At 50.5% G+C, this 122441-nt stretch overlaps 4 protein-coding genes across 6 annotated transcripts in view; 2 read left to right on the top strand and 2 right to left on the bottom strand.

Annotated features, from left to right (window-relative positions):
* Snu (ABC-type transporter snustorr) overlaps positions 1-20943 on the top strand; it is a 109821-nt gene extending 88878 nt beyond the window's left edge. For all 3 annotated transcript variants that reach the window (XM_077691257.1, XM_077691255.1, XM_077691256.1), the window contains exons 3-9: positions 334-1263; positions 15757-15922; positions 16756-16933; positions 18716-18831; positions 19101-19260; positions 19706-19969; positions 20662-20943. In XM_077691257.1, the coding sequence (XP_077547383.1) occupies positions 485-1263; positions 15757-15922; positions 16756-16933; positions 18716-18831; positions 19101-19260; positions 19706-19969; positions 20662-20873 (1875 nt within the window). In that variant the 5' untranslated portion in view covers positions 334-484 and the 3' untranslated portion in view covers positions 20874-20943. The remainder of the gene's footprint in view (positions 1-333; positions 1264-15756; positions 15923-16755; positions 16934-18715; positions 18832-19100; positions 19261-19705; positions 19970-20661) is intronic.
* Positions 20944-53716: 32773 nt separating this feature from the next.
* On the bottom strand, positions 53717-70122 carry LOC144159647 (membrane metallo-endopeptidase-like 1). The gene is made up of 2 exons (XM_077691258.1): positions 69743-70122; positions 53717-54791 (listed from the first exon to the last, which is right to left on the bottom strand). Exons 1-2 carry the CDS (start codon positions 70115-70117, stop codon positions 54600-54602), a joined length of 567 nt encoding a protein of 188 aa, XP_077547384.1. The 5' UTR covers positions 70118-70122; the 3' UTR covers positions 53717-54599.
* Positions 70123-70763: 641 nt separating this feature from the next.
* On the bottom strand, positions 70764-81519 carry LOC144160151 (uncharacterized). Its single transcript, XM_077691748.1, has 3 exons — positions 80303-81519; positions 73707-73923; positions 70764-70970 (listed from the first exon to the last, which is right to left on the bottom strand). The coding sequence occupies exons 1-3, from the start codon at positions 81517-81519 to the stop codon at positions 70764-70766; spliced, it is 1641 nt and encodes a 546-aa protein (XP_077547874.1).
* Positions 81520-90304: 8785 nt separating this feature from the next.
* On the top strand, positions 90305-121514 carry LOC144160152 (ABC transporter G family member 23-like). Its single transcript, XM_077691749.1, has 10 exons — positions 90305-91147; positions 98050-98535; positions 101180-101357; positions 108351-108460; positions 108956-109026; positions 110088-110176; positions 111259-111435; positions 116069-116155; positions 117951-118165; positions 120201-121514. The coding sequence occupies exons 1-9, from the start codon at positions 90305-90307 to the stop codon at positions 118154-118156; spliced, it is 2247 nt and encodes a 748-aa protein (XP_077547875.1). The 3' UTR covers positions 118157-118165; positions 120201-121514.
* The last annotated feature ends 927 nt before the right edge of the window (positions 121515-122441 follow it).

Here is a 122441-nt window from a genome sequence, read left to right on the forward strand (position 1 = left end):
TCACCTACTACTCTTCTTTTTACTACTCATCTGTCTTTTCCCCGTTCCCCTTCCTGCAGACTAGCACGTCGACGTACGCATGTTGGCAAACCTGTCTGCCTTTCCTTCTTTAATAAAGAGCTTCTCTATCTCTCTCTCTCTATCTCTCTCTCTCTCTCTCTCTCTCTCTCGCCATACATAAACACACGGGTATCCCTGTAGCATTCCAGGTACCACACTGCTTGCGTTCTCATCTGCGAAAGCGGCATGGTGTCTCGTAGCGTCACTAAATAAGCTACGCTAGTGTCTCGCGTCCTCGACGGAGGAGCATGACGTGTTCCCTTTTGCCCGCAGCTATGGCCTCTTGGGACCCAGCGGCTGCGGCAAGACCACCCTGCTGCGATGCATCGTGGGCCGACTCAAGCCCCGGCAAGGCAGCGTGCACGTGTTCGGCTGCAAGCCCGGCCAGGCGGGCAGCTACATTCCGGGGCCCGGCGTGGGCTACATGCCCCAGGAGCTGACGCTGTACCCCGAGTTCTCCATCCTGGAGACGCTCACGTACTTCGGCCGCCTGTTCCGCATCGACAGCCAGGTGCTGCGCGAGCGCACCGCCTTCCTCATCCGCTTCCTCGGCCTTCCCGAGAAGAGCCGGCTGGTGAAGAACCTCAGCGGGGGCCAGAAGCGGCGCGTCAGCCTGGCCGCGGCGCTGGTCCACCGGCCGCCGCTGCTCATCCTGGATGAGCCCACGGTCGGCGTAGACCCGCTGCTGCGCCAGAGCATCTGGCACTACCTGGTCACGCTGACCCACCGCGAGGCCATCAGCGTCATCATCACCACGCACTACATCGAGGAGGCCCGCCTCGCCGACTTGGTGGGTCTGATGCGGCAGGGCCGCATGCTGGCGCAGGCCGTCCCGGACGACCTGATGCAGAAGCACGGCATGCTGACGCTCGAAGAGGTCTTCCTCAAGCTCTGCATGGCCGACAACCACCACAACAACCACGTCGCCCCCGGCACGCCCACCGAGAACGGCGCCGTCCTGGTCCCGGCCTCCGCGGTCGAGGCGGCGGCGGCTGCCAACGGGAAGGCCATGGCGGCCAGCAAGGAGACCCTGGCGGCGAACTCGATGACGCACCTGGTGCGCAGTAACAGCGTCGAGCCCGGCGTGTTCCAGGAGCTCAGCGAGAAGCACGATGTGAGGAAGAAGGAGCCTTTCTTGGACTCCTGGTTCCGCACGTGGGCACTCGTGGTCAAGTCCCTCACCAGGCTACACAGGAATCTGCCGTGAGTGTTTCACGCGCCTCGCTTGCATTCAAAAGCTCGCTGCCCCCCCCGTGCATGTATCCTCTGTGGCTGCGTTGGCGAGAGAGCGCGTCCAGCTGGCGTCCCAAAAAGCATGTTCGGGAAGCACGTGAACACTCACCTTAACTTACCCGGCGCCAACATCCCCCGCACAAAAATTAAGTCATCTGACGCCCCCCCCCCCCCCCCCCCCAAAAAAAAAAGAAAAAAAAAGGGAAGTTGTTGCAAGGAGATGAATCGAGCCCAGGGGCGCGCGGTGGCAGGAAAAAGCGGCGACAGCATGCGGATAATGGTGCTCGAGGTACTTTCAATACAAACAAAACGGCGCCGAAAAGGAGCGAAAGAACAGAAAAAACGGAGAGTACGGCCCTCGTGCCTTCATAGCACGTGTGTCATAAATAAAGCAAAGATACGGCGCGTGCCTTTAGCTTAGACAGGCTCCTCAAATCCTGACGAACGGTAGCTTCGCGGAACCGAAAGTAGTTTTTTCAAAGCAGCTCTTCTTTTTTTCGTTAGTCCTGGTGACTTTGTTGTTTTACTACATTCCTTTTCTAATTGCACAAATTAATATGTTTACAACAATGCCACATTTCTCGCAGCTCCGGTGCGTGTAATTTACCCATGCATGTATTATTCATCCTCGAAGGTTTCCAGTTAAAAGTGATTTCCTGCATTTCAAAGCAAACAAACAAAATAAATGGCTTACACGATCCGAAAGTGAAAACGCGGAAGACAGCTGTCGTGCTGATTATTTTTTTCTTTGTGATAAGAGTAAGAGCAGATGGGAAACTGGGGGGAAGGGATATGGTCTAATCTACTTGAAAGGGCAGCTGTCAAAATGTCTAACCTGATAACACCAGACGGGATAGTCAAACCCGAAACCTAAACCAAGTATGTCGCGGAAAATGTTCCCTCATCTGAAAGGTTCTACATTTAAACCTGAATATAACTAAGTTGACCAACTCCCAGTTTTTCTTTACATGGAGACTTCCGTTACATGCAGGTTTCTGGTTAAGGCTCGCGTGAGTGAAGCAGATGCGAAATCAAGAGTCCAGACATCAGTGACGGCCAATTAATCCTTCAAGGATTTATTTATTTCACAGTGCAAAGAGTTCGTGATTTGCGCAGCTGCTTTTCCACAATCTTTACACCCCTGTCACACCGGCACTTTCAATCCGAATTGAAGCGAAGCGCGATTGACTTTTCGAGCGCGCTCGACGCACCGCCGCTGCAAGACGGCACGTTTCTATCCCGATTGAGAAATTGCACCGGCAGCACTCACGTACGACAGATGGCGCCGAGAATGGGCTTCGCGGCCGGCTTAACTTTGCGCGGTCGTAGGTATGCGTAACTATGTAATTGTTATCGCACGTTTATTTGAGTCAAGTTATCTGATACAATTTGCGGCGCTAGTTGAAATCAACTTCTGTCCCCTTACTCAGCGGGGATGGGAGTATCGCCGCCGCTGTCGTCCGATCGTACGATCGCGCTTGGTAACCGCAATCGCGCTTGAGAAACCAGGATTGAGTTCTAGCAGGTTCGGGCTCGTTCACAATTGAAAGTGCCCGCGGGACAGGGGTATTAGTTGCTACACGGCTCTACAAAAAAGCAAATTCACTTGTGTCCCCCTTGCGTCACTTTTTCATATCACTTTTTCCGTGTATCACTTAACTGTCACTCTTCCCTTTTGACACTTTTCGGTGTCTTAACGCGTTTCTAGGACCAAACTTATGCCGAAAGGGCGCCTTTTCGTGAATTTGATGAACTTGATGCTCTTTTCCACACTCAAAATCGGTGAGAGGGTGGCGACGTTCTTTCACGCCGGCGGGAACGGAATTTAACATTGCGATCTTTTCTTGAAAAGGCAAAACTTTTCGTTTTCAGGCAGCAGAACTCATCACCGACGAACCGGCACCACAGATAGCAGTAGATACTCACTATGACACGCTGACAGGCCGGCCTAGCACCTAACCGACTCCGCCCTCGCAAGTGGAAGCGCACAGTAGTTTGCAATGCGGTTGAAATTATATCAATTAGTGAATTTATACAGTCGATTTGTCAGAGAAAGTGCGAAAAATATTTTCTCATCAGCGTAGCGAATTCGTTACATCCGTGTTAACCGTCGCAACGCCTCCGTTACATAGATGTTGCAAACACATGGGCTTCAATGGGGCTGACAATGGGGAATTGAAGAAGTTCGTTGGAACTCGTTACATGGAGGTTGGTGACATCCAGGTTTGCCTGTAAACGATGCGCCGACTCCGAGTTCTGTTGCAACTTTTCTTTCCCAGCTATGCAGGGAAGGCTCAGTTTCATTTCGCTTTTATTTATTTATTTATTTATTTATTTATTTATTTATTTATTTATTTATTTATTTATTTATTTATTTACAGATACTGCCAATCCCATTTGGGATTTTAGCAGGAAGGGCATTTCATAGAAGGTGAACAATAATAATAATAATAAAAAATCATTTGGGCTTTCAAGTTATAACACATACATACACGAGGGGAATACATGTTGAGAGCTAGTCACTTTTTAGCACAGTGTAATTGTTTGAAAAAGGAATGAACAGTAAAGGAGTAACATAATTTGCATCGTACCTAGTATGACGTAGCATGACAAACAAGTCCCGCAGTATATAGAATAAAACAACAATCAATGTTCGTACTTGTACCCATGACAACCTGACAACAACTGCCTTCTTTTATTGATTTAACAAAAGCACAAAATTCGTACAGAACACGAGTAATTCAGAGAATCTGTAATGTAGTCGGGTTATTCGTTGTCGCCTTGTAAATGCTCTTTTACTGCCGCGATAAAATTATCCAGTGAAGTACAGTGTATTATGGAAGGGCTCAGCCGGTTCCATTCCCTTGTTGCCAATGGGAAGAATGAATATTTAAATGAATCTGTGTGAAATGAGCACTCGTCAAGCACTTCGGAACGTGTGTGACGTGTCAGTCTTGTTTGTGCAATAGAAATGTATTTGGATTTATTAATCTTTATCTCTCCATGTATCAGTTGGTACATGAACCGTAGTCGTGCTAGTTTGGCTCTATTTTGAAAAGTTAGGATTCCAGCTTTTTTTAATAAGTTCAGTGGGTGAGTCAGATAATCGATACTTATTGTGTATAAACCTAATTGCTTTCCTCTGAATTCCTTCTAACTTGTTAATTTTAGTGACAGAAAATGGGAACCAAACAATATTGGCATACTCTAACACAGGTCTGGCGAAAGTTTTGTACGCAATTAGTTTTGTTTCTGCAGGAGCTAACCGAAGGCGTCGTCTAAGGAACATCAAGCGCCGTAACGCAGCTCAGGTTACTATGGATATGTGGGAGTCCCACCTGAGATCCTGGGTTATTGTTAGGCCGAGGTATTTATTTTCGTAAACTCGTGGCAGGGGAATGTTATTAATGGTGTAGGGGAAATTAGACCTGTTTTTTTTTTTCTAGTTATTGTCAGCAGAGCGGATTTTTTGGCGTTAATTGTCATTTGCCAATCAGCGCACCATTTTGACACGGTTTCTAGGGCATTGTTTAGCGCTATATGATCTTCGTGGGAGTTAATTTCATTGTACAGTATGCAATCGTCGGCGAAAAGCTTTACGGTAACAGGAATATTCAGGGGTAAGTCATTAATAAATATAAGAAACAGCAAAGGTGCTAGGACGCTGCCTTGAGGTACTCCGGAAGTTACTGTTGCTATAGAGGAAGTTTCATTATTTATCTCGACGTACTGTGTCCTATCAGATAGGTAATTTTTAATCCAGCGAACAACCGAGCAATTTCCTATAGCTGACTGAAGTTTCTTAATTAGTTTTTCGTGTGAGATACGATCGAAAGCTTTTGAAAAGTCTAGTAGGATGAGAGGTCTACTTGTTTTTGGTTATCAATGCTCGAAGACAAGTCGTGTATCAGTTCAGCTAGCTGAGTTACTGTAGATAGCCCTCTACGAAACCCATGTTGGGAAGGTGACAAAAAGCGTTTTTGCTCGAGGTAAGTGGTCAAATGTTTAAGAATTAAGTGTTACAAAATTTTGCATACTGTGCATGTTAAAGAAATTGGTCTGTAGTTTGATTCATCATTTGTGTTATCGCATTTAGGTATAGGGATTATTTTTGCCTTCTTCCATTCTTTTGGAACAGTACCTGTCAGGAGGGATTTGTTGAAAATGACATATAAATACTTTGCTATCCATTCGGCATACCTTCTTAGGAATTGGTTTGGAATCTTGTCAGGGCCAGGGCTTTTTTTTATGTCAAGACTTAGCAAAAGGTTGAGTACGCCTGCTTCAGTTACAGAGACTGGTTCGAGGTGATTTTCGTCACATGAGTCAATATGCGGTAGTTTACTATCATCGATAGTGAAAACAGATGTGAAGTACGTGTTTAAGGACTCTGCTGTTGTGCGGTTTGTTCCCGTGGTCGGTTTTTCAGTACGTTTTTTAGGGTTAAGATAATCCCAGAATTTCTTTGGCGCGTTTTGAATGAAGCTCGGTAGAACGTTTTTAAAATAGTGACATTTCACCATCTTAATTTTAGATTTCATTTCAACTATGGCAGTGCAAAGTGAATTCCTAGAAGGATTAGGTTTATGCTTCAGCGATTTCCTAAGTCTTTTAACCCTGCGTTTGGCATGAATAACGTCTCGCGTTATCCATGGGTTATGCTTATTAGTTCTTTTTGTTTTTACTGGTACGTAATTGTGAAGGCAGTGTAGCACAATGTTTTTACATAATTGCCACACTGTATCTATATCGGCGGAGGGATGATCTGAAGCATTTACGAATGACTCTAACTGAAAGGAAAGATAATCAGTTATAGTTGTATCGTCAGCGTTTTCGAAGTCCGCAAATGTGGTCCGTGATACTGAATCAGTTTTACTTCAGCGGCCGTGTCGCGGTCACTCCGCGACACGGCCGCCAGCGAACGGAGTCGTGAGAGCCCCGATCGAACCCCTTCAATGGCGATGACAGACTGAATGTACAATGAGGATACTGGTGCGGTATGTTCCAGGAGCCTCATCTTCTTCCTATACATTTCGCAACCGGCCGCATCACGAAGATTCAGCCACATCGAAATGCACACGTTTGTGTCAGAGGGCACGTCCGAAACTCTGTGCCATGGTCGCCGCGGCAGTGTTATTTCTACTAAAAGCGCAATAAGGAAATTTCCATGCCCACAACATAATATATGATCATAAAAGAGTTGAAAGTCATTAAGGTCAATGTTAGCCGTAGGGCTTGAACTAACGGAATGCCTCTTGGTATTTTTGTTATCCTCTTTAACAGTTTTTCCTTTCTTATTTTAAAAAGAATTGGAGCTCCCCCGTGCCGCGAAGACTGGGTTTACAGCGAAGCTGGTGGCCCCGCCTAGCTTATTCTTGGTTCGGTGAGCTTATGCGTGGTTATGCTTGGATACTCCGCTAAGTTTTGTGCCTGGTTATGCTTCGAGACTCGTTCAAGTTTTCTGCGAGTCGTCGTAGTTAGCCCCCCACTCGGTACAGTCTGTACAATCTGTTTCATTTTCAGTACCAGTCATTTGTTTCGGGTTCGGACCGAAATCGTCGCATCCGTTCTCGAAAAGCGGTGAGGCGGCTTTCGCCCCGCGCTTCCTCTTCTCGCTCTTCTGTGGCGCCGTCTCTCCCTTCGTCGGAAATCCGGCTGCTGCATCTCACATAGATTTCCGAACTTGCGCTGAAAGTTCTCCATGACTGGCAGGCCTGGATCGTTCTGTGCGCAGGCTTTCACATCATCAGTGCGCGCTAGAACAACCCGCGGCAACCAGCTCCGCAGAATCGGCGTCTGTAGCGCGGAATCGGCGTCTTTGCTCCCCACTTCATCAAGAGCACACATGGCGTCTTCTGCAAACGAACACATTTCCCAATCCCGCTAAATTACACCTAATTCAGCCAGCGCTATACCTTTCACCTGACTGTACTGCCTGCCAGTCCCTCGGCACGCTTCAGCACCTTATGTGGGGATGCCCGAGAAATCCCTATCCAAAAATAACCACACGTGAGCATGGGCGTCCGGAAGGGGGGGCAAGGGGGGGCAACTGCCCCTCCCTGGAGATTCGGATATTTTTATGCACTACAAAAAAGCTGCGCAGCTTGGTTGGCCCATAATTAAAATAACTTTGCCCTGCAGGACGGAAGAGAGGAGAAAACGACACCGACGTTCCCTCCGTTGTCTCGTCCTTTAGCGCGAAGTTTTTTCAATTATGTACGCGAACCAACTAGCCCAACAATCCACGCTACTCAAATGATTAGCACAACCAGGTCCTGCGTATCCGTATGGAACGCCCTTCAGGACTGCGCTCAACATTGCACTTTAGGCACTGACTAACTGATTGATTTGATTGATTGATTGTAGCGTTTAACGCTCCAACGCAACGCGGGCGATGAGGCGCGCCGTAGTGGAGGGCTCCGGATTAATTTTGACCACATGGGGATCTTTATCGTGCGCCGAAATCTTGTACACACGGGCGTTTTTGCTTTTCGCCTCCATCAGAAAAGCGGCCGCCGCGGCCGGGAATCGAACCCGCGACCTTGTGCTCAGGCACTGACTAACATTGCCGGTCATATGACGGCAGTAAAACAGACTGCTTGTGCTGGCTATTGAAGATAGCGAACAATTCTGAAAGGTTTGACGTTTTTTTCTTGTTTTTTTTTCTAAACTTTGGATTTATGCAGTCCTACCACAAGAACTTCAGTTTTCGGACAAATTTGCAGCTATCGTCATCGCTACACTTAGTAGGGAGAATGTAACAACCTCCCGTGCCATCCTGTCACCTAGTACACCATGTCCTTCGAAATAGCGAAATGTCGGCACCACCCAAGCCCCGAAACAAAACCTATAAATCAGCCCCTCAAAACGATTGTATGCCTGTACTGCATTGAAAGTCAGGAAGGCCAGTGGTATCTTTATTGTGTGAGCCATTTCAACAGACTTCATCACAGATGTCATCTCGCGATTTGCCCAGAAAAACCCGAGGCGTCTGCAGCTGCTATTTAAGGAAGATTGACGGAGTGCAGCTGTGTGTATGTGAACGTATTGTACTGTGTGCAATTGGCGTGAGTCGAGAACCCTCCCGCAGCGACACTGATCACACTCTTTTACAAAGTGAGAGTATCTTTTCGCATTTTCTTTATTCACTTTATTGCTTTGTTCGGCAATAAAATCCAATGTATATTCTCCAAGTCTGGTTCTAATTCGCTGTTTGTAATTTTTGTAACCACAAATAACGCCTTTTTGGTGCTATCCAACCGTAACCCCCCCCCCCCCCCCCCCCCGCTGATGGATGCCCCCCCTTGCAAAAAGTTCTGCGGACGCCCTTGCACGTGAGCAGTGGCAGAAGGTGTTGCGCTGCCCAGACCAGGAGGTCCAAGCTTCACTGGTCGCCCGGGCGGCCGCGGTCGCCGCCAAAACGGTGGCCACCATCGTAAACTAACTCTGCTCCCAAATAAATGTGTTTCTTCTTCTTCTTCAGGCGCGAACGCACGTGAACTAGCGAGGAGAGCAGCACGCGAGATCACGTCACAAACGATGGGCAGAGTGTTCTCGAAGGTCGAGCGGTTCCGGCGCCCGCGAGGGCGTCATAGCTACAGATTCTACAACTACTTACCCACAGCTTCTATGTCAGCGAACGCATGTAGAGCTTGGCGTCGTTTACATCGTTGTTCAGCTCGACGGGCGCGACGTTGAGCATCGATATCAGTAGACGTACCTGGGCTGTACATTCCCTGCAGCTATTTGCCACTTGATAGAGCCGATGCGCAGCACAAACGCGAATTTGTGATGGACCGGGGTATAAAACTTACTGATGTGAGCGCCAGATAATAACTGTTAAATAATATTAGGACAGAAACCTATAAATCAGTTTCCCGGAACTATTGAAATTACGTATATTTTATCATTGATCAGTGACCGTAACATGTCGGCCTCAAAAATTTCAGCGTTTTAAACGAGTCATCAGTGTCGTTATCATCGGTCCCGACTATTAACTCTATGGGCCCCAAAAAAACAGGCAGCCCCGGGCCCCGAAATGACTTTATCCGGCACTGGGTATGTGGCCTGCCTCGCATGGGTCTTTGATACCCGGAATTCAATTTTCCTCATGTGTACACTGGCTCTGACGGTGTAACAGTATCTGACGGTATAAGCCTGGTTCTTTCAAAAGAGTGCCCTGCTCAATTATAGTAAGGCAAATTCAAACGCAAACTTCCAGCAACTAAGCTAGATGTTAGCGAAAATGGAGGAAGCAGTGGCGACTCACAGCCCACTTTCTTGCTGCGCCCTTACGACGTCCCTGGGACATGTTTGGGCGATTGGCGGCCGCTGACCAAAGCTACCGCCAAGAAACATGACTGCTCTTGTAGTGGTGCCTGTAGTTCCGATTGATAGGATCGCTTTTGCAGCTAACACACTAAAGTATTTTTAGTACTTCCCTATTACGTTACCACTGTAAAATGTTAGCTTGGGTTGGTACATAATAAAGGGAACTGATTTTATGTGCAGAGCACTTTAGGCTCCCGCCTTGTCGTAGCACGTTCGCTGTCACGCTGTCTAACCACCGCCGCTATCAGGCCGCGTAGCAACGTAACGAACCCAAACAGGCTTCGAAAAACAAGCTGTTTATATGTTTATACAGGGTGGTGCGACGATCATTGGAACACTTTAAAATGTTTTTCCTGAACGAACCGCCGCTCCTCAGTTCGCGCTCAAACTTCACACGAAGGTCGAATTTTGTGGTATTTTTTGTTTGACACCGGGAACAGCGACGGTACTTACCTGGTTATTCTGAAAATAAATAAGCGATTTTTGCCTATGGGAAAATGGCGGCTGATCTGGACGTGCGAGCCAGCGCAAGTTGATCTTGGAACGACGGCGCCACCTGGGGCATGCAGAGCGGAACGCACGTTTGGGATTCACGGTAGGAAGGAGCCAAATGAGCTTGCAGACGATCAGAAAATGTGAAAGCGGGTTTTCTGATCGTCTGCTAGCTCATTTGGCTCCTTCCTAGGTGCATTTTCTGATCATCTGCTGCACCATTTGTCTCCTTCCTACCATAAATCTCAAACGTGTGTTTCACTCTGCATATCCCAGCTGGCGTCGTCGTTTCAAGATCAACTTGCGCTGGCTCGCACGTCCAAATCAGCCGCCATTTTCCCATAGGCGAAAATCGTTTTTTTTTTTTTCCAGAAAAACCAGGTAAGCACCGTCGTTGTTCTCGGTGTCAAACAAAATAGACCAGAAAATGCGACCTTCGTGGGAAGTTTGAGCGCGAACAGAGCGGCGGTTCGCGTTTAAAAGTGTTCCAATTTATCGTCGCACCACCCTGCGTACTCATAGCCGTTCGAAACAAATGAACCACTGGCGCTTGTCATACATCTCCCCGTTTTTTAGCGCAAAGAAAACGGCAGTTATATTTGAGGCAAAATATACTCAAGTAACCAGCAGCCCTGCGTTCATTTAATTAGGAACGCCCGTTAGGTTGGTTTTTAAACGAAAAAAGTGGCCGCCAAAAACGACGGGTTCCAAACTGCGCAGTAAAGCTCCGGCACGTGCGAGATGCTAGAAAGCACAAAACATGAAAGCTGTTCCACTCAATGTGAAAGCTGCCGAAAGAGCAGAGCAGTGATTCGCCATAATGAGCTGTAGCGTCGTTATCCGCTGACTGCTTCCACCCAACACATTTCAAATTCCCCGCCTTCGCAGTGCTCGCGCGCCTGAAACTGCGCCAGCGGGAGTTCGAATCTTTTTAAAGACGATAGTCTTTCTTGGGCTCCTTAAACCCAGAAATTTTGGTCTGTCTGTATGTCTGTATGTCTGTCCGTCTGTCTGTCTGTGACTCGATTCAGCCACCCGGCCAAAGCAAAACAATGCCTGCGTAATAGTCTTAGTCACAGCTAAATCTACCCGTCTATGTCCGGTGTAATGTTCATACTTCTCAACATTGTTAAAGAAGAACAAGACATTACGCAAATATGAGACAACAAATCCATGCAGAAGTGATATTTGCAGCGTTCCTTTATAAAAATTCAAACATGCTTCAGTTTTGCGAAATTAAATACTTCATCAATTGCAGAAAAAGAATTCACTCCGCCGTCGCCTGCTGTCGCCCGCGCCACTATAGCTTCTGGCGCCATTTTAAGACATCAACCGGCAACAGCTACGCAAGGTTCCACTATATAGGTTTCACGTTCTGCTTGCAACGCACGTGGAGTAGGGAAACGCGGTTCTATAAACGTTGAAGTAGGGCGCCTCGATTAACGCGCGTCTTCGCCGTAGGGCAGCGTTCGCATCGATACGCCCGGTTTGGAGCAGTGGAACGCGGGAAATTTAGAATGATTTAAGCAAACATTTGGCGTCTTTACCTTGGGAGGAGCGCGACGCAAGAGGAACAACATGAGAGGTGAGCGGTAAAGCGAAGGGAGGCATTTACTTCGCAAAAGCCGATAAAGACTATCGTCTTTTGACGGCATTTGCAACGAAAGGAGCAGATACGCGGCCAATTTTTGTGCTTGCTTTTCTTCCCGCGGTAGCCGGCGTTGCCCTGCCACTTTTTCCCGCACACTATCGTAAAAACCAACCCAACGAGCGTTCCTAAGTAAATGAACACGGGTGCTGACAGTTAATTACGTATATTTTGCCTCAAATGTACCTACAGTTTTCTTAGAGCGAAACAATGAGGAGATGTATGACAAGCGCCAGCGCTTCACGAGTTTCAAACGGTTATGACTATATAAAACGCTTGGTTTTCGAAGATTGTGGGTTACGCCGCGGCGACGGAACGCTGTGTGGCTCCAGCGAGCGAGCTATGACGACAAGGCGAGCTTTTAAAGTACTCTGCACTTAAAGGAACAGAATTCCCGCTCGCGCTGTTCCGCGCTGGAGGTTTGAATTGCATTGGACAAACCTCCGTTCAATTCATCGAGATAGGAGTGAGACAGGGAGGTGAAGAGCGTGAGGCGTGGCAGCAATGAGCGGGTAACGGCGCCACAGACCCTCTGGCGAAACACTGCTCTGCCCTTCTGACCGCTTTCACGTTGGGTGGAACGGCTCTATTTTTGTGTGTGTCTGTGTGTGTGTGTGGAGTGCATGTCCTCAGTTCACATAAAATCCAGCGTTTCATATAGTTGGGTAATCGCAATGAATTTCTAAATAAACAGGGTGAAATAATTTTAGTTTTGCACTAAACATTCGGAAGTCTGAAAGGTGGCGCCATGTAGTGCCTAAACGTCACACTACGTTACGTGTTCAAACAACTCAGTTTCAATGCGTGATTCAAAAACCGCGTGAAGGAATAGGAAAGGTTGCTCAATATTGTTTAGCCGGGAGAAGTTTTTAAACACCCCATTTCGTCTTACGTGCACTTAAAAAGCAGCGTTTATAGCGTTGCTTAAAAGTAGGTTGCCGCACGGCTCACTGCCATGGCTGCCATCATTTCTTTTTGCAGGACACGTATGGCTAGTAGATCTAGAAATTCCGATTTCAATAGTTCTAGGGCTCTATCAGCAAAACCGTTTCAGGTCAAAATGTTTCAAGTGATGCCCTTTCACTTGGATAAAGATAATGTACTCGACAAAAATCGGTAGTCTGTCCCTGTAACGAGAGGGAAACAACGTGAGGACGATGGAATGGAAAAGAGGGAGACAAGTTCGGTGCTTGCGAGCAACTGACGAATTCTTATTGCAAGAAAAATCTACAGCTCCTCGAATGCGAACTGTACATGCGTGAACATAAATAACAGAAGTGATGGGATGATACTGTACTAGTGGAAAGGAACTCTAACCATCCCGGGGAGATTTGGCTTCACACATGGCTGAACACTCACACCGATGTCGCTTTTTACAAATTTGTCGATAAACTTAAGTTGCTCGCGCGCTCCCTGAAACGATTGTTGAGACAACGGTCCGCCCGTTCGGCCGGCGTACGAATACCCGCGCTTAAGACGCAGCTCCTCTTCGTTGCTACATTTTCCGCCGCGGCCTTCTCCTTGCAAGCTGCGTACCGGTGTTCCTGCGAGTTGACCCTTTGTTGCAGTCTACTAAACTTGTTAAGAAGCAGCGAACACAACACAGACGCCCGCTCTCGCGCTCTTTTTTTTTTTTTCGCCTGCGAGCAGCATTGTAAACGTACGGTATGACCGCCCACTTGTTCGTCTTCCTCGGGCGCGACTGCGAAAGACGCTGTGAGTTGAGGGAAAACGTTCCACTTGCGCACAGAAGAGGGGTGATGGCATGACTTGGTGAGGGCAGGACCAGTGTAGTGCGTTCCTGAGGGGGACCGTAGTGTAGCCCCCCGTTGCAGACGCTTCGTGAGGGCGGAGGAAAAAGAGAGCACATCCTTCTCCAAGCGGAGTTAAACAAAGACGTACTTCGTCGTCACGGCCCGTTTGAAGCGCTTCGGTCTGGCGGCCCACTACTTTCTAACGTTGGCGACGTTCTCGCCGATATATGCTCCACCATGCTACACACCCTGTACGCATGCCGTTACAAGCAGAAGTTCGAGACTGACTTTGATGTACAGGTATCGCGTGGAGCTTCCCAGTGTATGGGTTTGTGTTCGCCGGGCTGTCAGTCTTGTTGCGCGACCGCTTTTCCGCTTTGCTAGTCGTGTAAAGGAAAATCGAAACTAGCCGCATCTACCCAGTGTTCCTTTTTGTCACTACAACGATGTTTTTAGTAGTTTTCCAGAACCTTCCGTTCGCTCAGCCACAATCTGGCTAGCGCGCGCCTTCTGGGCGATTCGGCCGCCTTCGTAAGCCTGGCTTCATGTTTGCTGAGGCGTTAACGTTGCCGCTAAGCGAGTGAGTTAAGAGAATGCTTTGCCGGATGTATTCTTGAATCGCTTTGTCCCAGCCATTTCCCGCTATATTTTTATTTTAACGCAGTGACTTGCGAAGTCGTGTTCAAGTTATCTCCAACAATCAAATAAGATTCTGTAAGTGAATAAGAGATGTATTTAGACATGAACCCCGGCGTATCAATTACTAGTTGGCCCAAAATTTAATACCTAACCTATTTTTAGTTGAGTGGCTGAATCCAGGACGGACGGACGGACGGACGGAGTAAAACTTTCGGGTTTAAGTAGCCGAAGAAAGACAACTGCCTTTAAAAAAATCACTGCTGTTGATGGTTACCCCCTCAGAGAGACTTTTACTGACGGGAGCCGATGGGTGTCTCCTATCATACGAGATTGATGTGGGCCATCTTTATTGCATTTGAGCCATCACTTTCCTGTTACCGCGCCTCCATGTGTTCTGTTTCCGTCCCTGTCACGGTTTTTTTTAGTTAGATGACGTAATTGCTACTGTTGTCGTACCTGCTTAGGCGTGATGGCGTCAGTTCCGCGTATGTCGAGCAAGTGCGCTGGTTTCACTGAAGTGAGCTTAGTATCGCTGTCGTATTAATAATCCAGCCATCGCTTATCTAGTCGACTCAAGCAATCATTTGAATCACGTTCGCTTGTGAATACCGTAATCCACTCGTAGGCTCTGGACCTTGACAGCTGTAACACTCGTTGGCGCTTAGCGTATATATATGGATACCCCGGCGTAGTTCATAAGCTCTCATGCGGTGCTTCGAGTTTCTCTCGCTTGTTTTTTCTGTCTGCGCGCCACTAAACTTGGTTAGGTCACGTCTGTGTGCGAATATCACCTTCAAGACGTCAAAAACTATTGAGGCCTAATATGGTGCGCACGCGCCAACCAAATACATCCGGAAAACGTGAATCTGCGCCTTTCGCCCTTATGTGTGTCGGCGACGTCAACAGCAAAGCCCTACCTCCCGGTGTAAACCGCGAGTACGTTTATTGTAGCCTCGTTCAGCCTAAAACTGGGTGTGACGAAAGGTAGTTTGGCCTTGCAACGCGTGTCTGCTTCAATAGTAACCATCGCGGTCTCGTGCGGAACACGAATGGCGTAAAAATTTCGTTGCATAAATGACATGATTCATTAGCTGACAGCCACGTGGACTTTTTCTGCAAATGTGAGCAATCCTAAACGTTAGAACGATGAATAATCACCGCCCTCAGTCAAGTAGGTGCAGGTTGAGGCCTTGGTTCAAGAAACAACGAAAGTTAAGATGTTAGGTGGCGTAATATTTAAAATAAATACCAGGGATTGTCAGTCCCGGGCTATCCGAGAATCAGACCGGCATTCGTTTTTCCCTTATATGTCCCTACGGCGTCGTGAATCTTCTGACTACCCGTAAATTGTCCGCAGGAAGTCCGAGACGGTAAGTCGAAGAGCCCCACTGTCACTGAAATGCGGATCGCAGGCAACTTCCAGGAGCAATCTCCTTCCATGTATGCGGTGTCATTGCGGTACCGCCCATCTAACGGTCAACGCGTGTCACGAAGCTGCGTCCACTTTTAGCAGTAGTGTGTTCCTGCTAATCGGTACGAGTGCTGCTGAAGCACTGGGACGGAGTAACTGCAGCGCCGCTCTGTGCGTGTACTCCGCAGGGTGCTGCTGTTCACCTTCCTGGTGCCTTCCATACAAGTGGTGCTCTTCTGCCTGTGCATCGGGTCAGACCCGTTCGAGCTGCAGGTGGCCATCGTCAACCAGGAGACGCATCCACTGCTCTCGGTCGCCTTTCTGCGCCGCCTCGACAACACGACGCTTAGTCAGGTACGATCGAGCTGGGAACGACCCTTGCTGGCTACCCTGGCACAGTGGAGCCTCGTTTTTCTGCTGTGGTTCTTCCACCAGGGCAAAGTGCATCTGTGAATGGCCGGGGCTTGCGCTGTTGCAATGCATGCAAAGTGCAGAAACATCTACCGTGGTACTCTTCTGACACGAAATGCTTCAGGCAAAGAAACAAAATAGAAACTGTTTCCTCTACTGTGGCATAGAGGAGACATGGAGAGAGAGAGAGAGAGAGAGAGAGAGAGAGAGAGAGAGAGAGAGAGAGAGAGAGAGAGAGAGAGAGAGAGAGAGAGAGGGAGAGAGAGAGAGAGATCTTTAATGAAGTCTGGCGATGTTAGCTGGGCTAAAATGCCTAACTTGCTACTCTAGTTGATGACGTGATGAAGATGATGGCGATGATGTTCAAGAACTTGATGCGCCCAGAGACTGCGAGCTACTCACAGCGACTGCAGACCTGTGTGTTGCAGGTACTCTATCAGAGCTTTGGTAGCCCGTAGTTCACGTATTAATCGGATTTGGTTTGTACCCTGGAAATTTTTTTGTTCTTTAGTTCATCGCTTAAAATCTATTTTGCCGCTCTCCTCTCGAGAGGGGGGTGGGTAGAATTCCTCTTAATAGGATTTGATCACCGCAACGTGACGGCAGTTAAATCTTGCGGTGCCACATGTATCGGTGACTGGAATTATGTTCGGAAGAAGGCTGCTTGGTCGGCCGCCCTGTGCAACGGCGATGTAAGCGGGCACAGCGGTTGCCCGGCGTGTGCACTTATCAGTTCGCCGCTGTGAGCGAGACCTGCAGTGTTCTCATCCACGCAGATTCCGTACTCCAACTTGGACGCCGCGCTGGGCGCGGTGCGGGAGGGCAGCGCGTGGGGCGTGATCGCCATCGGTGCCAACTTCTCGGCCGCCCTGCACTACCGCTTCTTCCTGGGCGTGAACGCCGACAACCGCACCATCGAGGACAGCAGCATCAACGTCTACCTGGACATGACCAGTGAGCACGTCTCTCCGCATTCAGCAACCCTAATGGATACTTAATTTCTTGGACTAAAAATAGGTTCACAGTGCGAACTTAACATAATTTTGACTAGTGGGAGAATGGGGGGGGGGGGGGGAGAAAAATGGGGTTAGGAATTTCATAAATCGACCTGTTCTTTTTCAAACTCTGATCGCCACCTACAGGCTTTCAGAGAAAATATTGTTCGCGGAAAGTAACGAAAGTGCCATTGGCTTTACTATTCATTTGTATCTTCCGATAACTTGCTTCTACTGGGCTTCCCCATCACAGACAGTTCAAGGTTTGGTTACCGACGAAGGCATTTTTGGGAGTCGACGCCTTAAGATCTCTTCCCCTTTTTTTTATTCTGTCAAATCTTGGAGGCGATGCAGACAGTTGGCATTGCCGCATGACACGTACATCTTTTTTCCCTTCTCCGGTGGGCATGCTTTATTTAGGGGTCGTGAAAACAAAATACAAGTTCGTGTAATTTGAAAGAACAAGCCTTTAATGCTCGCTAAACTCGGTTCCAGCTGAAACAGTTTTAAACAAAAAAAAAATACGTCTAGTTTAGTTGTTAAAAGTTGGCATTGAAATTGGCATCATGTGATTAAGTCAATGCACTCTTGAATGAATCGAACTTGCATTTTGTATTCATGGCGTTAAAAGTTTTTTTCCTTTGTGTTTTATATTTATCCTTGTGCAGTTTCCCTGTGTGTTAATTTCAACCTTCTCTCCTGTCCTCCCATTCCTATGTACTCTTTCCTCCCTATCCCACATCCCCTACACCAGCAGGGGTTCCGATGTCCGCCCCTAGGCGAGACAATTTACTCCCGTTGATGGATTTTCCCATCCCAGTTATGAATAAATACATACATGCATGTATTCATGGCCCCTTTAACTTGGCTTTTTGCTGTACACCAAAGCTCTGCGAGGAATCCAACAAACAATAAAGTGAATAACCGGTGTACGACGGTGCCAGAGTGAGTAACTCTGCGATGTTGCCACAAGAGCTGATTTTCACAAGATGCCAGATATCAAACTCCCCCTCTTCTCCCCATATGGCTTTATCAGGTGGTCTCCCATCGCTGTAGCAATTTCAGAAAGGTCCCCAGGGGTATTAAATTGGGATTCACTCAAATGGGTGATCTCTATTAGACTCGAATCAGCAGACAAGGTCTCCCGTAAATACGCTGCACAACTACACGCTTCTAAATTTTGTATAACGTCCTAGTTGCAAACATTCTATCGGATGGATTTATCTACTCAGTTTGGGGAGCTCGCATAAGCATTGTCTGTATTTACCATCTGGCGCTCGAGGTTGTCGTGGCGCACGGGGGGTGCATAGATTACAAGACTGCAAAAAACAAAAACAGCAGAAGGCATTTTTGTTGTGCTGTAGCAATATTTAATTCAAACTAAGGGCTTCCAAGACAACATGCTGTTGTTGCAACTGGACATAATTATCACACGTAATTCTCAATGCGATCCCAGAGCACATGTCATTTCCTGGTTGAAACCTTTAAATCTGAGTTTGATAGGCTCACAACCAACCGTAAATAAGGCTGGTAGAGGACGTACGCGTGTTTACACATTGTTACAGCGGTTGCAGGATGTTAAAATGTATAAAATTGGTGGTATCAGCTTTTCAGAGAGCCCTTGAACGTAGTTTGTACGGTGAAGTGACAACAGCAATCTCTTGTTTGTCTTGAAGTGTTGTACCAATACGCGGCACTAAACTTACCCCATTACAACCCCTTCATTCTTTCCCACAAAAAGATCAGCAGATTGGGTACACGCTGCAGAAGAGCATCTTCGAGGCTTTCAGCTCCTTCTCGGCGGACATCCTGCAGAGAATGAACAAGAACCCTGCCCTCGCCCAGCTCCCGGTCGTGGTACGGCTCCTTTCACGTATTCTCACTGCCTTTATTTTGCCTTTTTTAGAACGACAGCTTGAAATACTGAATTTTTTTCTTTTTCCTGAATTGTGAATAAAATAGCTTGCCCTGGCAGCCTTCAGACAGTTGTATATATCTTAAATGAAACTGAAAAGCTTTAACCTGACCAGGCAATTATGCCGTGCAGTGAATGGTCTAATCTGTAACCACACGATTTCCTGCCAGCGCGAGGGCTGACTGGTGCGTGCACGCTCTCCCCGTGGCAGATCAAGGCTCCCGTGTACGGCGTGGACAAGCCGAGCTTCACCGAGTTCATGGCGCCGGGCATTATCATCAGCATCACGTACATCATGGCCGTGGGCCTCACTGCCATCTCCATCGTTTCCGAGCAAAAGGAGGGGCTGCTGGAGCGGAGCTGGGTGGCCGGTGAGTGACGGCGACGGGACCTCCTCCGTCGAAATTTAGCCTGCATGCGATTAATAGCCGAGGGAACAGGTGGACGTCCCTTTTACGGCACGGAACCACACTGCGTCCAGGCCAGTGTGGTATCGTGTTACAAAATAAATATTTCTTTGCGTAGTGGACATGCATGTCCATTTATGCGTGGTTATCCTGTAACTCGTTTTTTACAAATATGTTCAAAAGAATTCTCCAAACGAGATGGCGCTTACATTAATCTCTTAAATTGACAAGCAAAACACAAGACTGTGCGGAATGTCCGAGCCCCAATGGGTTGCATAGCCCCAAAAACAAGTTCACAAACTCGACACACACAAAAACTGTTTTGTTGACTTCTTTGCACTTGCCATGCATAATTACAAGCCTCCCGAGGAACCTGACACGAGCTCCTTGTGGATGTGGTCCGTTACAGGCGTTCGCCCTCTGGAGGTGATCTTGTCGCACGTGATCTGCCAGTTCCTGGTGATGTTCGTGCAAGTGGCCGGCCTGCTGGTGTTCACGTTCATCGTGTTCGAGATCCCCTCGCGGGGCCCCTTCATCTGGGTCGTGCTGCTCACCCTGCTCCAGGGATGCTGCGGCATGATCTACGGCCTCGTCATCTCCTCCATGTGCGTCGAGGAGAACTCGGCCATCATGCTCGCCCTCGGCTCGTTCTACCCGAACCTGCTGCTCAGTGGTCAGTCTAGTTCGCGATCTCATGCGCGCCCTTCCAGGCGTGATGCGCGAAAGAGTCTAAACTTGGTACCACGGCTGTTGGGCCGAACTAGCAATAGCAGGTGGCAACAATCCCTGGCCCCAAAATAGGTGCACTAATGACAGAGCCCAGAATATTGAAGAGCTGGCCAGAAAACCAGTCCCGTACAGTACTTGGTTGTTGAATGGGGGGATTTTGCGTGTGCAGGAGAAAAAGGAAAAGACAGACTGTGTGAATGCTCAGTTGTACCAAACATGTCCGTGGCACCATACGCTACCGGTTTCCTAATCCGCGGTAGGTGAGGGGGGGTGTCAGGATATCGCTCACAATTTTCTGGGCACTGCATTCACCCTCCACCTTTATTTGTTTTCCCACCAGTCTCTTTACAGAGAGCATCGATATATTACAATGTAAACACTAAAATACGGAGAGTGTCAGTTTTGCCACGAATGGTTCCTGTTAAAAAAAAAACATATCTTTTCATATTTTTTTATCGGCGCAATGCAATAGCCCCCTAAAATATTCCAGTCTGCGATAGCTTATTGATTGTTTGATTGACCTCCAAGTTTGCCGATGAATGAATACGGGATCTTTGGTCGCTCCTCCTGAGCGCCTTGCATCGTGGCGTCCCGCTTACACGCACGCGCCCTCCTCTCCCCTCTCCCCTGGTGCAGGCGTGGTGTGGCCGACGCAGGGCATGCCGTACTACATGCGCTACCTGAGTTACGGCCTGCCGCAGACCATCCCGACCGAGTCGCTGCGCTGCATCCTGTCCCGCGGCTGGGGCATCGCGCACACCGAGGTCTGGCTCGGCTTCGTCGTCTCGGGCGCCTGGTGCGCCGTCTTCCTCGTCTTCGCCGCGGTCGCCTTCCGGCTGCGCAGCTAGCGCCTGCCTCCTCGTCCCTCCCCCCTTGTACATACGACGCGATTAAAATGACGCTGCGCGATCACACGCACCCGCCGGCTCTTGTGTGCCCTTTTTGTAGCGTGAGCTACACTGGCCGAGGTTGAGCAGTTTCGCGTGGCTCCTGGAGAGCCGTGCTGCGCATGAGCGAGGGGCAGTGACTTCTCACGGCGCACAGCTGGCGCGCCGGAGCCGCTCGCCACCGTGATTTGATTGGACTGTATTGGAAATCGTTTTAGCAGCAGTAAGCATGATAATCAGCTAATCCTAGACAATCAGGAAACCTAAGAATAACCAGCTGAACCTTAGCTCACGCTACGTATATCCTGGTATAGCCGAGCTAAGCCACTGCTAATTTTTTTGTGTGTGCGAGCACCACGCTATGGCGCACAGAAATCTGGGTGGAAGAACACTTTGCCGGTCGCCGTATTTTTATGTCCAAAACATTAAGCTGTCTTTGCAGCGGCAGTTCAGCCACGCGGGAATCTCCGGGCTCCGTTGTCGAGTTTGCCGAGAGCCGCCAAGCGTGCTTCACTCGGCACTCGCATCTAACACGCCGAAGCTCACCCAAGAAATAGCTATAACGGAGCCTGAGTTTCCGATAAATGCGGAATAAAAAAAAATGCTGGTGATCATGGCGATATCGTGCGAATCGACAGCGCCAACTGCTTGATAGTTATTGGGTACTGCGTATTGAGTTTAAACATTTAGCCATGGATATTCCTCTATCAAGAGAGTGGGGCCTTCTTCGCACCACCTGGTGTAGAATCACTTCTCCATTTTCCCGTCGCATCCGCTTGATGTCATTGATTGTAAAAGCGAGCTCGTTGCGCGAGCTTCGGTTCTGCGTAGCATGATAGCTGGCGCTGTCAATTCGCATCAAGTCACCATGTCCGCCCGCCATTTTACGTAGGCGCGAAAAGTTCGTCTTGTCTGTCTGTCACTATCCCAAAGAAAAAGAATACTTCAACAGGCAGGGCCGTTCCACAAAACTCCTGGCGTGGGTCATGCAAGTCCGCATTAATAATAATAATAACAATAATAATAATAATCACACCCTTTCTACGCCCACCGTAGCAGGCTAAATGCCTCTCCCATAGATCTTTATTGTGCTAACTGCGACCAATTTATCCCCGCAAACTTTTGATCTCATCTGCCCACCTAACTTTCTGCGGCCCCCTGCCACGCTTGCCTCCTCTGGGGATCCACTCTGTTACAGTTAATGACCAGCAGTTATCTTGCCTTCGCATTACATGTCCTGTCCACACCCATTCCTTAATTTCTACTAATAAGTCCTTAACCCGCGCTTTTTCCCTGACCCACTGCGCTCTCTTCTACACCTATAATTTTCTGTTCCATAGCTCGCTGAGTGTTTCTCAATTTAAGTTGAACCCTTTTAGTGATGTCCACATTATTTAGCTTAAAAGAAACAACGTGCCCAGTTGAGGCAAAATGTAAGTACAGCCGAAGCGGAAACGAGATCACAGCAGACGACAGACGCTGGTGGCCCGGCCTAGCCACGAGAAGGGGAAGCTGCGACAAGATAAAACGCATATCCGAGAGCGCCCTTCGCTGCTGCTGTGCGAGTCGGCCGGTTTCGTCTGCTGCACCATAGCCTCCCGTATAAAAGGCGTTATACAGGAGGCTATGGCTGCACAATGCACCTTTTTGGCAGCACATGCGTGTTTCGTCTGATTTCGCTTATGTGGAAATGACGTTTAGGTACGCACAGCATTGTGGCTGCTTCTTGGGGCCAGGGCACTATTTTCGACGCCGTAAATTCAGCATGAACTGTGAATTCGCCGGGAGCTTTCTCTGATTTGCTATAACTTTTTTTCACGTTCTTCCGGTTGACAAAGCAGTTCTGTGTGTTTTTGTCGTTTTGACGTTTCATAACGTTTACTCGCACCAATTCTAAAGTTTGTCTTATTTCACTCTACTGAAGCGCATAATTGACCGGCAATGAAAAACTAGACGGAGTGCAGTGGACATGACTACTTAGACCTGCCTGCCATTCAAGAACTTTACGGCTTGTATGTCCCGCCCTCTGTTTCCTGTGAAGGCATGGCGTGATGTAAACAGTTGGCGGGAACGCTTTTGTCACACACTGGTAACTTCATTCAGCCTATGTGAAAGTGACGCAATAGAGAGCTTTAGCATAGCTGCTAGCGTCCACTAACGCTGCGGCTGCAGGCGGTGGGGCGGGCCCGACTGGGTAGGTGCATATTCGTTCTGCACGATCGACGCCCGCCTCACGGAGCCCGCGCATTCGTTCCGGTGAAGCGGGATTCACACGACGGAGAAACCCTCTCTATTTGGCCCGCGGGACCCGCTCACGTGACCGATTTTAGGCTCCGCCCCTCGGTGGGGATAGCCCGCGGTGGCTCCGCGAAAGAAAATGCCTCCGCATGTTTCCGCTCGACGGCGGTGGCCCTCGGCGGGGACTGGAACCTGTTCCTCGGCGCTGTCGTCTGCTAGTCACTCCGCGTAGCTCCGTACGTGTGGATGCGCCGCCAGGCCGGGTAATCCGGTCACGGGCTGTTGACGTCACATATCCGTCCGCCTCCGTGAGAGGGTTTCTCCGTCGTGTGAATCCCGCTTTAGGGACGACCTCCGCGCCCTCCTCACGCGCGCATGCGCAGTCGTGTCCGGTAACCAGCCGCCTAAGCGTTAGCAGACGGTTGCCGCTATGCTAAAGCTCTCTAATGTTACGTAACAGCTTGCAAACGGCGGCTGCCGTCGCCGTGAAATAGGGAAAAAAATTTCCCCGCATTTCCCCGAGGGGGAGAATGTGAAAGTGCGAATGCACGGTTGTCGGCCCGCTTGCGGAGCTTGCGCTCGGCCCCCGCAGCCCACCGCCTCGCCGCCTTCTCTTCCATCTCTTCCATCGGGTTTGTAGTATCACGTGTACACCACGCAGTTATCAAGCCGCTATAACGCCGCTGACTCGCCAACGCACGCCGCTGACGACGTACCTAGTTTGAATGCGTTAAAGATATAAGGCGCGTCAACACTGATATCACCGTCGCGTCCGTGGCTTGATCGGTAGAGCGTCGCGCTGCGGCCGCAAAGTCCGCGGATCGAAACCTGGCGCCGGATGCTGTTTCTTTATAGAGGAGCACTGCGGACGCCGCCGCCGGCGGTGGATGGTTTGGGGTCGCTTATAAAGTGTATTCACACTTAAAAATTACACCATCTCCCCGTGGGGAACCCTGATGAGGATGCGAAGCATCGTGGCGGTTCCATGTGGTTCCATTTTGTTGCCGTTATGTTGAGTGATCTGGTTTTTACTAGCGCCAGAGGGAATTCCGCGTCCGGGTCCACACCGGTGGCAAAGGCACGCAAGTGCTGTTGTGTTACGGTGAGTAGGCGGTGGTTCTCGAGGCGCCGAAACTCGTCCATCATGTTCTTGTCGATGTTGTCTCTGTGGTAGAATGGGTAGTCTCCGTCAGCTGTACCCGCCGCGGTGGCTCAGTGGCTAAGGCGTTGCGCTGCTGAGCACGAGGTCGCGGGTTCGATTCCCGGCCGCGGCGGCCGCTTTTCTGATGGAGGCGAAAAGCAAAAACGCCCGTGTGTACGAGATTTCGGCGCACGTTAAAGATCCCCAGGTGGTCAAAATTAATCCGGAGCCCTCCACTACGGCGCGCCTCATCGCCTTCGTTGCGTCGGCGCGTTAAACCCTACAATCAATCAATCAACCATCTCCGTCAGCTTTGGTGAGGTAAAGGTTGTTGACATTGGTGCACCTGCTGAGAGCAATGTACACGCCCTCCTCTTCGCAGCTTTGTCTTCTCGTTCTTCTTCTTCGGCGGTTCCCCTACGGGAAGATGACGACGGTGGTTGAACGCGAACCTATCTCGTGATGGATTCTTTGGTTGGCCAATCCCTAGGGGCATCCTGCCACAATCAGCATCAGAGGCGCTGCGGACGGGGCTGGTTGAGCTGCAAGGCGCGTGGCGCTTCCCGCCACAGCTTTCCCACGGGAAATTCAGCATCCCCCTCTAAAGTTTTCAGTTCGTCGTTTCCGTTGACGTTCAGCTTCGCGTGCCTTCGTTGTATCGGTAGCTTCTTGACGTAGTTTGAATGAGTCAAGGACATAAGGCGCGTTCGTAGCACTTGCTCCTGTCCCGGATTTGTAGCGTAGTGGGAAGAGCACCGCGCACCTCCCGTTGCGGCGAGAGAGTCTTGGGAGGAGGAGGAGGAGGAATAAACGTCCCTATAAAGCAGTTCGCCTTGGGGAAGAGTCCTTATTCCAGGACCCCTTGAGACCGTCCGGCTTCTTGAGCCCTCTTCACCAGCCAAAGCTGGTCATCAGGGTCCGAGCTGGCCAGTGCTCTCTCCCAGTGCTCAGGGGAGGGGAAGGGCAGGGGGTGTAAGTTGGGGTTCTTCTCGCAGCCCCACACAATGTGGTAAAGCGTGCCCGGAGCCTCACAGAAGCGGCATTCCGAGGAGATCGAAGCCGGGCGCCGCTAACTATTTCTTTTTTAGATGCAGAGCATCTGATTCACTCGCCTTGTCCCTCCGGCGTCGTCGTTGTCGTCGGCGTTGTCCACCCCTCCCCCATTCTCCTCGCCGCGCCAGCTGCGCTCTCCGCCGCTCACCCCCTCTCCTCTCCGATAGCGAACACTCTCTGGCGAGGGGCATTGGATTGGATTCGATTGGCTTGGATTGGATTAAAGTGGATTGTGTTGCGTCATAGCCGTGGCACGTTGCGTCATAGCCGCGGCAGACGCGCTGGGGCCGGCGCATGTGCAGTACTCTCTCTTCCGCGGTTTCCTCTCCTTCGGGCGCGCTGCGCATATAACCGGTGTACCGTTCTCCGGCGAAGCAACATCCACGCTTGGCTCAAACACCTAGAGTCCACGCCGCTTTACAAGTACGCCAACGTCGTCATCGACTGGGACCGGCTTACGCAGTCCCCTCAACGTTATGCGCGTTATAAAACGCGGTCCCTTCGCCACTCCGCCTATGCGTCGCATCTACACAGGGGTTCCCGCGAGGGGAGGTGGGAGTTTTTTAAATGCGGAGCATTTCTTAGGCTCGTGATGTCACTCGTCGATGTTGTCAGCGCCGTCCACACGCTCACTGCGCATGCGCGTCGAGGCGCAGGTGCGCGTCTCTCCCCCTTACCCTCCTCGCTCTCAACAACAGGTGCGGCGGTGCGGGAGGAGCGCGTGTACCCCGTGCGCTCCGTCGCTCTCAACAACAGCTGCGGCGGTGCGGGGGAAGCGCGTCTGTGCGCGCATGCGTCGTAGCTACCCGTGCGCTGCGTCGTGCTCAACAGTAACGGCGGCAGGGCGTGTACACGGGATAACGGCGTGGTGGGTGCGTGGAAAGTTCGCGCGCTTGTGTACGGAAGTGTGCGCATGCGCGTCTCTCCCCCGTACTCCTCTCCCTCGAACGCGGGCGGTGTGTATATAAGCGGCGGAGCGCGCGTTCGGAATTCAGTCAAGGGCGTCTTTGCTTGGCTTTCGCTTGACTTGACGCTTTGCTTGACGGCGCCAAGCAATAAAGACAGACTTTAACTTTACACTCCTTGCCTTCGTTTCTTCTTCATTCAATAAATAAGAATAATAAAGACGAAATAACAATTAAGCATTCCCAAACCATACCCAATTACGCAACATTCACGCGATACCCCCACCACTCTGCGACGCATTTACTCGAGTTCCCCCCGTGGGAAGATGCGGGCGGGTTTTTTTATAGTGTAGTATCGCGGAGCTGGGTGTAAGGAGGAGAGTTGCGCATGCGCAGTGAGCGTGTGGATGGCGCCGCCATCAACGACGGAGGACCAGGCGAGCCTAAGAAATGCTCCGCATTTAAAAATTTCACCTACCTTTGGCGTCGTGACATCCCCCCTGAATTTGCTGTAGGCGCAGTTTCCCACAACGCGCGGTTTAATAGAACTTGATTGCTGGCTAGTTGGTTCATGACGTACAAAGGAATAAGCTTGCGCAAAAGACGAGAACGAAGAGGACAAGACAAGCGCAACATCCAACTTTATTTTGCATGAAATAACAACACACATATATACCTATGACCGGTATCACCCGCAATCCAATCAACAGCCTAATCGCCTAATTCGGTATAACCACAATTAATGGCATATCAAATAGAACAAACATATAGATGCTCATTGGAGAAGCATCAATGAATCTTATTCCTAAAATGAACAGTTCCGAAGTGGCTCAGCACATGAAATAAATGTAAATCAAAGCTTTCCGTGAGCTGACGTAACTTGAAAAAACGCAAACAAATTTTACACACTGCGAGACAGGCTGCTTCCCTCACGCTTGTCAGCCATAATGCTTTCAGTTTCGGCTTGGAAAAGCATTGGTGCCCAATCAGCGAAGTCAGTAACCCACCACGGAGAACGCCAGAATTTCTGCAAGCAATATATCCGGCAGGAAGCAGTAAAAGGAACAAGAAGCACTGCAGGCGTTTAAGCGACCCGCCTGAGCTTCTAACCCGTTCTCCGGGCGCGGATGTTGCTATCAGTAAGGCGTGTTCGTGCCCGGTTTGAACCTTGTCGCCCGTGAAAGGTCAGGGTACTTACTTAAGGGGGTTATCCGACCGATTCAAACTTGCGCTCTTCCGTTCGCTGCAAGCCGCAGTTGATTCATAATCCGTCGTACGCGCATAGCTCTACTCTTGTTACAGTGAAATAGTTCACTCGCACTGTTGCCAGCTCTATGTCGAAGAATCCCGCCAGAACAAGTTAAAAAAAAAAACTCTAAAATCCAAATATTTTCTAAAACCGCCAAAAAATCCACTGGTCTACATTTTTTTTTGTTTAAAGTTGTGAACATGCAAAAAAATACAGGAAGCTCACACTAACGCGTAAGACCATAGGCTATGGTAAAACTTGAAGGCAGCAAAGCTGTACAGTCGCGTGCGATTTGAAGGTAATCGCGCGAGCTTCGACCTATAAAGACGATAACGCCCCCGCGCGGCATTTTTCGGCGTTCCTGGGACCTAGTTTACGCATTCTCCTCTCCATCAAATGCTGTTCCTTCAAGCAGTCATCACTCCCGCGGATAGTAAACCACCCTTTCCGCAATGTGGTGATTTTGTGTGGTTGTAATCACGCGTGCGCTTTTTTCTTGGTTATCGTGAGAAGCGATAGTACCGATTGTGATAAGTGCTCTTATTTCTAGTAAATGAGTTTGCCCGCATCTTTTCGATAACTGCTGGAATATACGACAAAGGGGACGTCGTCGCTGCGTGCGCGATAAAAAGAGGAATGCGTCACTGGTTTTGCCGCGGGAGTGATGGCTGCTTGAATAAACAGCGACAGCGGGAGAGGAGAATGCGTAAGCTAGGAACCAGGCGCAGTAAAACAAGCCGCGAGGGGGCGTTATCACTGTGGTGGGTCGACGCTCGCGCGATTACCTTCAAATCGCACGCGACTGTACGCAACCTTCACGACCATCACGAAGGTTTAATTTAGTCCATGATTGCGGCCGATTCGCTTCTTTTTCGTTGCAGCATTGATCTTTACTCCATCGTTGTTGCTAGAAAAGGGAGATTCTTTCATTTTTTTGGAAGGGATAATCACTGGACGTCACCTTGGAGGGGCGCACGCTATGAAGTGTTTTTCTCTTTCCGAGCAAGTGGTGCCACGATTTTTTGTGTTCTGGCCAATCTTGGACAATCTCCCTAAGTGGGTATGCCGTGAGTGGGCGGTCGCCGCGAGGCACGCACACACACGAGCGCTAGGCATTTTCTTGGTTTCGTTAACTGGCGGGCGTTCGCCGCAATCTTGGCCAATCTCCCTAAGTGGGTATGCTTGGCTTGACAAACGTGCGCAGGGAACGCTGGCCAGTCGTCGCGAGGCACGAACACACGAGCTCTAGGCATTTTCTTGGTTTCGTTAACTGGCGGGCGTTCGCCGCAATTTTGGCCAATCTCCCTAAGTGGGTATGCTTGGCTTGACAAACGTGCGCAGGGAACGCTGGCCAGTCGTCGCGAGGCACGAACACACGAGCTCTAGGCATTTTCTTGGTTTCGTTAACTGGCGGGCGTTCGCCGCAATCTTGGCCAATCTCCCTAAGTGGGTATGCTTGGCTTGACAAACGTGCGCAGGGAACGCTGGCCAGTCGTCGCGAGGCACGAACACACGAGCTCTAGGCATTTTCTTGGTTTCGTTAACTGCCGGGCGGCGTGTTTCCAAACGCTTCGCTGCACAGAGCGTCCACGTGACATGTGTGATGTTAATGCGCGCGCTATCCTTGTGAGCGCCTGCTAAAAGGAGCCCACCGTTTGGGCTCTGTGACTTCGATGCAGAGTATAAAGTACTGGCGCTGGCGGGTTCGGTTCGAGTCCCAGAAGGTCTATCTTAGGTCTCAGCAGGTTTTTTACGGTTTAATTATGATTCTGCATCGTGCAAACAGACATGTCACGTGGGTGCTCTGCGCAGCGAAGCGTTTGGAAATACGCTGCCGGGCGGTCGCCGCGAGGCCGTCGCTCACGTGGCCGCACTCGGCAATTTCCTGGTATTTTTAACCGGGGACCCGAAAAATAACGATCTGCTAAACGGCTTCACTGTTAAAAAATAAATAGTTTGAGCGCCCGAAAACCATTAACTTAGTCGAAAATGGTCTTTAGGTATTTTCTCGAAATTTCTACTCGTTTTTTTTTTTTTGCTGTTACCATGGACTTCTAAACATTGCTCCCGAAGAGAAGTCTAAAATAAAGGGTGTGCAGAATACGCTGCATAAAGCGATATTTTCGCTAAATTTACCGAAGTTAATTACATTGGACTATTTAAATTGATTTTATGCACAAGAAGAATAGCACTCTTTGCATGAATATAAAGCATGCAGTTAGAAGTGTATATTGTTGCCGTGCTTGATCAAGACTAGGAGAAATTGTTGTACTACTGTAGGCATGCATCAGTTCGAGTAATCAGCCCACACCCTGATACTTTTTTTTTTAATTGCGACAGTATGCCCTTTGGCATAAGTTCCTACAGGTACAAGTTTGCACCCGTTTCCCGGATGAAGTCCAGAAGACAGTGGTGGTGGGGCCCCCACAGCCATCGCTGAAGATCGGGGGGTCTCCCCGGATGCAGGCCTGTGCCGCGAAGGTGTCGGGATCTCGCTGCACTCAGTGAAGGGCACGTCCATAGCAGGTGGTTGGTGTGGGCATCTTCGGCAGGAGCCGTACAGAAGGGGCAGGTCGTGGAAAACGGGGCCTTTTCAGCCCATCTATGACCATGGCTTAACTGTGTCTGGCGCGAGCATGTTCCTCAGATTTGTTTTCAGTATACATGTGTTCAAACTTCTATACAATCGCGGAACTTCCGCGTTCGAGTAAGATGCACAACCGTTACTGAGACAACAAAGTGCAAGTATTTCTGAATGGGTCTACGCCGGATGAGTCTCTTCATGGCCCACACCAGCTCTCGTCACGTCCGTCCGTCTACAGTCGTGATAATCTGCCACCGTCTACCGGCCACATATATTCTGCCTCGAGGAAAACCCATTTTTACATTATAGGGACCAAGATAGACAGAAAAGCATAGTTAGAGCAACAATTACAAGATCAGCAAGGTATCTGGTTGCGCCGCGTTAGCTTACAACATAGCAATATTCAAAAACACTTATTTTCGTTTGCTCAAATCCGCTCCGCTGAACTTGACTAAAAATCCTTAAAACACTGAAATCCGCTAAAGTGCGTTTCATAACCCGCTAAAAATGAAGGAAGCTCACATTAACGTGTAAAACTTAAAGGTAGCGAAGCTGTACGCAACCTTCACGACCATCACGAAGGTCATTGGACATCACCTTGGAGGGGTGTGCGCTATGAAGTGTTTTTCTCGTTCCGATCAAGCGTTGCCACGATTACGGTGTACGCTAAAAGATTTTTTGGCCAGGCCAGTCTCCATGAGTGGGTATGCTTGACTTGACAAACGTACGCCGGGGCGCTGGGCAGTCGTCGCGAGGCACGTACACACGAGCTCTGATTGTGTTAATGCCGTGCGTTCGCCGCAATCTTGGCCAATCTCCCTAAGTGGGTATGCTTGACTTGACAAACGTACGCAAGGGACGCTGGGCGGTCGTCGCGAGGCACGTACACACGAGCGCTAGGAATTTTCTTCGTTTGGTTAACTGTAATTTGTGGAGACCACGTCTGTCCCCATGTCTTGCTTAGAGCTAGCAGTCCGGCGGGGCTGCCGCCGTCACCGGCAAGGGCACGCCGAGTCTCGCGGGAGACGTTACGCGCCCTCCTCTGCCAGCCGACGCGCCAGCCTGCCCCTTTAGCCAAACCAATACCGCCTCAAGGCCCTCACTCCAACCGGTTTTTTATCCGTTTTGCCCCCTCTCCTGAGATCAGCCGAAATTTTCATAAACAGATATTTTGCCGATGCTAACCTAACCCCAGAGACATTCCGTAAATGGTACACCCCATCCCCGCCGTCTCGATGTCCATTCTGCGCTTCCCTCACACCCGCCAATCTTCAGCATCTAATTTGGCACTGTCCGAAATTCACGCGTTACAGAACCTTCAACCATCCTCCAAATGCCTCCTCCTCATACATCAACCGTCGTACACTGGAACCCTCCGTAATTGCGCACTACTCTCTAGAAAGCGGTCTATCGGGAGCAGTTTAGAGCCGTGAGCCTGCTGTCCTCCCCCTACGCGGCCTCTACCGCCTTCTCAAGAAGCCCGCCAGTTTCAGTTTGAACTGTACGTTAAGATGTCCCAGGCCACAAACACACCACCTTCTACTCCCGCTTCCCCCACTTGACCTAGTGTCTTCCTGCTGCAACAAAGGCTAACTCTCTCTATTCTCCTTAAGTGGGTATGCCTGGCTTTACAAACGTGCGCAGGGAACACTGGGCAGTCGCCGCGAGGCACGTACACACGAGCGCTAGGCATTTTCTTGGTTTGGTTAAACTGCCGGGCAGTCACCGCGAGGCCCGCACTCACGTACGTGCGCTCCGTAATTTCTTGGTATTTTAAAACAAGGCTTTACTACTTTCGTCCTGCAATTTCGCTGCGGATGCGCAAGGTGACTTTGGCGACACACCCCTCGAAGCGCATCGCGTGATTCGCCGGGACCGCTGTCGGCGCTGCTGCGGGCGAGGCAGCCGACCACCCCCGCAGCCTCCCACGCATGCGGCGCTGGGTCGTTTCGGGCTACGTGACTCGTCTCGCGCCCGGCGAAGAGGAATGGTGCGTTCGCCCGGCCTCCTTCCGTGAGCGTTGCACGGAACCGACTGGTCGGCAATACAGCTAAATCAAAGGTTAACAAATCGAAACCAAAACTCAACCAGACTAAGCCAAGCTATTGCTTTGCATATCCAAGGTTAGCTGAACTAAGCCGCAGCCATTTTTTAACTACGGACGCAAAAAATTGCAATTTGCTAATCAGCTTCGCTGTTAAAAGTGACCGATTAGATAACAGCATCAATAAAGCAATTAAAAATTAGTCTAGAGTAATCGATTGTTTCCAACGCTACTTTTCCTACAACTGTATTGTTGCGGTAGCACAATGCACACAGACAGCGTGGCACAAGTATACGAGGATGCTGGTAGATCGAGTAAAAAGAAATCGGCACCTCATCAAATTTTCGTCAAAGGTTATATTAGCGGTGCACGTTACCGTGTCAGATTTCGAAGCGCCGATTCCAAAAATGTTAGAAAACTATGGAAAAGTATTGGACGAGTCTAGGCATAGCAATGGCAGTATTGTAATCGATCACAGGATAAAAAGTAATGGAATTCAAAGGAGCATTTCTCCTTAAAGAATAATAAAGCGTTACAAAATGAGCGTAAAATGTAATCAATTGCAATTATTCCATAATTTGTAACAAATTATGCACACGTCCGCAGCACGTAACGCCAGCAGAGACATCCCGGCAGTCTTTGAAGAGTGCAATGTGTAAACCATAAGTACTTGGCAAAATTAGCGCAATGCTCAAATCATAGGTAAATTACGCGGGGAATTTATTTTCTCAGCAAGTCTTTGGTTTCGGGCAATCGAAGGCCGAAGCAAAAGCAGGGACGTTCTGCAGCACCGAGTTGACCTCCTCGGGCGACATCCACCCGGGCATGACGGTGCAACGCTCGTGCAGCCAGACGATGAACGCGTAACGCGCCAGAGGAACGTGCGTGCCCTTGAAGTCCAACTTCAGCTGTCCCTTCCCAGCCAAGTGAGCGTCGGACGTTCCTGCGAGAGCCAGCGTGAGGGCGAGTTTTTTTCTAAAGGCGGCGTTGTCAGGATTCTGGCCGTACATCCCTCTCAAGCAGGCGAGTTTAGGCTCCGCCTTCCACTCTTCTTCCGTAGGCCAGGAGTGCTCGAACAGGAAGGACCACAGGTGGAAGGCCAGTTCCACGCCGGCAATTGGAAGCTCGGCACCTTTGTGCAGACAGCTGGAGCCCATGAGGCTGTACATGTGGTCCGTCACGTAGACGACGCTGCCGCGACGCACTGCCGTGGGAGAAAAGCGGCTCTCCCTGCTGGGTATGTCGTGCGCGGCTTTGATCTGCCGGATGTCAAACCCGTACGAACGGGCGGCCAGCAAGTTGTCGGCGAACGACCGGGACACGGGGGGTGCGGCGACAAGTGAGGCGCCCGTGTCCAGCGGCAGTGCCAGACTCACATTTCCCAGTCTGCCGGCAATGGTCTGCTCGGACGCCCCCTTCAGCAGCACGTGGCTTTTCGCGTGAGCGATGACGCTACTTCGGATTCGAGCGAACAGCCTGCGGATGTGCTCGTTCGTGCAGGGACTATCGGTCACCGCGGCAAGCTGCGCGTCCTCGAGCTCGCAGATTTCCAGGGCCTGGCAGGCGCCGCATTCGAGGGACGGGCTTGGACAAGCAACGGCTAGGGCAACGCTTGCGCGAGTCCATATGGCTGTGCAGACCACGGCGTACGCTAGAAGGGCAGAACTACGACTCTGGTCGCTGAAAGCACTGATGACGTCGTTCAATTTGTCACCTGCTTTTTGAGTCAACTCTGTCACGTTCCCATAAGCGGGATACACGAGTGTCTTCAGGATTTCCTTCCATTCAGGCTCCGACAGAGCTGAAAACGGGGACGTCGTGACGTTGATACGTTGACTTAACGAATCGTCAGCAACGCGGCGGTTGGCCAGGTCTGCTTCGACACGTTCCAGGTCGTGAAGGCTTACCGAAGTATTGAGGGCCTGGCTGATCTCAATAAGTTCAGATGCCTTCAATGAAGCGTTGCGGCCCAAATCTTTCAAGCAGCCGTCGTTCCTTTCCAGTCTTAGAATAGATCCTGATTGCGAGACCTTAAAAGAAACCAGCCCTGGCAGCTTGTACCTGAGGCTGATCTGGACGAAAAATCGAACGATGCCGGATATGGTCATCGGAGAAGACGCGTTGATGCTGGTCACGCGCAATATGGATTTAATGTAGTCCACCACCTGTCCTCCCGAGTGGTTGTTGAGGGAGGCACGCAGCATTCCCGCGGCGTTGGCGCGTACTCCCAGATTGGCGAAGCGTCCGAATGCTGAGGACACGGCCCTCTTCATGAGCAGCGAGAAGCGTTTCGGGTGGCCAGCGACCGAATGGGAGCACACGTGTGCGTAGAAGTTTTGGCAAGGCTTGAAGCTGGCGTTTAGGGCTCGTAGAACCGTTTGCGACTCTTCCGGGCAAGACGACTGGGTCGCTGCAACGGACACTTGGGGAACCGGTACGTAGTTGCCCACGAAAAACGTGAAGCCCATGACCACCACGAACACGACGACGACGGCGGTGGGGAAAACCAGCGGACGCAGGTACTGCGCTACGGGGGTCTCAGGCGCCTGCGTCTCGGAGCTGAAACGGACGGCCGCTTCCTTGGAGGGCGCCGCATCTTTTGACGTCTTGGAGGCTGCAGGGATACCCGTCGTACGTATGGAAGATTTACGATGTCCGGTTTCGGTTGCCCCTTTCTCGTCGGCATGCGATCCTACGGGAAAGATGAAGACCGACAAGCATTAGCTGTCTCATGTATCCGCAAAAAGCACGAGTTAAAACTGCTAAGAAGTTTAACAAGGCCGCGGAGACAAAATGCAAGGAAAACTGATTTGCCCCAAGCATGGTATCTGAATAAATAGCGGAAACAATATTAAGCCGAGCATATGAAGCAGTGGTGATTCCGGCGACTTCTGTATAAGACGGCACAGATTCTTGTTTGTGTAAACGGCGGCCGCCGGCTTAATTAAGCCACCGCCAAGAAACATGAGCGGGCAGTTGTAGTATAGAGTCTCTAGTTACGCTTGATTGCATCTTGCATCACTTACATGCTAAAGTGCAGTTAGCACAGTTTAAGGTACGTTTTGAGTGAGTGAAAAACTTTATTAGACGAGAGGCCATGGGGCCCTGGGGGGGTAAGGATGAGGGGAAAAGGGGAAGGTAACAACTCTCACAATGAACACAGTTGCAGTCTTGGCGTCCTAATCACAAAATGAACACATAAAAGTCAGTCAGTGGCACTAAAATGCACAGCTCACACATAATGTACAGTTCACACTGTAGTCAACGCGGTTCACACTGAAAACAGTGCACGCTGCAGTCAGTTCACATTGTAGGTAGAACGGGGAAGTCTACCAGGCCGTTACACTAATTTGTAGAGTCCGTTTTCTAGGGCGTACTCGGTGATTGCTTCTAGTGTGGTGGGATCGTCGCGGACCCGACTAACATGTTCCTGTTCAGTCACAGGGGCGGGACCTAGAGTTAAAAGCTGGTGGCGATTACGGTCGAATGATGGACAAAGCCAAATTAAGTGATAAAGATTTGGTGTGCCTTCACGACTACAGTGGGGGCATCGGCGCAATTCGGATCCTGCGGGAGCTGTCCATTTATAAATAATGTGGGGGGTGTACGCTGCATTCGCATACACTTTATTGGCGAATACTTCCCCGGGACGCGAGAAGCGCTTGAGAGGGGCAAGGATGCCAACAGGAGTTTCTGCCTGTAAGCGCTTGCAGCTTTCCTTTTTGAGGTGACGAAGCTGGAGTTGCCAGTCTGCTTGGAGAGGGGGGACGGGCGTGGCGGGCACCGTGGGAGGTGATTGTAGCCTCTCCCTGGCAGCGTCGTGTGCCATACGGTTGCCTTCTGCGCCTGTAGTGTGTCCTGGAGTCCAAACAATTCGAACTTTGAAGCCTTCAATTTGTAGGTCTCTTATCAATGTGAGAATGTTTGTTGCCGTATTGTTCGGTGAAAACGGACGATTTAACTCTCGGACAGCAACATAGGAATCCGTGATGATGCGAAATTTCTTCGTGGATAGATGGCCGGAATGGTTATAAATTTGCTGCGTCGCTCCCAGAATTCCTAGAAGTTCTACCTCTTCTACGAGGCCGAATGTGTTAGAAATGTGCCTGGATCCATTCAATTTCGGCAGGTCCGCAGATGTCCAGGCAATGGCCGCCGTCGTTCCATTCATGGCCGCGTCGGTGTAGATGTCAGCTTCGTCGCATTCTTTGTCATTTGCGAGAGTGCGAACGTATTGTTCGCGTACTTTTCTTTTATCCCGGCGGATCGGGCGTCGACGCAGAATTCCGATGGATGGGCGTTCCCACGGAGGGAATGCTGTCGGCAAATCGGTGCTCTCAGACTGACTATTTAAGTGGTCCCATTTTTGGAGTCTTTTTCCTTGTGGCGAATGGTCCAGATGATATTTGAAGCGTAGTTTTGTCTCTTCGATGAGGTTAGCAAGAGGCGGAAGGGGAACTGCATCGTGTAGAGTGTTTACCCTTGTGAAGGCGGGGAGGCCACTGATCGCACGGAGAAGGTGCCGATTCATTTGGTGGAGGGCGTTTACATGTGAATGCCGTAATTCGTAAACCGGGAAGCCGTACGTGAAGCGCCCATGCGCCACAGCACGGGCGAGCATGGTGCAAGCTGTTTGGTGCGCCCCACCATACTTGTTCGATATCCGGGTAACTAGGTGTAAGGTGGAACGCCAGGTTTTCCTAAGTGAGGCTATCCACTGTTTTGGGCTATTACAGCTGCTGACGGGAACACCCAGCAGTCGAATGGTACCATTGTGGGATTCGAGCAGCGTATCTCCCACTTGAAGGGAGATAATTTGTTCCCTATTTGTGCCACGTTTACCATCCACGCTGAGCAGTTCTGTCTTGGTTGGGGATAGCTGTAGCCGGAACTTGGACAGCGTATGTTCCAAACTTAGGACTGCTGCCTGCAACTCTGTTTGCATAGTTTCTTTGGAATTGTAATCCTGGGCTTCTGTCCATACCACAATATCGTCCGCATAAAGCGCGAATCGGGCGGCAGTGTCCTGCTCGAGAGTTCGGGCCACACGGTTCATTGCGAGATTAAAAAGGAGAGGAGCCAAAATGGACCCCTGTGGGACTCCTCTATCGAGGTAGAACGTTGTGGGCTGATGTCCTTGAGGGTTAAGACGGATCGGCCTATGCTGTAGAAAGCTGCGTACCCAGGTCTGGGCCTTTTGGCTGGGGAAGGCGAGGGAAAGCTCTTGAAGGATACCTGACTGGCTGACGTTGTCAAATGCCTTGTGCATGTCTAAGGTGAGGACGTAGTCCGGCAAAGCCTTGCGCGAGGTTCGATTAATAACTCTCCGGAGCAGCCATAGGTAATCGTGGGTAGCAAGATGGGGGCGGAAACCAGTGAGAGCGGGGTGAAACCAATTTGTACTTTCCAAGTGGTGGACGAGTCGATTGTTAATCATACGCTCGATAAGTTTGCATATTACGGGGGTTAGAGCTATGGGCCGAAGATTCTGGGGATTCCGAGGATCTTTACCGGGCTTGGGTATCGGATGAATGATCGTTACCCTCAGGGCGTCAGGTATCTCGCCTGAGTCCCAAGAGTGGTTGGCCAAATGTAGCAGCGCGTCGAGGCCGTGCGGCGGAAGGTTTCGGAGGTCCTGCAATTTTACTTGGTCATGGCCAGGAGTAGATTTGGGGTTGCCTTGAGAGATGGCTACTTGCAGTTCCCCTAAAGAGAAGGGAGAATCGAGCTCCGGCACCGGTTGGTCAATGCTTATAATTGGTAAAGGTGGGAGGGTTGAAGGGTCTGTAACGGCGTGTGGAAATAACGTGTGAATGATGGTATCTTCCACTTGCGAGTAGTCCATTTGAAGGCACATCTCATCCAAGATCGGGACGCGCACCTTCGCACGGCCGTTCATGGTACGGAAAACTCCCCAAAGACGAGACAGGCCCGATTCATGCCCGAGATCTTGACAAAAATCGTGCCATTTCTCTCTCTGTAACGTGACCTGATATTCGCGAATAATGCGGTAGTGACGTTTTAGCTGCATTAGGTGATTATGGCGTTTTCCTTGCGTACGGTATCGATTGGTTAGCCGTTCTGCCTTGCGGAGAAGTCCGAACATGTGTGAATCAGGGCAATCCACATCTGCCGTACTGGTTACTTCTTCGCTTGAGAGCAAACGTGCTTGCGTTAATGACGAGATGAATTCCTCAAGGGTAGGTTGAGAGGAGATGTTGAATTGGGAGCGATACGAGGACCAGTTTATCTCACGGTAAGTACGTCTATTGCGGAATTTCTTGCTATTGATTTGAAGCATGATGGGATAATGGTCACTACCCCAGGTGCTGTCTAACGTGCGCCAGGTCTTCACCGCCCCAGGGGTAGCTAGGGTGAGGTCCGGTGTTGTATCGCTTTGAGCGTAGTAAAGGCCAATGCGGGTTGCGACGCCATATTCGTTTCTTAGTTGAAGGGGGCTGTACTCCAGTGTTTGTTCCAGAAGCCGGCCTCGACGGTTTGTGGACGAGTAGCCCCAAAGGGTATTGCGAGCGTTGAAGTCTCCCCCGATAATAATGGGACCAGTGAATCGTAGCGAAAAAAGATAGGGTATCCAGTCATAAAGTGATGGGGGGACGGCACCGGATCTTGGCTTGTAGTATACAGACACAAGCATCACCGATTTGCCTCCTGGCGGCGTAACGAGGACCATAATCACTTCTCTGTCATCATTGCATGCTTGGTCCCAACGATGCTGGACAGCGTGGCAGGATTTGTGGACTAGTACCACTGCTAACCCTGGAGTCGGGCCGTGGGAGGAGCGGGTTTGGCTTGAAATGGAGGGATCTGAAAAGGTGGTGTAATCTAACATTTTGCAAGGACCACGTGTTTCCTGAAGCAGTAACGCCATTGGACGGAGCGTTTTCACTTGGGACTTGAGGAGCGGACCGGTTTGTGAAAAACTACGGCAATTCCACTGTAGTATGCTTCTGTTCGGCGGTAGAGCTGGGGGCAACACTGGACGGCTAATGTTTTTTCTTTCGTTTCGTTTCATTGGAAGGGATCGTTGAGGTCTGGAGAGTTTCAAGTGCTTCCCCCACTTTTCCCATGAACTGACGGAGCTCATCCCTGATAGAAGTGACCTGATCTTGAAGGGAAACTATTTCGCGTGACGCCTTTTGCCATTCCTTGTTTGCTTCAAATTTAAGACGGGCATCTCTTTGAGTAAGCATCTGCTCCGTTATGAATGACGTTGTCGCTGGCGCCTGGGTGGCGTTAGTGGATGGCTTGCGGCGGCTTGTACGTGAACGGCTGCGGCGTGCCGGGACAGAACTACTTGGCCCACTGGAGGGCGATTGACTGCTAGCTGCGGTCGCTCGGAGGGCGGCCACTTCCTTTTGTAAGGTCGTCATGGCGGCGCGCATTTCGGCGAGGCTGCGACGGAGCTGGGCATTTTCAACTACTAGTGGATGGTTTGAGGGTAAAGGACTAATTGGAGGGGGCGAACGGGATGAGTTGCCGGAGACGGTGGAGGCCCATGTAACTCCTGGCGGTGTAGATCGATCACCGTCGGTCAGGTTATTTTCGAGTGGAGGTTTCTTAGATGAGACTGATCGGTTGCCACGTTCTTCTTTTTTAGGTAAACGCGTAGGGCAGACCTTACTAACCGAGAGGTGTCCTGTTTCTTTACAAATAACACAATATTCTGCAGAGTCACATTCTGCGGTTTCTGGGTGGGGACGGCCGCAATCTTTACATACGCTCGGTGATGGACAAAATTTCGCCATATGCCCAAGACTGTGGCAGTTAAAGCAGACCAGTCGTTTCGGTCTGTATTCTGCCACACGTACTAACTCCATGTAGTACTTGACAGTCTTTGGGAGAGTAGTAGAGTCAAATGTAAGAATTGCACGGTCGGTTTTACCGATTTTTCGGACTTTGAGAATGTCGGCCTGTTCGCATCGCACCCAACTGAGAATAGTCTCGTTACTATCGGCTGGGTCCACTTGGATGACCCCGCGAATGGTGTTCTTGTTGAAAGGGGCCTGCTCAATTACAATTTCTATTCTTTCAAGTTTGCCGTTTTGGCGAAGGATTAGGTGATCTACCTGAGCTAATCGCGTAGCATGCACTGTATCGTAGACAGCGATACGTGCGCTGTTAGCTGCATCGTCAAACGTTACCGAAGCCATTTCGGCCAGTTCAGCATTGGGGGCAGCGCGTCCTATTATTGAGGCAATGGCATGTCGGGGGATGTGTCTAATCCGGAGTTTGGCGAGTGGTTTCAGCTGTAGGGTGTAACGCTGCCGACTCACCCGGTCAGTTTTTGTGGGTCTGTTCTTCTTCGATAGTGGGATGCGTTGCCATCCGTCCTCTTCATCGTTGTCCGTGAGTGGTTCGTCGAGGTCTTGCATCTGTCCATCGTCGTCTTCGGCATCGTCGCAGTTGGCTGCTTCAGAGGCGCCCTCGTACGGCGGAGGTTGATATGGATCGACTGAAGAAGCTCCATGTTCGTATGCTGCCGGGGGCGGTAGCGATGGCTGGTTCATTGTCGGTGCCGCCATGACTGAAGAAGCTCCATGTTCGTATGCTGCCGGGGGTGGCTGGCTCATTGTCGGCGACGGTACGTCTTGGTTCGCTGCAACTGGAAGTGCATCCGTGCCGCTTGTTGTAGCTGCGACCGCTTCGGCAGGTGGTGCGCTACTGGAGCGCAGGAGCCGGAACTTTAGGCCTAATGGGCGTCCCGCTGGCTTGTAGGGGACTGTTTCTGGCGTTTGCGATGGTCGGGTAACCTTGATTGGCGCAATCTTGGTATCAGTCGATGCAGCACATATTCACGAACAAAAGGATATAAAAATACAGGCTAAACGAGGTAATTTCCGCACACAGGGCGAAAAGAAAACGGGCCGTTTGTTCTGGCCGATATTAATTCACTCCTGCCACCCGCCGCGGTGGCTCAGTGGCTAAGGCGTTGCGCTGCGCAGCACAAGGACGCGGGTTCTATTACCGGCCGCGGCGGCCGCTCATGTGCAGCTTTCCCGCTCATGGCAGTCCTTTCAACAGTGATTACTCTGCAATTTATTAGCGAAATGAAAAGTTCTTTTGCACAGCTAATATTTGGGGTGAGTACTTGCTTTGTGCACAGTTTCAAGTCGCGCAAGTTGCGCGACTGGGTTCCTGAGCCATGGGAACTATGCCATAGAAATGCATGGGGAGCTAGATTTGACAGCGAATTACACAAAAAAATATTCGGAAACCTGAAATATTCTTTCAGCGTTTTAATGTTCACGTTGACTTCTAGCTTTCTGCCAAATATCATTTTCCTAAAGTGGTTTTTCTAGGTTCCCGAGAGGTTGTAATTTTGAGCGAGAAAGCTCGGTATGTTTCTGATGGAGGCGAAAAGCAAAACCGCCCGCGTGTACGAGACTTTGGTGCTGGTTAAAGATCCCCAGGAGGTCAAAATTAATCCGGAGCCCTCCACAATGGCGCACCTCATCGCCTGAGTTGCGTCGGCGCGTTAAATTCTACAATCAATCAATCACTCTACGCCTGTCCATTTCCCGTCATTGTATGCCAAATTTGAAATTGCTCTTTTTTTTTTTGTTAAAAAACGTCGTCTTTCGTGGCTGGACTGGAGCTGCGGGAGTTACCAAAAGCTCACCCTTTCAAACTGAACAAAGTTGCATTTTATCTTCCTGGCCCCCTTAAAACTCGAATGTTCCTGTGCACGAGATAGGCAGTGGCGTAACAGGAAGACCATAAAAAAACTTTATCCCTGTGCATACACTTCACGTAACCCTCAATTAGCACAATGGCACTATCACAATTGTGCAGCCATGTTCTTCGATGTGGTTTTGGGTGGTCACCGCCAATTGCGAGAACAGGTCCCTGTGCCAGGCGCCACTGCTTGATTTGTTTCCTTTAACGTCTAGCTCAGCTCATGGAACGTAGGGGGCCTGACTGGCCTCATTAAAGTGGGCCTCGTTGATGTCCGTCCCACTGAGTGTGTTGGATAAAGCGAGCTTGTATTCAGTCTTCGTGACCCGAGTAAACACGATGAGCATTTCGTTAAAACCATTATGTCGACTCAACATTTCTGGAACTGTTACGAACCACGCAGTCACGAAAAGCACCAATTCCGAAATAGCGCACAACTTGGCACCCCTGACCTTTGCGGGGACCTGTGGTTTAATATGGCACAAATGAACCGATCGAGAAAGCCTCGCAACATTCCTCACACAATAATTTTAGTTACGAACGCTCGCGGTGTGAGAGTCATAAGCAAAACTCCTCCGGCATTAATTAGAAGGCGCATTTTGCCGGAACATGATTGTATCCACGTACACTGTCGGCCATAAAAGAGAAAAAAAATACGCTGAATGACATGAAAAAAATATGCTTGAATTATGACGCCTTGCAGTTACTAAAATTCGACAGGTTGCCTATGGCGTGTGTCATTGGACGTCCCCTGCATAACAGCGCCTGCTATCCAACAACTTTCTGTGCAAGAAACTTGTCTGCTGCCGATTTATTTTCCGGTTGTAGAAGTGAAGACAAGATGCCCAGGGCGCCGAAGGGCACACCAAGCGGAGAATGTCAATGCAATGAAGCGTAATCATGTGTGTTCTTAACTTATATAATTGGCGTTGCTTTGAAAAAGAAATGGCTCAGGTTCAAAACTTCTAACCATAGTTGTCACGATCGAAATCAAAGACTATGCAGGCAGCATTTCGTGAAAGTTTTCATTTGCTCGAGATTTCGCAACTCCCGGCTAGCTATATAAAATGTACCATCCCTTCCTAAAGAAAGTTGAGAGCGAAAGCCAGAAGTGCGTCAAACATTCGCTTAAAGTGCGTCCAATCGATCCTTAAACCTTTAAAGACCCAAATCGCAAACGAAGAGCGAACCCATGCGACGACTTTTCGTGCACTGGGTAAAAGCAGCTACGAACGAGCTAAATGTATCACGATACGTGGTTTGTGAGATAAGCGTACGCTCTTGACCCTTTCATGATCAATGTGCGTATTGTCATATCAAGAACCGTTCCTTTTTAGCGATTATTAAGTAACCGTTTTAACTCAACGGAAGCCCGATTTCACGTACGCGCCGTGTGGCTTTTCGGTCGACCGACCGGTCTACGGGAAACTGCATCAGCTTTTAACAGGACGCCATCGGCCACACCAAAAAGCTTTCGCTTTAATATAGGTGAGCATTAGATTCATCCTTTCACTTGCGCTGAAGGGCACGCATGAACAGCCCAGCCGGTACGCCATCGATGGCGAGACTGAGGAACCAGGCGCCGGCGAAGCAGCCATTAAAGCCTCGCCTAGTCTAGTTGCTTGCTTCAGTTGAAGCATCAGGGGGAGGCAAAGTAGTCTCACTCTCGCCTAGTGACGTGACACCGAAGCGGTGAACCTCCGAGCGAGCGAAGCGGCAAGAGAAGGCGCGGCTTGCACGCCGGCGGCTGAAGGACACTGGCGACGTGATGAATGACCTTGAAAGATGTTGCATAGTAAAGCTGTCGCTCTAAAAAGCAACACCCAATCTTTAGTCAACAACGCACGGCGTGGTGTACTTATTAGTAACGAAGGTTGATTAAAAAATTGACTGACGATTACCATACTTCCCAATGCGAAACTTGAGCGCAGCGCGAACTGCAGTCTTCTCGGGGACGTCGCGTATACATATAGCTGCTTCGTCTCAGAATATGATCGCGTCATGAGCGAACGCAGGATGGCACGCGCTACTCTGGCGTTATCTCGCTGAGCGTCGCCGCCGCCGAGCATGTCTGGCGCGGCCTTGGCATACTGCCCTCCCCCTCACACTGTCGCCATTCTTTCCTTCCCCCGGTTTGCTGCTCCCTCCATATCTCGTCTTTCTTCGCTGTCCTCTTGACTCACTCGGTTACAACGAGGCCGACGGCGACGCGAAACCACCAGAGCGGGAGCAAAAGAGCTGCGCTCACGAACTGCCAGTCAAGTTTTCTTGTATAGAGCGCCGTACCGAACCAGTCAACAAAATTTCCTCCGTGAACGGTTCATCCCCAGAGAGCGCTGACCAAAGGGAAATCAGATCCTGACCCAAGGCAAGCTGCTGCGTGTCGGGTAAATGGCAAGGTGCTCAACTGCAGTTGCATTGTAGAAACAACACCTGCCTCGTCATTCTCCGATGCCGATTTAAATCAGCCTCCCCGCATCACCAGAAGGTTGTATCGCACAACGGGACTCCGTTACAGGAATGCGCATGTACGTATAATGTGTAACGCTCCGCTGTCGAAAAGCAGTTGGCTAAGTCGCCAAAGACCTGCCACGCCACGCAATTGACATGCCCTAATCGCATTGCTGAAGAGGCGTTTAGGCGCTCACCTTACTGACGAAGGAACTACTGCAGCAGACTAACGACACCGCTTGCCAACTGTACGCGCTGACGATGACGATCCCGCGTCCGATTTCTAGAGACCGCTCACACACTGCATTCGGCCTCACCAGTGAGGTGAAAACTTCTCTCCCCCCCCCCCCCCCCCCTTCCGAAATGTCCCTCACTGTACAAGAGACGTCCCTCAACATACCATATCTCTTTTCTACCAGCAGCTTCATAATCGCGTTCGCATTAATAGCCAACTGCTTTTTTTTTTACCTTTCAGCTCCGGGATGTCGACAGCAGATTTTGGGTGATGCTTTTTCGTACGGTGAATTGAGCTCTCTTCGTCCGTTTTCGGAGGCTCGGGAACTTCTTCAGTAGATTTCGAGCGGTGTCGTTTTTTCTTCGACATCGGTCCAGTTGAGATCTCCTCTGCCGCTTTCAGATGCTCCGGAACTTCTACAGCAGATTTCGAGTGTCGCCGTTTTTCCTTCGACTTCGGTCCAGTTGAGCTCTCTTCGTCCGTTTTCGGAGGCTCGGGAACTTCTTCAGTAGATTTCGCGCGGTGTCGTTTTTTCTTCGACATCGGTCCAGTTGAGCTCTCCTCTGCCGCTTTTAGATGCTCAGAAACGTCTTCAGTAGATTTCGCGCGGTGTCGTTTTTTCTTCGACATCGGTCCAGTTGAGCTCTCTTCGTCCGTTTTAGGATGCTCGGGAACTTCTTCAGTAGATTTCGCGCGGTGTCGTTTTTTCTTCGACATCGGTCCAGTTGAGCTCTCTTCGTCCGTTTTAGGATGCTCGGAATCTTCTTCAGTAGATTTCGCACGGTGCCGTTTTTTCTTCGACATCGGTCCAGTTGAGCTCTCCTCTGCCGCTTTCAGATGCTCCGGAACTTCTTCAGTAGATTTCGCGCGGTGTCGTTTTTTCTTCGACATCGGTCCAGTTGAGCTGTCCTCTGCCTTGAGCTGTTCTCTGTCTTCTGTCCGCTGAGCGGAACCGGGGACCGAGCCACTGCTGGGTGTTTCCTTCCCGGGGTGGCTACCTGAAGGTGAGCTGTCTTTGGACGTACCTGCATCCTTAGGGTTCGTGTGGCCTGAGTCCATCGTCCCAAGTCCGCCGAGCTCCGAGCAGCTGCTCGATGTTCTTCCGAAGATATTGTAGACCCCCGCTGGCGCCGTCGCGTGCCCTTGTCTCGAGGTGTTCGCGCGGAGCGTGCCTGCCATCTTGGGAAAATTACTCCCAAAATGGGTAAACCCCCAGGTGTTGTGACCAAAACCATTTTTTTTTATTTTGCGTGAAAGGGAATTGAATGCCGTTGCGAGGGTGCAGGAGTAGAATTTTGCAGGAAGGGAGAAGAATACAGCTGCTAAGTGGAGAAGCGTTTGCTGCGAGCTATGTTTAGCGGGGAAAAAACGGTCAATCGACCTTGCACATCACCACCCCCTTTGACAAAGAAAACGAGCCACAAAGCGACTGGCGATACCCAAACCTTCTACTCCTTTCCTGGCTAATCACCCTGAGTGGGTATGAGCCATATCTTCTGTCACCATCACCACCACCACCTTCCCCTGTCTGCCACACTAATTTTATCGTTAGGGGCTTAAGTACTGGGATTCGGCGACGGGCATCTTTTCCGTGTGTTGTACTCATTCATTCTGGAGTCAGGTCGTCTGTCATGTTAGCAGTCGTCTGGCCCTGCCGGATTTCCATTTATACCTACGCGCGTTTTTCTCACAGTTTCGTCTGCACCGCATTTTCTTCCCTTTGTACTTTCTTTCCAATTTTCTTGCAATTGTGTTCTTTTAAACCTTTTGAACTGCGGAGGAAAAAAGAAACCCAAGACAGTGCAGAGCGCTCGTGAGCGCGTGCCTCGCAGCAACCGTGGAGCGTCCCTGGCACGCGCAGTGGCTTTAGCATAAAAAAAAAACCCTCCAGCGCTGTGGTCAAGCGCCACCGCGCATGTAAAAACAACAGCAACAACAACAACAAAACTCCAGCGCTGATGCTAAAGCTGGAAAGACACTCTGGTTGGGACAGGTGATCGCGGCCGCCGCATTCTCCAGAAGCCGTCATGGATAATTGGAGGCATGGCTATACGCGCGTGCAACGCCTTCCTGAGACGACTTGAAGATCCCGCCCCCGCTGCCTCGAGTCGATGACGAAGAGCTGGTAGAAGTTTGCAATGGTGAGGATGACTGTGCATCTTCCACTCGCTGCGAAGACGACGACGACCTCTCAGATGCGGGTGTAGGAACAAATGGTCCCGGAACAACTGGCCCCGAAACTTATGGTCCCGGAACTTGTGGTTCCGGAACAAATGGTCCCAACTCGAAAGTAGGAACAAATGGTCGCGGGGACAAATGGTCCCAGGCACCTCTCGGGCAAAATGATTCTATAAAACTCCACGTGGGTTCTTTGTTTAAATTTGTTGTATCTTGCTGGAGTGCAGTTTATGATTTCTTTAGTTTCTTTATTTTTGTTTCCTTTGTTCTTCACTTTACACTATTATAACGATTAAGCGCGGTATTTCTGCCAACCATGCATTTTGTGCAAGTGCAGGGCATTACACGATTGGCCGGTATTAACAATTTTTTATTCCTCTTTTTGCCGTTCTCCTCCGGCTTTTTTTAATTTTAGTCTTCGTGTTTTTTATACGTTGAAGACGAATATTCTTATTTATTACTTCTCTCTCTCTTTCATTATTTGACTTTTGTAACATTTTATTTTTTTCTGTTTTTGACGTATCGGTTGATCAATATATCGCTATTCCAATTATCTGCCTTGTCACTATATAAAGCTCCTCGATTCCATCAACGAGGTATGGCTTAGTGGAGTCGTCCCTGGCCGCTGGAAAGCAGCGCACGTCGTTCCGATACCAAAAGCTGGCAAGCCAGCGATGGTGCTAGAAAACCTGCGGCCAATATCACTTACGGCGACGGTTTGCAAGCTTGCAGAGAAAATTCTATCCACTCGCTTGTCGTGGTGGCTTGAACAGCATGGGTATTACCACCCCGCGCTAATCGGCTTTCGCCCATCACTTGGCACGGAGGACGGGCTTAGCGTTTTGGCAACGTCAACACTGTCGTCAACCCGCAGTCATGCTGTTCGGACTATCCTAGCAATGGACATCCAAAAAGCGTATGACAACACCAGTCACGCTGCTATCCTGGACTCAATTGATATGCTCCACCTTCCCATGCGGGTACGGCAGTTCGTCCAGTCATTCCTTCAAGACAGGACATTTGCCATACGCCTTCACGGACAAGCTGTTGGGTCCTTCGTTCGTGTACGTGGTGCGCCCCAAGGATCGGTATTGGCTCCGACCTTGTTTAATATGGCCTTCATACCACTGGCATGGCGCCTTCATGATGTACAGGCTGTTACATTTCTCCTTTACGCCGATGACATCACCGTGTGGAGCACTCACCATGACCTGGAAACTCAAGCGAGTTCGTTGCAGTCAGCCGTGGATGTCACCGCAGCCTTTGCCTATTCGGTGGGCCTTCAGCTATCAACGAGTAAAACAACATACACATCCGTTGCCAACCGAAGGGGCCGCCGAAAGCTTGTTGCTTGTCCCATCCGCCTTCATCTGTCTGGGCAACCAGTGCAGGAGAGCCCAGCAATCAAAGTCCTGGGATTGCTGATACACCAGTCAAGAACGGCGACAGCTTGGCTTGCTCAGGCTAAACACCAAGCTGCTCAAACGCTGTCACTAGTACGCCGTATTGCTTCCAAAGCTGGTGGAGCCAGCTCACACGTGGCGCGAGAAATAGTGAGAGCAGTTTTACAACCGCGCTTGGTGTACTCTGCTCAGTTCCAGCATTTGACGGCAACACAGTGGGATCGACTGGAAGCGATTAACAGACAGGCTATGAGAGCAATTACTGCGCTTCCACGCATCACCCCTATAGTTGCTCTCCAGGAACAAGCCCAACTGAACACGTTGGATGAACTTGTTCATCAACGTCGCGAAGCTTGGAAATTGCAGAATGCACTGTGTGATTCGGCGCGAGCATTAATTGCTTACGCAGTCTCTCATACGCTACCAGCCCTACCGCAGCGAGTACTTCCCCCGTGGCAGTTCGTGCAATTGCGTGGCAACAAACCAACTGACCTTCGTCGTCCAGATTCCAACATTTCGGCGTCTGCCCTCAAACAACGCATCGCCGACACGGATAGACTCCTTCCACCCGGCTCTACCATATTATATACTGACGCCAGTATACAAGAGACTGTGATTGCCCCTGACATCCATTGCACTAGCCATCCAGCCATCAGCAAGACGTCCAGATTTAAGGTCCCGGAACCTCCATCATCGTTCTGTGCAGAACTTGTAGCCATTAGAGCGGCTCTGATTGCTGTAACCGTAATCACTTTACAGCCCGGGGCGCTCATCGTAGTTCGCACCGATGCTCTACAAGCAGTCCGCCTACTACGGTTAGTTAGTCGTAGACCTGTGCTGGCTCAGAGTATTCATCAACTTGCGGCAGAAATCGCTCACAAGATTCTGATTGAATGGGTTCCACGTGACCTACTCACAGAACACTGCAAGGCAGACGTACCAGCCCGACTGGCAGCATCCGTTCAATCTCCGACTTCCCCGTTAGAGCTGGATGATGCCACTCTCCTGGTGACGAGAAAAGAACACCTCCGGCGCCGCACACGTGCTCTCATTCCACCGTGTGCTGCCACCCTCCCCCCGGGTCTTACCCGTGCAGAGGAGGTTGCGCTCATGAGGATTCGGGTGGGGGTGGCCTTAACTCCCGCCGTGACCCGCCACTGGCCTCAATACCAAGGTTCCCTGGTTGCCCAGTGTGCCACCGCAGCGACGCGATCGCCGACCTTCACCACTTGCTGTGGTCCTGCCTCGCCTTGAGGCCGACGAGACTGCGGCACCTTGCGGCGACGGGCCTCCGCATACGCCGCATGGATACATGGGCGCCATCATCGTTCACTCCTTGACTTCATCCGCGAAGCGAACATTTTCATTTTCATCTAATCACCATCACCTCATAATCCCATATATACGCCCTGTGGCAAAATAAACGTTCTAAAAAAATGTGCTACTTGCAAAGACAGGGGGAAAAAAGCCACGTGAGAAACATGCGGCTCCATGATTTACAGATACGTAGAGGCATGCTTATAAGAAAGAAGCGCAATCAGTTTCTTGTGAGCAAGCGCTTCACGGGTGCGTGCCTAGTGAGTTCCCTTCCCCCTCACTCACCCTGGGAAGTTTTCTGTCACTGCAACTATTTCCAGGCACGGCCAGACGTAACGCTCCCTTCTCATATAAGAAGATAGTTTGCGAGTTCGACCGTGTTCCAGGAAGCCGCACCTGTCGCTAGACGCCGCTAGTAAGAGAGGTTGGTGACAGGTAGTCTCGACTCTCAAGACACGCGGACGTCTCATCGCGAGCATCGGCTGAGCCGCTGGTCAAGCCAGGTTGTCGCGACAGTCAGCACCATGGCCAATTTCTTCTAAAGAGGTCAATGAGGGTAATCCCAAGCAAAGAAATATGCTACTTAGGCGAGTGCGCTACCCCTCCCCCCAACTTCCTTCTTGTTTTGACCTTTGCTTTTAGATGCAAAGCATCTCTTGCTCTCGGCTCCGTCTTCCGTCGTCCGTCGTCCATCCATCCGCCGGCCCAGGAAAACACCGGCAACACTGCCGCTCTAGCATCTCATGGTCGGGGCTATGTCCCTCCCTTGTTGTGGCGCCGTCCACACCCCCACTGCGCATGCTCGGCTCATCTCGGGCCGGCCCAGGAAGATACCGGTAACACTGTCACTTCAAGAGCCATTAAAGGGTAAGACACCACCGGGCGTTCAGCAAGCCGAGCATGCGCAGTGGGGGTGTGGACGGCGCAACAACGACAAGGGAGGGACATAGCCCCGTCGCATCTAATAAAATTACACCATCTTCCCGTAGGGGAACCCTGAGTAGTATGCGGAACAGCCATGGGCTCAACGACGAACTGAAAACTAATGGGCACTTGAATCGACCCCATGGCTGCTTTGCATACTACTCAGGGTTCCCCTACGGGAAGATGGTGTAATTTTTTATGGGGCGTCGCGAAGGGGCTAGTCTGCCGGCGGTGCATGGTGCATCAACCTGCAGCAAGCGTCCGCTTTTCATTGAACCATGACGTGTGACTGTCTTTGGTTCTAGAAATTTTTGACAGCGGAAAGCCGCCAACAAGACGAGCAAAGACATTTATGTGTTTGCGCGAAAAAACTGCATATATATGTGCTCAAATGCCGTTGCGAATAATAAAGTTGTTGTCGATGGTGGGTGACAAACTTCGAGTATGAGCTCACCTGCTCCTCTAAGCACGACTTCACGCTCCCGGAACACGGAGGCAAAATGAACAAAGCGTGTTAGCAGTCTTCTAAACCTTTCACACACACACAAAAAAAAAGGCGTGATAAAAGCTAAGTAGTATTGCCTATTTTCGGAGAGAAAGACGAGTTTCTAAGTTGCAAGCTGCGAAATTATCGAGGTCCAAAACCTTGATTAGAGTCACTTCGCTTGATTCGAACTGCGTATATAGAAGCATTTCAGGTGGTGAGCCAAGTAGCGCAGCTTAGCTATCGCAATAAACCATTCATCGAGTAAAGTCCCTTCTTGAAATAGCGACAAATCGGCGAGCCCAATGCACCAGTACAGCTCTATGTTGACTGACGGTCAGCAGTACCGGCCCACTCACATTTTTGCTACTCTACATAACCTAAACGATACCGTCCCTGTAAATAGGCTCAACGCCCCGGCACAAGTGGGACTCGCTTCTGAAGCGTTAACGAAATTGTGTATCCTTGCGGGTATTGCACGTCAGCCAGCTTAATTTAAACAGTTGTGCTGCGCTGCTTCATAAGAAAACTGCATTCGTGCAGAAAATTACGGCAGTCCGCTTTCGTATTCGCTTTAAACACCGGCCGAGTGCTGCCCAGTACACGCAGATTTTGATTAAAATGTCTGCCACTGGTTTGCCTGGAATTCGGAATCACAAAAAAGGCGAGCAAAGGAAGCGCGTGAGGGCGTTCACGTGCGACACACACAAAAAAAATGTATACCGTATTAAGTAAATTCAGCCTTAGCAAATATATTATATATGAACAGATGCGAAATACATTGTGCACAATACAAACATAAATATAAATACATTGACCCCTTTCCTTCCCTCATACAGGCGCTCATGCATAGGTGCAGTAGTGGTAGGACCATTTTTTCCTAGTTTGAAGTTGGGACCATTTGTTCCGGAACCATTAGTTCCGGGACCGTTTCTTCGGGGTCCATTATTTTTGGGACCATTTGTTCTGGTAACATTTATTCCGCGACCGCTTCGATGAATATGGCGACAATTACTAGCACCGCAACTATGCAAATAGACAATGATATTTAAAATATAACTATGTGTCCGGCAATGCTCACCTACAACAGCTTCGCCATTCAAGTCTTGCGCGTGAGTGCACTTCCATGAATTTTTTTTTACTTCTGTTTATACTCTCCTCAATTTTATTTCTCTGGGCATCTACTGTTAATTCAATCCAATATCTGAATATTTTTTTATTTCCCCCCAAACCTACTAGTTTCTCTCGGTAAAGTACCCATTTCCTGGCCAATCCTCCTGAGCGGGAGAGACCCGTCTGACTGTTACAACCACCACCTATACAGTCATTAACATTCAACGCGGCAAGAAATTTTGGTTTGAAGGCGATTATCAAACACTTCTTCACTACTACCTAGTGATTCTGTCTCTTTTTTTTTGATAGCAGAGGCGTTTAGGGCGAACTTTGTCCGTCCTTCGCACCAAAAAACCTGGAAGCTTCGAGAAAAAAATGGGGTTAGGGAGGTCCCGGGAATCTAACGCGGGACCTTTACCCCGTGAAACTGGCAACCTAACCACTGGGCGACCCCAGAGGCCCGCGGGGTACGGGGTTAGCAGCGGCGGGTAATGACAACATGCGCAGCCAATCGGAAAGAGTCAAAATGCTTCCCGTGTTCGGAACCGAACCTGGGTCCTTCGCGTCATGTAACCAGCGTCTATCCGGTTGAGCTATCATGGCAACTTTTTTTCTTTATTGCCTGCTCAGACATAAAACACGTACTCAGCACGAACACTAAGATAACGCGTCAGGGATTTTCCACCAATGCGTTTCCGTCAAAGTTTTTTCAAAGCAACTAACTCATCGAGAACTGGCAGCCACTCCGGCGGCTCCGCCTGACTGCGATACACATCGCGGAGATACACAACACCTGAATTCAATGAAGTTCTGGCGCACACATCGCGCATTCACCTCAGCGTATTCACAACCATTCTTGTCCGTATACTGCGAAGACCTAGAACCACGATCATGTCGTATGGGACGCCTCCATCATTCTGCACTGGCAGAAAGCGAATTCCATGGGGCGTGATTGGTAATTTCTTTTTCAGTGTTCGCTGTACTATATCCCAATAAAACATAGGACCCCAGTAATCAATGGCATTCTGGGCGCACAGCATTTCGTTTGGTTTCGTGGCGCAGGTGTTGGCTTCGGACTTGGCTGCGGGTTCTTGCGCGTGCTAATGCGGTCCACGTTGGTAAGAGATGTGAAAGCCTGCGGACGAAGTGAAAACCTGCGGGCGTGCCAGTCATGGAGACCTTTCAGCAGCAAGTTCGGAAATCCACGTGAAGGGCAACAGCCGGTCTCCGACGAAGGGAGAGGGGGCGCCAGCTCTGCTGTTTCTCCAGCCTTGCACCACCAGTGCAAGCTGCCCAATTTTTTTCTTCTCCTTATGATGGGAATCCCTCCTGCTGGCAGACTGGCCGCACTTGACGCTGCAGCTTCCCCACAGTCCAAAGGCAGCCAGAAGCTCCCCCACCACAGAAAGACCTCCATACCCACGAAAGCAAAACATTTGTCAGGAGAGAGAGAAAGTGCATTTAATGGTAGAAGCGAGGCTAGCCGAGCCATTTTGCTTGGCTTGCTACACCATATGAAGAAACAAAAAAAAATATGAAGGTTTGGGAAATAAAATAAATGAAAGGGTTGACATTTGGACGAGTTGGTAATGATGCATCTAGGAAAAAAACTCGCGCAAATTAACGGGGACCGAAACACTACATGCGTCACAGTTCTCGGCGCACTCGGCCGCACGTAAAGAAAAAAGCAAACACAAATTACAAAACAAGCTTTGAAGCACACGAATGGCGAAAACAGCAAAGATAACCGCACCGCACAAAACACTCCGTAGCCTTATTAGTAGGTGCAGTCGCGCTGCAACAGCTGCGCTTGAAATCCAGTTTCACTGTGTCGGCATGGCAATGAACTTTTTTATTTTGCACAAATCGCTCATCACACACATCCGGTTGTTGGAATACGTGCGAAAACATTAAAACACTGGAATACCTTGCTTCACTATAAATTTGGAGGGAAGGGTGATGGCATGAATGAAATAGTCAGTGTTAGCAACCATCGCACAGAAAACTGTGCATGCCTCAAAACGAGGAGGGCAATAACAGTGCATTTGGACGGAGAGCGTCGTCTGTAGAGTTACCAGCATTTGCGCGCGCGAGGCTAAAAAGAAACTCTGTCCAGAAAAGCACACAGTTCAAATATTTCTGAGATTTTGTGCTGTTGCCTGTCTTACCTGTGGTGCATGGCACTCGGCCGAATGTACGTCCCACTTCGGAGAAACGGTGAAAACGCCAACATATTTCAGTAGAGTGAGAACGATATAACTTCATGTTGAACAGCTGAGGTGTTATTAGCGACAAAATAACATCCCAGCATGTAGTCACTAAATCAATGTTTTTACGCTAGAAAAGGTGCCTTAGGAAAGCGTCATGCCCAACAGGTTTTCCCGAGAAACAACACTATCAGACATATCCACAACGCTAGAAGCATTCGTGGTAATTGGGCTGTTAAACCTTTTGTTTTTTTCTGCGCCATTATTATAATAGCTTGTCTTGCCAGCGTCGGCGCTATCGCAGATCACATCTTATCCGACGTCCATTGCTTAAGATACAACTATTGCTTTGGCGCTATATATATAGGTGGCGCTACGAGCAGTGCTTCCCGAAGGGGTGGTCGCCAGGAACAGTCCTTTCTACACATAGAGGCTGGAGCACAGCTACAGATCGTGGCGTCATCACTAATCCCAGAATGAGCAGGCAGTCTTGTGGTGCATTGGGTCACCACGGCGACACTGAAAGGCCCGCTGAAAGCCTCGGTCGTTGGACAGGGGCCCATTGACACGTTCCCAGTGCGACGCCGGCCGAAACAAGCGCCGTCGCAGTTTGCCAGGGTTATCACACATCGAGTGGGTGTACGCGATGTAAAACACCTGCAACGGCATACAAAAGAGGAGTGCCATAACTGCTACACCATTAAGCTGCAGCCTGTCGGCGCCACGTGGTAAACCGCGAACTGCAAACGTCGCATTCGCACAAGGGAAATCATCATCACGGTCGTAATTAAAATCCCAGTGATTGTAATCCCCATCGTGTTTTTGCCTGAATCATCCGTGTTCCCTATAAGTGGTGACCGCGCACTGCAGCGCAGCTGCATTGTAAAACCGATTTCTGACCTCTTCCAGACCTGGGACACGTTTATTGAGCGTAGCCTCGTCAGCCCTAAGCTATCAAATTTGGACAGTAAATCTCCGACGATGTAAGCCGTCACCCCTGAGAAAGCTTAGCATACGGCGTACACATTCCCTGCGTTTCACAAAGCTTTGCTTTGCTCTACATGACTAGGTTGAACATTGTGAGCCCACGCCATCGTCACACAGCGCCGTCACATGCCCGTGCTGTGACGTAGGAGCTCTTTTTACAAGAGAGTTTGTTGCTCGGCTATAGTTGGTGCATGTTAGGTTTAGAGGGAACGAGCCGAACGTTGAAACAAAGGACCTAGTATTACCAAAGAAGTGTTGCGCTCTTTTTGCGCTGCTGAACAGTTTCTCTCTCGATGCTCCTTCACGACCCAAGATATCAACCCAGCTGGTTCACAGGGAAGGTTTCCTAACAAGACTTACAGAGTTAGGCAACCTCTTTCCGAAGGGGTGGGCTACGTCACTGCTTAAGCGAGGGCATGTTGGCAGGGAGAGCAGTCATCGCCTGATTCAGCGACCAATCCAAAGCTCTATCTATACCAAAACCACCATCAGGAAATTTCATTGGCGTGTGATAGTGGTGATACCCGTTGTCATGTTCGCACAGTAATAAATAAGAGAAGATAAAGCTCTTGGCGGTACCTTGCGTTTGTATTGACTCTAAACCCAAACAGACGCACACAACAGACGGACATAAAAATTTACACCATCTTCCCGCGAGGGGAACCATGGGGTAGATGCGACGCATCGGGGGTTTCCGTTGCGTTTCCGTTATCGTGTCCATTGTTGTTGTGTGTCCATATTTTACGCAGCATGTTCACCCCCGATACGTCGCATCTACCCCATGGTTACACTCGCGGGAAGATGGTGGAAATTTTATCGGAGTGGTCGGTGCTTGTTACGGTTACGCCGACCATCGCGATAGCAGGCCTGTTAGTCTCCATTCAAATCATCGGTGGTCATCGGAGGATGTCATCGGCGGAGCGGCGGCGGAACGACTGAGCGGAGCGGCGCGGTTACCGCGTTTATATGCAGCGGAATGAGAGAGAGAGCAGCGCATAGCAGCGCATGCGCATGTGTTAACCGAGCGCAAGCTGCGCGCTAACCCGCACCCACGCACAGCTGGCACGGCGACGGAGCGAGCGCCGGCGAGCGCTAACACGCAGATGGTGCTGCGGTGAGAGCGGCGCTAGCGCGCAGCTGGCACGGCGAGGAGAAAAGGGGAGGGATGCGGACTACGCCGGACGACGCCGGAGGAACAAGGCGAGTGAAAGAGATGCGCCGCATCTAATAAACTAACAAGGGAAACTATGACCAAACAAGTGGAAATAATAGAGTTACACTAAAGAAAGAGGACACAGAGATTTGAAATGGTGCCATTCTGACGCACCTCAAGCTTAGCTTAGAAGCACGCTCGAGGCGTGCGGCATTGAGCGGCCAGGTCACGTGTCGGTGTCCACGGGGTACGCAGGCTGTTCCGATCTCCCGCTCACGTCGCGAATGCAGCTCTTTTGGACACGGCGCCGTCCTATTCGGAGACTCGATGAGACGACTGGCTTCCAGAGCGGAGGGCCTAGGGGTTGCCGTTGTGGACGACCACTGGGACGTAGCACGGGTCCGAACGCCCGACCGCCATGCATCCCGGTCACACTCCACGCCCCGATCTGCGTCCCTCGCAAGATGGGATGCATGGTGGTCTGGCGCCCGGATCCGCGCAAAGTCCAAAAGGTCTTCCACAACGGAAAACCTTACGCCATCTCCTCTGGAAGCAAGCCCTCTCGTCTTGTCTCCAAAGAGAGGGACTGCGCCTCCGAGAGAGCTGCACTCACTACGACCGCGACAGGAGGTTGAAGTGGGCTGCACCACCAGGAGCCTCGAGATGTGGTGGCCGAGCGGCGCCGTCACTTCACGACTGGGATCGTAAGACCGCAGGTGCAACGGGCTCGTGCAAGTGTAGAACACGCACTGTGTCCTTTCATTATCTTTGTCTGTTGTGTGCATCTGTTTGGGTTTAGGGCACAAGCAAGTTTTCTGTTCTTTAATATTATTGCTACAGAACCTGACAATAATTGGCTTCCGTGAGAGGCCGAGCCCAGACCAGGCGAGAGAAGATCCCAGAATGGACGCAGAAGAGATAATTGGTCTAGGGAAGGCCTGGCTTTAGCACCGAAGAAATGAAGAGTGGGTGCTCGCGGAGCGAAATCATTGGGACGCGGAAAGATAGCTAAGCGTGAGGCGAAGGTACATAAAATCTAAGTGCTCAAAAAAATTGCCCAAGTAGCGGAGGAGCGTGCCGCAATTCCTCTCCATCGTGGTATTTTCCCACATGCTCATCGGGTAGTGAAGAGTTTTCTGCGTACACAGAACTGCTTCCACACAGCCATATAACGCTTCGCTTTAAAACGGCCGTGACGCCTGATGACAGGTTGGTACACCATCCTTACTGATAGAAGACGACGACTCAGAAGATGGCCCCGGGCTGAAAAACGGCGCCGCATCCATCGTGCACATGTTCTATCCCAGTGGCCGATCGGTGGCCCCTCATTCTCCTCCAGTGAAAGAATGTGATCCTAAACCGGGCAAGCCATCAGACCAAGACAACCTGAGACCCATCTCGCTGACGGCCTGCGTCGGCAAGATCCTAGAGCACGTCGTCCTCAACCGATGGCAAAAGTTCCTAAAGCGAACGGAGGCCTTCTCAGGCCCAGTAGTCGGGTTCAGGGAGCATCTGAGCACTCAAAACGTCATGCTTGAGATCAAGCCCCAAATGATCGACGGCCAGACCGTCGGCAGCGAAGCCATACTGGGCCTGGACCTGCGGAGTGATTTCGATCAGGTCGACCACGCCGCGACTTGTGACCAGGGTGTCGAACCGGAATTTTTTCGGGTTCGGTTCGGGTTCGGGTTCAAGCCTTTCGGGTTCGGTTCGGGTTCGGTTCCGGAGCACCATTCCGTTCCGGTTCGAACCGGTTCGAACCGGTTCAAACGGGTTCGAACGGGTTCGGAGAAAAAAAAAGCAGGCGTGTTTTTTTCTGTTAATTTTTTTTTGTGTTCGGTTTTCGTTTCCTTCTCAGGTTCCCTTGTCAAAAACGAAGCCATAATGTAGGTTTCTTTGTGCAAACGTTTTGTTTTGGCCAAATTAAAGCAACCCTGCAACACTTTTTTAAACTTTGTTTGAAATCTTGAATGCTTGCAGAAAGCAGTCAACTAACACATCCAGTACTTAGATCAGGGAGTCAAAAAGTCGCTCAGACAAAAAGTACTGCTCTGTCCCCATCAGATAACTTACAAACTTGCTTGAAATATTTTTCTCTTTTCCCCAGTCTTGGCGTTCTTCTACCGCCGGAATGACGTCATTACAGCGATGTAGCGGCTATTTTCCAGCTTTCCTTAAGTTGCGACATTAAAATGAAATCCACGAAAGCGAAGCAGAAACGGAAGGCGTATCTGCTCGGACGAGCAAATCACGCACTGCTGCTCTGTGCTGGCAATAGCTATAGCTTTAGCAGTGCTTTCAGATGCGAAGATAAGAGTGAAAGCGTTATTCTAAAGTGCCGAAGAGTTCCTTTAACTGTAAAATGTACTGCAAAATGTTTTTATAGTAGGTCCACGATTACACTGAAGCGAACTGAAGTGGAATGAAAAATTCGCTCGGACACATAAGACTGCGTATTTGTATGAATTTGAAAGCCCTGCTCTTTATGGCCGCAAGTTTATTCTATTGATTTAGTTTCTTTCAATTTTATAATTTAATTTAATTTATTCTTAGATCATAACACTGCAGTTTTATACCCCGCAGTTGTTTTCTTGAGGAAGAAAATGGCGGACGATTACGACACTCACTAATGCGAAATTTTAGTGCACGCGAACTGTAGTCTGCTCGGCGACGGCGCATAGATGCTGTGTCTCAGGAAGTGATCGCGTCATCACCTAATGCACAACGGCACGTGGTATTGGCCGCGAGGCCCACCACTGGAGAGGCCGGCGCTGCGATCGTTTTGACGTCTAGGATCACCGTTCCTATCTTGCTGCGTAGTTGGCTTGCAGCGCGTGACACTTCGCTTAGGAAGCGCGTTCTAAAAGTATTTTCGTGTTAATTTCCTTCGTTTGAAGTTAATTCTCAGTGCGTCAAGCGCAGTTCGACCTAATGGTGACTGTATACAACCGTCTCAACTGTGGTACATTATCCGCAAACACCGTGAGCGTGGTGGTGTATTACGCATGCGACCGAAGCATAAGCAGCGGCCTGTTTCCCCGATCAACAATGTGGACTACGACGATCGCCGAGTGAAGTTTCTAGATTTCCCTTGTTCGCAAGAAATGTATAAAGCAGGAAATCGTGAAGCGTTAACTGCTAGCTCGCAGAAGCACACGCAGCCGCCGTGCCTGCCCGCACAGCCGACGGTGCGGCTCGAACCGACGCAGGTCGCGGCAGCAACAACCACTGATCTCCACTTAGTTGCTGGATGGCGCTTCGCCGCTGTCGCGGCCGGGCGCGCGCACGGCCACCGGAAGTTCAACGGCTCGTCCCGGAAGTCGGGCGTCTGCTACGCTTCTCAAGCGCTGATAATCGTCCCCATTGGCGCATTTTGCATTTTGTTCTTACTTTATTGCATTTTGGCTATACAGATAGCGTTCAGATCGCATCTTATGCTATACCGAAACATGCGACGTTAATATGAAGCAGAATTTAATTGCGAAGGAGAACGAAAATGTAACTTGGGTCTTGGTTTGAGAGGAGACGACGCAGCTGTAACGGGATTTATGCTAGAAATTTATGCTAGAGATTTATGCTAGAAAGAAAACAATGTGGGCACTGCGTCAGGCTGTAGCCGAGTTTGTGCGCCCCGTTCTGTCAAAACAGTTGTCAGTAAAGTGGTCACTGCAGAGCCTGCGGCCTGGGGGTGGAGCCCATTTGTCCCTTCTCAATACCCTAGTTACACGGGCACAGTTAACCACGGTTAAGCGAACCGCGGTTCGACAACACCGCAGTTTGCTACGTTACACGACAGACGAAACTGCGGTTACGTCGCTAACCATGGTTAACGCAAACTCAGCTTGGCCACCTCAGTTTGGTCACGCTAACCGCAGTTTCCGCAGCCGCAGTGCTCAAAATCGCACAAGTCAGTTCGGACGCAAGTGGCGGCGCATCAGCGGAAGCGAAAAAAAAAAATCACTTGGCGTTCGGAAGAGACGAAGGTTCTCAAACAGCGGGTGCCCCAAAGCTGTCCCCAAGACGCGCTTGCGAATTCTTTTCACCGCTCTCGCAATCAGCGCGACTGCCCGTCAGCAGCGGCTCGTTTCCCGATCCGCCCGATCAACTACGACAAAAGCCGTGCTAAATTTGTAAATTCCGCGCGTCGTTCGCCAAAACTGGATATAGCAGGCAATCCTGAAGCGTTTTTAGCGCTCGGAAACGATCGGCGCGCGCGTCGGCCGTGCCTGCAAACACGCCGGCGCGCCTTCCCCGAACTGGCCCAGACCACGGCAGCAACAGCTTATCGCCGCCCTTCGAAATCAATCTGATCCCGGAAAAGAACTTCCACTTGCGAGAAAATGGATGTTAGTGCGGTGAAAAATTGTGCTATGTGGATTGTAATTCGCAGTTGTAAAGGTAGCGGCGGTCAAATATCTACCGCGATGCTAAGCGGAAAGTTCCAAACCCCGAGCAGACCTAAGCAAACCAAGCCGGTTGCGAGCTGTTGGGGAAGCCCCTCTCCTCGCCGCGCGCGAGTGCGTTGCTTTCGGGTCAGAAGCGACTGCTTTAACGATACTTTTCTTGTCTACACAGGTTCTCTTAATGTTTTTTTATCGTGAATTTATTTGTGTGGTAATTAATTTTTATTACGCTCACAATCAAGTGACCGCGGTCACCAAACTTGCAATTTCGCGTGTAACAGCCAAAACCGCAGTTTGCGATAAGCGCGGTTAAAATTCACTGCGGTTACTTTCGCCGTGTAACTAGGGTATAAGTTCGCCACCCAACGCCGGTATAAATCCGGCTTAGAGCGAGGGAATCTGCCTAACAAGAGCTAGCAGCAGCTTAAAAACGACACTGATATGACATTTGCGTTTCGCTGAGTATCACGCACGTCGTACATAATATTGTAATACTTCCAAGTGGAACGTCTTCCCAGACGACTACTCTGGTCTGCTTGTGCTGTTGACGGCGCGACAAGCAGGAATTTTGAGTGGAATGCGCGCGAAACCAGCCCATGTGTAGCATGCGCTATGCTGGAACGGCCCGACTTCCGGGACGAGCGCTCGAACTTCCGGCGGCCGTGCGCCGGAGAGCTCGAAGCGCCATCCAGCAAAACTCTAGTGGAGATCAGTGGCAACAACTTGTCGGCGCTTTTTAAAATCACACAAGTCGTGGAAAAGAAGTTCCAGATTGGTGAAAGTGAACGTTAGTGTGATGAAAAATTCTGGTAGGTAGTGTAATCAGCTGTGGTTTTTAAAGCGATGCTCAAATATCTGCCGCGATTTACGCCGACCGGCCGCGGAGGTCGATCCCGGCAGCGCCGGCCCGTTCACGCACGGTGCGGCGAGCGGCCGAAGGATGGCTATGCTTGCGCGCAAGAATCGGCCGAGGCCGTGCAGGTATCTTGATCGTCGATCGCTTCAACGGAAATCACCGCGCTTACAGAGTTTCCAGCGCGGTGAAACGTTCTGTTAGGGACTGTCACTCGCAACTCTAACGGCGATGAAATATCTGCTGCGACACCAAGCCTAAAGTTCCCAACATCCGATTACGTGCATCCGAAGCCGGCTGCGAGCTGTTGGCGAAGGCCCTCCCGTCGCGCACGCGCGTGTTGCGTTTGGGTTCCTCTAACTTCTTGGGGGCCACCAACGCTCGGTTCTCCTATTCTAAATATCCCCATTACCCGAAATCATTATCGACGTGTTTATCCTCGTACGCAGCCTCGCCTTCTGTGAGCAGTCGTGAGTTTCGAAATTGATGCTTGAGAAATGCCGGCTTACTGTAAACATACAAAACACACTGCAATTATAAATTATCACGCCGAGCACCTAATGAAAACTAAATATAGCCTTGTCCGAACCCGCTCGAAGGCGTTAAAAACTCGCGTTCATACCGTTCATACATTGCGGACATGTCGCGAAAAGTAAACATCAGCCGTGCAGAGTACAGGCTACGGCAGTGATCGTTAATCAAATCCGGGCATGACATAAAAACATCGTAGGGGGAATAGGCACTGATCAAGCCAAACTGCAGACCATAACAATACTTTTAAGCATGTGCGGCGAAGCAATCTGATCAGCGTTCTCGCGTCATTCATTTACCAGGCAATACGAGCAGTTCGCGTGGTGAGATCATAAGTGAGCGACGCGTTTCCGTCGCTGTTACAAGGTGTTTGCTTGCACACACATGTCCCGTCACAAGTATTTCATAATGAATTTACAGCGTACTTTTCTCGGCATCAGTTGCATCGTCCTTGGCGTTAGCTGGCTGCGTATGTAAGAGCTGTGGGTCGCGATGGTAGCAACTACCTAAACGCGGCGGTGTCGCCGGGAACAAGCGAGTCGCTGATTGCGTACCCGAATTATTTGGTTTACAGACAACTTTTTTGGTAATTTGCATCAAATCCACAAGGAGCGGGCGAGGCGGTGGCCACAAGAAAAAAAAATTGGGCCCATCTCCCCACGAGGGGGGACTCGAGTAAATGCGTCGCGTAGGGGGTGGGTGTATTGCGTTAACGTTAGTGTTTGGGGGGTGGTAGTGAATGTGTTAACTATTATTGCTTATTACTATTAATTAATATTATTTCTTTCATATATCAATTATTACTTTCGTGATTTTGCGACTCGAGTCCCCCCTCGTGGAGAGATGGGCCCAATTTTTCTTTTTTTTTGTGACGCAAGAAGTGAAGGCAAGGAGTAGGTTGTTGTAAGTCGTTATTTATTTATTTGTTGCTGTTGTCGTTGTATTGGACGCTGAGAACGACGGCTTCGTGGTCGCTAAAGTGTACTGTTAAGGGGTCTTTAAGCAGTGGTCGTGCGTTGCAGCAACTGGTGAAGACGAGATCGATGCAACTGCTGCCGTGTATCAGCAGCTTCTTGACGTAGTTTGAATGAGTCAAGGATATAAGGCGCGTTCGTACCCTTTGATTCTGTGTCGCTTTTGTGGCGCAGTGGGAAGAGCACCATGTACCTCGCGTTCCGCCCACAGGGTCGTGGGATCGAAATTAGGCGCCGATAACTATTATTTTTTTATATAGTGTAGGGGGAGGGGTGCGGACCTGTTGTAGAGAGCGAGGAGGGTAGCGTGATGCGGGAGAGGAGGAGTGGGGGAGAGGGCGCACCTGCGCGCTGAGCTGTTGCGGACGGACGGCGGACGCTACATGTGAGTTAAAGAAATGCTCTGCATTTAAAAACACGCTTCCGCATACGCACGGGAAATCTGCTGTAGCAGACGACAACACGATTCGGCGTCGTACAAGTGACGTCACTAGTAGGTGGCGCCACGGTACGGCCTCGAGGCCAATACTCTGTCGTTATCTCGTTAGGCGTCGCCATTGTGAAGCACGTCTCGCGCGGTCACGGAATTACGCCCTCCCCCTTACACTTTTGTCATACTTTCAACGTCCGTTTTCCTGCTAGTTCTATCTTCGGTGGCGTCTTCGTTCTCTCGGTTACAACGAGTCCGATGCTGAAGGACTACGCGAAACCACAGGAGCGGGTGCTTAAGGGCTGCGCTCTAACGCATGGCTCTACGTAGCCGCTGTGCAGCCATGTGATCCACTCCCTTCGCCGACAAGTGATGGGCCGCACATCGTCTCCAAATAATGCGTTCTCGCCACAGTCTTCTGAAAGGCAAGCACGTAGCCTCCTTACCAGTGGGCAGCACACGGGTGCCTCCGACGCCTCCCCCTCTGAGCATCTTCGCCAGAATCTTCTGGTAATGGGCAGCCTCCCTGCAGACTGCCTATTGCCCCGTCCTACTATAAGCAGACGACCCGTCCGTCCACAATCGTTTTAATGCGTAGCATGCTTTTCCCACAGCCAGGACCGTGTAACACCCTTCATTTCTACAAAAATGCAGGTATAGCGGAAGTTCCACCTGTAATCGCTATAATAGCGTCAATGGAGATAACTGGTCGCACGAAATTTCTGAAAATCTAAAAGAGTAATTACCGAAACTGGTGAACCATGTGACACCCTGTATTTCCACAAAAAATGAGGATTTCGGGAAATTTCGACCTGTAATCGTTATGATAGTGCAAATGGAGATATTTAGTCGAACAAAATTTACAAATGTAAAAAATAAGAAAATGCAAAATAATTGCGGAAACTGGCGAACCGTGTAACACCCTGAATTTCCACAATAAGGCAGATTTCGCGAGTTACAAATGTAATCGTTATAATAGCGCAAATGGAAATAATTGGTCGAACGAAATTTTGAAAAACTATAAAATAAGAAAAATATTAGGCAATTATTAAGGGAAATGGCAAACCGTATAACTGCCTGCTTTTCTACAATAATGGAGATTTCGCGAATATTCCATTTGTAATTATAGCAGCGTCAATTGAGATAATTGGTCGGACAGGATTTATAAAAACAAACAAAAAAATTGGCAAGTAGAAACTCACACTGAGGACAAGCGGCATAGGAGCGATACGCATAAGTCGATAATTCTTTGAATTTCTGCAGAATTTTTTTAGTACCCTGGAGTGTCGCCATGGTACAGCATTTTGCGTCTCCGCCCCCTCCGCCCGGGCGTCTCGTGGCGGGCCACCCCTCGTCCCCAAATCACGCATCCTCGCAGGAATCGTCTGCCTGGCAGGCAGCCAGGCAGGCAGGTAGTTTACTGGCAAGCTGGCAGTCTTTTTGGCGCGCAGGAGAGCCTGAGCGCCCAACATCTTTTTTGGTTCCACCAAATGTCTACGCACGCACGCGCGCATGCATGCACCTCTGTTTTCGCACAATGAGGCAAAAAATTTTGCATTGTAAAAAAATTGGTTGGTCTGCTACGCTTTTCATGTACCCCTTGTTTCAAGGGCGCTTTAGATTTAACACGAAATCATTAGCACTGCTAGAAGTCGAAAACAGTCCGGCGTCGGCGTCAACCTCCGACTGTCAAGCGTGGCTGGTGGCGTTTAAAGCGATTTCCTTCTGCTCATCTTTCATATTCTAACCTACCAGTTAGAAAGAAAAAAACGGCTTTAATAACTCATTGGACGTCGTGTACAGGACGGCATTGGATACGGAACCACCGGAGATAGAAACTTGCTAAATGGCACTTCAGCGAGAGGTGAGAGCGGTTGGGCTCTAGGAAAGATAATAGCTGAGTGAAGTCACAAGCAGCAGTAATTATCCCTCATAGAGAGAGGGAAAATGAACTTTAAATAAATCGAGGAAAAGTTTCAGAGAGGCGTCCTCATTCAAGGGGTCGAGTCGACAGTCCTTTCCATCAAGAGAAACTGATCTTCCAGGCCGGAGCTGGCCAAGGCTCTCTCCCAAATCTCTATGGAAACGTGTAGGTTGGGTGGATCTCGGGTGGACTTGTCGCATCCGCCTACTGTGTGTATGAGGTTCCGAGGCTCTCCACAGAAGCGACGAAATGGAGAGAATTGTGTCCGGTCAAAGAGGTAATGTGTGGGAAGGTGTTAATCCGCAGGGCGCGGAATAATCTTTCCTTGTTATTCGGTAGCGATTTGTGCGGGAAGGAATACGTTCAACGGGAGAGCCTATAGTGCTAATTAATTTCCTGGTATGCATGCAGGATGCATGCGCTCGGGCTCGGCTTCATCAGCGCTGGCTAAGCGGGTCAAATGTCGAGCCACGACGTTGGTGATCTTGCCTGCCGGCGATGGCAGTATGAGCTGGTGCCCATGCAATCCTGGCTGTTCTCGTTGGTAAAAGTGTTGTAACATGCGATAGACCGTTGGCAAAGTTGTGCCACGCCTGATAAGAGTCTGTTATGAGACTTTTGGCGCCGCTTTGGCTAAGCGCACGTGATCGCCGCTTCCTCAGCTTGGGGAGGGGGGGGGGGGGGGGGGGGCTGTGTTCGGAGGTTGAGATGCTACACCGGTGGAAGGCTGCAGAACGGTAGCACAAAGAAAGAAAGGTATTGGCTATCAGGTGTCTTTCGCATCAAACCAGTTGATCGTCCCTCTTTTTTTTCAGTTTAGTTGCTTCCTAGTCTCACCTCATATATATACACATTTTGAGAACCTTTTGATGAATATAAGACATGCATTAGACTATTAGTTTTTAACTTCAGTGCGAGATGTAAATCTTACGCGAGAAACAACATAAGAGCGTAATACCTGCATAAAAAAGGCCTTTTATAGCATTCAGGCGGTCGACACATAACTTCCCGGCTATTTTGTGCGTAACTACATTTCCTGATTGGTCGAGAAAGAGAACGCTGCGAACTTTACAAATACCAAGGACCCCAATGCTATCATGTTTGGTCCGACCCTCTAATCCACCTTAACTGACCCGCTAATTCCTCTAATTAATATTAATCAACACCACAGTCCCACTAATTCACATTAGTTCATTCACTCATATCACTAAACCACCCCAGTCTACCCGCTAATCCGCGTTAATCGACTTAAATTCATGCATCAAAATGCGATCGCATCTACTTTAAAAGTGCAAATGAGAAGGCCCCAATTCTTTTTTCAATTCTCATGTTCTCCTAGGGCAGTAACCAAAGGACACAACGGCACTGTACAAGAAAAAGTGGTGATGACGTAGAGAACTGTGAGTGTTTGTGTCTCAGTGCTGTTTTTATACAAGTGACCACTCAAACTAAAATAATTGGAAGATGCGTATTTATTGTTGATGGTGTCCCTGAAGGCCTTCACAAGCGGACATGGATGCATTTGAATTAACAACATGAAAACTTCACACGATTTTAAACACACTGCAGATAGAAACCGTAAAGAATACACCATGATATGTTGCCGCGAAATATGCGTTCTAAACTTAAGTTATTTTAAATGTAAAAAGATAATGGGAGAAGATGGGCAATACCTAAAGCAAACTAATAGTGTATACGGACTTTACATTATATTTACATTATATTTACATTATATTAAGCACGGTAATAATAAGATGAGAACCAACGTTACTAGAATCGTTGATGAGAACCTTACAGGCATTGGGAACTGCAGACTATGCAAAATATTTCGTGGTGCCGTCTGGCGAATGGTAAAAATATCCTCAGGCGCAAGGTAGGGTACCGAAATCGAAAACTAGAAATCACAGTTTTGAGGCCCCGGAACCGGTTCGGAACGGTTCCTTTGATTCGTTCCGGTTCGGGTTCAGTTCCAAAATGGCGGAAAAAATACGGTTCCGGTTCAGTTCCGGTTCCAGGCAAAAATTCGGGTTCGGTTCCGGTTTCCGGTTCGGTTCCGGTTCCGGTTCGACACCCTGCTTGTGACAAATATCGAAACTCGGCCTCCGAGAGTGAAGCTGCAACTACGTGAGAGAATTCTTGTCGAGCAGAAGCGCCAAACTCCTGGCAGGAGATCTCAAGGCGGCCGACGAAGCACGGGCAAAAGAGGCACCCCACAAGGGTCGGTCATCTCCCCTAGGCTGTTTAATCGCGTTACCATCGGAGTGTCACGAAGACTCGAGAAGCTAGAATACGTCGAAGACACGATCTACGCCGACGACATAATGTGGGTGCGCATGGGGAACGACGGCCACATCGAGAAGATTCTTCAGAGGGCTGTCAAAGACGACTACCTCGCGGAGACAGGGCTCTGGTGCTCGCCGAAGAAATCCGAGCTGCTCGTGTACCAACCATGGAGAAAGCAGCCACGCCAGGCACAGAGACACTGCGAATAAATCAAGATCCCGACTCGAGATGGCACCGTCATACCCACGGTTCCAAAGATCAGTGTACTCGGGATGATGATAGAAGCCCGCGGAAGAAACACGGAAATGATCAACCATATAACGAGAAAGGCGGCGAACGTCTGCAGGCTGCTCAGAAGACTGACCTCGAGAAGAGGAGGTATGAAGGAGGGCGACCTCGTACGGTTAATTCAAGCCTTCGTGATCTGCCACGTAACTTACATGGCAGCCTACCACCAGTAGTATCAGAGCGAGAAGATTGGCATTATCACACGAAAGGCGAACAAGACGGCACTCGGTCTACCCGGCAATGCCAGCACGCAACACGCTCGAAGAAATTATCGAAGCACAGCAGACGTCCCACCTCGAACGACTATCCAGGGCGCAGGCCGGCAGCCACATCCTCGAAAAAGCTACGAATAGAATACCACACACATCAAGGAGTCAAGAACACGCTGCGCGAAAACGTCCGTCGAACTCTACGCGTGGACCCAATCCCCAGAAACGTGCACCCGGAACGCAACAAGGGCAGGCTCTGAGCCAGAGCCGAGGCCCTCACATACAAGTTCAGAGAGGACCACGGCGCACATCTAGTCGATGCCGGAGAGTGCCCGAAGAGCTCAAGCGACATAGCCGCGGTGGTAGACGCGTACGGAGTCACGCGAACGGCTGCAAGCGTCAAGTGCAACAGAACGGAAGAGGCAGAAGTGGCCATCGCCCATGGCGCCCGTAGACGGGGACTGCGCCACGGCGCTCAGCGACTCTCGTCAAGCCATACGAAACCACGCCAAATGGGAGGTATCCGGAGCAGGCCGACCTAAGATTCAAGAAGCGCCTCGCCTCGTTTCCAGCACACGAGGGCAAGGTGTCGTACAAAAAGGAAAATCGCAGCCAGTCTACCCAGGCGGCGGCGCGCGCACTATCTCTCCGCTCCGCCAGCACCGAGACAGACGCAGAAAGACTCTGGATCAGCACGAAGGACAGAATGGTCACCTATAACGAGATTCTGAAGGCGCACTGACTGGCTCGAATGAAGCTCCCTCCTCCCAGCGACAAGCTGGACAGAGCCCAGGCGGTTACGTTTAGGCAACTACAGAAGGGTACCTTCCCGACACCACTTTCCCTGCACAAGATACATCCCGAGACCTACCCTGACAACAAGCTCTGCCGCAGGGAGACGGTGACTCTCATGCACATGCTGTGGGACTGCAAGAAGCATCCCGAAGAAGCTGAAACAGGAACTCTACCTCCGCGACTTGAAGTGGCACTGTCGTCGTATGACCAAAGCGCACAGCTCTGGGCCGCCCTGCAAGCCCGGGAGGCAGCCGCTCGGCAGGATCGAGACGGTCTCCCGAAAGCGATCTAGGCCCGGGCGACGGGCGTGACGCGGGCCAAGGTTCGCACCGCGTCGGTTTTGCAGGCTCAACAAACCTTTATTCCACTCAACACCACGGACGAACTCTAAAACGTCAGGATCCCAGCGCCACTCGGAAGACTCCGCCAAGGATGGAAACTTCCCGCTCCTCCGCGTCACTCACATTCATGATGACCCTTCGACCAATCATGACTTTCGTGCCTCGCCAACTGAGCCGGCTTTACTTATTACGACGACCGCTTTAACGGTCTCGCGTTGAGTAAAATGGAGGAGGTCGTCTCTATCGCAGACGCGCAGCTCGTAACGCGGTGAAGTGGCCCACAGCGCTACTCCCCAGAAGTGTCACACAGCAATGACAGCTAGCCTCCTAAGTTGACGTACAGAGCGAAAACACTGCAATATTCAAGCCGGCATTTTCTTTTTTTTTTTCTATTCGTAATCCAACAACCTTTCCGGGGCCCAACACGTTGCACTCACCTGATTCCAACGGAGCGACTTCCCGGCGCCTGTTGAGTTGATTTCGGGATCCTTCCCGCCGGCCAAGCGTGCGGCGTACGCGTCGAACGCGTCCTTGGCGACGCCCACGGCGCCCAGGTCGGCCAGCGCGCGCGCGTCCCTCCCGGGCCGCCAGGGATGTCCGGCGGTTCTCGCGCGGACGTGCTGGCCGTGGAGGCACGCGAGCAGGGCGGCAAGTCCGCGACGCGAAGAAGCCCTCGATCGGCGCTCGGTCGGCGACTGCGGCAGCAGCAGCCGCAGCACGCACCTGGACACCCGCGCTCCCAGCCGCGCCGCCTGCAGAGCGGGCCACACAGGACTGCGCGGGTCCCGAAGCTCCGCAGCCGACAACCGCATGTACAGCGTCTGCGTTTGGAGAGGTGGAATCAGACCTTGGTTGCCCTCTGCTGCTTTAATTAATTAACTAATTAATCATTAATACTAATAATAATAATAATAATAATAATCTTCATTGCAGAATGTGAGGTACAGAGGTAAATAACTGTGCAAGAGAGAGAGAGAGAGAGAACAATATTTATTGAGTCTGGCGATGTCAGCCGAGCCAATGACTTGCTACGTACTTTCTGTGAAGTGCAGGGGATACAACGCGCACCAAGCAAGCTGTAGCCGACGTCATTCAGATGCTTTGGCGTCACGTACAAAGGCAACACTGAGGTGAAACGATGACGCCTTTTTAATATGAATTGACCATTGTGTGAATTCGGCGTGAACGCAAAGCTGCATGTTTTAAAGTTACGCGTGATTGAAAGCCCTGTGTGCCTTTTTGTATTCTTTAAGCGAGAAAGCACAGGTTGAATCAGCAGGTTCTAAATTTGGCGTAACCGAGAGGCGGCAGACAAAATGGGCGACGACAGAAAGAGGTTAAAATGAGTTCAAAAAGTTGGACAAACGTGTGTCTGGATGCATGGTAATCGAATAGATGGCCTCCAGGCATTCCTCTTGTACGACGCCTATAGGCACTCACACATGCATGCACGCCGCCTCATCGTGAACAAGTGCGTACCTTATTTGAGGAGTCGTAGGCGCAGTCTCGGTCCCTCAAGGCGGAGTCTGTGGCGCCACCAAGCACGCGACTACGAAAGCGCGCCTCGCGGAACCGCTGGTAGGTGGCCAGGGCGTGTGAAGGCAACACCTCGGGAGCCTGCCCTCTCTCATTGCTGCCCTCGTAGCGGTCGAACGAGAAGCGCACCTACGCAGAAATGCAAACATCGTTGATGAGCTGGGCTCGGTTCTGCTTGCTCTTACTCTAACAGAGCAGTCCCGACGAACGCGGTTCCTCACGTATACGTTTACACGCACGCACACACGCACGTACACACACACACACACACAGATAGAGAGAGGGAAGGAGGGAGGGAGGGAGGGAGGGAGAGACCCGCCGCGGTGGTTCAGTGGCTAAGGCGTTGTGCTCCTGAGCACGAGGGCGCGGGTTCGATTCCCGGCCGCGTCGGCCGCTTTTCTGATGGAGGCCTGGTGAAAAGCAAAAACGCCCGTGTGTACGAGATTTCGACGCACGTTAAAGATTCCCAGGTGGTCAAAATTAATCCGGAGCCCTCCACTACGGCACGCCTCATGGCCTGCGTTGCGTCGGCGCGTTAAGCCCTACAATCAATCAATCAATCAATCAATCAATCAATCAATCAATCAATCAATCAATCAATCAATCAATCAATCAATCAATCAATCAATCAATCAATCAATCGATCAATCGATCGATCGATCGATCGATCAATCAATCAATCAAAGAGAGATAGAGAAAAATCATTTAAAAGCCTGGTTAACTGATTAGGTGATGGACAGCAACAGCCAGCCGGTGGCCAGCCGGTTCCGCGTGACTCTTCTGGGTCGGCAGGTCCGAGCTGCCCAGCGCTTTCTCCCAGAGCGCTGAGGGGATCAAGGGAGACGGGTCTTCAGGGCGTGCCCTTATAGGATTGTCAACGGTGTCCTTCGCACCACATGCAGGGCAGTTAGGTGACGGATAAAATCGGGTGAATATGGTGCACTATATGGAGCGACGGGAGAGTGTGTTCGTCTGCAGGCGCCACAGACGTTCTTTGGCGTTAGTAAGGTCCCGATGTGCGGGCGGATACATTCGGCGGGAGAGGCAGTAGGGAATGTGATTTCTTGATAGCCTTATAAGGTGTCGTGGGCTGATCGGGCTCCAAGTAAGGGGACGAGGCTTGGTTCTGCTCGGGTCGTGAGCTCTCGAGCTGCTTTGTTGGACGCTTCGTATCCCCGACCCTGTATAGGCAGGAGTCCAGATCTCGGTGGTAGGAAGGTTTTGAATGATAATTTTGAGTGCCTGGGGGGAACAGTCCATTTGGCAAAGTTTTCGATGGCTGTTTTTGAATCTGAAGTTATGATGGCAGGGGTCGGCCGGTGAGCTAGTGCCAGCGAAATCGCCGCTTCTTCTGCCGTTGCCGGATTGCGGGTACGTACACTACGGAATTGATGGGTGGAATGTTCGGGTCATATTATAAAACCATCACATCATAAGCGTCGTGATGCCTGTAGTCGGCCGCGTCCACGTATACCATTTGATTGGGCATTTCGCGGTTAGAGTACGGGCTCGTTGTTCCCTGCGCTTTTGATTTTGCGCCGGGTGCATGTTTCACGGGAGAAGGCGAATACACACGCCTATAACTCAGTGATTCCCGAACAAGTCGCTGCAGAGAACGGACCACGGAAGGAGAACGGAGGCGACACTACGTACCCGCGGCCGACAGTTAGCGCATCAATTGGTTTCAGCGTACTGCGCGCGCACCGTGGTCAACGGGGGGAATATCCTGAACGTGGCCAGGCTTGAAGCTGTAATGTCGTCCAGATAGTTCGACAAGTTCGAAAAACCGAGCAAGGCGTTAATAGAGAGTTATAGCGGAGCGGAGAACCGGTCCCGGTACGGTACCCGGTAGGCGACCGGCACTACTGCGCGTGCGCGGAGGAGAAAAAACTCTAATGAGAGCGTCACGTTGCGCCATGGGGGGAAGGAAGGCGCACGCTGATACGTGGTCCTCACGACGTGCACTTGATTCTTATGGCTCATTCGCGAAACCACTGAGTCTATCCGCAGTGGACCATGCATGGCGCAAGAAAGTACTGCCACGCTTGCAAAATCCGTTTAGGAATCACAAAACCGCTACATTGGCTGCTCTCGCCCTCTCCTGCCTCCAACTCTGATCGCGGCAAGTTGCTTCGAGGCGCCAGGGGCTCCCGTTGGCGTTAGCCTCACAGCACCGCGCTGTATGCGGCTCGTTGGAGGACAGCCCGGCGGGGAGCGGAATTCAGGGAATGTCGAATTTCGCCTCTATCACACGCCTCTAGGAAATGGTAATAAAGGTGTCGGACATACCGGTGCTTGAGTGCGCGCTGGGGGTGGACACAAGCATTCGAGTTTCTTTGTGAGAAAGCGCGAGTTGTTGCACCCGGAGCTAAGGGGGGATAGCGACGACCGCTGTCACGATGTCGTATCACTGAAGACCTTTGACCGTAGTGGTTTCTAACGGACATAGGTTACTTAATAAGCTTGCGGTGCAGCTTGTTAAGAGGCTAATTTCTAGTGTTGTGCATTTCATTGCCTCCCCACTGGACACACACACACACACACACACGCACACACGCACACACGCACCCACCCACCCACGCACGCACGCACGCACACACACGCACACGCACACGCGCACAAGCGCACACACGCACACACACACACGCACACACGCACACACACACACACACGCACACGCACACACGCACGCGCACGCACGCACGCAACACGCAACCCGCAACACACAAACACACGCACAAACACACGCACAAATACATGCACGCGCGCATACCCCGCTCGCAAATAACCCAGTGCTCCAGATGTCAACTTTATTCCAAGCGCGGCAAGAAAAGAAGAAAAGTAAGCAACAGAAGCCGGTCCCACCTCGATCTCCCGGAGGTGGAGCAGGGCCGTTTCACGCGTCACGTGGTCCATCCAACGCAGGCGGGCCAGTTTGTCCTCTAGGGAGCTCTTCACCAGCGCCGCGACGGAGCGCATCGCCTCGAAGTCGAGCTGGTTCCGCAGCGCTGCGTACCGTACGTACTCGGCGGCATCGTCCGTCAACGCGTCGGCGAGGACGACCCGCGCGCACTGGCTTTCCCTGCGCCGCAAAGAGGAGGCGACAGCGCAGTCAACAGAACCCCGCTGGCTGGATGAACAAGTGGCCGCAGCCACTTAGCACCACGTCATTTGCGCGCCGTCGATTGGAAGCAATATTTTGCTATCATCGCCGCATTGGCACCACCGTCAGGCTCAGCGCAACGGGACACAAGGTGGTTATGGGGGCCTTCCATGCACCTGCTAGCATAAATATGCCCGCATCTCCGATGCTCTTGCCCTTACTCGCAGGATGTTTAGAATTGTCCCTAGTACCATTGTCCAACATGTCCCAGGGTAGTGACCATCCTTTTCGTTGAACACGACGTTAAAAAAATTGGTCTACGTTTCCTTAAATTAGAGCTCGCTAAACACGATGTTAAACAAATTGGAAGAAGGCGACAAGAGCAAAACACAGGCGCTCCTTCCCCACTTGGTTTGTACGTTTCCAGGTGTCGTCTCGGCTGCCGCAGCGGAGCGTCGCTCTTGAATCTGTATTACTGCACGGTTTAAGCGCTTGCGCTCTGTTAAGTGCAGAGCACTTTAGGGTCCCGCCTTGCCATTGTAGCTCGTTCGCTGTCACACTGTCTCGCCACCGCCGCAATCAGGCGAGGTAGCGACGTAACGGACCCAAACAGGGGCTCTGAAAAACGAGAGGTTCCTGTTTGAACCCATTCCCATTTCATCCTTCCCGCTTGTTCCCTCCCGTTTCAACCCGGCGCAAATCGACCTTCCCCATTCACCCTTTCCCATTTCGCCTGTTACCATTTGAACCCGTTCCCATTTGAACCTTCTCGTTTGTTCCGTGCCGCTTCAACCCGGTACGAAACGCCCTTCCCGATTCGTATTTTCACATTTAGCCCCTTTCCGGAATAGCGAACCCAGTTTCGACTCGGGTGACTCGGAGCGAGGCGTGCAATTTTTGAAATTATACTTACGTCCGACTGTATTTTAACCTCATAAAAAAAAACACGTTACGGCTGGAGTAGCCAAAGTATGCAGACGCCCTATGAACCTGCAACCCTTTCGCGATGGTCCGTTTTACGATACGCGGCGCCAATAAAAAACAACACGTAGATTGCTGCGTTATGTCCGACCCCGTACAGCGTTGGTGAAGTACAGCTGAAACCAGACCCTTCCGTCTGCTTCTGCGTTGGTCGAGCAGTCTGGAACGTGCTGTTCGCATGCGTACTCCGCGGCAGCGGTGATAGTTCCAGCCCCTAGGGTTGCATAGACGAATGCACATGCATCGTATATGCAACACACACAAAAAAGAAAGGACGAGAATTAACAAAATAGAACCTTTCCGCGGTCGCAGTGCCAGTTTGTAGCGCCCGGACCTCTTGCCGAAAATGAAGTTGGGTGTTTTAACAAACGCAAGTATTAATTTATGAGGTGTAGTAAAGGACTGCTGTTTTATTTCTACGCAGGAAAAAGATCTCGCGAAATATAATTACCAAATCTAGCAAACCACAGAAAAAAACGTATTTTATGAACGCGGTAACTATTATGAATCAAGCCAGTGGTTCGGTCCATGAAACACATGCGGTGTATATTGCCATAACCGTTCGAAACTCCTGAACCGCTGGCGCTTGTCACACATCTCCCAGTTGTTTAGCCCAAAGAAAACTGCTGGTACATTTGAGCCAAAATAATGTGAATAATCGGTAGCCCCTGCGTCCATTTAGCTAGGAACACCCGTTGGGTCGTTTTTTACGATAGGGACCGGGCGGCCGTTGCATGGCACTACCGTCGCTTCAGCGAACAGCGCCGCCCGTGGCGAACCGCTCGTCAGTGGAATGTCAGTGGCGGTCAGCGCAGCGTAGTTGTGCATGGCTTTCTGTCTTGTGGCTGCGGTGCGGCTTGCAAAGCGTAGAAAATCACAAGGACTTTTTTCAGATCTGTAAATCTTGAAAGTAGAGGCGACCTTTCAGAGGCATACCATGTGTGTAATTTACGTCCATTCTCAATAATTACAAATAGCAGACGACGTTCAATGCGCCAAGCTGGAAGTCGAGCTGGAAGTGCGAGTCCGTTCGTTCGTGCAGATCTTTCGTGCCTTCATGCAGTTTGGCGTATCGAGGAATAAAATGCAGCTAAAGGCTCCTACAAAGCCGGTGTGTGCAGCCGATCCAGGAATACTGCGGTGCTAGCCTTTGGCAGTTGATGACGAAATGGCGTCGCGCACAAATGAAAGTTGAGGGGTGCCTTCCAAGATTTACCCCAAAACAGAAATTGTGATGGACGACGCTACGTAACTTCCTTAACTACGGTAGAAACATGTTTAATTTCACAGAAATACGTCTACTAATCATCGGGAAATCGTTTTTAGAATAAATACCATTATAGTAAAACGTTATTGATTGTCGTGGAAAAGCATTGCTTTACAAGACTTGCAAGGTTGCTGTCTAGTTGGTTAATGGTTTAAAAAGATCAATTCCTTCGTGGGCGAAAAACAAGGGACAGGAGGGTGCCAAAAACCTGCCATCAGTTTCACAGCTGAATGCTGGGGTCGAATTTTTCAAGCTCCCACCTACGCTTGAAAAATCGTGCCCTTTTCCGTTGAACGCCGATGATGGTTTATAGTAAAGCTTTCCCGTGTGGGTTTCCTGGAATTTGCCTAGCTGAGCGTTGACCAGCACGCAGTTCGGTCTTTTGATCGCAGCGTCTTTGACTTCGATCCTTTCCTGTTCTATTTCGTAACGAAGAAAACTTCTTTTACGTTCAACCATCGTGGTCGTTAGATGGAGGGCTGGATGACTTTGCTGTTTAATTTTGCGCTTCCATGCACCCCTGTCAAAATCCCAAGTGCTTCCAGCGTGTCGTAAATGCTTCTGTGCTGGAGGACTAGCGTTGATGCACCTCTATTTGAGGCAACTAGTCTTCACAAGGCATTATACATTTTAGGTAATCGGCAGATATCCTTCACCATTAAAAAACGCAGACTGACGTCAACACTGCCACATTTTTTAACTGTGGGTGCCAGCCTTTGTTCCACGCAGATGCTAAAATGGGACCGGGAGGAGGAATGGTTTGTAGCTTTGGCTGTTGGGTGGTTGAATAACTTTGGCTCTTGATAAAATGACCACTACAACGTGGGAGTTCCGCTTCGGCTCTCGGGCTCTCATGCTGTCACTCAGGACCATAGACGGCATTTTTATTTTCGGAGGGGGTTTTGCTGTGTTTTGCCGAAAGGAACAGTAAGTCTCTTGTGCGCGCTGCCTAGAAAAAGTATCGGAGGTGCTTTGAACTCCCAAACCCCCCTCTGGTTACGTCTCTGCTATCAATCACAAAAACCGAAGGCACAAAGCCTACGGTGTGGGAATGCGACCTTAGCGCGTTTCCTCACGTTCGGCTTCACCGCATTGCTTGCTCCTCCCGGGAAGTTGCTTGGCGAGACGTCGGCGAGGGAGACCTACCTCCTCGCAGAATGGGCGTCGTGTAGCCGGTGAGAGCGCGCGGAATGCAAGCTCAGGAAGTTTGTGCTCGGGAAGCGAGGTGACAGGACACGCCTGGCGACCTCCTTCCTTCGAGGACCGGGAAAAAGGAGGGCGGCAATGGCTGCCATCGGCGTCTCAGCGAGCAAAGGCGAGCGCGCTGAGGCGCCCAGGAGATGCCTTTTGTTACGGTGAATCGACGCAATCGATTTCCTTAAATTGCCAGGGCGAGAAAAAAGAACCAACTAGCCTGCATGCTCTTTGTATGTTTATTATCAGTAATAAATGTTAATGAGCGAAAACACTCGTCGCTTCCTTTGATCCGCCGAGTCACGGCCCGCCGCGGCTGGCGCGAGATAGCTTGCTAGCTGCCCGAAACGAGAAGACAACGGCTGATTAAACACGACTCTCGTCGCCAGGTTTGGTATAGCATGGGGAAAGTACCTGCCCAATTTTACTACTATAAATCCCACAACGGTTACAGAAAGAAAGTGTAAACTGCGGCGACGTTTCCACGGTCACACGGCAATCGATCTCGTACGTAACTGCCTTTCTCTTCAAAGCACACGTATCGAGGTATTCCACCGTTAATGCTGGCGTGGAAACGGTAGTCATTGAAACCAGTGAAGATAATTCGAAGTGGTAGAATCGCTAGAAGTGGTAGAATCCCTACTGCGATCGCGCGGAGCCAGGCGCAGAGCGCTGCAAAAAGCGCTTATGTCAATGTAGCCCTTTCCCAAACTTAGAAGCAACAAGTTTACGTAGCCGTTAATTCATTGAAGAAGAAATTTATACTAATAATAGTTATTTCATTCGTACTTAGATCGGGTGGAGCCAAGCGTTAACTCAACGCTGCAAAAAGCGTTCATATCATTGTAGCCCAACACCCAGTTTAGAAGCGTCCTACAAGTTAACGTGGCCGTTAATTATTGCATCTAAGAACCAAACACACCTGTCTAGACTTTCTTGTAACGCACATATTTGTTCACAAAAACACCAAATATTCAAAGCACAGAAGCAAACGCGATAAAAACAACGGAAGGCTGCGTAGTCCAATGCGCCGGCACATTCCACCAATGATGGGAATGCCGAGTGGTGGCGCCACCCGTAGCGACAGAAATGGCCACCAAAAAATTCCCCCGCATTTCCCCGAGGAGGAGAATGTGAAAGTGCGAATGCACGGTTGTCGGCCCGCTTGCGGCGCTTGCGCTCGGCCCCCGCAGCCCACCGCCTCGCTGCCTTCTCTTCCAACTCTTCCATCGGGTTTGTAGTATCACGTGTACACCACGCAGTTATCAAGCCGCTATAACGCCGCTGAGTCGCCAACGCACGCCGCTGACGACGTAGTTTGAATGCGTTAAAGATATAAGGCGCGTCACTAACACTGATATCAGCGTCGAGTCCGTGGCTTGGTCGGTAGAGCGTCGCGCTGCGGCCGCAGAGTCCTCGGATCGAAACCTGGCGCCGGATGCTGTTTCTTTTTTAAATATAGAGGAGCACTGCGGACGCCGACGCCGCCGCCGCCGCCGCCGCCGGCGGTGGATGGTTTGGGGTCGCTTCTAAAGTGCATTCGCACTTAAAACGACGCGTTCAAAACTGCGCAGTAAAGCTCCGGCACGTGCTAGATGAAAGCAAGCACAAAAACATGGCCGCCATCCCGCCCTGCGAAAGTGGATGTCCAGCGAAGCTTTTGTAAACCACTCCATATGCTGATGTGGGGGGTATGAAATGTTCCTCGTCGTCTCGGCGGGCTCGTCACTTGCGTTCGGCTCCTCTGGCGGCAGAGCGTGACGCATGCGCTCGCCTTCGAACGACGCCAAAGGCCCTTTTCGCGAGCAGCTGCAAACCTAATCATTAACAGGTACACATAGGGAGGTCCCATTGTTCACAGGCGCGTCATCAACTATCGCGCGATTTTGATGCTTGTTTTGTGGTGTTTTAACGAATATTGCTTTCTATGCTGTATGCCTGATTGCAAAGAAAGATTGCCCTGGGCTTCTCTGGCGGCAAATGCTGGGTCCTAGCTGCCTAGCCTGACGCATGCACTCATTGTCTTGGGAGAGAACTGCTGGATCCTGCCTGGGTTTTTTGTTTACGGCACCAATTTTTCCGACTAACGAGAGGCTAACAGCTTCGCTGTAAAGAACAGAATTCTTGCTCGTGCTGTTGCAGGCAGAGAGCGCGCCAGCACTGCGAAGGCGGCAAATCTGAATTGCACGGGACAAAACCTTTGTTCAATTCATCGAGAGGAGTGTGACAGAGAGGGGAAGAGCTGGGGGGTGGGAGAAAAGAACGGATGACGGCGCCACAGTCCCCCTGGCGGATTTATCACTACTCTGCACTTCCGAGCGCTTTCACGCTGAGTGAAACTGCTTTATTTTTTTCAAAGCTGCTTCCGAGTGACTCGCCAAGCAACGACTCGTATGTTTCCATCCAGCTGAATTGTTACAGCAGTTTTATACTGCGCTCTTTATCGGAATACCACTTCGAATAGAGAAATGCCGTAGATTTCGTGTCTTTGGCTTTCATCAGATAAAAATAGGTGCCTGTACCTACAGCCACTTGCTTTCGCATTTCTCTCCGCTGAAATGTGGATCAACCGATATTCTGTTTTGGTAGGAGTAAAAACAAGGTTTCGTGCAGCACGGCAATGTTTCTCAACAGCTGTATAAATTGATTGATTGATCGTAGGGTTTAACGCGCCGACGCAACGCAGGCGATGAGGTGCACCGTAGTGGAGGGCTACGGATTTATTTTGACCACCTGGGGATCTTTAACGTGCGCCGAAACGTCGTACACACGGGCGTTCTTGCTTTTCGCTCCCATCAGAAAAGCGATCACCGCGGCCGGAAATCGAACCCGCGCCCTCGTTCCCAGCAGCGCAACGCCTTAGCCACTGAGCCACGGCGGCGAATAGCTGTATAAAGTTGCCACGCATATAGTTACCTTCTCTTGACGGCTCTTGTGTCGAGGTGGGCCCTGACAGCTGCTGGTGTGAACACTCTGACGTGTCGGACCAGCCGGTAGCCGAGCAGGTTGAGAACCACACGGGGGCTACTGGCGTTTACGAACCGCACTCGTGGCTCGATGAAGGCAGCCACCTCAGCGCGCACTGGCTTCGCGTCCCCCATTAAGTGCGTCGACGACGACGACGCTGCACCAGTACGCCCACGGGAAGACTCCAAACGCTGTTGATTGCGCATATCACTCAGCCGGGACTCCAGATCGGCCACAGCCGCCGCCAAGTGGTGAAGCTGCGAGTCGTTGCTCCGCAGCGCCAGCATAGCGTCCAACACGTCTTCAACTAGCGAACTTTTGTGCTCATGCTTCACTTGACCGTTGTACGGCAACACGCTTTCCTCAGACAAGGGCGCAATGTCCATGAGCCGTTGCAACCTGTTCGCAGTCTCCCAGACGTCCGGAAGCTTCATCTCCGTCTGGTCGTAAGGCCATCCACCAAGGCCGGTCACATTGAGAAGCGCGACCAAGGGCTCCTTGCCCAGCCAGCTGATGGTAGCTTCGTCGACGCAGTCCCTCCAGAGTCGTCTCGCCGCTGCCACGACAGGAAGGTCCGGGTTGTCGACGGCCTTGAGGAAAGCTAACACGTGCGTCGCAGTCAGCTGCGCGAGCTGCTCGTCCGCCGTGCCATTCACTTCACTCGATGCGCACACGTGGTCATAGAAGTTCCGACAGGGGCCCACGCCCGCGTCGAGTGAACGAACGATGTTTTTCACCTGTTCGTAGCATGAGGGACCTCTGCAGGAGGCCCGCTTTGAGCCGAGCAGCGTTCCCAGTTTTTTGGACACCAGGATAAGAGACCCCGACCTGTCGTTAGCAGCGCCCCTCTGTTCATTCCAGATGACGTGACGCCTGGCGTAAATTACGAAACAAACGGCCACCACCACCAGAGAGGCAGCCACAAGGGTGATGTAAGGTATGCTGTGGGTAAGCTGGTTCTTCACGAACGTGTCGTAAAATGGGCCGTCCTGCCTCACCATTGTGCGGGGTGAGTTAGGCTCCGACGTTGGACTTCCTGTTTCCCCCGTGCTCGTCAAAAAGGCGATAGACCCGTTCGAGCTTGAGCCGACGGCGACCGCGGCAGAGCTCGGCAGTTCCAGCGGCTGCGCGGTTGCTTCCAGCGTAGTGGCCGTGGTGGGCCCCATGGAACGATTTGCTGAAGACCTAGGGGTACTTTCGACCAGGAGATTTTGCCCTGTTGGTTCGGAGCCACCGCTTCTAGTGATCCCGGAGTTTATCTTGCTTGGTTCATTTTTGGCGCTCATTACTGTTATTGGTTGCGGGTCGCCACGCCACGAGAATAACACGTCTGTGCCATCGGGGGTGCGAACACACTTTTGCAAAGAAATTTGCGGTCGGCGTATGGGCAAGCTGCCGGGGTCCATTTCAGGCCGTTCCAAAACAAGCGGTGGTCTTTGAAGTGACATCGATGGCAGCTGCGCTGGCGGCGAGAACCATGTCCAGGGGGACGTGTCAGGCGTTTGCTGAACCGAGTCCCCGACTGGCGGCAGCGGCGCCGGATTTTGCGAAGAAGGGTTTAGCATCCGGTGGGATTTACTGCGCCTGAAGCCATGAGTGCGCAGACGAAACCGAGACATCGGCCTCCTGTTTCTATGGCACGCGGGAGGCTCGACTTCGCTGGACGTGCTCTTTTCCGAACCACCGATGTTTTGGATGCTGGCTGTCGCTGCAAGGGAAGCTAGTAACTCGACGTTGCTGTGAGGCCCGAAGCGCGCCTTGAAGATTTGTGTGTCCACTTCGTCGGGAGCAGGCTCGTTTGGCGGCATGGCAGAGCGGCGCCCCAGGCGTGCATGGAAAAGTGGTTGCTGGTCAACCTCGACTGGCCCAATCGGCAGACGCAAAGCGTGCGTCGGCGCTTCGTAGAGACCCACATACCCCTGTTCACTGTGCGGCATGAGTGGTGGTTCACTTTCTCCTGAATAAGGATACAAAACGTCCGTATCCGCGTCTTCAATCTCCCAGAAACTGCGAGGGAATGTGGTATGTCCCTTTTGCTTGTCTTTTGTGCGCCTTGTCTCCAGTTTTAATGCGTCCTCTTGTTTGTGTGCCCCCATACTGGGAACTGGCGCTGTCTCCTCGCACTCCGGGCTGGCAGTTGTTCTTGCAGGGTCCCCGTCCGCTCCTTTTTGCAGACTATGTGGCACTTCATCGAAATTTCGTGCCGCAGGAGTTTTTGGTGATGGGAACTCGCTGGGCTGATGACGTACCCGCTTTTTACTTCGACGGCTCAGTCTGGCTTTTGGCGGTGCCGTGCTGTGAGCGGTATCCACCAAGTCTTCGGGGACGTGTTCCGCTACGGTCGATGGGCTTCCCACTTCCCTTCTCTCGTCCGAGTGCCAGCCATCAGCGCTGTTTTGTTCTTTGACCTGATCCTGCTTCACCTTGAAATTCTGAGCGTCATCTTCCCTGGACGTTTCTTCGGGAGTAGAAATTGGTGAATTCTCATAAGTGGCTCTCAGAGTTTTTTCGGGCAGTCTCCGTAACCTCCGGGCTTTCTTGGCCGTCGGTTGTTCCGTCATATTAAGCCGGACCTTTTCTCTCGTCTTGGTCATCGATTCTCTTGTGTCTTCGTTCGGAAGGTATTCTTCAGGCAGTTCTTCTATCCCTTCATCCATGACTGGTGCGTCGCGAAGCAGTCCATTGTCTCTGTGAACAGGGGGCAATCCGCCTCCGCCACGGGGATCGTACAGCCGCCGCGTTTCCGTGGTCACTTGTCCCGTGATCGACTCCAGCAGAGAGCACACGTCCCATACGCGCGCCAAATCAGAATCCTCCTCTTCAAGTGTGACGTCCGGCAGGGACTTTCTGCGTAGCGCGGCAGACGCATAACCACGGACCACGATCGATCGTTTCGGGCTGTGGGAAATCGACCGGCGCATACGTATGTTGTGGGCAGGTTCCAGCGGTAATGATGGGGTCCTGGCGGGACGCTTCCACGTACGCGGCGACCGACCCACCGGTTGGGATGAATACCTGAGCGGCGAAGGTGGTGGCCTCGGATAGTTTGATCGTCCATCAAATTGTTCTATGTCATCATCCCTGACGTTGTGAAGCAAACGCATGTTGGCCGAGTCCCGTTGTCTCCGCTTCCTTATCCGACTTTCAAAAAAGGGGCCTCTGCGTCGTTCTTTGGATCTGCTTGTTCTGTTTGCGCCTTTGCGAATCAGCCTCTCATTCCCTTGCTCTTCTTGGCACGGGGTGCTACCTCGCGGGGCCATGCTTATTCTCTGGCGAAGAACCTCGCGCGTGGGAAAAATCAGGACAATTTCAGGCCTCAACGCCTCGCCATGGTCTCGTATGGGACTGCTGTTTGTCTCGAGGAACTTCAGGTTATGTGCCTTGGACACATGCTGGCATTCGTCGCCTCGTTCTTCGGCCAGCTCAGCATTTGGCAAAGTTTGGAGCGTGCTATTTGACAGGCTGTTTGAGTCTGATCTGCCCATCGGCGATGCAACTTGAGACAGTCTTCTTTCATTTTGGAAGTCTGACTCACCGGGTTCTGCAGCGGAGGGCCGAGCTGTCGCTGAAACCACTGACTGGTGCTGACCGATGCTGTGCCGTTCGTTGGGAGCGGCTAATACTGGAGGCGCTGACCCAAGCAATGCGTAGCTTTCCCTTGAAAGCAGGACCGTCTGCGCAGAGGAACAGGCGTCGTACACCGTTGCCTCGACTGAGTACCCGTCACTTCGTCGCTGCTTCGAAGGACTTGATCGCACGTTGTCGGCACCGCCTTGGACGAGGGTGACAGGCGAAGCCTCGGGAGCGCCGAGGGCCATTTCGATTATGAGTCTAGAAGACTTAGGCGAGCCGAGTGCTCGTGGCTCAGACATAGCTTCGAAGGACGTGCGAGCTCGCGCTCGAGTCGCGCGGGCTGTAAACCTAACGATGATGCGGGCTTAATGATTATGATGATGATTATGGTCCCCTAAACGCCCCTTGTGATGGTGATGCTGGTAGTGAGACCTATTTCCGTAAGATGACGTCTACCCATTGGCTTGGAGAGAGAGAGAGAGAGAGAGAGAGAGAGAGAGAGAGAGAGAGAGAAAGATAGAGAGAGAGAGAGAAGGAACTTTATTTCAGCCCAAACTGGTAGAAGGAAGGAGGTGACAGGGAAGTCACCTAGCCTTCCCCGGAAGGGCCCTAGCGGCACCTTCCGCCAGCTGGACGAGTAGTTGTTGTGAGTCGGGGTGAGAGCTAAGCAAGGCGGCCTCCCATTGCTCTTGAGTTCTGATGTTTATTGCTCGATTAGGTGAACGAGGCTTCTGTGGGCGTGCCCATATGATGTGCTGTAGGGTGGCCTTTTCTGCACACCACTTGCATCTGTCGGAATACGTGTCTGTGTAATATCGGTTGTAGAGAACGGGGTTGGGGAAGGTGTTCGGCTGTATTCGTCTCCACGCAACCGACTGCCATCTGTTGAGGGAAGAGTGTGGTGCAGGGTACTTGAGGCGGCTCAACCTGTAGTGGTGCATAATCTCCCTGTACGTGGCCAGCCGGTCTCTGCTCCCCGTGGATGTAGGCCCGATGTCTCCGTCGAGGTCAGCCTGGTTGCCGAAATCTCGGGCTGCCTCGTGAGCCAGTTCATTCCCCGGCAGGAACGAGTGCGCTGGGGTCCAGAAGGCGAACATGCCTGCATCTGTCGCCAATAAACGTCGAAAGAATTTGGACCACTGGCAGGGATATTCGTCCCGCCAGGAAGTTTCTTATTGCCGCCTTGGAATCAGACACAATAATTTTGGCTTCCGTGCTAGCTATTGCGAGCGCAATAGCCGCTTCTTCCGCCACCTCAGGATGCGTCGTCAGGATTGTGCCCGAGGTCAGTGAGTTTCCTTGCTGGTCCCGGCCGAGGCAGGACAAAAACCTGGAGGCTGGTCCCGCAAAATGAGTGCTCCCTCCGAAGACTCCTGCAGGCGTTGGTTCTCGCGCGGGCTGAAACGAGTACCTGGCCTCATATAATGCCCCGTTTACAGCGACTTGCCCTTTCTGTCCTATTCCTGTCAATCCAGCCCGACTAATCAGATTAGATAGGTTAACATTTGGTTTCTGAGAATTTGACAACATGCATTGAGCCCCTGAGGGTGTGTATTGACACAGGAGTAAAAGTGAAATATTGGGAAATATATAGTGTGAATAATGAAGGTCCGCTTGGACGATGGTAACTTGTGGAATATGAAGGGAGCGTTTGCCTTGGAAGGTCCCGGCGATGCCCACTACGGGAGGGGCAACGCTTGCGTCGGTGTAAACATGCCAGCTTCATGGGTGCGTTTATTAATTGTGCAATGATGTGGGCTGCGTCGACTGGGCGGGCGTTACAATAAACACGATGCTTGACCGTACAGTACGTGACCGACGGGCAGCGCCAGGGAGACAGAGGCGCTGGGTGGTCGTAGAACTGTCGTGGCTGGGGATTGTTTGAGGCGATTAGAGAGACCTTCGTGATTGAGTCATCGTTTATGAAGGGATTGACGTGCCCTTGAATGATATTCTCCAAGGTGGTGGTGGTGGTGGTGATGTTTACTAACCGGTGGATCTAGCCTTGCGTGATATGCCGGCAATTGCTCCCCCGATCAACACCTTCGTGCCGCTATGCGCGAGAAATCACCAGGAGTGACCGAGGTGTGTGTGTCACTTAAAAATCCGAGGATCAGGCGCTAAATGTCTCTCCTGGCTATCCAATGTCCCATAGAAAAAATGATGTCATCCAAAGAGTCATGCGGAGCGGCTCTCCTTCGAATTTCCTTAAACAAAGCTAACCTCTCCGTCGCATGCTCTCGGCAGTCCATAAGAAAATGTCCGATGTCCCCTGTGACACAACACGTTGCGCACAGAGGTGAGGAGACAAGGTTCAGTTTATGAAGCCACGCCGGTGTCCAGCGACTGCATGCCGAAGGTTTTCCAACTTGGTCTGTTTTGGTATCCCGCTGTCGTTGCCAAGTGTGGCTAGGTGAAGAGGCTGGATTGTTCGCATGAGCATTTTGATCAGCTCTGTGAGTAAAGATGCTGTGTGGGTGACGGTGCGAATGGCGACAGCTCATGCTAATGCTTGGGTTGCCAGATTTGCTGGCAACCCAAGCTGGCAGGCTTTGCTCCTCCAGATTTGTTGGAGAGGCGATGTGTGATATACTTTTACATTTAGCTTTCAGTTGTTGGAGCCGTTTAGGCGGCTATTTTTGTTTCCAATTGTAATGCTGAGACAGAGATGATGGCGATTAATAAACTTTATAGACCTGAGTTGCGGTGGAGGTATTAGCGCACCCGCTCGGTGGGTGGCGCCCTTAGTCCGGGATGGCAGGTACCGTGCTGGCCGTCCGTGCCTTTTCCCCCAATCGTCGCTGATATGAGAGGTCTGGGGTGGTCAGAAGCTCCAGTGTTCATAGGTAGACTTGGGGTCAGGGGTGAGGGTTGCGGATTGCTGACACTCCCATACCAGGTGGTACAGGGTGCCTGGTAGAGGGCAGAATTTTAACGTGAAGAAAAATTAAATTAGGAAAACAGACAACTGCGGAAGGACGTCCTTGCATTTTTCGTCACTGGTGCAGTGCATTACACCAGAACAATGCGGTGTCCTCTGTTAGGTGGCAAAGTTCTTCTAGTAGGGAGGGGTTTTTATTATACGGCTATAGCCTTCCCTACAGTATAATCAATGGCGCAAAGTTTGGGCCAGTGAAAGTGCCAAGGCTACATGCCAGCCGATAACCAAAATTGTGGGGCAGTGTAGGTATCAAGGCTATAGTCTTGCCGATAGCGAAAATTTTGGGACTGGGAACGTACTAAGGCCATGGGCGGAAAATTCGGATCCGGCAAATTTACAAGGCCACCTTCCAACCGATGGCGATAATATGGGGAAGCGAAATTGCAAGGGCTATCGTGCAGGGGATGGCGGAAATTTTGGGACAGTGAAAGTGCCAAGGCTATAAGTCCAGCCGATAATGGTAAGTTTCGGGCAGCGAAAGTACATAGGTTAAAGTCCAGCCTATGACCGAAATTTCGGGGGCATCCAAAGCACCAAGGCTCCAGCCTATGGCGCAAATTTTGGGGCACTGAAAGTGCCAAGGCAACGACTGAAATTTTGATGCAGCGACAGCGCCAAAGCTTAATTCATCTGATGGCGAAATGTTTGGGGCAGCGAAAATAGTAAAGCTGCCACCAAGGCTATAGTACAGCCGATCGGAAAATTTTATGAGAGCAAAAGTACTAAGGCTATAGTCCAGCCGTTAGCGAAAATCTTACGACAGTGAGAGTACTAAGGCTATAGTTCAAACGGTGGCAGAAATTTCGGGGCGGCGAAATTAATAAAAGCTGATGACCAAAATTTTGGGGAAGCCACAGCGCCTCGGCCATAGACTAGTCGGTGGTGTAAATTTTGGGTAACTTGAAGAGAAAAGGATATATAATTTGGCGAATGGAAGAAAGTTTGGAGCAGTGAAGGCTATAACCTAGCCGATGGCCGAAATTTTGGAGCAATGAAAGTGCTAAAGGCTATAGGCAGCCAATGGCTGACATTTGGGGGAGTGAAAGTCCTAAAGCTATAGTCCTGCCTATGGCCGGAATTTTGGGGCACTGAAAGTGCCAAGCCTGTAACCCAGCCGATAGCCAAAATTCTGGGATAGCCACAGCGCCAAGGCCATAGACTATTCGGTGGTGTAAATTTTGAGTCACTGGAAGAGCCAAGGCTATATAGTCCAACGAATAGAAGAAAGTTTGTAGCGGTGAAGGCTATAGTCCAGCCAAAGGGTGAAATTTTGGAGCAGCGAAGGGGCCAAGGTCAGAAGTCCAGCCGACGGCGGAGATTTTCGGCCAGTAAAAGTGCCACGGCTATAGTCCAGCACTGGGGCTCTAGTTCTGCTGATGGCAGAAAATTTGGGTCCTCATTGCCAAGGCTGCCCTCCAACCAATGGCAATAATTTTGGAGCGGTGAATGTACTAAAGTAATAGTACAACCGATAGCGGAAATTTTGGGGGAGTGAATGTATTAAGGCTATAGTGCAGCCGATGACAGAAATTTTGGAGCAATGAAAGTTCTAAGGCTATAGTTCAACTGAGGGCCGAAATTTTGGGGCACTCAAAGTGCCAAGGCTGTAGTCCTGCTGATGGCCGAAATTTCTCGGGCAGCCACAGTGACAAGGCTTTAGTCCAGTCGATTGCAGAAATTATGCAGACTGAATGTGTCAAGCTTATATTCCAATCTATAGAGGAAATTCTGAAGTGGTGAAGGATGTAGTCCACCAAACGGGCGAAAGTTTGAAGCAGTGCCAGTGCCACGGGAATCACGAAATTTTGGGGCACTGAAAATGGAAGGCGGATTCTCCGCTGTGCTTTAACTCTTTAACATCTAACCGACAGAACCACGAACGACAAAATGGCTTACCACATAATGTAAGAGCCGCAGCTCCGAAGCCGGAAGTCTTGGAAAAAGGTGCTATCTTCACGGACGCGTCCCTCGACACGACCACCAACCGCGTCACGATCGCTTGGGCAGATGGGATAGTGCGGCCGAAGCGGGCATTCCTGCTTCATGCAGCGCCGAGCAAATTTCGCTACCGGCTTGAGGCGACGCTAGTCGCAGAAAACTATGCACTCAAGAGTTCTACCAGGTGGTGATGCGCCAAGGCCGGGCCTTCGCCTTCTATCCAGACCGCAAGGAAGCAGTGGAGAGGCTCGGCGGCATACCAGTGATCGAATCCACATGCAACCTCATTAAGACAATTTCGAACAGACTTCGCCTAACGAAACGTATCTCCGTGTGGGTGAACCATGGGCGCTGGGACACGCGAGTGCCATCGGAAACGAGGCCACCCACGCGTGGGCGACGGACAAACTGATCAACCGCTCCGACCCACCACATCCCGTTCCCCTAGCACTGCGCGATCCAGACCCAGCGGACGTCAGAGCCGCTGCCAAGCAAGACAGCAGGGCAAAGCTCCGCACTACAACACCGCACTACTACCGCCAGGAGGACCTCCCAGGGGGTCGAAGTCTAGGTCAGAGTCCAGCGTCAGAGTGTGGACTGCTTTCACAGAAGACGTGAAAGCTTGCAAAGTGGCGGGAACACGTTTCTCGCCGCTTCCGACACCCAACCCCTGATAACCGCCCAGAGACGGCCGTCGTGACATGTTCGTTGTACTTCGCTCTGACGAGGTCCGCAATTTACCGAATGATGTGGGAGTGCCACGGTCTCTTTGTGGAGGGAGGAAACCATCTGCCGTGGAGCATGAAGTCTCCAGGAATGGACATCGCCTCCCTGGGCTGCGTGCACCAGAGGGAGGCGTGTTGCTTTAGACTTTTGCTAGTGCCACTGGCACATACAAGATGATATAGATCCTCCCACCTCATTTGCCCGCTTTCCTCAACGCTGGCATGACCTTGAGCCACCCCGTTTCAAAATAAAGAATCGTCACCATCAACATCCTTCATTTGAATACCGCTTTTAAGGGAAAGAGGAAAACTTTATCAAAGACATCCAAACGAATACACCTCCCACTTTTTCTAGTTAATTTTTCTGGAGTACTGTAACTAGTAGTTAGGAATCCTTTTCTTTTTATAACGAGTGTCGTTTGGCCGATCCCTTTATTGGGTATGCGCCGTTAATAAAGGAACAAAAACACTTCGTACACCTTGAGATCGCCTCTTCTTCGTCATTAACGTTCGTGGCACGCGCCCGTCATCGAGCATCCGCGTCTCGTCCCAGCACCCAAGAAGACCGCTCAGCCTCCCGCCCTCCGCCTTGGGTCACCTACCCCAACGGTCGCGCACCCAGGCACGCACCAGTTAACTACCACCAAGCTGCCCGCAACGCGGTACCAGCTCCCCGGTGCCTCCATTGGCTCGCCGTCCTTCTGAAGCCATCCGCTGCCGATGGACGAACCTCAGGAAGGCAATCCGGCGACGGTCCCTGAAGCGGGAGCAAACATGGAAGCACTGACGACAGCAGTTCCCGCCACTGAGGAAGGCGCCTTCCCCCCCGGAGACGCTGGGGCTCAAGACGGCATCGGGTGCGATGAGCCTGGCGAGCCACCCAAGCCGGCCACATCTAAACACGGCAAGACGGCCGCCGTGGCCATCAGGGGTCTCGAACTGTGGTACGGAAGCGGCAGTAAGAAAGTGGACATTTTCCGGGGCGTCAATATGACCGTGCCTCACGGCGGAATCTACGCGTTGCTCGGGTCTTCGGGTTGCGGCAAGACCACGCTCCTTCGCTGCATTATGGCCCGCAAGCACTTCCAGAAGGGCACCATCCGCCTCTTCGGCCTCGAACCCGGAACGCCCGGTTCCAAGATACCCGGTGCCAACGTCGGCTACATGCCCCAGGAGGTGGCCCTCTTCGGCGCCTTCACCATTGAGGAGACTCTCGGCTTCTTTGCCAGGATCTACGACCTCGGTGCCGATGTCGTTAAAGCGCGCACGGAGTTCCTGGCAGGTTTTCTAGAGCTTCCGGACCCCAAGCGGCTCGTGTCGTGTCTCAGCGGCGGCCAGAAGCGTCGCGTCTCGCTCGCCGTCTCGCTCATACACAGCCCCCCGCTGCTCATACTGGACGAGCCGACGGTGGGCATCGACCCCGTGCTCCGAATGAAGATCTGGACGCACATGGTCGCACTCGCCGAGAAAGAGGGAATGTCCATCATCATCACCACGCACTACATTGACGAAGCACGGCTCGCGTCCAAAGTGGCCTTTTTGCGGCATGGGCAGATTTTGGCCGAGGAAGCGCCTGAGGAACTTATGCGCCGCCACGACACCGACAACCTCGAACAGGTGCGACGAGCTGGCTGTGTACAGTAGCCTCACTAGAGCCTTGTCTGAGGCCGGCAAACAATATCACGGCCGTGTTTCGGTACCGTAATAATAAGATTATAAACGAGCTATTTTCACTTGGGGTCTCAAGCTTGTGTACATCCACATTAATTCTGCCTAACTCAATAAAGGCAGACGCCCCCCCCCTCCCCCTTTTCTCAAAATTTTTAAAAGATACTTGGGACTGGAACAAGAAATGTTCGATTAAGAGGGATCGAAATCTGAACCCTCTTCAGCTACTTATGGCGCTAAGACTGTCAAAATCACAGCCCTCGCTATGCATTTAGCGAAACAGAATAGGGAATGAGGGGCTCGTTGAATGAACACAAACAGGGGTCAGCATGTCAAGAACACCAAGGAAGGCAAAGGGGTAAAGGTGGTTCGTCATTTAATCTTGTTGGAACCGATATAGTTTTTGAAATATTTGAAAGATAGGAAGTGGAGGAAAACATGGTTGCCGGGTTTCTTTTTATCTTCTAAATATTCTGGAATATCTGGAACATCCAAGCTTCTGGAACATATCAACCAATGTAATGAATCACTTAGAAAACTTTTTTTATTCGCACCAGCATGGTTTTAGAAGGCTGTGAAACTCAGCTATCAGAATTCACACATGATATCGCACTACACATGGGTGATCATCTACAAATTGACGCCATCTTCCTCGACTTCTCGAAGGCCTTCGACCATGTCCCACACAATCACCTGCTTGCAAAATTCTCATGGAATTCCCTCAACAATATTTACTTGGATTGAGCATTTCCTGCAAGGACGCGTGCAATATACATCCGCTAACTCTAATGACTGTCCCATTTATCTTGATTGATTGATTGATTGATTGATTGATTGATTGATTGATTGATTGATTGATTGATTGATTGATTGATTGATTGATTGATTGATTGATTGATTGATTGATTGATTGGCAGTGGTATTCCCGGTGTAACAGGACGTGTTATCTTACCAAAAATCTATGTTTTATACTGTTCCTTAATACTAGCGCTGCTCTTAGGCAGGCACAAAATACGTTTTTGGTTACATCTGGTGCCCCCCTGGGAGCAGGCTTATCCCCCCCCCCTGTTATTCTTAATCTACGTCAATGACGTGCCATCCAACATGAAAACTGGACCTCGACTTTTAAAAAATGAGTGCGTCATATAGTACAACGCCATTCATAACATTAGTGATTCCATTGACCTTCAAAAAAAACATACACACTATCGTTTCATGGTGTGAAAAATGGCTCATGCCTGTCAACCTTAATGAGCGCCAATGTATGTCCTTGTCCGTACGCGCTGCTTCACAAATCACTATAAACTTGACTTAAACAACTCGAACAGGCTCCTATGAGCATCTGGGAGTTCAGTTCACATCGTCATAATCATGTGTTACTTACATTGAAATAATATGCGCACACGCCTCACGGACGCTTGGTTTTATACGTCGCAATCTCAAGTCCGTATCGCCCGCTATTAAAAAATTTGCGTATTAAAAAATTAGCCTAAACTGCAATGCGCTTCATCTATCCGGCACCCCCCGCAAGCTTCTTTGACCTACAAATTAAAATCCATCCAGAACCCAGTGGCGGTCCCAAGGGGGGGGCGAAGGGGGCGGTCGCCCCCCCCAAAGAGGTCCTCAGTTTCTTGTTTTTAGTTTTTTTAAGCATTCCACTTGCGCGAAGTTAAATCCCAGCGGGTTGCACCGCATACGCGCACACGCCTCCATGGTTATCACCACTTCAGCAGAATTGGCGCAAGGAGAGGAGCGATTTTTTATTCGCCTGGCACCCCCCCCCCCCCCCAAAAAAAAAAAAAAATCGCCCCCCCCCAAAATTGATCTCTGGGACCGCTACTGCCAGAACCATGCTGCACGCTTTATTATGTCAAACGACTCGCGTAAAACCAGAATCACTGAACTAAAACTGACCCTCGTTCTCCTAGTCTCTAACCACGTCGTATCATCTAGCGTCTCTGCATGCTTCACTCTTTCCACTATCACCCAATAACACCAACAGCAAGACCTTGCTCCATGAGCAATACACTCTCGGTTACAACCACCGCCCAGAATCTCTGCGCGCCTCAACCACAGCAGTATTAATCGCGCACATTCATTTTCGCACAGCTGCGATGACCTTTTTTCCAAATTCAATATCCCTATGTAGCAGTCTCCCCCCACAGTAGTGTTTCGACCGCAGACCGCAAGGCTTTCCTCGAAAGATTAACAAATAATTTGACCTAGAATGTTGTGAGACAACAAGTTAGTAATCATTTTTAGTCATGCCTACTGCTCGCTCACTTTTTTTTTTTTCACTGGCTGTGATTTTGAATATTGAACCACTTGCTTCTTTCTGAGCGTTGTTCCTTCCTTTTTGTACACCCTTTCTTTCCTCTTCTCTCTTTCTTTTTGTAATGAGCTTTTCAAACTGTTTGCCCCCGCCTTATGTAATACATCCGGGCCTTTAAGGTTTCAATAAAATAAATGAAAAGGCATTCGCAATGTAATCGGAAGGCGTGGGTTCGGTACCCACTTTGGACGCCTGTTTTTCTTCACTTTCTTCCCTATATAAAATTAAAATTTTAAGTTCACGTATCATAAGTAAACAAAAAATGGCTCCAATCCCCACTGTGAAGGTGGTTGGACTGCGAAGCTACAAACGACACCCACAATCATTACCCATGCGGCGTCACTTAAATTCACACACGTGGCATGCGCTCACTGCTACCACTCATCACGCTCTTCGCCTTCCTGTCTCACTTCCCCCTTGATCAATTGAACGGAGGTTTGCCCAATGCAATTTAAATTTCCTGCCTTCGCAGTGCTCGCGCGCTTCCTACCTGAACAGCGCGAGCGGGAGTTCTTTTCTTTTTTTCTCGCTTTCATGTCGCACATGCCGGCACTTTACTGCGCAGTTTGGAACGCGACGTTTCTGGCGGGCACTTTTAGCGTCTTTCGAAAGCTGAGGAGGAGGGCGACACCGCGTCTTTGTGTCACCCTCTCACTGCTTCCCCCTCGCTCTTGTTTCGTTCATCGCTGCCGAAGAGCGCCCTCCCCCTCCCCAGACGCTGAATACAAATTTGTCTCCCCCTCCTGCACGTCTGGGTGTAGCTTAGTCGGTGAGACGTCGGGCTCTCGCTCCTCTTCTCTACGTGGTCCCTGGTTCGATCCCTGGTGGTGCCAGAAGTTTATTTGTGCAGCCAGGGCGTAGCCAGTAGCCAGTAGTAGCCTGGGATGTATGTGGAGACAGTAGTAGCCCGGGAGTTTCCTGCTGAAGCGGACACGAAAATTTCCTTGGGTCTACACTGCTTCGCAGTAAAAGACCTAACCCTTCCGCTATGCCTCCCTTGTTGTTATACACTTCCGGCCTTTCTTTATAAATTCAGCATAGAGTTGCTTACAATATACACTAGAGAGGAATCTTGCGCTAGTGTCAATGCGGCTCACATCAAGGCCGTCTGTGTCGTCATGGACCGCCATTATACATCGCGCTCGCCTTAATTTCATCATTGGCTTGGATTGAAACGTCTTAGTGACCGCAAATTTAAACAAAGTGCCACAAAAACGCGAAGAATAGTGTGCAATTATGTAAGTGGAAAATAAAAAAATTGGCCGCGTATCTGCTCCTTTCGTTGCAAATGTCGTCAAAAGACGATAGTCTTTATCGGCTATTGCGAAGTAAATGCCTCCCTTCGCTTTGCCGCTCACCTCTCATGTTGTTCCTCTTGCGTCGCGCTCCTCCCAAGGTAAAGACGCCAAAGGTTTGCTTAAATCATTTTAAATTTCCCGCGTTCCACTGCTCCAAACCGGGTGTCTCGATGCCAACGCTGCTGTACGGCGGAGACGCGCGTTAATCGAGGCGCCCTACTTCAACGTTTATAGAACCGCGTTCCCCTACTCCACGTGCGTTGCAAGCAGAACGTTGAACCTATCTAGTGGAACCTTGCGTAACTGTTGCCGGTTGATTTCTTAAAATGGCGCAAGAAGCTATAGTGGCGCGGGCGACAGTAGGCGACGGCGAAGTGAATTCTTTTTCTGCAGTTGATGAAGTATTTAATTTCGCAAAAGCAAGCATGTTTGATTTTTTTATAAAGGAACACTGCAAATATCACTTCTGTATTGATTTGCTGTCTCATATTTGCGTAATGTCTTGTTCTTCTTCAACAATGTTGACAAGTATGAACCTTACACCGGACATAGACGGGTAGATTTAGCTGTGACTATATAAGACTAATGGGCAGGCATTGTTTTGCTTTGGCCGGGTGGCTGAATCGAGTCACAGACAGACAGACGGACAGACATACAGACATACAGACAGACCAAAATTTCTGGGTTTAAGGAGCCCAAGAAAGACTATCGTCTTTAAAACAGGCTGTTTTTCGAACCACGGTCCTTCTGCACGCGAGGCGAGTGTTCTACCTCCACGCCATCGCTGCATCTTTTGTCGCTACCATTCGCTAGCCTACCATTGTCGCTGAAGAAGAAAGTATGACAGCTGCATCTTACCGGTACTCACCTACGGGGCAGAAACTTGGAGGCTCACTAAGAGGGTTCACCTGAAATTGAGAACGACTCAGCGGGCAATGGAGCGGAAAATGATGGGTGTAACATTAAGGGACAAGAAGAGAGCGGAGTGGGTCAGGGAGCAAACTGGTGTTAAAGACATATTAGTAGAAATTAAGAAGAAGAAATGGACGTGGGCAGGGCATGTAATGCGAAGGCAAGATAACCGCTGGTCATTGAGGGTAACAGAGTGGATCCCTAGAGAAGGCAAGCGCTGCAGGGGGGCGGCAGAAAGTTAGATGGGCAGATGAGATCAAGAAGTTTGCGGGGATAAATTGGCCACAGTTGGCACAGGACCGAGGTAATTGGAGAATAATGGGAGAGGCCTTTGCCCTGCAGTGGGCGTAGATAGGATGGTGTTGTTGATGATGATGATTCTGATGATGATGATGATGATGCTGATGATGATGATGTATATCTGTGTCGAACCGAAAAAAATACTGGTTCGGTTGCGGTTTTGGTTCAGGCGAAATCATTTTACTCCAGTTCAGTTCCGGTTCGACAAAATCACGTACCGAACCGGTTCGATGAGTTATCACTGAAATTTAAAAAAAACATTTAGTAGTTTAAAACGACAGTCAAATCAAAATACAAACAAAAATTCAAAATGCTGCTCTTCCCCAAGGGCAGTGGCGCAATTGCAGAGCAAACTTTAAACAATTACGAGATATTAGAAAAACAGATGAAGTGGCGGCGATCTACCACCTACTTTTTCGCCCAGACTTTATGTTGTCCTAGCGATAGCGACTATTCATAAAGCCACCGCCAAGACATATGACGGTACGATATATTTTCTGCCCTTCCCTTATTTGTTGAAATTACAATCGTCGCTATGGAATCGCCCATGACGCTAACCTTGAAGCCTTAAATTTAGGCCTGCGTACTCGCGCGTTCAAATACCAGCGCTTAATATCAATGGCGCAGACTTTTATATTTGTAACAAAACAGAAAAATCCTACAACAGACACTTAAATACTGCCAATGAATTAGTTGATTTGGTCACCCTGAATAATTTGTTAGCTGTCACCTTATTGAATGTGCTAGCCACACTTTTGTTAAAAGTAAGCTTTAGTTAACGCTCGGTCACTGCATTATTGCTGTGATCACTGCAATTCCTTTTGCAATAGCTATACCGGATGTGTGCATTACAATCAGTATTTCATCGTACCGCCTGACCCCCGGCCATCGTTCCGTGTGCTACATTGTGGAATCTTATAACAGATTATGCTGTTACAAAATGAAAGGGAAATTTGCCGCGCGGAGCTTGAGATGGGACTTTTTTGGGTAGACGCTCTTTAATTCGTTCACAGCAGTACTCCCCTCCGGAACGAGTAGCAGTAGAAGTAATGTAGCGAGTTGGGCAGTCTGTACAAGTGCACCTTCGAAACAAAGCAGATCTGAAAGAGACAAAACTGCATCATCAGCAAACGGCTCTGCCACTGAGCAGCTCCTGCGGTCACACTTGTCAAGTATTAACAATTTGCAGTTGTCGAACCTTTTAAACAAATTACGAAATGCAAAAAGTTTCCACACATCGGGTGTGGGCTTTCGCTGTTGCGCCGTGGAGCACTCCTGCAGCCGGATGGCTCCAATGAAGGCGAAGCTATAGGGAAGGGCACAGTCGTTTTATATCCCCTGCAAGCTGCCGAGAATGACATTTTGTTTGGTCAGCTTGCACCACGCTCGCGCTTCCAGCAGCAACAGACCATTGCTACATTGGTGCTCATTCATTTCCCCTGTTGTTACATAGAGCGTGATAATGTTCAGTTGTCTGGAGGGGAAAGTGCGCGAGCGGATACGAAGTTCATGGTACGCGAAAGAACAATAGGCCTGAATTGCATTGACTGTGCAATATCAACAACGTAAGGTCGAACCGTTTCGGCATGAACCGGTAACCATTGTTTCTTTTTTCGGCGGTTAAGTTCCAGTTCAGGTTCAGCGTGCTCAAAAAATAACGGTTCGGGTTCGGGTTCCGTTCCGGCAAAAATACCGGCTCAGTTCCTGTTGTCGGTTCGGTTCCGGTGTGTGTGTGTGCGTGTGTGTGTGTGTGTGTGTGTGTGTGTGTGTGTGTGTGTGTGTGTGTGTGTGTGTGTGTGTGTGTGTGTGTGTGTGTGTGTGCGTGTGTGTGTGTGTGCGTGTGCGTGTGCGTGTGCGTGTGCGTGTGCGTGTGTGTGTGTGTGTGGTGAACTATTCCTCACTTGTTTGCAGAAAATGCACTTGTTATATACCCCCATTTATCGCCGCGGTTCGAGCTTGCCCGGTATCGACTGCCGTGTGCGATTTCGACGCATTCGCTCGACAACAAGCGTGCAGTTGCGCGGTGCACTGATCGGGCTCGCTGTTCGGCCTGCACCGTGGTGGTTCTCGGGAATCAGGTGTTCCTCGTACTGGCCACCCAAGCGGGGGAGGAGGACCGCGGAGGACCCACGGAGGCCCCGGCGGTGTCCGCAGCGCTGGAGGAAGTCAGCGTCGCCCTCAGCTTCATGGCCTCGGTGGGCCGGCTGAAGCTGCAGGGCGGGGGGCGGCTCGATCCCAAGGAGCGGAAGCGGTCGCGGGCGCGCATCGGGGCCATCTTCTACAAGAACGTGCTCAAGCTGCGCCGCAGCGTGGCCATGCTGCTGTACAGCTTCCTGCTTCCCTCGATCGAGGTGAGCTTCTTCTGCGCTGTCATCGGCAACACGCCGTTCGGCCTCAACCTGGCCGTCGTCAACGAGGAGCCGCCGCCGCCCGTCGGAGCCAAGGCGTTCAGCGCCGAATTCCTCGACCACATCGACGACACCATCCTGCCCCAGGTACGAGCCGCAGCTATAGGCGCCCTCAACGGGACCACGGCTGACTGGTCCGCAAAGCGAGTTGATAAGGCCTGACGGCGCATTTAGCTCGCTACGTTCAAATTCTCTCCCACTTTGCCGAAGGACAAGAGAGAGAGAGAGAGAGTAAATGTTTATTGAAAAGGGGAAGAGCCTAAGAGGTCGACCTGAGAAAGTGATCCTGGGCTATATACTACTTCCCACTGGGGGGAGGGCACTGAGGATAAAAAGAGAAAGGAATGGATATGTAAGGAATAAAAAATAAAATATGGAAGGTATGGGAAGTGACAATTAAATCGACAAATGAACTATGTACAAGCAGTAAAACCAATGAACGCCTCACATACAACGGGGCGTTGCATGAGATGGTTGCAGTCCACTTTTCAGCACATGATTATCTTCCATAAAAATAAAAAAAACGATTGAGACATTATTTCGCAGTCTACATTTTGTCGCAAACTAGAGCCGAAAATCCAGAGAGGAGTCACCAAGAAATAGTAGCAGGGCTTTAACGGCTAGGGTTTGTTTCCTGTTGTCAGCCCACACGCCCAAAATCTTTTGTCCGGACAGAGGGCTGGTGTCCAAGCGTAGTAATGCTGCCTCAAGGTTCTTTCGCTCACTAGAGTACTTGGGACAAGCGCTAAGAAAATGTTCGCTAGTCTCAGGACAGTCGCACACAAGGCAGTCCGGGCTGTCCTCCCGTCCGACTGTGAGGAGGTATACTTCGGGGTCAATGCTACTCCACGACGCAGCCTGCGAACTCGAGGAGCATGAGTGAGCCACAACTTTCGCTCTGGATCGAGCCTGTGAAGGCGTTCATGTCAGTTCTTCGGGTTTGACGAATGGTAGGCTGCAGCTTGTTTACGTGCTCGGTAGAGTGTCGCGTTAGCATCCTGCCTTGTGATGGGTATAGCCAAGAGAGTTCAATTGTGATGTGCCTGCATGCTGTGCTTCTGCGTCCGCCAACTCATTTCCAGCGATGCCACAGTGACTTGATATACACTGAAGCAACACCGTGTGGCTATTTTCACTATCTGAAGGACAAGGGTACGATTTTGGCCTAGGAGGTGACATTTTTTGGTGGAGGGAGAAATAAAACTTCCATCTATGCAAGACTTTGGCGCAACTAAAATTAAACAGCGCTCAAAATCGTCTGTTACGGTTTTTGAATGGGTAGTGTATAGCCAAAAACTTTGCATATATCACTATTTTATTATTTTTATACAATGCTGAGGTGATGAAGAATCAGTATAGGTGTATTCACGAAAGTCAGTAGTAACGGCCTTGTAGAATCGAAGACGAATAGTAGGCGAAAAATGTTCACGTAATTTCCCTCCTAAAACGGAAAGAACATTATTTTCACGAGAATGTAAATTTGGGCTTGTTGGTGAAGCATTCCTGTAGGCAAAGTGCGAGGCAGACAAAGGCCCCCACCTAATGGTCAATAGTTTCAACGAGCAGTCATTGAGGCTCTGGAAAGCTGGTCATCTTACGCACATACAGATATCGGTAGCGGAAGCTTTGGTCAAGAAGAATATCTAAAAAAAAATCTCCTCCACAAGAAACCTCATTACCCCCGCATAAATGCTCCGTGGTTCCGTATATTCATGGCTTATCGCACGACCTAAAAAAGATCGGAACACGCGCCAGTGTAAAAGTAGTGTTTTCAGCCCCGAAAAAATTGGCCACCTCATTCAAGTTGAAATCTTTAGATGCAAAAGTAAGCCGAGGATGTGCCAAGAAGCACACAAATCCCTTCGTTTCGTGTGCAGGAAATGTGGCGTACCAGACGCGTCTCTCTTGTGGTAAGTAGCATGTAGGACAGACCGGTCGCTGTTTAAATGATAGGCTCCGCGAACACGCACGCAATGTCATGAATGGTCGTGATGGTTTCCTCGCACTGCACCGCAGCACATGCGTTCTAGAGGGCTGTAAGCCGGATTTTCAAAAATGTTTTGTGATTGGGAAAAGCAAAAGCAGGCTCACGTGCGAGATCATCGAAGCGGAAGAGATTTGTAGAGTGGGGCCAGAATGTGTCAGCTCCCCCTCCCTCGCTCTTTGTGATAAGGAGTTGAAATTCCTGAGGCTATAGAATGTTCGCGCATGGCAAGTGTGTTATCTCTAGATAATTTTGCGTATTTTTTCACTGTTTTGGGGCGGGGTATATATTACTTTGCTTCTCGAAATAAACTTTGCTGGAAATTAGCGCTCGTCCTCGTCTCATCCCTTGTCTCGTCCTGTGTCGGCCTCGCGCTTTGCCTACAAGAATTATTTTCAATGTACCGCTTTGATTGGCTATTTTTACTCATTTCCGATATCGAAAAAAACCTTGCACCGGCATTCTCGCAGGACTTGGCGCATTGTGGCGCATTGTGACAGCCACCAAAATATCCGAGGGCAAGACAATTACGAAGCTCACAGAAAATTTTACTGCTTGCGTCATTATCAAGCTGGCGTATGATTGCAGCGCATATTTCTCCTATAGTAAGGTTTCGTGAGAAACTCAATGGCCATTATCGCTACTGAGTCTAATATTCTGGCTGGAACAGCAAACACGGTGGTACATAACACGCACCCGTGCAGGCAGCCTTAATGTTGGCCTGTGTCCATGCCTGGTTCCGCGCAGGTGAAATTCGACGACCTCGATTCGGCCTTGAATTCTGTGAGAGACGGCCACGCATACGGCGCCATTCACCTGCGCAAGAACATCACCAGGAGCCTCGAGGCGCGCTACAACCGGCAGACTCAGCTCAGCGCTGAACTCATCGATTTCTCCTCTGTTCACGTCTACCTGGACATGTCCAGTGAGAAGCACTTTTTCACTGTCCGTTCCTATTTCGCCACACTCTAAGAAACCGCCGCGGGTGGGCTTCACCACAAGGCTTCAGGACGACCAATCGGCGTGACCAAAGGCGCAGGTTTGGCGAATGACGAAGCCAAACATGCGATTAAACTAAAAATTAGTGCCCTTTCACTCGGTGGAGAAGGATTACCTGCAAAGCTGGACGCAGCGCACGGAGTGCATGAAACAAAACGTTTATCGTAATTTGCGATGGAGCATATTTCCTAGCGAATTAGGTGAATGAATCTCTGACGTATCCAAGCTTTGTTCTTGCCAATAAACATGGAACTGCATGTGTCCCTACCGCGTCGTAAGCATATCACTGTTTGTGTAAGGCCAGGTTCACACTGTTGCTGCAACTGTCGTAATAACTTTATAGAATGACGTCATTTCACGTCTCAGCCAACCGAACTGCGTGACATGGCATTTTTTACGTCCATACATCACGATACGGGTTTTGCGTTGGTAATCTGAACATAGCCTAACACACAAATTCAATCCGTTTTACCACTAAGGACTCCGGACAGGTCCCATTGAGCCATTTAACGTCCGCGTTTAAATCTCGCACCAGCACAACGGACATACCATCCATCAGTACGGGCATCAAACCTATAGCTGCACGTGCACGCCTCCCCTCCTCTCTCCCACTATTCTCCACTTCAAACCTGCGCACGCATAGACCGGCAACCGGTCATGTGCGCGTGCTTAGAAGTGACAGACGCCGTCGAAAATATCCCCTGACAGACCTCTGAAAAAGTGAAATTGGCCCACGCCGGCGTTCCAAGCCGGCAATTTTCTGTTCATCCGGGAGGAATTCACCGGTATTCCACGAGCTGAACTTGAGGCCGTAACGGCGGTGCCAGCAGCTTTCCATGGTTTTTGCACCCATTCGCGCTCGTGTTCGGGCCAACGCTTCGATTCTTGGTCTTATTCCTCGAAACGAACTGTATGCATCCGTCCCATAACAATTTAAAACCTAGAAGCCCTTGAGCTCTATTCGCGCGTACAAACATGTGGCTGTACGTTTTCCTTCCCCCTCGCATGCATCTTACTGTGTGCGTAAGATGTCGGTGTAACACATCAACCCACACCCAAACCACTCGATTGAGGAGGACAGCCGACTAACCGCATTGAGCCTTGTAATTTCGACACCTAAATACCAGCACAACCGGCATTTCATCAGTACCGGCATGAAGCATAGCTATGCGTGCACCCCCACTCCCCCACCCCCACTCCCCACGCATAAACCGGCAACCGATGATAGCGCATACTTAGGCGTGAAAGACACCGGCGAAAATGTCGCTCAGAAGGTCTTCCAAGCTGAAAAGGAAATATCGGCTCAAGCCGGCGTTCAAACTGGGGAAGTTTCTCTCCTACCGGGAGGGATTCGCAGCTACTTGGCGAAGTGAATTTCAGTGGAAACGGCGACAGCGGCGTTCAGTCGTTTTAGGGGGCAGCCCTTTGGCAGCCGTTAGCTGGACTTCGCGGGAGCGGCGTCTTTTTATGTCCGCGTAACCGAGTGAGCGAACGCAGCAGCGACGAAAAAGAAAACGGAGAGGAGCGTCTAGCGAAGGGTGAAGTGGCGCACGACACGTGCGGCTACGGCGTCATCTCTCTCACTGTTTTTCCCTCACACATGTTTCATGTGTCGCCACAAAGGAGCGCCCTCCCCCTGACACTTTCCTCATATGCTGTTCCGTTCTCCGCTAATCCAAAGCACGCGTCGTTTGCGCGGGAGGCTGAAACACGATGTGCAACATGCTCGCTGCTCCCCTGTGTGGGGCTAATCCGAACCACGTGACGTTTGCGCGAGAGGTTGAAACACGATTTGCAACATGCTGACCGGCGACGGCGGCGCACTGCGAGGTAGCAGCAGAGTAGCGCACGCCGCCGTACGTTCGCTGATCACGCGGAAACTGCCTGAGACGCAGCAGAAATGCGCCGTGACCGAGAAGACTGCAGCTCGTGCTTGCACACAAATTTTCATATTAGGGAGTGTAGTAATCGTCAGTGCATTTTTTACGCCCATCCAGGCTTCTGTTTATTTTTCGCAATCATCTGATAACCGCACTACCGCCGTTAGCTGCCGACTGCGCAACTTGCCAAGGGGGCATGGGTGGAGGCGAGGGGGAAAATAGTTGTGAAAGAGGTGTCAGCGGTGGTGAGGAGGAGCCCCGGAGCGGCGCCGAGTAAACCGATGACACCGGAATGAAAACTGAGGGGGTTAGACATATACTGCTTTGCAGTAAAAATAGGAACTGAACTAGGAATTACACCGCATGCTTGGCTTCGTTTGGCCAAATTCGCATCTTTGGTCACGCTGACTGGTCGTTCCGGAGCCTGTCGGTGAAGCCCACCCGCGGCGATTTCTTAAGTCCTCAAAACACCGTTCTCCATCCACCCCACAAAAGCACCCAAAACATTCAAGCTCGAAACCGTGGAACAAAACATTCAACAAAAGAAATTTAGTGCCCTTCCACTCTGTGAAGAAAGATGACCTGCCAAGCACCACGCCGTCCGCGGAGTGCACGATACAAAGCACTTGTGTTTGTAATTTACGACTGAACCCACTTCTTAGCCAATTACCCGAATGAAATTTTGAAAGACTTAAGCTTTATCCTAGCGGACAGACGTAAGGCTGTTACAGCTGTATCTTTCCCTCCCGCGTCGTAGTCATCTTACTGTTTGTGTAACACGCCAACACAATCCAATCTACCACTGCGGACACCGTACCGGTCGCATTGGGCTGTTTGACGCCCACGTTTAAACCTCACGCCAACACAACGGACATGTCGTCAGTAAGAGCATGAAACCTATAGCTGCTCGCCGCCTTCCCTCCACTCCCAACCCGTGCACGCATAAACCGGTCACTGGTCATGAGCAGGTGCTTACAAGTGAAAGACACTGTCGAACATCTCGCTCTGAAAGCCCTTTAAGCTGAACAAGTTTATTGGCCCACGTCGGAATTCCAAGTGGGCCAGTTGCTGTTAATTCCCGGAGGGATTCGCAGTTACTCGACCAGCTGGAACTTGAGCCGGCAACGGCGGCGGCAGAGGCTTTCCGTTGTTTTTGTGCCCATTAACGCTTCTTTGCTGGCTGACACTTCTTCAATTTCCGCTCTTCTTCTTTCAAGCTAACGACAAGCGTCCGTCCCATAGCAAGTGGACACACGCGTGGGTATCTTTTTTGCTGCCCAGTCGCAGGCATCTTATTGTCTATGTAACACACCCAGACCCAAACGTTCGATTGCGGAGGACAGCTGACCGTGCGTATTGAGCCATTAGACTCCCACGTTTAAGTCTCCCACAACCACGACGGGTATGCCATCGGTAGCGGCGTTAAGCCCTGCTACGCGTGCACCCCCGCTCCCTCCACCACCAATATGTGCATTCCTAAACCGGCCAGCAGGGATGGGCACGTAATTAGGCGTGAAAAACACCGGCGACTGGAGAGAGAAAGACTTTATATATGCGGCCATACTAAGATCTATTATTATTCTTTCACCAGAAGATATATGACCAGCTTGTCAATGAGGGCCGCCGACGCGACATTGTCATTCGGAATGGCTTTCAAGCTAAAGAAGAATTATGCATGCTCACGCCAGAGTTCCTACGGGGCAATGCTTTCAACCAGCAGGGACCCGAAGCTAGAGGGCTAGGTGGAATTTGGGGCGGCAACGGTCGCGGCTACATTCTCGGCTGCGACCGTTGTGAAAGAGGGGTCATCGGTGTCGTGGAGGAGACCCGGAGAGGCGCCCAGTAAATCGGCTTCACCGGAATGAAAACGGGGGGGGGGGGGGGGGGGGGGGCGAGACATATACTGCTTCGCAGTAAAACGCCCGAAAGCCGCCGCTACCGTCGCCGCCAAGAATGTAGCCGCGGGCGTTTCCGCCTTATTTTCCACCTCGTCCACTAGCTGCGGGTCCCTGCCGGTTGAAAGCAACTCGCCCCGTTGGAACGCCGGCATGAACACATAATTCTTTAGCGTGAAAGCCATTCCGAACGACATTGTCGCGTCGGGGGCCCTCGTTGGCCAGGTGGTCATAGTTCTTCTGGTGGAAGAATAATAATAGATCTTAGTCTGGCCGCATATATAAAGTCTTTCTCTCTCCGTTTGCCCGTGTATTTCACGCCTAATTATGCGCCCATCCCTGGTTGCCGGTTTAGGCGAGCACGGATTGGGGGTGGAGGGAGGGGGCGTGCACGCACAGTAGTGCTTAATGCCACTACTGATGACATACCCGTTGTGGTGGTGGGAGATTTAAACGTGGGAGTCTAATGGCTCAATGTGCGCTGTCAGCTGTCCTCCGCAATCGAGCGTTTGGGTCTGGGTATGTTACACAGACAATAAGATGCCTGCGACTTGGCAGCGAAAGGGATACCCACGCGTGTGTCCGCTAGAATAAAGGTCGATGACTTCGAGGGGTCCACTCGCTATGGGACGGACGCATGTCGTTAGCTTGAAGGAAGAAGAGCGGAAACTGAAGTGTCAGCCCGAACAGAAGCGTAATGGGCGCGAAAACAACGGAAAGCCTCTGCCGCCGCCGTTACCGCATCAAGCTTCAGCTGGTCGAGTAGCTGCGAATCCCCCCCCGGAATAAACAGCAACTGGCCCGCTTGGAACGCCGACGTGGGCCAATAAACTTGTTCAGCTTAAAGGGCTTTCAGAGCGACATGTTCGACAGTGTCTTTCACTTGTAAGCATCTGCTTATGACCGGTGGCCGGTTTATGCGTGCACGAGTTGGGAGTGGAGGGAGGGGGGCGAGCAAGCGAAGCTATAGATTTCATGCCCTTACTGACAACATGTCCGCTGTGTTGGCGTGAGGTTTAAACGTGGGCGTCAAACAGCCCAATGCGACCGGTCCGGTGTCCTCGGCGGTAGAGTGGATTGTGTTGCCGTGTAACACAAACACTAAGACGACTACGACGCGGGAGGGAAAGATACAGCTCTACGTCTGTACGCTAGGACAAAGCTCAAGTCTTTCAAAATTTCATTCAGGAAATTGGCTAACAAGTGGGCTCAGTCGTAAATTACAAACAAACGTGTTTTGTAACGTGCACTCCGCGGAGAGCGTGGAGCTTCACAGGTCATTTTTCTTCACACAGTGGAAGGGCACTAAATATTTTTTATACCCTTTCACGCTGCTGCTGATTCTTCGCAATCTGATAAGGGCGCTACGGCTACTGTCAGCCGACTGCGCAACTTGTGAAAGAGACACCGGTGATGGCGAGGGAAATAACCATTGTGAAACAGGGGTTGGTGATGGAGGAGCCCCAGATCGGCTCCGAGTAAATCGGCTTCCCCGGAATGAAACCTGGGGGAGGTGAGACATATACTGCTTCGCATTAAAAGCTCGCCACACATTGAAGTCACACGAGCAACAACATTGTCTTGTCTATAAGCAACCTGTGTGCGCCTTCAAGTGATTGATCTCTCTTGGACTACCCATAAGATCATTTGTCAAGCAGCCATGCTGCTCGGCAAACGATCCTCTAAATGCCAGGCTGCTGGACTCGTCGTCGAGATCAAGAGACGGCACACAAAATGACCGACCGCGCGAGAAAATTAATAGCTGAGTAATTTAGTTGACAAGAAAATCTTGTGAATTCGGTTCGGCACCAGGGCCTCCGGAACGCGATACGAACATGCATCTCCAACGTCACCGCAGCCCACTGGCTCTAACCGCTGACATGGATTGGAGGCGCAGCGGTCACTTAGTGGCCCAGGGCGCTATGTCGGCGCCCAAAATACCGGCAAATCCATTGGACAGTTCGACACTAACAGTTTTCGCATTCACTACATCATAAGCTTTCCTGATGTGTCCAAGAGTTTAATTTTCCCCACTTTGTTTGCAAAGATGAGGTATACGTTTATAGGCCCACTTCACAGAGCGACGTAGGGTGACGTTAGATGTTAATGCGGCGGCTTTGGCGATTGGCTTTCATATAGCCGCTCTGTGAAAGCTGTACGCGTTCCGATGGCGAACACTGCATTTTATCCCACATTGAGGCAATAAGATATGCGGTTAGATTCAGATAGGTGGCGAGGCAATGGAAGTGGTAAGCGAATGTATCTACTTTGGCCAAGTAGTGACCCCGGATCCCAACCATGAGGCAGAGATTAGAAGGATAGGAATGGAGTGCAGTGCATTCGGTGGAGTGCAGCGCATGCGGCAGGCATTCTCAGATAATGAATGGCAGACTACCATTGTCCCTGAAGAAGAAAGTATATATGACAGCTGCATCTTACCGGTACTCAACTACGGGGCAGAAACTTGGAGGCTCACTAAGAGGGTTAAACTTAGATTGAGGACGACTCAGCGAGCAATGGAACGGAAGATGATAGGTGTAACATTAAGGGACAAGAAGAGAGCGGAGTGGGTCAGGGAACAAACGCGTATTTAAGACATATTAGTAGTAATTAAGAAGAAGAAATGTACGTGGGCAGGGCATGTAATGCGAAGGCAAGATGACCCTTGGTCATTAAGGGTAACAGAGTGGATCCCTAGACAAGGCAAGCGTGACAGGGGGCGGCAGAAAGTTAGGTAGGCAGATGAGATCAAGAAGTTTGCGGGTTAAATTGACGCAGTTAGCACAGGACCGGGATAATTGGAGTTCTATGGGAGAAGCCTTTGCCCTGCAGTGGGTGTAGATAGGCTGATGATGACTGCGATGATGACGATGATGAGGCAAGAAGAAATTCTGTCGCGATGTAGCGGTCGACTCTTTATCAACGTGCCCGTTCTTCTAAGCCGTCTTTATGCCGCCGTCCTTACCAAGTACCACCCCCTACCGACCCGCGCGCTGCGCGGGTATGCGTAATTTCATTTGGCGACGGAAATTCTGTAACATTGAATAAAATACCGTAAATTTATACGAATTCCTTACCAAATGATTCTCTTTACAGATCAGCAAGTTTTTATACGAATTCCTTACCAAATGATTCTCCTTACAGATCAGCAAGTTTTTATGACCATGCAAGCGTATCTCAAGCTGGCCCTGAATGCTACGCTGCCGGACTTTTTACCCAATAATAATAAGCTCGCCGCCAGAGAAGTCCTTGTGGTGAGTACGAAACTTTAGCTGTGTACGTGGGGACTTGCTAGGCATAGTTTGTTTGGTGTGAAGCCGGTAAAGCTAAGCACTATTCTACCGGATACTCAAGAACAACAATTTTCCGTCCCCTTCGAGGCTCCTGCATTTTCGGGACCATAACTGACAGCCTTCTCTGAGTGGAAGACTGCCTTAAGAAGATTGCCTTACACATGCCCGACAATTGGCTTAAGATTCGCTGCCTAATTTATTGCAGTCGTCATATATAAAATCCCTTGAAACGCATGAGAGTGTCGACATTCTACGATTTCTACAGTGGTGGCAGATTATTTACTTGCATTGATAGTATAAAGCTTTACATGTCTTGTTTAATATTGTGGTTTATTTTATTGTTAGATAAGGTCGCCTTATGTTTTACCCTGTCTTGTACGTTGGTGCCTTGTCAGATCGAACCTCTAAGATTGTGTGTTCTTGCTTATTTGCTTTCGTCATTCGCAACTTCATCAGATTGAGGAGCCGGTCGTTGGAAGCAAGACGACAAAGTTCAGCGAATTTGTAACTCCCGGAATGATCATGACGTGAGTCATTATCTTGAACCTCAATCCCATCCAAATATAAGTTTCGTGGTGCCTGTGCAAAGGCTGCTGCACATAGTAACATCGTATGTTAGCCTGAGAGTATACTTTTTTTTTTCGCAAGGAGACTTAATGATGATTTGGGAATGAAATTTTAACAAGACCAACAATTGTGTGCGCTTATGGCGATCTCCAAAGTTAATAGTACATGCTTCAGGAGGCCAAGCAACTCTTGTGAAGCTGAGGAAACGAAGGAAATATTTCAGAAATTTCAGGTAAAAGAAGCGGAGTGGGAGTCCCTTCCGAAGACACGCGGACACAGGCGTAGGGATGCCTCAAGCAATAATTGTTAGGGTCCTCGAAGGTCGCGCAACTACGCGTTATTCTGATACCAGCATCTCAAGATTTAAAGAAATCAAAGCCCTCCTGGCGACTGGGCGCGGAAATTTAAAGGGCTCTCCCCGTACCCCGGGTTTCTCGTAAACACCGGGATGCACCAACAAATGCGCAGGTTTTAATGACAAGTTAGGCCTGCATTGCATTTATAGAATAAAAAATAAGTGCAGTGTGTTTTTACTACGGCAGCTGTTTTCGGAAGTCCCACCTTAAGGAGACAGCGTACTCTGTACGGATGTACACCGATGAAGACAGGCTCGACCCCAGTAGATCCCCTGAGCGTACGAAACAACGGGCCAAGAATGTTAAGTCGAGCGCTGCATGTACACTTGAAGCTCTAAAGGTTACTGTGGGCGATCAGACCCAGCGTTCGTTTTGCTCTCTCTCTCCTGGCTATATAGAACGCGGAGAGAAAAATATTACGGCATGATGCTTCGGCATGGTGCTGTCTAAGCATGGTCTTGGAAGACCGCGTCCTTTCGTATATTTTTAACCCGAGGCTTCGCTCGGGTCCTCATCGTTGCTTGTTTCCCTCCCTGCTCATGCGAGGACAAAAACTATTCTCCCTTGCCGCGCAAGACAAACGGCAGAGATTGTGCAGCGCGGCGTGGGTGAAAGTAACACCCGACGCCACGCCACTGTCACACAGTGTGCTCGGCCCTGCGCAGGATCACCTACTTCATGGCGGTCACCGCGTGCATCAGCAGCCTCCTGGAGGAAAAGTCCGATGGCCTCCTGGAAAGGTGCACCGTCGCTGGTGAGCGTTTCACTGTGTCGACCCCGGCCCATGGAGTAACTTCACAAACTCAGCCGCGGATCTTGTCATACGGGTCCGAACCGTGGTTGAGCTGTTAACCGCAGTGAACGCAAACCGGGCTTGACGACCCCTGTTGGACAAAATGGCGGCGATGGCGTTGCCAGTTTCCGGCCGGTTGAGAAGTCGCTCCAAGGGACTACTTATTACGCATTGGTGCCATGGTGCAGTGGTGTTGATAGGCACTATATATAGGCAAATAGCCTTAACCACGCTATGTTGCAGCGCGAGAAATCCTCATTACATATTTTCGATTCTTCTGAACGAACACACGCATTGTTTGAACGATGGAGGCAATTGTTAGAAAATGTATTATGCTTATCGCTTAGCGGTGCAGAGTTAGGTTGTTCAACAAAAAGTCGGCGAAGCCTTTCAATGCACGCTAATGTTCCTAAAAACCAAGTGACCATATCGCAATACGCAACGAGAAGCTTATTTTTGTTGTGTGACAGTGTCCGCGATGTCCGGGGACTGCGGTGTCCCTGTAACAGCGGTTACGTCTTGTAACCTGGGTTGAGGCTGTCCGTGCGATAAGATGCATACACAGAAGACGAAGAAGACTTCGACCTTACATAAAGTCACTACCTTACAAATATCAATCACGCACAGCGGGTAGAACTTAAACTATAATAAAAGAGTAACCATGAATATTGCCACCCCGAAGCAATTGTCCAATGTCTAAGACCACTGCCGTCTCGGACCCCGAAGGCGTAAGCGACTGGGAACACGCATTTCTGGCAGGCTAGAGGCTGTTCGGAAGCTGGTCGGCACGCCAATAAAACGTTTTATGTCGCCTCTAGTTGCCTCTTCTCGGTTCCCCCGCACATCACCATTCTCTCTTATATATATATACGGTATGGGTTATAAAAGGCTGTGAGATAACGTCAGGCAGTTACTTGTGCATTAATAACGAGGAATCGGTTGCAGGGACGATCTGAGGCTGGTTTCGTGAGCTAAGGGTGCACTTAGATTTTTTTAACGGCCACTCCGCCCCGGTCCTCGTTTCCCCTGCCCCCTCTGCACAGGGGTGCGTTCATCCGAAGTGGTGCTGGCGCACGTGGCGTCCCAAATCTTCATCATCGTGCTGCAAGATCTGCTGATGCTCTTCGTGGCGCTCGTCGTCTGGCAGCTCCCCTCCCACGGATCAGTGTTCGCAGTCATCTTGATCACGCTGCTTCAAGGAACTTGCGGCATGATGCTCGGTAAGAGAGAGAGGGTGGCGAGAGACTGCTTTCAATATCACAAGGCACAGTGCGGACAGCGGCCTTTCTTCGCAACCAGTGATACCAATCGCCGCCGGTTTCCGATATACTCCGACACTAGCGGACAGTATGCAGCGTGGGATGACGAACCATTTCGCCCGCACGAGCATGCTTGAAGCGCGGCTAGAGCAAAAGCTTGTAGGAATTGTACAGCTTCCACGTGGTTTCAGAGTGTCATGAACAAGGCCTTTTGCGAACAAGGCTCCCTTGTGGAAACCGAAACGTCTCTTGTTTCTTGTTTTATTCGTCCCTTTGTGACTTATAGCTTCTCCAATGTTTCAACCCGACCAGAAAAGCATTCTTCAAACCCTCGACTTCATATCATGAACAATTCGAGGCTGTTCTTTTACGATGACCAAATAAGAAGGTAAAAGTACTGCCTGCGTTGCTAATCGCCTGGCATTGCTGAGAATGAAAGCTGGCCTCACAAAAGAGGCAGAAAGCAGGTTTACTGGGAGAACCTTTCCGCAGCTTCATTTGCGCATTCCCGCTGGCAGTCCGCACGACTGTATGCAAGGACAGAAGCAGGAAAGGACAAGCCTTTGTTGTCGTGCATCCCATGTTATCGGCGGAATTTGTTGTCCCGTTCGTTGCAGGTGCCGTAGTTTTCACAGTGCTCCATTTCCCGCGTAAAAACTTTCGCTAATCAGTTCAATTCGCAGACATCATTACAATGCTTTCTGAATCTCAAAAATATAATCGCCTTAAATTAACTTGTCAATCGACCGGAAAGCTTTGCTTTTGTGACGCAATAAAAATTGAAGAAAGTTAAAATTTGAAACATAATGCCTTAAAGGGGTTTCCAGGGCATGTCTGTTGCGCTTATAGCGCTGCCATATGAAAATCACCCTGCGTCCCGAATAGAAACCCAAAGATATCGTGAATTTCCGTTCCCAATAGTGTTGGCGTCGCGGCGTTGCTCCCTGCAACGCCAGCAAAAGTCAGAGGAGCGCTGCAGGACGTGCGAACGTCTTCCGCCCTAGGGCAAGACCGAGTAACAAATAAAATGCTCAGAAATCTTGACGACGGCTCGATCGCCTACCTCACCAAGCTGTTTAATAAGCATTGGATGGAGGGCACTATTCCACAAGAATTCCGTCATGCTAACATCACCCTAATCCCCAAGCCGGGCAAGCAGCTTTCGATAGAAAATCTTAGGCCGATATCGCTCACCTCATGTATAGGAAAAAGATTTGAGCGCATCATTTAAACTCGAATAAACAGGTTAGCAGAAGAACAGGAATTTCTGTCACCCAATATGTATGGCTCCAGGGCCGGGCTTGCGAAAAACGATGTGCACCTGAGACTATATTACGATCTGCTGAAGGACCCCGTGACTATGGCCTTGGATCTAACAAAAGCATTCGATAAAGTATCTCACAACGCCACCTTGGCAGGGCTGGAGCGTGTAGGACCGGGCGTACGGACATACAACTATGTTCGCGCATTTCTATCGCACAGAACAGCCACGATAAGGCTGGGATACTTGGAATCACCAGAACTCCAGCTTCCATCTTGTGGCACACCACAGGGGCCGGTTCTATCACCCCTATTATTCAATCTAGCAGTGTCACACATAGCCTCCGCACTGGAAGTAAAATTTGCGCTACAAGGACGGGACGACAGAAGAGGACACACCACACAGCGCACACGGCAGAAGAGCACACACCACACAGCGTCCCGTTCTTGTAGCGCAAATTTTATTTCCATCATGTCAGACCAACTAGCCCGTCAGTATGCTTTAATGCTTCGCACTGGACCGAGTGCCCGGCCGCGTTATGTCATCCGCGTACAGTATGTATGCGGATGACTAAACCCAATGGGTCACTCGGGGAAGTGATGCCAGCATAGAAGAAACTCTTCAAGCTGGCGCTAGAGCCGTCGTACAAGGAACCCGAGTGGCGGGCCTGCAGTGCTCCCCGACAAAGTCAGAACTTTTATTTTTTCCCGCTAAAAGATCAGGAACTTCGCGAGAAGCTTCCACCCACGTTTCGGTGGACGGAAAGCCTGTACCTCGAGTCACCAGCTTCAAAATTCTAGGACTCACACTGCAGAGTAATCGGCGCAACACGGAGGTGCTCAAAAAGCTTTCGGCACATGTCACCCAGATAATCGGCCTGCTCCGAAGGATAGTTGCTCGAGAGCACGGCCTCAAAGAGCAAGAGCGCCTTAGACTTGTCCATGCATTCCTAATCAGCAGGATTACATACGATCTTCTCTACCTATCCCTTACCGACAGCGAGGTAAGAAAAGTAGATGGCTGTAATGATTGCAGCGCCGATGAACCCCGTCTTGACGATGACCCCCCTCCCTTCTCGTGGCCTTGTTGGGTCTCCCCATCCTGTAGCGGAATGTTGGGGCGGCCTCCGCCGACGCCAGCCAGTCGCAACCCTTTGTATGGGCCTCGCCGGCGGCTCTCACGCGGCGTCGGGGGAGGCTTTCCTTTCATCCTGACCTTCGGGGACGGCCAGGGGGGGAGCGGAGGTCAAAATCCTTATTCGCATGTGCGCTGCTGTGGGGGAGGCGGCATTTGCTCGCGCCCTGCTCGCGCATGCTCCGACGAGTTTGTCGAGAGCTGCGACTGCAAGCGGTCGCACGAAGACTCGCTCCCGTGGCGGTTTCTGGGCGCCAGAACCCCACGCATCTTTCCAGCCAACCGTGCGGCGGTTTGGCACCTTTTTGGCCTCCGGGCCCCCACGAGGGATCGTGCCGCGATACCCCCTTGCGCGCTGCGGCGCCTTTTAATTTTAATCCAGTTTTCCTTGTCTTATGTTATGCTTCGTCGTCTCTTGTAAATACGTGTAAATAGACTTCTTTTTCTTCATCACCTACTGGCCTCGTCTCGTCATCGGGTCATTCACCACCATCCACGGCGACACCAACCACCTTCTTCAACGAACCAAACTTTACTTGGCCTAATCCGCAAAGCATTCCGGGCTGCTCTGCAGTTACCGCCGAATGCTTCCACTGCCAGGCTGGGGGAAACAGGGGCATACAATACGACAGAACTTATAGAAGGCCACCGCACTGGCCAAGTCAACCGCCTGGCGCACTCCTCCGCGGGAAGATTCCTCCTAGAAAGACTTGGGATCGGCCCAGATCAAGGGCATGCGTTAGTGTACAGCATTCAATCATCAATCAGAAATAATATACTCCTTCGACCCATCCCAAAAAATATGCACCCATCATTCCATACCGAAACGCAGACGCATCGAGCCATGTCATTAGCTCGAAAAGTTCCCCCATCCAGAGCTACCCTTTATGTGGACGCTACAGAATATCGACATAAAGAGGCGTTCGCTATCGCCGTTATTCACTACTCGTCATCTCCTCCTCTTGCTACCCTCACCCTTCGTACCGGACACCCACATGAAGCAGAAGAGGCGGCAATAGCGCTGGCATTAACACGAAGGCCCACTCCGGAAATTGTATTCTCCGATTCGAAAACGGCCGTCCAAAACTTCGCCAAAGGTCTCATTTCGACCCAGGTACACAAAATTCTCTGTCCAAATTCGCCATCCCACACGGCTGAACTCCAATGCTTCCCGGCTCACATGGGCATTGGAGGGATTGAGATAGCCCACACGACAACCTGAGCACTTGCCACCCTGGCATACGATGTGGACTCTACCCTCCACGGAGCCAGATCAACCAGGGATAGTCTCCTGACCTTCAGAGAAGTCACGCAGCATTACCGCCTCTCCCGCCGCAAGCTTCCCCCCGCCCACTCATTCCTCACTCTAGAGGAAGAACGCCTCTGGCGTCAACTACAAACGGAGTCCCTACCCTGCAGAGCCGTTCTGCATCATGTCCACCCCCCCCCCCCCCCCGTACCCATCCCCACTGTGCCCTTACTGCGGTGAAAGGGCCACGGTCTACTCCAAATGGGGGCTTGTGCAGAGGACCCACTCCCTACCATTAATTCCCCTGAACAGTGGATGGAGGCGTTGGGTCGCTCGGACCTCGAACACCAGAAGGAGCTCGTGACTCGAGCGACTGAAGTCGTCGCAACCCCCAGGGTTGTGCCCACCGCACCCTAATCCACTATGTAAATAAAAGTTATTTCTCTCTCTCTTTCTCTCTCTCTCTCTCTCTCTCTCTCTCTCTCTCTCTCTCTCTGCAACGTCAGCGTCAGGCAGTTCTGAGAAGCAGCAGGCGTGTCGTGCTAGGGAGTCCTGCAGCAAAAAAAGGCCCACCATTTCGGAACGCTAACGTGAGATACATGTAAATGAGAGGCCTTTAGGTTGAAGCGTTGCTCTTGAATAAGCCCGTTCCGCCAGACCAGGGATCACATCCTTTGCACTGTGGCATTACCTCTAGGCAACCGGCGAAAGACATGCCCCTTATATTTAGCCGTATATTTTAATTCGGGCGTTTCGTTTCTTGAATGGCGTCGGTATTGGGTGCGCTAAAGAACTGGTACTTCCTTAACTCCGTTAGAAAAGAGCTCCATTCTACAGTCGAAATCGTACCCCTTTGCTTGTTTTTATTAAAGTTTCATTGAGTGAAGCGTTCGGTTTCCTAGCTGGGTTACTAGTTCAGCGGTTGCTCTTGGCTTGTCTCCTTCGTGCAGGTCTCCTTATATCGTCCTTGTTTGACGATCCGGAGGCAGCCACCCTGGTCTCCGTGGGATGCAACTACCCGGCCATGATGATCAGTGGTGAGTTCCACATCACCGCAGAAACAACTTGTGACGTCTTGCCACTGCGGCGGTTGTTGCGCGCAGCTAACTGCTACGCAAACTCTGGGTTGTCGCCACGTGCCATGAGCTGTTGCTCCCAAATAAAAACCAACGTCCAAAGAAGCAATAAAACTTTTTTCTTCTTTAGGATAACTTTAAATTATTCTTTAACCTCAGAACTGTTGCAAAAAGAGGTCGGATGGCCTTGCGCAGTACGAGCGATTTCGTGGCTCAGTGCGCTAAGCACTCAGTAAATTTTGGGGAGGATTTTGTTAAGAACAGTGCACTGATGTGTACAGGTCCAAGACATACAAATGAACTCCGCGCAAAAATATAGCAAGGTCCGCTCCTCGTCTCCTTCGATTCGTTTAGGGAAGGCGTGCGGCAGAAGGCGGGACACGCACAGCATACATTTCGTTTCATGTTCAGATACGGGCACAGGTTTCATGCGGTTTACCCTCATATTGTTAGAGTTGCCAGGGCTCGTCAGAAACAGACTGTACCTCTCGATAACGGAGATCGAACAACAGTCTCAGCCCGTTATCAGTCTCTCAGGTAATTAGCGGGAGTACTGAAGGCGAGCAGTAGATAACGCCAGGAAGTGCCAAAATTGTACCTTTCTCGGAACGGAGTGCGGCCAAGGAAAGAACTCGAGACAACTTTGCCACGCGATAAGTTAGGCGACTATATACAGAGCGGCCCCCCTCACTGAAAACTGATGGCCCTCGTACCTTTGAATACCAGGACGAGCGCATCAGCTAGGACGAGCACTCTGCCAACGCTCAACTTGACCGCCGCCAGATGCAAGCGTGCGGCCTCGCAGACTTGTTACCATTCGTCGAGTGGAAAAGCCCGTTTGCAGCATATGCAAACATGCTATAAAACGTCGACCGTCCCAAGCAGAATGTCGTTCGTGTTTCAAGCAGAACGAAGAAAGAGCGTGCGCCCGTTCTCTGTGCGAAAGTGATCTCAACCCACTCTTTTCCAGGGTTAGCCACAGTTCGCATTTGCTGCACAGAGCAGGCAATGTCTGTGAATGAGCAGCGACACCTTTCGTCCGGCGCTGACACCTCGCAAGTGTTGCTGTTGCGCAGGGAGACACTGTGCGGTGGGGGCGACTTCCTGCTACGTGCGGACAGACAGCAGGATGTCGGGGATGTTGGCCCTGAAAATAATTCCACATCAAAACGCAGTGCCTTACGGGCCGTGCTCCTGCATAGAAATGATGGAGGAGGGTATACAGAACGGAGCCCTCCACGTGTGTCCTGAACATGCGCACAGAAGACAGACGAGCAAATGGCGGCTAGCATTCGCTTGTGAGAGCCTGTACTTCGAACAGGGAAAAGAAGCCCTTGCACAAAAAATAAACCGAAGCAAAACTGAAAGTTGGGCGAGTTGGTATAGTATCTGAGGAAGAAACAGCGCGCAAACGTTCGGGGCAGAATGGAAGAGCCACGAAGACAAGCGCTGTCCGTCCGTTCGTGCGCAGTTTTTAAAGACGATAGTCTTTCTTGGGCTACTCAAACGCAGAAATTTTGGTCTGTCTGTCTGTCTGTCTGTCTGTCTGTCTGTCTGTCTGTCTGTCTGTCTGTGACTTGATTCAGCCACCCTGCCCTTCCTTCCATCCCCTCTTCCCACTGTACGGCACACGCCCTCCTTGTTCCAAAAAGACTCAATCCTACGAGCTTATACCAACTCGTTTGACTTTCAGCTTTGCTTCAGTTTGTTCAGGGCGTCTTGTCCTTCCTCCCTCCTCCCCCTGCCCTGGCCGCAGGCATCCTGTGGCCCCTGGAGGGCATTCCCGAGGCGGTGCGCGTGGTGAGCTACGTGCTGCCGCTGACCCTGCCGTCGGAGGCCCTTCGCAGCGTCATGTCCAAGGGCTGGGGCTTCGGCCACGTCAACGTGCTGCTCGGCATGGCCGTGAGCGCCATCTGGGCCAGCGTCTTGCTCGCCGCCACGGTGCTGTCCTTCCGACAGTGATGACGGGTGGTGAGCTCGCGTCCCCGGCTGCAGCACCACTTCCGCAACTCTTCAACTGGCGGTTTTCATCGCGAGCTTTCATTACTGAGATTTTCACATTGAAGCCGTGAAAACCGCACGAACGCCTCATAATATTACCTCTGGCTGTGCGTTTTTATAAGTAGATAAATTATAACGGTTTCCCTCCTTCTTCTCCCTCTTTCTTTTCCTTTCTTGTCTTGTTGCGTTCGGTCCTCCTCCCTAGTACAAAGCCGGTGCCTCGATCCAACAAAATCCTTTAGTTGCCAGTCGGCGCAAATATGTCTCCACCTGTTCCAATGCTCCTTTTGACACGCTATTGCGTACGTTGTTTGATTAGTGTACAACCAGACCGCGCTTCCAGTCTCTGTGTGTGGAAAGTGACTGGCAACTCCGCCCTACGAACACTGATAGTGGCTTTGTTTATCCGCAATCAACTGTATATCACCGCTTCTTCCCCGCAGCAGCTCACCAATCCGAACTTAGTAGAATCACCAATATTTACACCGATTCGAAAAAAGCATGCATTCTTTTGGGCCAAAAGAATAGCTATCCAAATGCGTTAGCCCTTTTTTCTGCCGCCAAAGGACCAGTTAGGGTGTACTGGATCCCTCGGCACACTGATATGTCGTGGAATGAAGGAGCTGACCTGCTCGCCCGCGAAACCCTTCTCCGGGCGCCCGACATCAGTGACCAAGTACAGATCCCTAGTCCTCCTACCCACACACTAAAGACCTACCTACCCGATAAGAGACTTCTGCCGTCACCTCACCCTACACTGACCCGGCAGGAACAGGTTACCCTTCGTCAAGCACAGACAAACACGCTTCTCACACCAGCTCTACTCCACCTGTACGGAAACCATACACACACACACCCGTCCCAAACTGTGCACGCTGTAAGGTACCGCAGGATCAAACCCACATTCTGTGGGTCTGCCCAAACACCAAGCCAATTAGGGCACATCACACTAGAGAGTGGCTGACTACTGCAACCAAGTTGGAGGAGCAGAGGAGCCTGGCGAACCTCATCTTGAAGGCCACCAGAAGCTACCTGGAACGAGGCGGTTCTTTGCCTCACGCCACCCCCGTTTCCCCTTCCCTTTTGAATGGAAATGAAGTACTCTCTCTCTCTCTCTCTCTCTCTCTCTCTCTCTCTCTCTCTCTCTCTCTCTCTCTCTCTCTCTCTCTCTCTCTCTCTCTCTCTCTCTCTCTCTCTCGGTTGTTCTCCCCGCCTCCTGCACTTAAGATCCCCAGGTTGCCTGCATTAATCATCACTTGGCAGCGCTTGAAACGATAATCTCGTCTGTATTTATTTATTTTGTTTTTGTCCCTTCATCAGACCTCTTTCACTGTTCCCCGCAACACCAGTGTGGTGCGAAGTCTCTGGCAGCGCGTCTTAACATTTTAAAGACAACAGGGCTACTAAATTTTGGTCTGTCTGCCCGGCCAAAGTTAGATTCTGTACGATAAGTTTATGTAACCACTGCCAAATCCAAACGGTTGTAACGTTCATACTTGTCAACATTGTGGAGCCAAGTTATGTTACGCATATCTGGGGCAAGACATGAATACATTGGTGATATTCACAGTGTTTTGCTTATTAAAAATACACAGATGGTTGATGTAATAAAAGATACGTCTAGAAAAATACAAAACCAATCGCCCGGGGTTTTCATGTTCCGCTTGCATGTGGAGTAGGCTGCCTCGATTCACGCGCGTCTCCGCCGTACGGCAGCGCTGGCATCGAGGCATTCGGTGTGGAGCAGTGTAACGCGGTAAATTTAAACAGGCTTGATCAAACCGCTAGCGTATTCATTTTGGGAGGAATAACACGGGAGGGGAACAGCCTGAGAGGTGAGCACGAAAGAGAAGGGAGGCATTTACTTGGCAGGGGCGCCAGTCGACTTATCGTATTTCGTCGACATTTGCAACGAAGTGAGCAGATACGCGTTTTTTTACGCCATGCTGCAAGCGTGCATGCTTTGTGCACATTTGAACGCATCCAACATTTCTCCCGCGTGCAGGTCCAGGAGAACCCTTACGGCCCGCAGTCATCCTCCCAGTGCACGTCCTTCCCAAGCCTGGCCAGCAAGGACACCGCGCGATTCGCCTCTCGTTTTTTTGCTTACGCGGGCTCACGCTAATGATAACGGCTTCAATTCGCAGTCCACAGTTGTATAGGGTGCACGTATGACCGCACGCCTCGTTTAGTCCTTTTCTTGTTCCCTTGTCCTTCTCTTCATGTCTTAATTATTTATTTCACTCCCACTCGTTTAATAGTTGCAGGTTTGAAGCGACAACTATCTGTGCCCACGAGCGCCAATGATATTTTTATGTATTTATTTGAATATACTGGAGACTTTGGTGGTCCAGGCAGGAGTGGTACAAGAAATACACTCAAATAGTGCACACAGTACGGTCTAGGCAAAAATACATAAAAAATAAACAAAACAATCAACAAGGTTGGAACAAGACAGTAACAATCAAACAACCACGACGATGTTAGGTTGGAAAAAAATATACAAGACAGTCGACAACTTAACTGCTGGATGTCTTCTCTCCAAAAGTAAAAACCACATACACGAGTAAATACAACTAAATACCACAGCCAACACCACAGTGAATATCACATTCATGCAAAATTCAAATTTTGAATCTGATCGATAAATGATTGCACAGTTTCGTGGTTGATTGCGCCTTCCCGTTCCAGTAAAAAATGGAGGTGAAAAGACATAACGTCTGTGGGTATTGTTGTGGCTAATGGGTTGTCGAATCACTTTGTTGTGGTTTGTTCGCGAAAAGTGTTTGATGGGCTCAAGGAGATCATCTTCTCGTGGAATTTTAATGTGGCCGTGGACCGCGCATCATATGGCTCAATCCATCCTTGGACCGCTGCTAGCAAGGCGCGTTCTGTGATATCCTTACGAATAAAGGTCGCTAATTATTGTGTGCGTCCAGGCGTGGAATTAAATGTAGGTACGCAATTTTATGTTTAGGAATGCAACTAACATTGCCGTGAAGCCCACGCAAAGGAGTGTCCCCCCCTTGAGCCACATGAGCAGTAGCCGGGCTACATCTCTTCACCGGGCAGTGTTGAGCAGAGCACAGCGAACAAGAAAGAGCATAGAATAGCAAACGCCCACATTTTGGGACAAGTGATACGTGAAACCTCTACAGCGCGGCTCGACCAATCCCGTTAAATCCCTTTAAGATGGCGTCGTGTTCGCTGAAGTGTACAAAGCCCACTTGGCAGCAATCAGCGATGGCACTATCGTGTAGATCAATCAGATTGATTTTTACTGTCATGTACTATTTCTGCGCAGTGCCAGTTGCATACTAAGTAAATTTCGGCCATTACAGTAAATGTACGCCATTGTTGACAGTAATCTTCAAGAAAAGTTTTAAACACTGGTTAAAATGTCCTACTAATACTCTAGTTACACGGGCACACCTAACCATGGTTACGCCTAACTATAGTCACCCAGCTTAACCGCAGTTAGCGCTAACCATGGTCCGCTGCTGTTACACGCAATCCGAGCGTGTGTGTCAAGCGGTCACGTGGCCTATGCAATCGCGAAATGACAAATTATGTTCAAGCTACTGTAATGACAAAAAAAGAGATGTTGCAAGTTTGTAACAAACTATTCAAAACAGCAGTTGCAAAACTATGTATTTAATTAGCTCACACGTTTACGTTCTTTTTTTTTAGACAGCGCGAACGTAAAAACAACCCGTCAACACCGTCTACGAAGCCACTCAACAAGCCGAGGTCAGCCAAAGCCAGCGCTGTAAAAACGTTGTCGTGGGTCGTTGTCGTGTTGTTGGAGTGTATTTGTGCCATTCCGGATTGCTTCTGCTACCTTTTACCGCTTGCACTGTAAATTTTTACGTTGCGGGATGTGGAGCGGAGGGATTCGAGGTTGTTCTTCCAAATGTTTATCAGCGCCTTCGTTGTCTCCGTCGTCCACAACACGCGCTTCGCATCGGTCGTCGCGCTGCACTCGTCCATCCCTGTAATCGCGTCCGACGCCATGTTTGCAGTTTGGAAGCCCAAACTTAGGTAGCCGACCGAAGTTAGCGCGGACCATGGTTAGCGGGCTAACTGCAGTTAGGTCTGCCGTGTAACTCCGGCCCACTATGGTTAGGTCTAACTGCGGTTAGGTTAACCATGGTTAAGTGTGCCCGTGTAACTAGGGTATAAGAGACCTTTAAGTAAAAGAATCGAAAGAAATGGGCATGCTGTAATGAGTCAATTCAGGAACCAA

This window comes from Haemaphysalis longicornis, unplaced genomic scaffold (genome assembly GCF_048455015.1).
Source record: "Haemaphysalis longicornis isolate Haplotype H1 unplaced genomic scaffold, Haemaphysalis longicornis Haplotype H1 scaffold_10, whole genome shotgun sequence".
Taxonomy (NCBI): domain Eukaryota; kingdom Metazoa; phylum Arthropoda; class Arachnida; order Ixodida; family Ixodidae; genus Haemaphysalis; species Haemaphysalis longicornis.

Coding starts and splice junctions, on each gene's coding strand:
- LOC144159647 (XM_077691258.1), bottom strand. CDS start 70,117: ATGCGGTTGTCGGCTGCGGAGCTTCGGGACCCGCGCAGTCCTGTGTGG. Junction 54,792..69,742: donor AGTCGCTCCGTTGGAATCAG/GTGAGTGCAACG, acceptor ATGCCGTTGCAG/GTGTTTTACATCGCGTACAC.
- LOC144160151 (XM_077691748.1), bottom strand. CDS start 81,519: ATGGGGCCCACCACGGCCACTACGCTGGAAGCAACCGCGCAGCCGCTG. Junction 73,924..80,302: donor ACAAGAGCCGTCAAGAGAAG/GTAACTATATGC, acceptor TTTGCGGCGCAG/GGAAAGCCAGTGCGCGCGGG. Junction 70,971..73,706: donor TCCACCTCCGGGAGATCGAG/GTGGGACCGGCT, acceptor ATTTCTGCGTAG/GTGCGCTTCTCGTTCGACCG.
- LOC144160152 (XM_077691749.1), top strand. CDS start 90,305: ATGGAAGCACTGACGACAGCAGTTCCCGCCACTGAGGAAGGCGCCTTC. Junction 101,358..108,350: donor CGTCTACCTGGACATGTCCA/GTGAGAAGCACT, acceptor TTCTCCTTACAG/ATCAGCAAGTTTTTATGACC. Junction 111,436..116,068: donor AACTTGCGGCATGATGCTCG/GTAAGAGAGAGA, acceptor TCCTTCGTGCAG/GTCTCCTTATATCGTCCTTG.